A 102,217-nucleotide genomic window follows, 5' to 3' on the forward strand; every position below is an offset into this window, starting at 1 on the left:
TTAAACATGTTCTCTGAGCTGCTCATCTGTTTTCTGTATCCTGTGTTTTTTGTGACTCACAGCATTTCCTTTTTAGCTCTAAGGCCAACTGCAAAGAGGTTCTACACCAGTCAGCCATAACATTAAAACCACTGCCAAGTGACATGAATAACATTGATGATCTGGGTCCAGTTGGTGGATACATAAGGGAAGAAAGTGAACAGTAAGAAACTGTTCGACAAGAACCAAGAACCAGTCACTGTGATGTTCTAGACCATAAGGTCAGAACATCACCAAAACATCAGGCAGGTCTTATGGGGTGTTCTCTGTATGCAGTGGTCAGTACCTACCAAAAGTGCCCCCAACAACTTTGGGAAGGTCCTACCTCACAACTTACAGGACTTTAAGGATCTGCCATCAGTGCCAGATATCACAGGTCATCTCCAGAGGTCTTGGGGAATGCCTCGAATGGTCAGATCTGTTTTGGTAGCACAAGATAGACCTACACAGTATTGGACAGGAGTTTTAATGTATGGCTGATCTGTGTTTTTAAAACCTTGAGGACATAACTTAGACAAACCGATCAGCTTAGTCTATTAAAAAAATAATTTCTTTTCCGGACAGGCGATTGCCTTTGAAATCACTAGTGCTGAAATCATACAGGCATGCTGATGAAATTCTCAGGAGCATCTCATTCCAGATCCGAAAGTGTCAGTAGTGTTGAAATCAGTATGTGCTGTGGTCTGCGGTCTGATGTTGAAACCATGCAGATAAAGCCAGTATTATCCAGGAGTGTGATGAGGATTCATAACTTTTTCCATAGACTTATTTAGTACACTATACAGAGTGTGCTGCGCTTAGATTGAGTGCTTTCTGATCAGAAGTTTGGGATCACTTGCCATAGTAATACTTTATTATTTTACCTACACTCTTAACAATAGATGTGCTTCCAGTGGTTCTTTGAGCGATGCCATAGAAGAACCATATTTGTAATGAAGGTGTGTGAGTGTAAAGAATCTCTTAAAGGTCCAAAGGACTATCACATGGTACTTTATGGAACCAAAAATAGTAGTTATATGGAATCGCTCAGGGAACCTTCTTAAATATTTTCTCCGTTTCAAAGGCTTTACGGTACTCCGGTTGTTCCTGACATGTGATACCTTGGTGTAACCAGGATTCCATTCTAGGACGGGCAGCATTCCCCATAAAAGAGATAAACAAACAGCAGCTCCAACGCCTGTCTGTCTGCATCTGTCCGCTTATATATAGCTACACCCCTACACTCAACGTCTCTGCATATCTGAAAGGAGTGTAAGCTTTTGATTGGTTTTAAACTCGGGTGACTTCTTACTGCCTACTTGTGGACTGGTATTCCTGTAGTATGCAGAGCAACGAATGGAGCTTGAAGATTTATTTAAGAAATGTGTATATAAAATAAGTCATTTAAGCAACTTGAGATTATTTCTCTTGGTTTGTTGGGCACACATTCTTGACATAATGTAGACAGCAGTCAGCATTTTCAAGTTATGTATAGTTATAACTTTGTTAAATTATGGGCAAAAAGAAAAAACAACATTAAAATGGACATTTCTTCCTGGCAGTAATAATATATGGGTACTAACAGCCTAGGATCTAAAATTGTATAAATGGTTAGTTACTTCTGGGATTATTTTATAGGCCAGTTTGTCTTAAGATGCTTAATGACACTGTTACAGTGTTACAAGTCACTGTGCCGATACTCAATGGTGGTGCTGCATGTTAAACATTACATTACTTCTACACAAGATTTCAGTAACAGCCAATCAAAATCAACAGGTTAATGAGCTATATATATATATATATATATATATATATATATATATATATATATATAGAGAGAGAGATAATGTGTATACTGTCACTATCCAGTAAAAAAAAAATGTAGCGGCTTTACAGGAGAAGGAACTTTCAATTTCAATGTAAAATATTTTATTTCAAGTCAGTTTAGAGCATTTCTATTGGTCCATTCATCCAGAATTATTTACACATGGTACAGAACAGCTACAGGGTTCAAGGGATGGAGAATACCAAAAACGGAAAAAATGTATGCATGTTTTTCATTGGACAGCATCTATTTGATGCTGAGCGTTGGTCACCCATGTAAGATACAACTGTCATTATGACTTTATTAATCCCCAAAGGGGATTATCCTTGGAACCTTATTCTATCCTGTCCAATCTTAATGACTAATGATCAGCGACTGTTTGACTGTCAAAATAGTCTTGAAATCTTAGTGGATTCTAATAACAAATAACAGCAACAAATAAACAACATATGAAATAAATAGGAATATTTGATCAACAGTGAATATCAAAACAAAATCAAGTAAGCATCCATACAAGCAGTTTCAAAGCTCAACACAAACTGCATGTTTGGTCCGAAATTATGACGACTTCAGTTCTTTTAAATCCTAAAAGACAAGAAAAATGATCCCCCCTCAGTCTGTGTGTGTTCATTTTGATGGGCTGAGCAAATACAATTCTATTTATTAAACTGATTATAAATAAAATGCATTTAAATGCTGTTAAATACCTCTGAAATCTTAGTGGCAGCTGAGATGTTTGTAGTGATGCCCAATCCACACTTATCCAAATGGGATTTAAAATATGTGGGATAAGCAGCCAAGTGTGTGTACAGTCATCAAGACTGACCAGTGAGGCCATGCATCTGTGTAAACGTAAAGAAAACATAATGAAATCCATTATGTTGGATTCATCCATGTGGATTTTAAAAGTGCATGCAGTAAGTCTAAGTTTAATGAATCTGGCCCATTGGCTATATCGTTGCTGTCACACACAAACCTTGTATCTCCAAAATGTAAACTTCACAGCAGAAGAAAAAACCTTCTGAACTTTCAGTGGAAACCAATGTAAAAAGATTTAATTCCAAGTCATTTTGGAGCATTTCTATTGAATTCATGAAATTCTGATACAACAGAACCACTAGATTCATATAATGCCATAAAGTCAAAATCGACAAAATGGAGATAGAAGGTTTTTGTAGATATGAACTGTATACACTTAATGGGATTACTTCAGTTTTATGTAGTAGTGCAAGAAGTCCACAATATGTAATCCTCAAAGACTTATATCACTCATTGTAACAGTTTTTTTGTTTCCCCTACAAAGAAATTCCTAGCAACGGATCCTCAAGGCTGTAGATGTGAACATTTGTCAAATGCATTTGGATGTATCCTTATATAACCTTCCCAGAACTGATGCCCTCAGAACAAGCTAGAACAGATTCTTGACACAATTCGTTAGCATAAGCGCTACAGCAGTTCATGCTGGTGGACAGTTTGTTTTATTCTCAGTCTGATTCTCCTGTTTTGCTCTCTGATACTGGACTGAAGGATTGCTTTTCCTCTGCAGCTTTATGAGCAGAAACATGATGGTGGCCAACAGCAAGAGACACACGACAGAGAGAACAATGATCACACTCCTTTGACTTCCACACCGGGCATCCTGATCTCCTAAAAGAGACAGAAGAGTAAAGTTATATCGGCACCATTACACAGGTATACCCACAAACGGAGCTTTTCAGAGTTGGGTTTGGAGTGAAACGGTTCACTGAGGAGAAACTTACCATCATGGATGTTTTACAGTGGTGGTGAATGGAACCGGGGGTCGCCATGTCTACAATACAGATATAGCTGTTTTATTTACTATCCAAACCAAACACAAGTGCAGCTACACGTGTCCTCTGATTTTTTATAGGGAACGCTGATGATGGTTAAATAGTGGCTTAGGCTTTTTAGGACATAACCTATGGGAAAACAGCGTCTCAGGCATCAGACAGTGTATTCATAACCATTTGGTGTTGTGACGTTAGGGAGCTTCTTCAGATGTCTGGTTCCATTCACCACTAAGGTGAACCATTCTGACTGGGTAAGTTTCTCTAGAAATAAGCATTTCACTCCAAACTCCTCTAAACAACTTGTGTGTGTGTAATGTGTTTTCTTGGAACAGGCGCTTACTAATCCAAAGTCGTGCCAGTGATCACAAACAACCTTGCAGAGTAAACACACTTTGCTGTAATTACATGCCTAATTACCTATTTCACAGCAGCACACTACAATGTATCAAGTAGTATAGCACCACTGCATCCTATTGAGGGATTCAGAGGTGGTCAGGGACACTTATTAGCACATAACATGCATTCCTGACAGTGGCGAAAGGTCACCTAATCAACTCTTTCAACACAACATGGACCAAAGCAGCTGCATAGGTTATTTTGATGTTCGTCTCGCCTCCCAGTTTTCTTTCATAATTTGTAATCCATGCAGTCCAAACGTGTTCGAGCCTGTGTAGTTATACCAACACAGCACAGGCACATTTTTGTTTGATTGCAAATACAACCAGAAACTGCTTACAGTGATCTGTTTCACAGATGTTCCTCCAGTCAGAAAGTCTGAGACATTCGAGACTCAAATGGAAAAGACTCAAGCCCAGTGTAAACAGCTGTACTCGTTACTGTCCACCTGTGACCAGATCACTCTGGTAAATTATTGTAAAATGTTCGCTCACTGATACGAATGCTTGGTTGGGTCTCGCTTGGCTCTCAAAGCTGCCTCCATTGGCACAGATTCCACAAGATGCAGAAAACATTCCTGTGCAGTCATGATCAACGTCGGCATGATTGCGTCACACAATTCTGGCAGATTTCTCAGGAGTGCCCTCATGCTGTAAATCTCCTGCCCTGCATCCTAAAGGTGTTCTACGATATAGAGATCTGGTGACTGTGAAGGCCACTGCAGAACACTGAACTCACTGTTCAGTATGCTTACGAAACCAGGTTCAGACCGTTAAAGTGTGGTCTGATGAATGTCAGTTTCTGCTGAGGCTCACAGATTCAGAATTTGGCACCAACAGCTCGAATGCAAGGACCCAGGTTACCTTGTGTCAAATGTCCAGGCTGGTGGAGGTGGCGTAATGGTGTGGTGAGTGGTCAGTCAGTCATCATGTATATTATTGCTGGCCATGTGCATCCCTTTGTTGACCCATCTTCTAATGACAGCTTCCAGGAGGATGATGCACCAGGCCACAAAGCAAAGGTCTCTCATACTGGGTTACTGAACATGACTGTGAGTTCACTGTTCTTCTCAGTCACCAGATGATGGCCTGAATGTCAGTAGATTCTGCAGGAATTGTGAGATGCAATTATCTCAACTGGAACCAGAATCTAACATCTTGTGAATTCCAGGCCATGAAGAAATGAGGCTGATAGAAAAGGCAGGCCCTAGCCAGTATTAATGTAGTGTTACAAATAGAGCGGTCAGTGAGTGTGACGTTACCTCCCAGCTTAGAAAAATAGTTCACCACATGACTACACACTTGGGAGACAGATGCATGACACTGCATGTGTTTTGGTTCACCATCATGTTGAATCAGAGGTCTTTTAAAAAGGAATGTGCGACACTGCAGAATAAGAATCAAGGTTTAAACCGCCCGAGATGTGAGAGTGGGCACGAATATGGAACTGTTCTTGCACAGCCATGCTGAATTGCACAAGGACATTTATATCCGGCTGATTTGGTTAGACTGATCCAGTCAGCATTCAGATATTAAAACTGCGATCAAAGCATGCCCAGGCAAGCTAGGCTGCATTTCATTTCCTTCCGCGGAAATGTAATAAAACAACGCACCGTTTTGGTATTGGGTTCAAAAGTCTCTCGAAAGGTTTCAAGTATCTCACTAGGAAAGGTTTTACATTACACACAAAGCCATTCATCAATGTCAGGGTCATGCAGCTGTGTGCTGAATAGATGTGATAATTGGACAGTCAAAACTTTTACAACACCGAACGAACCTGTGCTCCGTTCCTCTACTCACTTGACTGGACGTGTTGGTTTTGCCAAAATCTCCATCAACCCTGGTGTGTATTGTTATGGAAAATTATATTATAACCACATTATAATTTTATGTTGATTCATAATAGACTCATTTAAAATCCACTCATTCATTGTAATCATGCTTAGCCTTGTGATAGTGTGTGCTAACTATAATCATGTGTTGGCCTTGCAACACATGTTAAATCGCTCTTCTCTTTCCATGAAACACTATTGTTTTTCCTAGCATAGATTACAGCTGCATTGGGAGTGCACCTGACGTACTTACAGCCTATCTTAACCTGCTAGTAACCTCTCGACCCGGACAATGTGTCCTCTCAGGCGCCAGCACTCCTGAACAATGTATCTCTTCAGACGCTGGTGTGGCACGCACACCCTCTCCTCCTCCCTTTTCTCAACTCCCTAATCTATACTATAAATATGTATGTTAACTGTTTTTTCCTCAGTCTGTATCGTGGTCACGAGCTGCGTGCAGACTCATTACTCAATGCATATTCTTGTCTGCCTTATCGATTCTTGACAGAATTCCACGACAGTATATATAAGAGGCTCTCTCATCGAACAAAAACGTTTGATCCACCAACATGTCTGGGTTTGAATAAATGTTTATATCCAGAATATTTTCTACCTTCATGAATTCATGGAATAAGGTATTCTGGGTATAAAGTTCAGTATCCAATCCAAGTCTCTTAATGCCGAGTATCAGCTGAAACCGATCTGATATGATCCCAATTTGATCCAGATTGATGCTGATTAAAATCCCTTTATTTTCAGTATCAGTTTCTATAATCATTCTAAACTAAATTATTTTGTTTAGTCAAGACTTTTCTTCAAATCAGAGCTCAGATTTTATAGTGTTTAATATCCTATAATCCAGTCTGACAAATCAGATCCCAGCTTCTTTACAATACTGCAGTCTAATCACTTCCTCTGTGTGTGTGTGTGTGTGTGTGTGGTGGTACACACTCCGGACTGATATGTGTGGTTTTTGGTCTACTGGTGTGTAATAACTGGTTTGTAGTGGATGAATGTGCTGTGTGTGATTTGGGTTTCTATAGCTAGCGTGTGTGTATTTGTATTAGCATTAGCATTAGCATCCACTATGCTCTGAACTGGTTCTTCAGGTTTATAAACATGTCTATTAATGGAGGAAACCAGATGGCGCTCTCTGAATCCTGGGGTTAAAACGGTAAAAGAATCGAAACTGGACAGATATTAAAATAGGTGATACCTGATTCATTAAAATATCAGATAGGATCCTATTTATGAGTTTATCCTTGATGTACTAAAGCTTTATTAGTCTGTTTTACCTTCATCATCTACTATTTTGGATCTACATCCGTTGTACTATTATTAGTGCTACCTGGTTGGTTGTTACCTCTGTTCAAAACATGTTGGCTGATGTTGGCATCTGAAGGAAGTTCTCTGATCAAATGTCAGAATGATTTACCAGAAGTGGCTGGCTTTCCTCAGGCGTGTCCGGGTTTGAGTAATTATTCATGATTAGTCTACTTTAGGTCGTCTGAATTGTCTGAAAGAACAAAGACCGGTGGTGTGTGAAGTAATCAGTGTCATATTGCAGTGTTGCGATATTGGAAAGGTTTATCATAAAAAAAAATCAAGTCTGGTTCCTGATCACAGAATGAGTTCGGTTTGAGCACCTGCTGTGATTTGATCTGATCACAGTGCTTGCTGGCTTTCCATGTGGTCAACTGAAACCTGAACGTGATGATCCGATCTCTTGGATCTTACAGTTCAATAACATGCAGTTATTGATTAGGATGTGCTCTTGCTAATGGCTGACCCACTCAACGTGAACTGTCAATTCTGAAGGATCAGGCCTGAGCAAGAAATCGGACTTTTCACATGTCTCGATTAAAATGGCAGAAATGGAGATACAAGGTTTATGCACGTCAGCGTCGATAAATTTGACACAATAACTGATGTCAGATCACCATACAGACAAATATAATAGAAGAGAGCGACACAGTCCAAAATAAGGTCCTAATAGGCAAGTCTGTTCATTCACCGGCCATCTTTCCCAAGGGAACTGCGAGTGACACGCTGATTGGTTTATTGCGCGTTACTCCCAAAACACACCCATGAATAATTAAGAGATTTAGTACATGTCTTTTGCGTGTTTCGAGATAGCTAAAGATAGCTAAAATATCGAAGAACTCCCATTCATATTTTAACCAGTGGCCGGCTTCTTTCTGATAAGTGCATGACAGATTGGCCTTAACTGCCAAATACATATACAACATTTCAGTGGGTTCCTTTGAAGTTCTTTTGAAGAAAATTTAATCTTCTCCATGGCATTCAAAAAAGATAAACATGTGCAATCAATGGTGCATTATGTCAAGCTCTCAGTGCTTCCTTTGTTTCAGTTTTACCCTCCAGGCTTACTGGAGAATTATGGTGTTAGTGGAATGACAAATGTCAGAATGTGCCCCTCAAACGTGCATACACAGATTAGCTGCTTAAACAACTGCTCCACTGTGACTGTGGCATGCACTCTTCAGAGCCTTACCGTACGTGAGGTTCACCGATCTCTGCAGGCGCTGATTGAGAAGGGGGTTCTTTAACGTGAAAGTTACGCTGAGTGCTGGACTCTGGGCCACGTAGCTGCTCTTTAGGTAATAGAGTCCAATGGCTCCGTCCTGGCCCTCTGTGAGCTCTGTGTGGTGGTTCAGGTTCTGGCCCTGGTCACCTAACCAGCTGACCTCCGGCTTAGGAAACCCCTCAGCCTCATACCACACCGTTACGTTGGAGCAGTTGGCGATGATGCTCAGTCTGGGCTCTGTGTAGAAGGCTGTGAAGTACACACAAACAAAGTTTGTTTTTATGCCTTTTCAGGACACGGCGTCATGCGTACAGTTGCGGTCAGGAGTTTACATACACTCATTATCTCAACAGGAATGTCAGCAATATTGGGCTTTAAGAAGACTGTACCAACTGTTAAGCATGGTGGTGGTAGTTACATTATCTGGGCAGTTTAGCTGCCATCTGATACTGATCGGCACAAAAATCGATGCACAAATAAGCAGGTGCAATGGTGGATGTGCATCTGATCATGAACTGATCTGTCCGATGAAGATACTTTTTAAGCAATTAAAAAAATTACATTTAATTTAAATTAAAAGCACTTGTGTCATTTACCTCCATATTCCAGCAGCACCTGTGCTTTATCTGTGCCCTTGGTATTGCTGACCATGCACAGATACTGGCCAATGTCATTTGGTCCCACCGCCTCTATCCTGAGGGATGCGTTTCCTTTCTCCAGCTCCGTTGCGAACAGCGCAGTGCGTGTCCGGTAGGCCACGCTCTGTCGCTCCAGCTGGTCCTGCTTGTAGTAGAAACTGTGGACAACCCGGGAGTCCTCCTTCCGCTGCCACGTGACCACCAGACTGGACAGGTCAGAGGAAGAGTCAGGGGTAAACTCGCAGCCCAGGACGATCGGCTGACCTCGGACTGCCACCACACGGCCGGCGGGAACAGTGACCTTAAAGGCTGCAAAACACAGACTGGTCAATGAACCCCATTCAGCTGGTGAGTGCTGACATCAACAACAAGGCAGGGTTGTTCCTTAAGTTTTTACTAAGCATAGCAGTCAGATATAAACAGTGTTGTAAATGGTCCACTGTGTATAAACTCAGATTTCAGTGCTGGTAAAGGAGCCAGGTGTTGCCATAACACAAACAGCCATTTTATTTACTATACAAAGCCACCAGTGAACTTACATGTCCTCTGAGTTTAATGTATGATGTTCTTGATGATTTAGAAACCCAAAGTGAAAAAATCTAAATGAACAAATGCTTTTCTTAGAGTACTATTTTGCCGCAGAACGTCCTACATGTCAGGGGTGGGCGATATGGCAAAAATACTATATCACAATATTTTAAGACATTTTTCACAATAAGCAATATTTATCACAATACATGTTATCAAAGACTAAATTCATCAGTATTCACAGATTCTTAAAAACTACAATTCAGATCCTCTCCCGTACTGAATACAGTGATTTTTTTTTATTCAACATCTGCTGCTCTTCATCTAATTGAACCAGTCTAATTACACTGTTAGTAATGAAACCTGCTGCTGATCAGTGTTCATTAGCACTGACAATATCCTCCAGATGCTTACAAAAGCACAGTGTGTATCACAATAACAATATTTATCAAAATACGTTAAAGTATTGTCATATTGTCCAGCTTTTTTACATTTATTCCTACATCTTGAATAAATATCAAGTCAATAACTATGGTAAAACAATGCCTCAGGCACCAGATGTTGTACATTTATGTGAGGAAGCTTTTAGGGGCATTTAACTCTCCAAATGAGTGGTTCCGTTCACCTCCACGGTGGACATATTTCAGAGTATGTAAGTTTCTCTAGAACAGATCATTTCACACTAAACCACTTTCAACAGCTTTATTAACGTTCTAACCAATAAATTATGCAGAAAGTTGGACAATTCAGTGGAATTTTCCTTTAAAGTCACCGTGAACAAAGAAATCGTAACGCATTCTGTTTTCATATTTGCAGGTGAAGCATGGTGGGATTGTCTTAAACCCCTCGGCACCTGCTGTTGTTCCCTCTGCTCACCATATCTGCCAGACTTCTGTCTCTAATCCTATTCCACCTCTATAACCGCACGCTGCTATTGGCAGCCAGTGCTCTCCTGGCACAAGGACTGGAAAAAAAACATTCCACAAGAAGCAATCTGCATGGAATTCTCCAAATACCAGGTTTGGTAAAGGAAAGACAACAAAATAAGTGTCTTTAGGGTGAATGTTAAGTGTGGGCAGCTCCATGAGCATTATTTAATCAGGCTCAGTGGGCAAGACCTGACAAGATCTCTCTCCAAGGTGAGATGAAAAGCATTTGGATGAATGCCTTTTTGCACAAGGGATTTAAGAAGAAGCTGAATGGAAAACAAAAGATGAAAACCCATCTTCTGAAAACCACCAGGGAAGCTTTAGATGTGGCCATGTGGTGTAATTCAGCATCTCTATACACACACTATACACAGACTGTACATACACTATACTTACACTGTACAGACACACACAGACTATACATACACTATAGACACACTACAGACATACTACACTTACCTATATATCCACTATACTTACACTATACTTACACTAAACAGACTATACATGCACACTATAGCCACACTACACTTACAATCAACAGACTATACTTACTCTACACACACTTGCAATATACGTAGACTATACTTACCCTATACACAAACAATATACTCACTGCACACACACACTAGGCGCACTACACTCGTACTATACATACACTATACACAGTATATAGAACATGCACACACTAATTACACTACACTTACACTATTCACACTATACATACTCTGTACACTTACACTATACTCACACTACTTACTTTACACACGCTGTACACATTTGATATACTCACTATGCACACACTATTTACACTATACTCACTATGCACACACTACACTTACACTATACTCACTATGCACACACTACACTTACACTATACTCACTATGCACACACTACACTTACACTATACTCACTATGCACACACTACACTTACACTATACATGCTCTCTATGTACATCATTGCATTGGATAAGATGTAGTGTGAGTGGGGAGAGGTCTTTGTTGGGTGCAATGTGACTAAGGTCATAGTTCCAGTAAGTAAGTAAGTAAGTGCAGTGTGTGTGTGTGTGTGTGTGTATGTATGTAGTAGAGGTGTGATGAGATATCTTGTGTGATGTGGCAGGTGAGAGTTTTGTGACAGACTGGACTGATATGCTGCACTACTGGCTGTAGTAAATATATCAGTTTGACTTTACCTCACTTTATTGATGTATTTATTACTGTTATATACAATATACAGGTAAAAGATTGACAGTATAGGCAACTTAAATCCCCCCCAGCCACAACATCCTAACCATGAATGACCGCTGTGTCCCCCTCGGTTTCTGCTTTTCTGAAAAACAGAATATGGTCACCCTAGTGTTGTTCCCACATAAGAACGTAAATGCAGTTTGAGGGTTAGGGTAAGTGTGCAATGATGGAGTGATAACCGAATGTATGCTGCTAGTGGAGACGTTCTGCACTTAAAAAGAAATCTACAGAACAGGACGTTTTATTTTTAATATGGGTTATTTTGGTTAAGCTGGAACTCTTTATCTGAAGAGCTCAGATATGGATGTGTTGCACTAAATCCTGATCTTAAGTAAACAAATTCTATTCTGTGGCTTACTGTTTTTTTCCTGCTTTGACAAATCCACTTCAGCTCAGTGAGGGCTTGTTAAGGAGTTGATCAGCTCGAAATCACTGAGCTGTGCTGGACAGTGGTCCTCTAGGATCAGGATTAGAGACCACTGCTCTATGATATTATTTCAGCATGGCAAGGCTACTAGTTAAACTAAGCTAAACTCAGCAAATCCCTTGACCCCCATGAGGCTCATTTAAATGACACCGGCCAGACGACTGGGTCGGAACTTGCCCAAAATGGCAACAACCTGACAAAAAAGGCCAAACCGACAGAACTGACACAAGTGCTACATAGTCTCAGAATTAATGAAGGTTACTAGAAGCTTTATGTGTGGCTACATAGCCGCAGGCCAGTCAGAGTGCCTATACTGACCCCTGTCCATTACCAGCTTTGGACATGCAAGCATTGAAACTGGACTACCTAAGCATTGTTGTGGACAAGGTATAGCCCTACATGGTGATGGTATTCCCAGATGACAGTGGTCTCTTTCAGCTGGAAAATGTTCCTCTTACACTTTACCCCTTTAAGTTCAAGAGGCTTGCCTCCAAATTCCCCAGATCTTAATCTGATACCATATATGGGATGAGCTGAGAAAGGTCTAGCAACATTTAGGACATAGAATTTGCTGGAACGTCTTGGTATCAGATATCACAGAGGTTATGTAGCGAAGCTGTTTAAATAGTTATTTTGGTTCTTTCAGACTCTCACAGCTGACTTCCCAAAAAGGATCAACCCTTTTCACCAACACCAACAGTTGCTGCAGGTGAGGTGGCATCAGAGCTCAATTAAAGGATGAGGAAGACAACTGCCAGGTACAGCATTACTGAGCAGTTAATAAAGCAAAAACAGGGATGTGATTGTGAAAGACAGTAAAATCTTAATGGTGGTTAGGAAATGTGGTGAGGACAGCATAAATGACAAGAGGCTCATAATGTGTTTAATAGGTAGCATGGGAGGGTTAAGTACCCCAATCACAGCATCCTAAAGCCTAAATAAATAAATAATTTTTCTAAACTAGTAATTAAAAAAGTGCTGGGGGTGTCGAGTAGCTCAGCGGCCTAATGCACTGCCACTGTTGGCCGTGCTTTCTCCGGGTGGGTAGAGGGTGCGCTCTTCCCTCATCCATCTTACAATTTTGTGGACCGGCACAGGCGTCTGTGATTCTTAGGGGCACATAGCCTTGGGCTGATAATTGCTATTTTTGAATGATAATAAATAGCAGATCATTTGCAGATATTATGCAAATTAGCATTAATTCTCTCTCTTGGATGTGCTGCATAATTTTTCTTTTTGTATTTTGTAGCCGTTCCCTTTGCATAAACATAAAATGTGCATAGTACAAAAAAAACTGTGAGTAATGATAGATTCTAAGAATAGAACCCCTTAACTACATTCACACACTCTAAACACCACTTATAACTCAAAATTATAGCCTAGATGGACAGTCTGCTACTCCAACTCATAAGATCTGCTCCCCCCGTAGAAAGAAAAAACAGCCTGTTTAGAAGTATGCCAACACGCCAGTTCAGCCAGGTGAACGTGAAGGACCTCAGCATTCAGTCCCATGCCCTTTTGTGTTAGAATAGAGTTATCATTTTAAATGATTCAGCAATATTAAATTGTCTATTGTTATTTATATAGAAATGACTATGATAAAGAAAGATGTGAGCTATGGGGTTAATAGGCTCTGTACGGCTCTCTTCAGAACTGAGTCTGAAATAATTCTGTTTGAACTGAAATGCATCAGACTTGTTTAGACGTTACTTTGAAAACGTCAGATGTTAAATATTGTGTTGAGGATTCAAGAAGGATTTTCTTCTGACGACACTCTACTAATGCTCATATTTCTGCAGGTGTGCAATATAACAATAAAAAATATACTAAAAATATTACTGTGTAATATAACAGTAGAACGGTGCACCCAGGCTGGGTTTTTTGAGATCTATGCTTAAATAAAAGTTAAAAACAGCCAAAGCTCAGTTCTTTTAAGACCTGTTCTGAAATAAAAGTTGAAATAGTCGAAGCTGGAAATTATTTTTTTAAAAGTATGCTTAAATAAAAGTTAAACATAAGCAAGGCTGGGAGTTCTTTTAAGAGCTATGCTTTAATAACAGATAGAAACTTTATTTTAGTTATTTTAAGTTATGCTTAAAAAAAAATATATTTTTTTTTTATCAAAGCTTATCAAGTTTTAAAACAACAACATGAAAACAGTCAAATCCAGCAACACATCCAGTTCAGCTTAGAGTAAATAGAGTAAAGCTGTAAATCACCTGTGCAGTTCAGCAGACCAGCCCAAGATCCTGCCACGTTTCAGGTGAGCAGAGAGTAAAAGAGCCCTTACCTGCACACGTTCCCACGACACACAGGGCAGTGATGAGCCACAGCATCTTTGGAAGACCATCGTTTAATGAAATGAGCACAAAACAGTGCTATAACTAAAAGCTCTCTCTCTCTCTCTCTCTCTCTGTCTCTGTCTCTCTCTCTCTCTCTCTCTCTCTCTATCTCTCTCTCTCTCTCTCTCTCTCTCTCTCTCTCTCTCTCTCTCTCTCTCTCTCTCTGTCTCTGTCTCTCTCTCTCTCTCTCTCTCTCTCTCTCTCTCTCTCTCTCTCTCTGTCTCTCCCACAGTGCCGCCTATTGGTCAAACCAATCAATGGTTTGGTACTTCAGTCCAAGCACTAGAGAGAGAGAGATAAAATCAAAGTCAAGACATATGTTTTTAAATAATCTCTCTGCGTAAATATGGAAGCAAATCTGTATCAAAATTATAAAGTAAAAGTAATGGGCATGACCAATGTAATATGCAAAATTGCAATCAAATTTCCCATTTATACATGCAAGTTTGGCTCAGAATTAAAACTCAAATTCAGTATTTACATTTCGTATACTACTATTAATAACCTCCTCAGGGAAAACAAAGTCACCTTGCATGTTTATTTAAGGTAGTAGCAACTTCAGGCTCCTGCAGATGGCACTGCACAAGGACAATCAGGCTATAATTACCTGCGGGTGTGTGACGGGGCTCAGACTTGGAGAATAGTTGCAGTACTGTGCAGTGAGGGTCTCGTTGGATGTGTGGAATATGGGTCGTAAAGCAGATACAGTTAATGATTGGCTACTGATTTTCACTAGTTGGGCGTGGCCAAAGACCATAGTGTGAAGGAAGGAGCTGAATCTGCAGGTGTATGGAAGCATACGGTCATATGGGTCTACCAGCAGTGGCAGAAATCCCAGCCTACAGGAGATTCTCCTCAGAATTGTGGACAAAACTGACGATCAGAGACTGGTGGGTTTCATGGCTTGTGAATGAAAATCGCTTCACTTCCAGGCAGGCAAGTCTTCAGTTCTTCATCACCAATTTCTGAAAGAACGCTCTGGAGGGAACTGCAGACCGTCAACACATGGAGCAGAGTGGCACGAGGATTTCCTGTATCACCAGTGCAATTATATCTATCTATCTATCTATTTATCTATATATATATCTATATATATATATATATATATATAATTATTATTACATAAAGCTACTAATGAAGAATTCACATCTCTGTAAATAACATAATATTTCTAGTAATTTTAATATTAATAGAAATTTAATTTCAATGATCCAGTAGTCCTGGAACTGGGAATACGCCATATGTCATAGCGCCACCTGCAGTACTGAAGCACCCATACGCAACCATAAACCTATATGTCTAGACCGTCCCATCATTGTTGTCCCTTCCAGTACAATATTGACTGTAATAATAAAATCTCATAATTTAAATAAAATATTGTGATGTTATTAGTACATCATTTTCACTGTGTGATGCACTGATGTGTGAAGTTAGCCTAACTTCACATTTAATTGCCTTTAACCTGAAACTTGATTTAACCTTCACTGCACAGAAGTAAAAAATGACTACCTTTACGTTTAATTGAACGTTACTTAAATATGAATATTTAGCGTCTTGTTTGCAAAATTTGGCTACAAATAAGTATTTGGGGGCATTACGTTCATTAGTCAGTAATTAGTTGCCATTATCAATAAACAAACACCAATAACCTCCCCACCAATAATCAATCATCAATACTCGACGTTTTACAACTGCAAGAATTGATCAGGCGTTACGTCAGCACTGCAGAGTCCAAAAGGGGCCAATAGGCAGCGCTGTATTTGTAAGTGGGAGGAGCCGGTTTGAGGGCTCGCGCACTGTGGGCTAACCACGCTTACACGTCGTTTAGTCCCCATAGTGTTGAGTTTACACGTTTCCATATATTCATATTTCTGTAATAACAAATTACAAATAACTGCAACGTCTACTTTAAACGTTTTAAACGTTGTAAACGTTGTAAACGTTGTACCCCCCCCCGCCCCCCGCCGCGTTGGTACGGTCCAGCCTGCACGCACGCTGCCGCTGCGCACGTGCTGGGCTGTTGTGTTTTCTGGCAGATCCGCGTCTGGTAACTAACGTTAGCCGGAGTGTCATTAAACACTACAGTAACATTCGCGATCTTAAGAGGAACATCTTCAGCTCTGGGTGAAGAGTTTAGCGTCTGCGGGTTGTTGAAGAGTGACTGAGCAGCCGCACAAGCTGGTGTCAGCGGGCAGAGAGAGAGGGGAAGGCGGCGGCGGCGCCTCCTGCAAGCTAAAGGTAACAGTGAGCAGCTAGCCAGCGCCTACTGTTCATTCACTCAGCACAGCAGCACAGCACACAGCAGCAGCTCCGCTGAAGGAGGTCTGGAAGTGCCTTAACGCAGCCAAGGTCCAGTGAACTGCAATGCCACGTCACATGCTGGCCTGTGGCTTCCCCGGTGGGCTTCAGTAATGGGCTTTACCAGGTCCTGAGAGAGTTAGCAGGCAAGTGCTAGCTCGCTAATGCATCCATGATTTTGCATTTATGTAAAAAACAAACTGTGAGCTTATTTCGCTCTAGTTCAGAGCTCCTTTCAGTCTTACTAGCCTTTAAAACCCAGGGCTTCACTGCTGCCGCTGCTCTGCTGTGTTGCCAACAAGGTCAGCAGCAAGCACTGCATGTAAGCCCTGTAGGAACAGTTGTAGGTATAGTTGTAGGTATAGTTGTAGGAACAGTGTAGGAACAGTTGTAGGTATAGTTGTAGGTATAGTTGTAGGTATAGTTGTAGGAACAGTTGTAGGTATAGTTGTAGGTATAGTTGTAGGTATAGTTGTAGGAACAGTTGTAGGTATAGTTGTAGGTATAGTTGTAGGAACAGTGTAGGAACAGTTGTAGGTATAGTTGTAGGTATAGTTGTAGGTATAGTTGTAGGAACAGTGTAGGAACAGTTGTAGGTATAGTTGTAGGTAAAGTTGTAGGTAAAGTTGTAGGTATAGTTGTAGGAACAGTTGTAGGTATAGTTGTAGGTATAGTTGTAGGTATAGTTGTAGGAACAGTTGTAGGTATAGTTGTAGGTATAGTTGTAGGTATAGTTGTAGGAACAGTTGTAGGTATAATTGTAGGAACAGTTGTAGGTATAGTTGTAGGAACAGTGTAGGAACAGTTGTAGGAACAGTGTAGGAACAGTTGTAGGAACAGTTGTAGGAACAGTTGTAGGAACAGTTGTAGGTATAGTTGTAGGAACAGTGTAGGAACAGTTGTAGGAACAGTTGTATGAACAGTGTAGGTATAGTTGTAGGTATAGTTGTAGGTATAGTTGTAGGAACAGTGTAGGTATAGTTGTAGGAACAGTGTAGGTATAGTTGTAGGAACAGTTGTAGGTATAGTTGTAGGAACAGTTGTAGGTATAGTTGTAGGAACAGTTGTAGGAACAGTTGTAGGTATAGTTGTAGGAACAGTGTAGGAACAGTTGTAGGAACAGTTGTAGGAACAGTTGTAGGAACAGTTGTAGGTATAGTTGTAGGAACAGTTGTAGGAACAGTTGTAGGAACAGTGTAGGAACAGTGTAGGAACAGTTGTAGGAACAGTTGTAGGAACAGTGTAGGAACAGTTGTAGGAACAGTGTAGGTATAGTTGTAGGAACAGTGTAGGTATAGTTGTAGGAACAGTGTAGGTATAGTTGTAGGAACAGTTGTAGGTATAGTTGTAGGAACAGTTGTAGGAACAGTTGTAGGTATAGTTGTAGGTACAGTTGTAGGAACAGTGTAGGTATAGTTGTAGGAACAGTTGTAGGTATAGTTGTAGGAACAGTGTAGGTATAGTTGTAGGAACAGTTGTAGGAACAGTTGTAGGAACAGTTGTAGGAACAGTTGTAGGAACAGTTGTAGGTACAGTTGTAGGAACAGTGTGGATGTGGGGTTTCACCCTCCCCCAGAAGCCTGTAGGATACAGATGGTCACCCCTTGTCAGCATGGACCACTTGTAGGTTCCAGAGGTTTGGCCTAAACCCAAACCCAGGTGATGGTATTGCTGTCCCCTAGAGAAACTGACCCAAGCAGATCTTACAGAGCCACAGTGGAGCTTCACAGCACATCCAGCATCTGTCACATTAGAAACTGGGGTTTCTTGGACTCTATTCTAAGCCACAGCTCCAAGGCGGGAGGCGTGAGCCGCGGGAAAGCGGTCCAGGAGCTCAGCCAGCGCATCAGAAAGAGGTTCACCTTAAATGAAAGAAGAGCTAAAGGTTATTGACTGTAATGGAGCCAAGATATAAGTAGATAGATTTGTGACCGGTCTACGTAAGTGTGCTATTTTTGATGCAAATTTAAAATCCAAATGTTTTTAATGGTGTTTGGATCAATAGAAATGTGCAGAAATCTTTACATTAACTGACAGATTAGACTGTTTTTGCTGTTCTAATATAACTGTGACTATATATTTACATAAAAAACAATATTTAAATATACTTCTAAGGTGTCCGTCACACTGGGTTTCCACGATATGTATAATAATATAAGAGATAGCTGCTGCTGCTGCAGCCATACATGTAAATATTTGCACTGGAGCCCATGAGTGGTGCAACTGTCAGAAGTGCTGGCCCTGTCATCAGGATGAGAGGTATCCCACTCCCTCAGGAGATCAGTAGGATTGCTTTATATAGGGAGGGACTATTTAGTGTATTCAGTGGCTCTAAAAACGCAGAAATTCAGACATTTCCTCCTCTTCTTCAGTGTGTCAGCACCGGTCCCATAAACAAACACATGAGTGTCTGAGCTGTGTTTAAATCTCTAAACATGCAAACACACAAATCATACTGTTATACTGTAATGTGCAATTACATAGTACTGTAATTCAATTAATATGCATGCATTAACTCTGGTTCAACAAATTTCCCATATTTATTGTCATATTTAAGTATTACCACTATGCCACTTTACTATATTTATATAATGTATATATATGTACATATTTAAAATTTTTCTCTGTTTTTAAATGTATTTTATAGAGTGTTTATTTTTATTTTATAGAGTGTTTATTCTTACACAAACGGTTGCAACTATAACAACTGCGTTTTCCTTCCTGGGATGAATAAAGTATTTCTGATTCTGGCATATGATATCTGACTATAGGTTTTTATAGCTTTCAGCTCAAAAAAAATGACACATCGATACGCCACATCGAGGGCGGAGAGGTTCCTCCTCTTGTGGCGGATCCAGCATGCTGATTGGCTCGTCTTGTTGGAGTGTGGGACTTTATCTGTAAACAGACGCCATGTTGGGCTTTACGAGAACCCCCATTCATACTTAGTGCCCTAAAATGGGGATCCATAGAGGTCCGATCCAACCCGGTGAGGCCTGATAATCTGTTTAAGATTATTTAACCAGAGAAAAAATCAAACCATTGGTGAAAATATAAAATAATCATTGGCATTAAGTCAGCTATTTGTTACAGCCTCTCTGTAATTGGTCTAAATGTGTGTTTTGAGGGTGTATGCAGTTTCCCAGGGTGCTAGAAGCGCTGATGACACCCATGTTGTACTAAGAAAAGTGTCTTATTGTAGTTAAAGTGTTTAATCTTAAAAAAACGTAACATTTTAAATCATAAAATATTTTTATTTCAGTGGAAGCTAAAGTAGCAAGACTTCATTTTTGTCTCATTTTTGTTTATCTATAATTGTGTATATTTCTTATATATTTCTTCAAGTTGTGTATTAAAAAAAACAAAAAAGTCACAAGGTCCTCCAGCACTCATCTGCTTTGTCGTCTCAGCAGGCGTCCTCCGAGTTCTTCTGTGTGTGTCGAGAGTGACCGGCCGCCACCATGCGGAGGTGTAAGAACTGCGGTGGGACGGACATCGATGTGGACCAGGCTCGTGGTGATGCTGTGTGTATGGGCTGCGGCTCCGTGTTGGAGGACAACATCATCGTATCCGAGGTTACCTTCGTGGAGAACAGTGGCGGGGGCTCGTCTGCTGTCGGACAGTTCGTGGCATCAGATGGTGAGTGGCTCATCTGGTTCACCTACTGCCAGCTCTTTACACACCACATAGAGCTGCACTGCACTGCACGGTACGGTCATAAAACTTAAAGTTAGAACTAGTGCAGACGATTGATTGGTCAAATGCAGTCACAGCATCATCAGAAATCAGGGTAGCGAGTTCTTGCACGAGTAATGAACTAGGGTATGGATAGCAGTGGGTTCAGGTAAGTGCCCATGTGGTGCGGCATAGCACAGGTCATTTGATGGGCTTTACATATGGAGAGAAAAAAAGTACCAAGATAAAAAAAAAAATACAATTGTTAAATAGATTTTTATCAGATTTTTCTCCTATTTTCTCACCAATTGCGACCGCCGATTATAAACAATAAAAGCCCTAATACCCTCTCCAAATGCTAATTAACAAAAATAGTAAACAGCTCCCTCTGTTGGTTAAATGGTGGTTTAATCAAAAGCATATAATAAATATTACACATTAATACACACCATACATACAGTTGCACTATTGCACATATATTACATCTTTAATATGGTAAAATTTGCTAGATACAGCGTCCCTCAGATGAACTGACGCTTCCCAGGGGGCACCAACCTGAAGGGGTGGAAGCTTGATCTTGCCTTTTCCTGTTGCAGAACATAACCAGCAGCTTTGATGGTGTTACTGTGCTGTTTGCAAATCAAATTCACTCAAAAACTGTTTTACAGCAACTTGAATCTAGTCTGGAGTCGAAGAGTTTTGGATTCTGAACTCTTCGATCTCCTCTGGGGCCAAAAAACGCTAAAATGTTAAATTGCTGTGTTGCAGTATGACCTTTAACCAGCAGAGGGGGCTGTCCTCTTTTAAAACAGTATTTATGGTGGTAAATGGAGGCTGTTTAAAAAAACTGTAGCACTTTTGTAACATGGATAAATCTTGCTGATGGTCTGTTTATGTTTTCTTGTGATGCAGCCACTGGCAATGCCCCTTCTCTGGGTGGCAACTACACTGGGATGGGAAAGGAGTCCAGAGCCCAGACGCTACAGAATGGTGAGTGGACGGACAGTGATCACCCAACAGCTGCGTAATATCCGTTTATGGGCTTTGTGTTTCAGGTGGGCTTTTCTGTATGTGAAGTACGTAAGTACTTCAAGAAGCCAGACCCCATCCCTTCATTTATTTAAAGCCTCTAGGAACACTCCTTAAACATCCCCAAATGCACTCCTCACCCCCCTCTGAGAATGGTCTGTGTGCCGAACATGAGAGGCGACAGAGGACGCTGGGAAGCCGATTCCCCAATCGCTGCTCGAGCTTTAACATGACAGCTTTAGCTTTAGCTCTCCAGGTCGTTCAGACTCGAAGAGAGGAGCCATGTTAGCCTTGTGATTGGTCAGGGGTATGCTGATGTAAGCCTGACCCACTTTCAGGACCACATAGAGAGGTGAGCTACAGCAGATGTTTATTAGACTTTGGGAAGATCTTCATAAGACAGACTCTGTACATTTACAGTGGGGGACCCGAGGAGCCAGATCAGCTTTGTTGGGAAGAAAACTCCAAGATTTAGGTTCCCAGGGGCTTTAATTCCCAGTCAGACGGCTGTTAAGTACATGTTTTTAGTGCCAAGCCTCTCTAAACCCGTTCAGTAATGCTGAGGTCTGGACTCTTAGGATTTGTAAAATATTTTTAAATATATTCATATTTTTCATTTTGTTTTTATCTTAAAGTGCGCTGTCCCTCAGATCAGATTAGTCCAGTCGATTCTGCTAAAATAAAATTGGAGATTTTATTTAGAGCTGAACTGCCTCGTATATTTCACATGGAGCAGTGTGATTTTAGATCACGCATAACACGCCTTCTATACCTGCATGCTGTGATCATACCAGTATAGGATAATCTGTGCTGTAATGGCAGTAGAATCGCAGAGTTTAGTTTGTTGGTTTTGTAATGTGGATCTGATGGGTAACTGTAATGCACATCATTACAGGACGCTTTACAACAGATTCAAATCAATAAAAAGTAAATAAACAGAGCGCTGCTTTGTGTTTACAGTACTGCGTACAGTTTCCTTTGGGGCAGTCCTAAAAGCTGAAACACAGAACCAAACTGCAGTCAGAATGAGCTACATCTGCTGTGTAAGAGCTGTCTTTACTGTTGAGTAGCTTTATAGGAATGAGGCTTTGTTGGAATTGGGTTTGTCATTCTGGGTATACATTTCACCTCTATTCTGAATATTATTGTCATTTGGGATTCATTTGGAATATTATTTCTATAATGAGTTCATTATGCATTTGGATGTTAATTTTATTATAAATTCATCAATAATTTTAATAACTTTGTCAGTAGAACATCATTGTGAATATTAAAGTTCATAATAAAGTCACTTCAGATATTAATGTTATTAGAGCTTCATTTTGGATATTTCGTAATGAATTCATTCTAGATACAAATGTTAGAACTTTATTCTGAATGTTAATGTTATTAGAACTTTAATCTGGAAATTGTTTTATGATCAATTCATTCTGATTAATTAACATATTTTATAATATTCATTCTGGATATTAACTGTATAATATTTAATAACAGATTAGTTCTTCATCTGAATTTTATTAAAACTTCATTTAGGGTATTATATTACTGTATATTCAGTTTGGATTCTTGATATTCTTGATTTTGGATTTTTTTTGGTTTTTATTTTGGATATTGAATAATAAATTGATTTTAGATACAAATGTGAAACTTCATTCTGGATGTTAAAGTTATTAGAACTTTAATCTGGAAAACAGAAAATTTCTTGATCAATTCATTTGAATATTAATTGTAAAATAAATTCCTTTTGAAGATTAATGTTTTTAGAACATTGTTCTGGAAATGATTGTAGAACGTCATTCTGGATATTAATTTTATAATATTTAATGGATGTGATTTTTATGTGATTTTTGTGTAATAAATTCTGGATATAGGTTTTCATTCTAGATGTTAATTTTCTCTGTCACAGATTTTATTTACAGGTGCTTCAGTTGTTAACGTAATCTATTTAAACTCAGTTGTTCTTAACAGGGTTAAGATTAAGATTAGGGTTTAAGTTTAAAGTTGAGATTGTGATGAATTAATCTTCAAGTGAATAATTAGTTGAAGATCATCTGATCATCTGCAACAGGACGACAGGGCCCACCAAAATAAAGTGTTACTGCTTATTTTATTGGCTCCTCATTCTGGATGTTCTCCAGTTGTTCTTCGCAGTGTTGACAGCATCAGCAGTAATCACCCTCCCTCTGATGAGATCTCTCACAGATTAGGGGGAAGTGTGACGTCTGAGTGGATCTCTGCTCCTCCGTTGTTGATGCTCTACAGCGGATGATTCGGAGCTTGTGGAAACGCTGATTTCTTTAACACTGATGATTCATTCGATTCATTCATCGTGTCAGAGCTGAGCAACAGTTTATCAGAGGTGTGGCCTGTTATCTGTGGGAAAAGAGGAGAACCTCAAGTGTGTGGTTCATGCCGTTGTGAAAGCGGTTAGGTGTGTGGGCCACCCATTCTGTGTGTGTGTTGTGTGGTAATGAATGAATCACCTCGCTCAGACAGACACATGGCTGTGTGTGTGTTCTGGTAGAAGGAGAACATATGGAGGATCTCTTTATTGTGAGCGTTTGTGAGTGCAGGCACGTACGTGTGTGTGTGTGATTTAAGGGCCCGCAGTCTACGTTGAGATTTATTGGGGTGTGTGAGTGTGTGTGTGAGTGTGTGTGCTGGGAGAACAAGCGATCTCTGTGTGGTTGGGAGTTTGTATAAATAGCCCAGGGCTTCTGCTCCGTACCATTTTTCAGTCTCACACTTCCTCCTTAAACCTCCATAAGGAGTTAGTGTTGAGAGGCGCTGCTAAAGCAGTACTCATAGTGATCATGCCACTAATAATAACTGTACAGAACATGATGATGATGATGATAATTAGCCGTGTGTCTTGATAGGTGTCTGTCGTTAAGCGCTTAAAAAGTTGGATGATGTTTTGATTGAACTTCAGGAGAAAAAAGTCTGGATGGCACGGAGTTGCTGCTCTACTGTTCGCATTTTATTAATTTAATGCTGATTCAGCATTCAGGTGGATTCAGTCTGTTTCTAAATTTTAATAAATGTATACATATAAATGCACATGACTAATATCAGATCACACTAGAATCATTGTGGTGGTAGCATGGATGGACAATTTGGGCATTTGGGCATGGCCAAAGACCATAGTGTGAAGGAAGGAGCTGAATCTGCAGGTGTATGGAAGTGTACGGTCATATGGGTCTACCAGCAGTGGCAGAAATCCCAGTCTACAGGAGGTTCTTTTCAGGATCATGGATGAAACTGACGGTCAGGGACCACTGGTGGGTTTCACAGCTTGTTAATGAAAATCGCTTCACGTCCAGGCAGGCAAGTCAGTGCAGGTCCTTCACCAACAACTGCGGACCATCAGCAAATGGAGCAGAGTGGCACATTATGGCATATTATGTACATCCCTTGAGGCATGGACTCCACAAGACCTCTGAAGGTGTCCTGTGGTATCTGGCACCAACATGTCAGCAGCAGATCCTTTAAGTCCTGTAAGTTGTGAGGTTGGACCTCCAGCAGGCATCCATGACCCAAGGTTATCCTTATGGGAGGTGCTGACTTCTGCATACCCCACAAGACCTGCCTGATGTTTTGGAGATGTCCGGTCGCCTAGAACTTCGCAGGTTCACACTGGGCTGTCACAGTGCCTCAGATTCCAGAACTCCTTACTTCAGGAACTGATTGTTTACTTGCTGTTTAATGTAGGGTATCCACCCCTAGACCAACTCTGCCATCGCAACAGTTACTTCTGACCCGTTTGGACACAGTGTGTTATGCTATCGTTGTTTAGCGGTCTTCATTGTTATTTGTTGTTGTTGTTGTTTTTGTTTAGCCAAGCGGAACATAAACCACCTGGGCCACCAGCTGCAGATGAACCAGCACTGCTTGAACACGGCCTTCAACTTCTACAAGATGGCACTGTGCAAGCGGCTGACCCGCGGCCGCAAATCTGCCCACGTCGTCGCAGCCTGCCTTTACCTGGTGTGCCGGACAGAGGGGACGCCACGTATCCTTTGAATGAAAAAGGGGGCGTGGATTTTATTGGGTTGTTTATTGGTGAGTGGGTAGGAGTTGGGTAGGGCTGTGCAGAGAGTGTGTCAGTGGCTGTTACTCTAAATAAAAGCTACAGTTTAAAGCCAACTCTGTTGTCCTAGAATAGACACCCACTATTTAGGTATACCCCTCACACAGTGCTGCCAGTGCTAAGAGGGTGGAGGCATGTTGCATTTTTTTTTATTTGCCAATAAGACAATGTCATTTGGTGGCTCAACACTTATTTTGTTATGTGAGCTAACAAACACCCGCACTGGCTAGCATTGCATTGTGATGAGGGAGGGGGAGGGTCATACCCACCTAGAGAGAGCAACGCTAATTATGCTCTCTGGGACTCCTCAACGTCTGTGGCAGTGATTAGGATGTAGCACAACAAAGCCAGTCAAGCTCGCTCTCTGAGAAACAGTACTCAGTGACCCCGCTAATGCACACGCAAATGTCCAAATGTTTGTGGACACCCCTTCTAATGGATGCATTCCGCTACTTTAAGTTGCACCCATGCACACCTGCACAGCTTGTCTAATCCCTGTAGAGAAGTACTGCCTATAGAATCCTATCTCTAGAGTCCTATGAACCTATTGGCGCCATGCTGCCTAATGCCAGTGGTGGGCTAGAAGGGTATAAACCCCCCATCCCAATAACTGTGTTCTCTGGAATGATGGATGGTGTTAAATCCCAATACGTTTGGGCTGGTGAGTTGGTGTGGTGATCATCCAAGGTCCTGACCTCACTAACATGCTTGTCGCTGAATGCACTCAAATCTTCACAGCAATGCTCCTCTCCAAAATCTAGTAGAAAGTCTTCTTCTCTGGACAGTAGAGACAGTTACTCCAACAAAAGCAGGATCAACTTTTTAATGTCCTTGATTTCAGAAGAAATGTTGAATGGGAAGTTGTCCCAATACTTTTGTCCATGTAGTACTGGAACTGCCTGTTTCAGTAATACCCATGTACAATCCTTACTGAAGAGGTTTTGAGGAATTATTGAGGCAGAATTCAGATTGTCGTGTTTCAGCATTGTGAGGAGTCCCAGAGATTAAGGAGGGACATGGAGGTAAATGATAGTCATGTGACCTTGTGGATGACTGTATGTCTGACTGGCCTGATTTCACCGTGAGCTCAGCTTTCAGAGGAAATGGCTGTGTAAAGAACCGCACACAGACAGTCAGAAGTTTGGTCTCCCAGCAGATCTTATCCTGTCTGGCCCTCTCGGGTGCAAGGGTGCGTCATTCGCTGGGTGAAGTTTCCCCCTCCGTTTTTATGGACACACACACACACACACACACACACACATACATACAGACACATGCACTGTGTGTTCCCTGGAAGTGTTAAGCTCTTGTGAGTGAGAGACGGATGAGTCATTGAGATGAGTGAGAGAGAGAGATAATAGCCAGTTATTGTACCACAGTAATCATTAGTTATTATAAATCAGGTGTTTTTTAAAGGAAAACTGTGGTGCTAAGCTTAGTTAGTCACATTTGTGGAGTACAGTCAGTTTCCACAGACTATAGTTTCAGCTTGTTTTCAGCTTGTTGTTTGTAACGTGAATAACAGGGTGGTAGCATTGTGTTCATTGTATGTTATTGCAACTAATAGTGCAGTTATAGGTAAAAAAAAATTATATATAGTATAATGAATAAAGCTTAATGTATTGTGAATAGTTGTTTTTTTTTTTGTCAAATTTAGTTGTCATTGAACAAAGGGGAAAAAAAGGTTTTAAAGGAAAACTGTGGTGCTAACCTTAGTTAGTCACCTTTGTGGAGTACAGTCGGTTTCCAAGGTTTTGTTCTGGAAAATGAACAGAAAACTGTGTGTTTCCGAGTCGTATGTTAATGCGTTAATGGAGGAGTTCAGCAAAGAATCAAAATAGGCAAATAGGTGTCTCCTAATAGGCAAAGGCAAAGCTAGTTTCCACTAAGCAAACCAGGCCGTGCTAACGCCGTGGTAGCAATGTTGAACATGGCCAGTAGCGGGAGTGGTAACATCACGGCAGCGTTTTTGGAGAAGGCCCTACTGGAGGCCAGTGGGCCTTTTCTCCTGTCTCTTTAGCGTCTGTGTGTTCTTATTATTCCTAATAACTCTGTCCTTTCCTCCTGTTTAGTCTGCCCGTCAGTGAGGCACTCTTGCCTCACAGCGTCTGGGGAGTGTGAGGGAGCAGACCAGTGTGGGCGGGGGTGTCTATGGGAACTGCAAAGTGAGCCGATGTGCTAAGATGTCAGTCTCCTGAGACTGTCTTCGGTCTGGTTTAGTAGGATGAGTGAGTGTGTGTAGGTGGTGTGGATTTGTGCTTTTTTGTTTTTTTTTGATGCTGTGTTTTCTTCTTTACAAAGCTAAACAGTAAAAGCAGAGATTTTAGGGCAGGTATGCAGGGGTGGATATAATCAGGGTCGGCGCTGGATATTTAAAAATGCCCTCAATATGAATATATATGCTGGAGATTGTACATATGAATGTACATATGAGTATATTGTGGATTGTTAGTGCTTCTAATACACTTAACAACTGCATTGATCATAAACAAAACATATTAAGACCAGTTATAGAAACAACTGCATACTAACAAATGCACTTGTTGTGGTGCACTGAGGAATGCATTAGCTTAATTAATCTGCATTAGCTAGTTTAGCCTATATTTCTCTCTTCTCTCCTCTCCCTGTCTTTATCCCTCCCTCTTGTCAGGTGCGTAGAGAAAGGAAGACCGAGTTGGCACCATCAGGTCTCCACTTCCTGTATCCGTCATTTCAAATGAAAAGCCCTTTTGTTGTGAAGTAGCAGCGGAAATATATGTAGCAAAAACACTGATTATGCGTATTATTTAGTGCTATTTGGTGTGTAATTACTGCAGCCGAACACTGACATTAGCAGATGCTGAATTTGTGATGCAAATGAAGTCATTAAACACTAATTTAGTTATGAATAAAACCTCCTTTTAGAATATGTGACACCTCTTGATTTATTACTGATAATTAAACTATTAGCCTAATAAACTCTCACGTAAAGTAATAAAACCTGCCACTATCTAGAACCCTGATGAATCCAAGTGCTGCCAATCACACAGTAATAATGTGTAGATTTAGAAATAATTTCAATAAGGTAAATAACAGGGTGGTAACATTGTGTTTATTGTATGTTATTACAACAATAGTGCAGTTATAGGTAAAGAAATTATATATAGTATAATGAATAATGCTTATTGTATTGTGAATAGTTTTGGTTTTTTTTGTCTAATTTAGGCATCATTGAACAAAGAACATTAATTAACCCCTAATTAATGTCCCAGAAGTGTTCACTTGCCCTTTTAAGCATCGTGATTAGAGGTGTCAATCAATGAAATAATAATGGCGTTAATCACAGTATTCAGATTGATCACCAGTTAAAATGCTAGCCAGCACGTCCTTGATTTTCTTATTTTTAGGGAAGGAGAACAAATAAATGTGCCTAATAAACTGTCTAGAGGAATCCAGGGTTTATTATTCTTTTAGTATCTCAGTAAAGTTTAGAGAACTTTAGCCTCAAACACGACGAAGCTCGGACTCAGAAGCTTTAATGGCAAAACTTTATAAGAGATAAATGGATGATCAGTAATCGGGTTGGTGCGTGTGTGTGTGGGTGTGTGTGTAAGCAAGAGAATGAGAGTTAGTTATGAAAAATTAATCCATATTTCATCACAAATAAAGTTGGATCAACCCTCTGAGCTCAACAGTAAAAGCGCTAATACGCCACTAGACTCTGTAAAGAGAGAGACCTACAGGAGGAAGTTGGGGTCAAACATGATAGGATGATTAATTAGCATTTTAAAAAAGGTTAACGCGTTAAAGTGAGCAGATAAATCGTGTGAGGTAACGCATTAACCCTGATAGCACTAATCGTGATATTGTGTTTTTGCGGCGTCGCCCACACCTTAATTCCAGTGCGGGTTTCCTAATGTGTTGAACTTGTCGCAGAGAGTTTGCCTTTATGTTTGATCGAAGGTTGCGTTTCTGAACACGCTCCGGTTAAACACCTGCCTGTCTCGCCTTTGTTGTCGAATCAGTTGAAGAACTGCGGTTTTCCACAAGCCTCTGGAGGAGAGCGCAGGTGGATCTAAAGGAAATCTGAGAAGACAAACACATTCAGCTGCAGATAGCTCTCTCTCTCTCTCTCTCTCTCTCTCTCTCTCTCTCTCTCTCTCTCTCTCTCTCTCTCTCTCTCTCTGTGTGTGTGTGTCTGTGTCTGGCTTTGCCTGTAATTGTTTCGCCTCTGCATTTTTATTGATGTTTATGTGTACATGAAGATACATGCATGCACGCGCGCGTGTGTGTGTGTGTGTGTGGCATGGCAGTGTCTCTCAGTGAGTCAGACTGTGTGTTTTTGATGGAAGCGTGGTGTTTGTAGCCGTGGATCCCCAGTGGGAGGGTTAAATATAGCCTGATTTATAGCTTGGCTCTGCAGGAGCTGCACCTTCCCTTCCAATTAGAACATCTCCCTGGTTAAGGAGAGGCTTTAGACCTTAGATATTGAGCATTGTGGTGTGAAATTACTCCCGCGTTAAAGCTGCGTCACTCTGCTGGTTTGTGCAGTGGGTTTGTGAAGATTGGGAGATGGTCATGGTCTGGTTCTAGATAAGCAGTATCAGAGTGTGGCTGACTGCTCCGGTAGATCTGACAATAACGGCCTAACTGAAAGGAGAGGGCCAGAAGGTAACACAGACATGGGGGCACCCAGAAACACTGGCATCCATCCGCTTCACCGTCCCCAGACAATTGGTCTTGGTTTGATTTGGTTTCATTAAATTTTCATTACATTTTGCTATTGAGCCTAATGTGCACTCAGGGTTGAATCATTTTGATTGAGAATTGTTTGGACTCTGGTAATGTGTTAAAATGATCAAGACCACTTTCCAGACAGCACTAAAATAATAAAGGGTACGGTTCTTGTTTTCTTAAAGATGGTTTCTGCTTAAGGTGCCCCATAATTGTAGACCAGTAGTGATGAGGGATTTCTCCCTTCAAACGTGACACGTGACCAAAATGCTTATAAAGTTGTTGGTTAATCCTGAACCTGAAATCTGTGTTTGTGGGATCAAAATAATGAGGAGTCTCTGCTCACCTCATCCTCACCTCCCCTAATCCTCACACATCCCATAATACAGTCAGCTCTTCAGTCAGTGGATTCATCTGTAAACTCTCTCAGTTCAGGATTATCTCTCTCTTTCTTTCTCTCTCTCTCTCTCTCTCTCTCTCTCTCTCTCTCTCTCTCTCTCTCTCTCTCTCTCTCTCTCAGTTGCCATGGTAACTAATCCCATAATGTATTTTTTTTTTTTTAAATGATGTTATTAATCCATTTGGACCTGACTGGACAGGTGTGCTGGTCTCCATGGACACCGCTGCCCTGGGTGCTTGGTTGCCAGGCGACAGTTGATTTGCAGGTTCAAGAGGTTGAGGTTTTCAGCAGGGCTTCGTTCTGGATGACGAGAATCTGATTAAAACAACCCCCTTCTGTGTGGTCAGATGGTCGGTCAGTCCTGTTCCGCTGTCAGAGACTCAGGTTGATTAGTTCAGGTGTGCTGGTGTGCAAATTAGGGGCGTAATTATAAAGCTGTTCTGCTGGGATTCAAAGGGCCTTCATGTGATCCAGGGTTCTGCTGGTCTCTGATATTCAGCATGTTGCTTTTAGAGGAGCTTTAATGTTTGTTTGGGGTTTTGAGATGGAAAAGGTGAGAGGCAAGGATGAGAGACCTAAAGAATGGGGAGTCGAGATACGCAAAATATATTAAGTTGTTAAAATATAATAAAAATGTATTTAATTATGTTTTAGAACGCAATGAAAGAAGCTTGGCGGAGAATATATCACAGATCATATGTGTTTGCTGGATGTATTGATCGTATTAACTCTTTAAGGAGTCAATATTGACTCTATATATCCACTCAGAATTGTCTGAGTGTGTATTTATTACACTACCATTTGAAAATAATAACCAAAATACTGAATTTTGTAGACATATGAGACAAAAAATAACAGCAAAAATACCTCCTCAGCATTAAATATAAATAGCAGGAATAATAATAATAATAGTTATTGTTTTCATTTATTTATAACTATATCTGTTTATATATATATATAGTTATAAATCTGCTTTTGTTGGAGTAACTGTCCAGGGAAGGGGACTTTCTACTAGATTTTGGAGGAGCATTGCTGTGAGGATTTACCCACCTTATTCCCCAACTGCCTCCTCAACTCATCCCAAAAGTACTGGATGGAGCACCATCCATCATCCCAAAAAACACAGTTCCTCCACTGCTTCACAGCTCAATGCTGGGGGGCTTTAGCCCACGCCTGGCATTAGGCAGCATTGTTCCAATAGGTTCATGGTTGTTTATCTGCTCCAGAGTCTCCTATTGGAATACTTCTCTACTGGGATAAAATAACTAGCTGATAAATTAACTTTAACTCTAAAATAACTTAAAATAGCTGAATTCATTTATTAGCAAGGGGTGTCTGCAAACATTTGGACATAGTGTATTTCCCTATTATCATGAAGTTGTTGTTCTTGATGTTGTCAGCTTGATTGACTCTTTAACTGAGCTCCTTCAGACATGCTGTTGGATCTGAGTGATCTACTGCAGGTGAGCTGTGATTTCATTTTTTTAGCCTGCGAATTTGTAATAACATAGTGTGGTGGAACTGTGGCTTGGTGGTTAGCATGTTTGCCTCCCAGTGCTTAGGTCTTCGTTTCGAGTCCCTATCTGGGAGTTTCCGTGTTGTCTATGTGTCTGTGGGGAGTTTTAATGTGTGTAAACGATCACTGCAGCCAACCAAGACCACCAGCTTATGTTCAGATTTTGGCTAAAATCAGTGTTAAACATGCTGGTTTGTTTATATGGGCTGTTTTAGTGGAGATGGTCCACGTCATTCAATTTACATAGAAAGTGGCAATCATCGGGGACCAAGCACTAAGTGCCTTTACAGAGCCAGTAGAGGCCAAATGATAGATACGGGCTCCCAAAAGGAGGTTTGTAGACATGATTCGAATCTGCATAGTCGTTAAACTCCATTAAATTAAATGAAATAATTCCACAACAGTTACCCTGTATAATAGTTTCCGAAAGCACCGGAAATGATAATGATCATGTTCATGTGAAAGTCATTAAAAGAGCTCACTGCAGGGGTTCAGTTTCTGAACTTCTGCACTTTTTCACAGCTCATGAGTTTCAATGTCTGTGTGGGTGCAGGCAGTGTGATAAGAGGGATAAATATAGTCCTCATTTTTTAATCCGAGTGATTCAGCAGGACATTGATATCGGCCTCGGGGTGAGTGTGTATGAGCACGGGTGTGTGTTGAGCTCCCTCACAGCTTGTGCAAGTGTTATGTATTTTTACTCTCCCAGCTGTCGAGTTAAATGCCTTCTCAACACACACACACACACTCATATATATACACACACAGACACGCATAGATGGATGGTCTGAGAAGCCCTAAACTGAACCCATAAATTCCCTCAGTCTCACACAGCAGCTTTCTCAGCTTTTCCAGACGTGTGTGTGGAGGTCCCACCCCATTAAAGAGGTCATAACCTCCAGATCCTCCTCAAAGGGACTTCTCTTAAATGTCATAGGGCCCAGATGGAGGGGTGTGTGAGAGTGTGAGGGGAGTTTACAGCTTTGTTATCCATCCAGGCTACTGGATGTTGGCCCAGGCTGTAGCAGCATCATTTTGGGAATACTGACAGTGGTTAAACAGGCTTTTCTCCAGATGTGTTACTTGACACTTCTCCATGCCTATATTATGTTGGCTGGAATAGAGCGCTGTTTTTTTTTTTTTTTTTTAAGCAGATCAGCAGTTCAACGAAAGTATGGCCACCAAACGGCTTGCTGTTGTTTATATGGCAAGCAAGATTAGCCGCTGCAAGTTATTGTTCCATAAGCCCATCCCTTAACTGAAGAATAATAAGCATGTACATCACTGGCACTGCTACTGTTCTTAAGAACTGGTGATTATTCTTATCACAGGCTTTAGGAAACTGTCTTATCTTCAGGCTGTTGCAAAATTTGCTTTGAGACTCCCTATTCCCTCCAGTGCTTTTCTTCCCAACTATGCTAGACTTAAAGGGCCTATGGTCTCTTTTCCCTGAATTCTGCGTGTAGCAGTGGTCCTCCAGTCATGGTACGCATATAAATTGATTATAAAGTATTCAGGATAGATTAAAAAAAGTGTATATACTCAAATATCCAAGATACATTCTCAGAACTGGTCAGTTCTGGGATGGTGTGACGTGATACAAGTGCAGTGATGTATTTTGGCATAGTAACAGTTAATCACTTCCTGTCAGTTAATGTCTAGATTTGTATTATTGTAGTCTACACCTTATAGCATTAGTGTGTAGTTCAGAATTGGGACGCAGCCATTCCCTTGAACACTTGTTAAGGAGTACATTAGTAGGGTCAGGTGTGCTGGGAGCAGTGAAAACAGTAAAGTGCATAGGACTGTGGGCCTGAAGGCACCGATAATGGCCGATTGGCCATTATGTGAATGGGCGGGGCTAAGATGCTGTAATCTGGATAGGGGGATATGTAAATGTTTTGGGGCTGTTTTTGTAGCTAGTCTCCATTTATTAACCCAAGCATTTTTATCTGATGGGTCCAGTTCTCACATGGAGCCTTTAAAGGCTGCACGGTCAGGAGAACAGAGGGGGAACAAAAGCTCATTGTTCTTTTTCAAGCTAACTCCAGCTATCTTCAGACATACTGTGGACTCATCCCTTTTTCCGTCTTTCTGTTTCCGCTTACTAATTTCATCCACTCTTACATTCCCACTCTAGGTGAATGTGTATGTCCTGGGAAGAACCTTCTTGGCACTGGCTAAAGAGCTGTGCATCAACGCTCCAGCCATAGGTAAGCTTTTCATGCCTTTTATAAGCTGGTTTTACATACAGTACTGTGCGAAGGTTAATGTTAAATTAAAAATTAGAGTTACAAGCTGCTCTTTATCTGGGCAGCAAGTGCTTATTTGCTCAGTGCAACACTCTCTTCACAGAGTCTAGTATTATTTAGAGTTCTCCTCCTATCAACACCTGGTTTGATGGTAAATCAGGTGAGCTGCTGATGCTGCTGCTGATGGAGTTGATTGAACACATCCTCCACGCTGTGCTGGCTGGACTGGGGGGCGTTCAGGAGAACCCTGGAGGAACCGAGCTCTGTTCTTCAGACTAGCTCACCGACAAGATCTCACTACTTTCTTTCTTCAGAATGAGAAGCTCTTGTTTCTCCCTTTACTGGATTTATGTTCACCTGCTTTATCTGTTCTGATCAGATCTGGAGCTTCTACAGTAAAAACTCTCTCACTGCTGAGAGGGGACTAAAACTTCTGCACAGTGCTGTATGTCCGAAGTAATGCAGTAAATGCAGTGTGGTCAACATTTCCCAGCGCTGATACACAAGGCCGTTACTCAGCTTATTAGAGTTGGTTCCGGGCAGGAATCACTAGATCATTGGATTTGGAGTAGTGTAATGCTCCTAACTGTGCCTAGAGGGCGCTGTGTCACTGCTGAACTTTTTTTGTGCTGCCTTTGTCAAAAAAGAAACATTGAGAAAAGCACACCAGCTCATTCACATCTCATTTAGCTTTATTTTTAAGCCAATTAGGGATCTGTAACTGGCGATCTTTGCCCTTTTTCAGTATTGTGTGTCAGTCAACTTCCAGCCGTCAACTCCAAATGTTAAATTAAAAAAAAATCAATATAACATATTAGTAGTAAGAGCTGCCTGTTTCAAGTGCAATACACCCCTACATACATCATAATTCTTGTCAATAATTAAAAATAAATTAATGTAGTTTAAAATAATAAGCTTAAAGTAATAAATAAGATTGCAGAGCTTTTAAAGTGGGAGCTATTTGACCATCCAGACAGAGGAATCCCACAGTCCTGTTCTGTTCTGTCTTTTTCAAGAATCCTCTTAATGTGGTTTCAGCAGTACTGGTCACAAGTATATCCATATATTTCCTTGGATGCATATCAGTCCGAATCCTCATGCATAGAACACTAGTTCTGGAATCTGTCCGCCCTGCACCCCCGTCCCGTTGGTGCTGTCCGACGAACACTGAAACTGGAAAGTGACATTTCCGCACTGCACCTCCGTCATGCCCTCCTGTCCGAAGTAGCTCAGCTCGCTGCCGTCCAGCACGGCGCTGACCGTGTAGAACACGTCCGGCTCCACCTGCACCGGGTGCTCGAACCACACAAGGAACGTTGAGCTTGAGCCGTCGGAGACAAACGTAGTGATCCTCTGGGCCAGCAGAGCCCCCTGCCTCTTCAGCTCAATGCGGACCCCGTATTCGGCCCGGCTCCCGCTGGAACCGTACAGGCCAATCCCAGCTAGGAACACGCGTTTGTCTGCTGAGAACTGGACGCTATCGCAGCGACCTCTGTAGCGCCACTGGTTGCTGCGGTAGGCGGCCGACTGGAAGCGGCGGCAGCGCTGTGGGTGTAGCCCTGCCCTGGCCATCAGTGGAAAGTCCAGTGCTGGTTTTTTGGCAGCCGTGAACCAGAGGAAGATGTCCCGCGTCTCCTCCAGAGTCAGTATTTCGGACTGCGCCGGCCCGTCTGCGAACTCTTCCAGGCTCATTGCCGGGAGGCGTAGGAGGTACAGCGCCTTGCCCAGTACGGAGCGTTTATTTTGGGCGGTTGGGTTCAAGCCCCGCCTCCTGCACTCGGACTCCGCCCACTTCAGCACCGCCCGCAGCACTGAAGCCTCCTTAATGTTCAGCGTGTCTCGACACAGAATGCTCTCCAGTGTGGACGAGTCGATCTGACAGAACCCCTCGGAGCGCAGAGCCACTTCGGCCTGCGCGTCGATCACCTCCCAGCACCGCCGGGTCAGCTCAGGCTCGTCAAACAGCCGGCTCTGCCACAGCAGGATGCAGGCGTTTCGGGCCTCTAGGCCCGTCTCCAGGAAGCGCACGCACGCTTGGGCCAAAGGAGACACCAGGTACTTCTTGGCTGCGTACAGAGTGGCCAGGACCGTGTCGGCCTCCAGCTCGATCTCGTCACTGTAGAGGTACCTGAAGGGGGGAGGGGTTAAAAAGAGGTCAGCACACCTGTCCTGCTTCATCATCTCATTATATCATGATGTAAAATTTATGTGTATATCCCCCACATATGTTAGGTTTAAGGGGCAACTGCATTTCACTTTCTGCATTAAAAAAAGGCACAGAGCTGAATGAGCTCCTTCACCTGGATCGAACTGAGCGTTTAACACCAGAAGCCAGACAGTAACAGTGTTGCTTCTGCTGGTGGGTTCCTATTTTTAAGCAGAATCACAGATCATTCAAATCCCATAAACTCTCCATCAGAGCAGTGAAATAAGAGGGCAGCTCCTCTGAGACACCGGCAGCAGCCCTGTTATTTTTGCCCACTAGTCGTTAGGGAGTCTTACTTGAGCAGGATTAGGAAAGCGGTGGGCTCCACATCTGGGATGTGGATTTCGGTGTCTCCTTCAGCGAGGTCCCCATAAAACATGGCACAGAAAACGGAGCTCCCCACCGCCAGCACATACTGAGGGAAGGAGAGAGAGGAGGAAAATTAATGAGTGGATGAAGGCAGCTACCGCACTCCTGAGGGAAGGGGTCAGGGAGGGGAAAAGGGAACTGACCTTATGGGCTGGGACCTTCTCTGATGATCCTGGAGGACCAACGATAAAGTGAACGTCCGCCATGTGCTCGTTATTGAACATCTGAGCGTTCCTGAGTAAAAATAGAAGCGTGAAATTAGTTTATTAAGCTGGAGAGGTTACACAAGAATGGAGGTAATCATCCTGCCTCTCTCAGTGCCTGTTAAACTGTCTGTTCGGGGGATGATTAAGTCAGTTCTTATTCTTAAAGTTGTGGATTACAGTGGGGTTTGGTAGCTATGTTAGTATGGCAGCTGTGTAAACAAGCACATCGTTCGGTCAGTAATAGTTTCTAGCGATGTCCAATAATTAATTTTTGTATTTAATTATTTTTTTTAAAAAATTTACATTATTTTATAAGGGAATTTAATCTTGGCGCAAACTTGGGTCTATGTCAGCTGTAAAATTACGCTGACATAACAGTAGTGCTAACATTAAATTACTTGGATTAACTTTGACATCTGAAGGCATGCCTTGAACTACTTAACGAGCCAATTTTGCTGTTAGCAAAATATAAAACTGCATTTCGGTTCAATTTTAATGCGTTTTAAATTAGAAAATGTAAAAAAAATTAATAAATAATAATAAAATGTAAGTAACACACATTAGAAAACTTTAAACTACTTTATAAATTAATTTTTATATTTAATAAGTACTTGGACGTTAATGCAAAGATACGTTAGTTACGTAGCACTAGCTAGTGAATAGCCAACGTAGCTATGTTTGCGTTAACGTTCAAATGTAAATCAATTAAATCAAATAAAGATAAATAAATGTTACCAACATATCTATATGCATTAATTTCCTCATTTAATGTTTTAAAATCGGAAAAGTCGTCTTAAAATGTACTTAACTTAAACTTAAAATGTCAATAATAACCACCTTTCCTGCAGTGACCATTTATTATATACTTCATATAGCTAGCTATATTAAAATGTTTGATCATAGCTAGCTTTTATAACTGTTTTACTGTTTTATTACTTATTATTTTAAAGGGGAAGTTGACGCTAGCTCGCTAGCTCCGTACGTTAGTTGCGTATCTATCCAGCTAGTTAGTTAACGTTAGTTAAGCAACTTGCTCTGATGGGTTACAGGGCAAGTCGCTCTTAACAGCATATAGATGGAGCTTCATTTCCTGTTTAAATGTGTGTTTAATGTAAAAACTCTTCTTAAAATGTAGCTAGCTATTTAATTGATTCAATAAAAAGCTAAATGTGAAGAATAGCCACCTCTCCCGCAGTGTAGGCTGGCCGGGGCTGCTGGGGTCGTTGTTTACGTTGTTGTTGTTTACGTTGTTGTTCTTAGTGTTGTTGTTTATGCTGTTGTTTATGTCGTCTTCTTGCTCGGTGCCGGCGGTATCCCGACTGTCGCTAGCCGCTTCGCTGCGCTTTTTCTCGGCCTCGCCGGGCTCTGCGGTGCCTCCGGCCGGCTGCAGCTCCATCCTCCCGTTCTTAGCGGTGTGGCTGCAGGCGGGGTGGCGGGGCTTCTTTAACGAATCCGGCAGCAAGAGGAGGAACGCAAGACACCTCATGATCCGGCCATGGTGGAGCGACCTGCATAGTGCTGCAGAGGGCATCAGAACTTCGACCGAAATTAAACGAAAAAAACTCAACTCTGCCGGTCCTCTTAAACCGTCTCCAGTTTCTTTTTTCTCATCGCAGTCTCCTCCGAAACCTCTTGGCACTAAAATGAAGCAGGTTGTCCTGCTTCTGCTCCGCTCCGCTTTCTCGTCCGCATCTCAGACCGCTCTTCGTTTTTTGAGTCCCGCTGCGGTTTGTCGACGCTCCCTCGCCGCCCTCCTTCGCACAGCGCGGACGGGTTGTGGACTCGCTCCGCTCCAACTTCTTGGTTTTGTGTACTGTGGCTCCTCTCGGCCACGCCTCCGGCTTCCCCCGACCAATCAGCGCGTGTGCAGTAAACAGTATTGATTAGCGCAGTGATCAAGCCTCGCTGCTGCTGGAGGATCAGCAGATGATCCCAAACACGAGAGACAGGACAGCTCACTGCGATTCCTCCATGGAAACAATATATATAGTGGCTGTGTGTGTGTGTGTGTGTGTGTGTGTGTGTGTGATGAATGGACCAATAGAAATGCTCCAAATGTTTTTACAGTGAAGTAAAGATATGTTTAGTGTGTGTATGTATGTGTGTGTATGTATATATATATATATATATATATATATATATATATATATCGAACCAGAGAGAGAAAGAGTCTTATGCAAAAGTTTGGACACTAAAGTGTGTGTGTAATGAGGTGTGTGTGCGCGTGTGCGTGTTTGTAGATCCCTGCCTGTATATCCCGCGCTTTGCGCACATGTTGGAGTTCGGAGAGAAGAGTCACGAGGTGTCCATGACTGCGCTGAGGCTGGTGCAGAGGATGAAGAGGGACTGGATGCACACGGGACGAAGGCCCTCGGGCCTCTGTGGAGCAGGTAACCATGGCAACCCCCCCTGCTTATTGGCAACGACCTTTTTAATGATGGACGGTAGTGAAAGGGTAGGCCGGTCACAAGCGCGTAGACACAAACCTACACACACACAGGCCCCTACACACACACACACAGACCTTCACACACACACTCACACATGCACAGATGGATGTTTACAAACAGTGAATTGCAAAAAAGCTGCTTTAGTAAGGTGCCACTTACAAGGACTTTACAATGGCCTTCGCTTATATTAACAAGTCAGCTGAACAGAGCAGATCACAGGTGAGAAAAATGCTATATTTCATGTTTAATAAGAGGTTTAATACAATTTTCCTTTTTCTACCAGCCTGATATTCGTGCAGTCTCAGTCTCGCATAACAGATTTCTTTAGCTCACTCTACAACCTGCTCACCACGCTGAACTCTCCACCCCCAACTGGTATCATTTACACAGAACAGCAGCATTAAGGCCTAAAACTGGTGTGAAAGCCCGTAGCCAAGCCATCTCGATCACAAGTCTCTCTCTGTAGTCCCATCAGGGTCCACTTTAGACCTTTTTTTAGCAGGAGATTTCTACCCTCAGCCCCTAATGTCCTGAATAAACAACATAATGGACAAAAATTGGTTCCAGTCGCTCTGCCTGTGTATGAAGACGGTAATAAAACCCTGTGAGTGCGATGTATCTGAAATGCGAATGTAAAGCATCTTTGTGGAATGGGGTCTCACTTTTTTTTTCTTTCTTTTTTTTTTTTTTTTAATGCCATGCATGTTTTATGACACAGTGGATTTGCCTTCTTTTTCTGAAGAGTCCAGCACACTTTTAATGAGGACATTTTCTTTAAAAAAAATGTTTGAATTGGTTCCAGGGTTTTGGCTTATTCAGTAACTTCTATGAATTATTCAGCGACTTCTGTGAGACCAGTTTTTAATGTAAGGGTGGACGATATGGCAAGAAGTATGACGTTGCAATACTCGAGGAGGTTTATAGATGAGCTGGAAGAGAAAAAAGCAAACCAGCAAAACAGTGGTTCCACACTGATGAAAATTACTAATACAAAACTATTTAAGAAGAAAAATAAAAAATAGGTAGTTATTTTAATAAAAAAAAGAATTTGACAAATATAGTAATGTTTTCTTAACTAGACGTCTGCCTGTGTTATTAATGGTCTGAGTTCAATCACTAGCGATGGTAACGCTGTACTTAAGATCTACTGACCCCTTCATAAGCCTTTAATAACAGCTGACATAAACATCACCATATATAAGCGTTTATATCTTGTATAGCTCCCCTCATCACTGTTAAAGCCTTGCTGGCCGACACCGGCGTCTCTTAGCTGGGCCATGCTGTTAGGAAGGGTAGGTCACATGGTTAGGGAAGGTTTTCCACTGAATTGGAGGGGAGCTCAGATGACGTCATTTACCTGTGACCAGTACAGGTTTGCTTTGAGTCAAGGCTGGTGGCAGTGGTAGCTCCGAGGTTAGAGCTCCGGGCTGTTGATGACAGGGGTGTGGGTTTGATACCCGGGCTCGGCAAGCTGCCACTGTTGGACCCTTGAGCAAGGCCCTTCGCCCTCTCTGCTCCCCGGTTGCTAGACTCTAGCGACTCATTTTTGGCCATTTTTGTGATTCCCCTTCTCAACATGGTATTTTTATTATATTCCCCAACAAAACTGAAGTAAACTGCTGGAAACAGCGGCGTCGAGGTTTGTGCTGACCCACGTTGCTAGTAGTTATAGTAGGTGTCGGGGCAGCTACTTTTTTCCACTAGACAATTGGCGCTACTTAGTCAGCTAGTCGGCGAGTTGGGTAAACAGCAGTAGTTAGCTTTGAGTTATTCTAGCCCGTAACACATGCCAACGCCGCGGTAGCGATGTTGGGCGTGCCGGTGCTTGAGATGTTGGACGAGTCAGGGAGTCAGGTCGTGCTAATGCTGCATTAGTAATGTTGCTTGAGGCCTCTAACCGACTCATGAGTGCTAACCTTTATTATGCTGCGATGCACTAAACTGTACATGATCAGTGCAGCTGAAGAAGCTAAACTGGAACAGCTACTCCACCATTATCGGTACTGGAAAAACAGACCCAGGATCTTTTATATATGTAGCTATATATGTATGTTATATAAGTAGGTGGAGAAGTCACCAGAACGGCTACCCTCCCTCCCTCCCTGCTCAGAACCGTTCAGGCCTTGCAGTGGAATAGAGGCCACATGCGGTGACTGCATTACTGTATACAGTTCACTGTCCCAGAAGCCCCATACCTGAGCCAATATTGATACTTTCCCAATCTCTCGCATCGTCCCGCTTTAAGCTGAGGCTCCGGAGCCGTAATTAGAATAAGGAACCCCGCCTTTTTTCTCCTCACAGTTTGATCTCTCGCTCGGCTCTCATCCCTCCGTGTCCTCGTCTTCTGCTGAGCCTGAATAATTCATCGGCTATTAATCTTTCAGCAGCTCTTGCGCGCGCAGAAATGGGAAGAGGGAGTTTAGAGGAGTTTGTTTCGCAGCAAGAGACCAAAGAGCGAGCGAGGGATGGCGGGAAACAAAGAGGGAGAGAGAGAGATGATGAAGACACTGGTGCTGTCACTCACGTGTCTGGGTTCGTATTCACAGTGACTTTGCACAGATCCCAGCATCGGATCATGGGGTCGTTTTTGTAAGCTCGGTTGTGTAACTCCCAGAGCGCTGAGGTTGGATAACCGAGCACTTTCTAAACTCTCTGACTGTCTTCTGTAACGAGGATTATGTGGAGTAAACATGATAAAGTTCATGACAGAAAGGCGTGGGCTTCACTGTGGAAACCTTTTTCTTCTGTCCATGTGATTCAGCTGCAAACTTTAGTCCAGCTTGAAGGTGTGAATTTTGGAGCAGGGTCCTCTTTCTTGGACAGCAGCCTCTCCGTGTCCATGGTAATGTAAAACTGGCTTGTGGCACTGCTGTTCCAGAAGCTTCTAGTACATGGCAGGCCCATCTTTGGGGGTTCCTGGGATGTTCTAGACCATTCCTCTCAGTTAAGGTGTTCTTCCAGTGGCTCCACCTCTTAATAACTTGACGATCATCCCTCTGAGATCTGCACTGAGCTCCTCTCACTCTTATTAAAGAAGCAAGCTTTAGAAATCAGCCATTAGTTGATCAACTACATCTAGGGTGTAAGAGGAAGAGTGGCAGCGTTTGCTTTTTGTGAGGCTGTTCTGTTAAAGGGCCTCCCTGTTAAAGGCATGTCGCTCACGCCTGGTAATTGACATGTTGCTTAGTGGCAGCTAGTGATTAGAGTTGTGTACGATGGCTGAGAGGTGTAAAACGTTTTCTCGCCTTATGTTTTCCCTCCTCTTGTTCGGTGTCCTCACCTATACCTCAGAGATCAGAGTGCTTGCAAAGCAAAAAAATACACAAAATGTGAAATTTGAAAAAAGAAAAGTGCAGTTCCTGCAGAAACTGCGAGCGTGATTGCAGCTCAGCAGTGTTCCTCTGATATAGGTGCTGGTTGCCAAAGTGTTGCTAGGTTGAGGTAGAGCTGTGTCCAGCAACTTTTGGCTAAAATGTAGGGTCAAAAAACCTTAGCTCAAAAATGTTTAGGTCAAAAGTTCATCCAATACATTTGGCTAATAAAGCCGTGTAAACTTTTGTCTAAAATGTAGGGACAGTTGCAGAGGCATAGACAGACAGACATACCGACGGTTGCAGAGGAACGGAACAGACGGACAGATGGACATAGGATTGCAGAGGGATAGACAGACGGACAGATGGATGGACAGACAGACAGGTGCAGAAAAAACAGAAAGACAGACATTGCAGAGGGATGGACAGACGGACAAATACAGACGGGCGGACAGAGTTGCAGAGGGATAGACAGACGGACAAACGGACAGAAAGACGGACATAGAGATGAAGAGGGATAGGCAGACGCACAGATACAGACAGACGGACCGGCAGGCAGACGGACAGAGTTGCAGAGGGATCGACAGACAGACAGACAGACCAGTACTGTGATCATCCCTGCTTCTGGTGATCTATAGTGATCAGGCTGATCCTGGCTGATCCAGGATGTGAAGGGGGGGGGGGGGTCTGAATATTAAAGCCGGGTGTGTTGGATCTGACTTCTCTTCCTGGACCTGGGTTGGTCACTGTGCTTTAGATCAAAGCTTTGAAACATCTCAGCCAGCGTCCATCAGTTGAGTCAGAAAGTCTTGCAAAACATGATGCATCCACTTAAAACACACACGCACACACACACACACACACAGTGCATCTGTTGTCCAGTAATTGCTCAGTCGTCAGCAGGTAGGAATGTCCTGCCGTGCATCTTTTGCCTCATTTTTATTTCATGCACTAAAATGAAACAGCGATTGAAGCGGGGAAGCGTCTGCAGGTGCATTTGGAGCTCCTTCTTTCTGCTGGATGCACAGCAGTGGGGAGCAGGTAGAGAAGGTGGGCTTTATCGAAGCGTCCATTAATGTTTTATTAGTGTGTTTATTCTCTCCCTCGCTTTCTCTCTCTCACTACTCTCTAACAAACAGCTTTGCAGTTGTGTTTGTGCTAATCCATTTGTTTGTGTGTGTGTGTGTGTGTGTGTGTGTGTGTGTGTGTGTGTGTGTATGTGTGATCTACAGCCCTGCTGGTCGCTGCTCGCATGCACGAGTTTCATCGCACCATCAAAGATGTGATCGGAGTGGTGAAAGTGTGTGAGGCCACCCTGAGGAAGAGGTAAGGCGTCGTGTTCAGCTGTAGTTCAAGGGTTGTAACAACAATACTAGCACTCAGTAATTACAGTCATTTATGACCCACTCCTCCATTTACACAGGCTCAAAATGTAGCGGACAAGCCCAAAATCCCCAATATCCCACACGTTTTCCCATCACATGCAACGTTCCAGACACTGGAAGGGTGAAGATCGCCACACACCTCCTCCAACACATGCGCAGTCAGCTAGAAAATTAAATATTAGGCAGAAAATTGCCCAGGAAATTGAATATAAGGCCAGCTGAATGTATGTTTTTGACCAGTGTTGATTTCTGAACACCCCCCACCCCCCAAATCCGCATTACGGATTAGATGTTTCTGCATCTTTTCTGACCCATCCTCTTTCGCTCTCATGGACAGGTTAAGCGAGTTTGAGGACACGCCCACAAGCGAGCTGACCATTGAGGAGTTCATGAGGGTGGATCTAGACCAGGAGTGCGACCCACCCTCTTTCAAAGATGGACAGAGGAAGCTGAGGCTGCAAAAGGTTGCATTATTAGCACACATCTACAGCCCTGTTAAAGTGATTAATCCAGTATGAATCTGCAGTTTGAGTAGTTTTTACAGTCTGACAGTAATAATTGTGCAGTGATTTTAATCCAGTATGAATCTGCAGTGTACAAAGTTTTACAGTCTCAACATAATGGTTGTGGACTGATCATTCCAGTATGAATTTGCAGTTTGAGTCGTTTTTACAGTCTGACAGTAATAATTATGGTGTGATTTCAATCCAGTATGAATTTGCAGTATGTGTGTATTTTACAATCTCACAATTAATTGTGCAGTGTTTAATCCAGTATGAATCTGCAGGGTGCCGTTTTTACACTCCGATATAAATAATTGTGGAGAAATTTAAATCCAATATGAATCTGTAGTGTGTAGGTTTTTTTTTTTTTACAGTGTGAAAGAATCAGTTGTGATGTGATTTTAGTTCTGCTCCAACACTTGTAGTGTTTAATTTGAAGGATTAGTCAGTTTATCAAACAATGGTAACACCAGTGGTACTGCCTGCACCCTCCAAACAGCTTTTTTATGCAGTATATGTTTTATTGATAAATACCACTGTATTTATGATTGTATTAATAGTAATATTTTTTACAGTGTAGCACTTTTTAAAAACCATTTAAGAACATGCCTGCCTGTTATCAGTGTGTGTATTATTGGTTATCTGGTTATTGGTTAGCTGTTAGTTAACTGGACAAAGCAGCTAAAGCTTCTTTTTGACTCGCCTGCAGATCGAGGAAGAGCTGGCAAAGAAAATAGACGAGGTTCAAGGTAAAGAGGAGCATTTGTATTTAAATCACACGGAATCTATCAAATTTATGTGTAATTTTGCAGGTGGATTTTTTATTTATTTATTTATTTTACTGTGTTGTTTGTTCTGCAGGCGAAATCTGCGGCTATCAGGACGAGATTGAAATGGAGCTGGATAGCAACAGGCCCAGAGCCAGTGGGATTTATGCCGCCTATGCAAAAAATGGTATTTCTCTTTTTCACACACACACAGGAATACACACAGAAATGCCTTTAAAGCCACAGGGAAGCCAAATTCATGTTTTCTATATAAATATGTTAATCTAGTTCTTGAGGGCAAACAATACACACATGCAAAGGCTGACCAGTGAATAACGTTTTAAAAGGAAGTAAATGACCCAAGCATTTCACCACATTTCTCCCTTTCCTAGTATTTGGGTACCGTTCATGTGGCTTGTTCCACCAACACGGCTTTAACAAGCATATCTGATCCCCACAGTTTCTTTTTGTGTCCACTAACCCAACCATCATAGCCAAAAGCTAGCAGGTAGCTCCTCTGTTTGTCCATCCATTCATCTAACTGGCCACACCTGCAGGCACACCAGTTACTTGAGAGTTCTTTAAAAGCAACATTATGTAGCATTTCTTCAGCTTCAGGATCACGCTAACGCTCCACTGTCTGTACCTGGGAGAACGGCGTCTCCGTCATTCCCACTCCAGGCCGGAAAGCTGCTACCACCCACAGAGTTCCTAAACCAGCCTTATGTGCCACGTTTTCATCCCTCGTGTACACTATTTGGCCAAAATGATTGGGACACCTACACATTACACCTACAGGAGCTTTTGTGACATCCTACTCTAAATCCATTGGCTTTAATATGGAGTTGCCCCCCCCCCTTTGCAGCTCTAACAGCTTCCATGCTTCTGGAAAGGCTTTCTACAAGATGTGTGAGTTTGTCTATGGCACGTTTAGCCTGCTCAGTCTGAAGAAAATTTGAGAGGTCAGACACTGATGTAGTACTAGTTTGTCCCAAGTTCAGTAGGGTTGAGGTCAGTGAGGCTCTGTAAGGGCCATTCAAGGTCTTCCACACCACACTTGCCCAACCCTGCCTTTATGGAGCTTGCTTTCTGGATTTGGACACAGTCAGTCATGCTGGAACAGAAAATGGACTTCCCCAAACCCTGTAGCATTATCCCTCCTCCACCAACTTTACAGTGCAGTCAGAACGTAACCCAGACTCGACAAACCCAGACTTGTCCATCAGACTGCCAGATAAGACAAACATGATTTGTCACTTTACAGAACACATTTCCACTGCCCCGGAACCCAGTGCTGGTGTGATTTACGCCACTCTATCCCATGCTTTGTGCTTGGAGACTTTCCTGCACTCTGCTCTGAGCTCAGCACTCGGCCCTGACCCCGCTCTGTAACTTTACGTGGTCTGACAAACACTCAGTGACTGAGCTGTTCAATAATAACACCACTCACAGCTGATAGAGGAAGATCTAGGAGGGAGGGAATTTCACCAGCTGACTTGTTGTTGTTGGTGCAGCGGTGTCTCCTATTACATACAGAACCACGCTGGAGTTCAGTGAGCTCTTCAGAACCTCCCGTTCTTTCACTGATGTGTGGAAGAAAGGCAGACTGCATGGCTAGGGGCTTGATTCAATGAATGGAACCCCTGCATTTGGTGACTAAGAGATGTGTCCCAATACTTTTGTCCATACTGTGTATTTCACTCAAACACTCCTAGACACAAAACACTGTCCTTTTATTTCCTTCCTTACTAGTTGATTGGCTCAGTCACAGAATTAGAAAGGTCTGTTTGCGGGGTGTGTGTGTGTGTGTGGGGGGGGGGGGTGTGAAAGCTTTCCCTCCCAATTAGCATTACTATTCCTTCACCTATGTTTTGTAGTGGTTCCCAGAGAGTACTCACTGTCTGTGTGTGTGTGTGTGTGTGTGTGTGTGTGTGTGTGGGCGGGGGGGTATTATTTACTCCCTCTGCCAGCAGAGGATGAGCTGAGCTTTGAGTTAAAGGGCAAATAAAGCAGGCTTCCTGTTTTAATTAAGAAAAGCCCTCATCGTTTGGCTCGTTATGTCAGTCCTAACGACATATTCGATCACTCATGGCAACAATACCCAGTCACACGGCTGAATGGCTGAAATGCCAGCGTATCTGTGGGTGTGCGCTGACTGCTTTGACGGGCCTGCGCTTGGTTCTTTGCTCTATTGATTTTGCGCCCCATTTCCGATACGCTAATTACTAATAGAAGGTTAATGATGGCGGCTATTATTGCGAGCGTTTCTCCGAGGAACACCCGCTCCCAAAACACCCATTCTGCCTGGAAAAAGCAGACGCCTGGACTGCCAGCCCCCTTTTTTCAGCTCTTTTATGTCGTCGGGGTGTGTTCAGTAATAATGCAGCAGATGTTTTCATCTTTCTTAATTTCCTCGGATTCTTCGAGGCCGGGATATTCATCCATTACGCTGCATCCATCACAGCTATGAGAACAAAACTTGTGTCATATCTTAGCTGTAGTCTGGTTTGTTTTTGAGGGTTGCAGACAATGGAGAGAAGAGATGTAGGGGCGGGGAAGATAAGCTAACCTCAGCTAGCATTAGTTTTTTGCCTACATTGTTAAGGCTCTCTAAGCCCCTTAAGAGGTTTCTACACCGTTTCAAACTGGAGATCCTCCAAAAGTTCTTCAAGGATTCCTTACGCTAAACAGTGTAGGGCAGATACCCGTTTTAGAGCTCCCCTTCTGCGGACACTGGCACAGGAAAAGCCGTGGCCACAAGGCCTGGTCCCCTGTTCCCATAAATAGCAGATTCTAGAGGTGATGAGCTGCTCCTCAGTATCAACACCACCATATTCTCCTGTCAGGTTTTGCCATTTCACCAACTTTGGCTAAAGCTTTCACTGGTGGGCGGGGTTTATGTAAATTTAGGGTTGTAAAAATAGCAAGACTGTGATGGTGAACAGTTTTGGGGTTGCAGGATTGTCCTGTTTTCCGGCCCCTTTAACTCTTTCTGATACCCCTCATTCCAGACGATGCAGTCTCCATGTTGTCATCCATCTGCACTGACATTGATGAGGAGTATGAGGACGAAGAGTTGGCGGCCGCTGCGTCCCACCTGAACAAAAGCTCCTGCAGCGATGGGAAGGCGGCAGGTGAGGAAGATGAAGTACGAGAGGAAGGGCGAAGCACACCACTCAAGCGTCCCTCCCTAGAGGTCCTGTTGGGGCCGCTGCCCACTGCTGCCAGCCTCGGCCTCTCGGAGTCCATCAACAAGTGTGTCGGAGAGGAGAAAGAGAACGAGAACGGTGAGTGACCGTTTGAGGCAGTTTAGATGATGTTTGGGGGGGGCAGGGGGAACAGGGGGTAAATTTAAAGAGGTGAACTAAAACATGTCTTGGCTGATGGATTACGTTTAGGTTAAAGGGGAAGAAATGTGTTCCACTATAATCCACAGTCTCTCCTCTACAACTACAGTAAATGATTCTGTATCTGAAATGGATAATTGTGCAATGAATTATTCCATATCCACTATGGATTATTCAGAATGCGCTATGTGTATTAAATATCTATTATGAATTATTCAGTATCAACTATTAATTGTTAAGTATTATGAATTATTCAGTATCCACTATGAATTATTCAGTAAGTATTATGAATTATTCAGTATCCACTATGAATTATTCAGTATCTACTATGAATTGTTCAGTAAGTATTATGAATTATTCAGTATCCACTATGTGTATTAAATACCATTTTATATACTATGAATTATTCTGTATCTACTATGAATTATTCATTAACTACTATGAATTAATCTGTGTTTGCTATGGATTATTCAGTATTTACTATGGATCATGAAATATCCATTATGAATTATTTAGTCTGCACTATGAATAATTCAGTATCTACTATGGTTTATTTTGTATCTGTTATGGATAATTAAATATCCATGTATAAATGATTCAATATCCACTATGAATTCTACGGCATCTGCTATAAATTATTTAGTCTCCACTATAAATTATTCTATGTCTTTAATACATTACTCAGTATCTGTCCTGAATTAATAAGCATCACCTATGATTTGTTTATTAACTACTATAAATTATACATGATAATTATACACAACTGCATAATACACAAGACTTTCCCCACATGATCATTTTGATTTAACCACCTCATTAACTGGGTTTACATACATGATTTAGTCTGAGTAAATTTTTGGCTTGTCTTAGAAACTAGCAGTAGTCCATTTGCAGTGGACCTCCATTCACACTAACTCCATCTGATTGTTTAATCTGAAACGCACCCTTCATGACACACGTACATTTATCTTGTCAATTTCCTGCCATTTTATACTTTTTTTGAAACCTTCTTCCATTTTTAATATCTAATGATATCTGTTTCTGAGATACAGTAAATGTCGTATGTGACGTGAGAGATGTTAATGCCTTTTGCAGAAGTGGCTTGTATTTGTTTTTGGGTAAAAACGTGTCCCCACATGTCACTGGAGCAAAATTAGTGTTTACACATAGAGACCAAGCTGGAATAATAACCGTTGGCCTGGAACACATGTTTAAGCAGTGTTTGGGCAGGACCGTGGACAGGCTATGACAGTTAAACCAAACTGTTGACATAATCATAGCGTAGTTAGATTTTCAGTCTTAGGCTAATACACAGCCGTTGATGTGTCATTTCTCTAATATAGTTACTGATTTTTTGCTGCAGAAAAAAAAAAAAATATATATATATATATATATATAAACAATGAATAATTTAATGTCATTCAGCAGCATTAATGCCAAGTGAGTATTCAGCCTTTACCGCACATGTTAATCCTTTGTGCTTTTTCCACTGTGTCACACGTGTGCTGGTGAAAGATGTGCTTTAAGCTGGCAGGGGTTGCAGCTGGCAGGAGTTTCCCCCTTCGGAGGCGGTGCTGGCTGACGGTCTAGCACCTCATTGGCTGAGCGTGAGGGCTGTTCAGTTGTCGATTGGTTAGCTGCACTGGGGCATCTTGTGTTGGGCAGGAAACCCCCCTGTGCTCTTTGAAGCAGTAAGTGGACGCAGCACCTTGTCATTAGTGCCTTCTCTTTCATCCACCCACTGAGTGTGTGTCTGCATGACTGCACGTGCAGTGTGTGTTTAGTGTGGGCTGTGGCGGCCTAAAGAAAAGCCATTACTCTTGTTAAAAGCTCGGCCTCGTGGGCGGACCCCTCTGTGCTTTCAGGCCCTTGTGGCCGACTGATTACAAAAGCAACGATCATCCATCAATCAGTCAGCCAGAGCCCGGCCTACTGGGGGTCCTGTTTAGATCTGAGGAGGGATTTCTGGTTTTGTAACTCGAGCAGCTTCCATTAAAACTCGTGTCTCCTTCATGTTGGCAGACCGCAGCGTCTCGGATCGGAGCGTCCGGCGATGTGAGCGGCGTGATGGGATTTAATTAGCGGAAAAATGTTTTTCAAAGGTCTGCAGTCGCCGACCCCCATCCTGTCCGCACCTCACTGGTGTCCAGTTAGAGACTGTAGCCTATTTGTTGATGCCAGGTTGTGTTAGCTGTCCTCAAGCCCCTCATCAGCGGTCGGTTTCTGACCACAGACTTGCCACAGTTGGATATTTCTGGGTGGTGGACCCACTCTCAACCCAGCTGCACACAGCTCCACTGCCTCGTCAGTGTCAGGAAGTTGAGCGTTCTGATGTCCTTGGCAGCTTTTGTTCCTTTAAACTGGTGTCAGGTTGATATGGTCACTGTCATGCAAAAACCTTGTATCTCCTTTTTGGCTATTTTTCACTTTTTGACATTATTTGAATCTGGCAACCCATTCCCTCTGTCTATTCAGCTTACTTAAGACTAACACTGCCACAAGAGGGGTAGAATACGCCATATGGAAAACTGTATAATTAATATCTGTCATTTTTGTAGCAGAATAATTTGTACTAGGGTTATCCAGATCCAGTTCATTTGCCCCGATTTAATCAAAGTCTCATCCGATCTGATATTTGTGTGTTTAAATAATAATCCAGCCCCACAGTTTAGATCAGATGAGCTGCTGATTAATGGGTTCAGTAAAATCCTTTATTTCCAGGATCAGTTTCTTTAATCAGACTTTCTGGACTAGTTGATTTAGTTTAGTCGAGACTTTTCTTAAAATCACTGTTTTATAGTGTTTAATATCGTCTGATCCAGTCTGACTCTCCTCCCTGACCAATCAGCTCCCAGCTCCTTTACAACACTGCAGTCTGATCACTTCCTGTGTGTGTGTGTGTGTGTGTGTGTAGTGGTACACACTCTGGACTGAGATCTGTGGTTGTTGGTCTACTGGTGTGTAATAGCTGGTTTATAGTGAGTGAATGTGCTGTATGTATGTGGTTGGGATTTCTATAGTGTGTGTGTGTGTGTGTCTGTGTGTGTGTGTGTGTCTGTGTGTGTGTGTGTGTCTGTGTGTGTGTGTGTGTGTATGTGTATGTGTGTGTGTGTGTGTGTGTGTGTGTGTGTGTGTGTGTGTGTTAGCATTAGCGTTTGCCTCCACTCGGTTCTTGATGGGTTTTTCAGTACTGGTTTATAAGCAGAGAAAGGCGAGCGAGCGGTTGTGCGGTTCTCCCACTGGTAAAACAGAGCGTATCAGATGGTTTAATAAAGGGTCAGGTATTATGGTCTGTTTTCAGGTTCCAGTGTAAAATAGCTCCACACTGCAGAACCTCAGCTCCTTTATCTACCTTCTGAGAACGTCCGCACTATAATGGGCTGTAATACAGACTCTGAACCAAATCCAGATGAAAATAGCCGATTCGCAATCCAGCTAACTTCGTGGGATGTTCTAGAGCCGCCGTAGTGAACGTGTACAGAGAATGGACGCCTTGGGATGTTATGGCCAACCTGGTGGTGGCTAGGTGCTCACTATTACATTACTAGAAGGTTGCTATGGTATCCCTGGTGGTTGCTGCAGTGTTGCTAGATGGGTGCTACATTGTTGCTTAGTGATTGCTTGGCTATCCCAGTATCCTAAGTGGTTGCAGTGGTGCCTCGGGTGCTTGCGAGCACGTTATCAAGCGGTTGCTGTGGTACCCCATGTGGTTTGCTGGGTGTCACCATGAGTCCAGTCATTCCTATGGAGATGGACAGACATGGGCAGACATCATGGTCCTTACAGCCAGGATTTGGGGGCAGAGGTGTGGCGTTCTCTGCCCTAGAAGGGCTTTGACCAGACAGGCGTATTTTAGAATGGACCGATTTGTCAGAGGGAGGACGGCACAGGACATAATCAGCACAGGCATGGCACAGTGTGTGTGTGTGTGTGTGTGTGTGTGTGTGTGTGTGCAGCTCTTGGTGGATCCTGTGTGGTATTTAAGGTCCGGCACCGTTGGATCAGACGAAGGTGTTAAATTAGTGCTCTGCTGGCGTCTGGGCAGTGTCTTGGAGAGTGAAAGTGTCAGGCGGGGTTGACCTTTATCTACAGGGCTGACCGCGAGCCACAGGTGGAGCTCGTGTATTTTAAGACACTTTCCTTTTTTTGCTCCAGCAGTTTGTGAGCATTTCCAACTTCGCGTCATCTCTATGTTGCTGCTGTGCCTTTAAGACTGGTATATGTAAATGGGCTCCTCTGTGATTGGTGGCCACGTGTTGTATGTTTAAAACCAAACCTAATTTTAACATCACAAAAACAAGGAATTTCAAATGCACAATATGGACAGAAGTATTGGGACGCCTCCTCGTTCATTGTTTATTGTAAAATCAAGGATATTTATGTAAGTCAAAAAAAAGAGTTGATCTTGCTTTTGTTGGAGTAACTGTCTCTGCTGTCCAGGGAAGAAGGCTTTCTACTAAGTTTTGATAAGAGGATTGCTGTGAGGATTTGATTGCATTCAGAGACAAGAGTGTTTGTGAGGTCAGGATGTTCCACCTCATCATCCCCAACTCATCCCAAAAGTATCATATGGAGCACCATCCAGCATTCCTAGTAGATCAGGGCTTAATGATGGTGAATCAGGTGAGCTGCTGCTGCTGATGGAGTTGAACACATCCTCCACGCTGTGCTGGCTGGACTGGGGGGCGTCCAGGAGAAACCTGGAGGAACCGAGCTCTGTTCTTCAGACTAGCTCTCTGACAAGATCTCACTACTTTCTTTCTTCAGAATGAGAAGCTCTTGTTTCTCAGTTTTACTGGATTTATGTTCACCTGCATCTGTTTTGATGAGATCTGGGTACTATTGTACTATTGTTATTACATCACCTACAACCCCCCCCCCCCCATCACAAACACACACACACACACACACACACACACACACACTTCACCCCAGCATAAGCACACTCCCCTCTGTGTGTTTCTTTTCTCTTTCTTTCCCCTCTCTCCTTCTATTTAAAGTCAAACAGCTGCTCAATTGGAATGTTAAATGTCCGTGAAGCTCCTATTGAGTGTGTGTGTGTGTGTGTGTGTGTGTGTGTGTGTGTGTGTGTGTGTGTGTGTGTGTGTGTGTGTGTGTGCGCGCCACATGCATGAAAGTCTAGTACTGTTGTGTAATGCAGTGTAATTCCTTCAAGGGGTGGAGCACTTCTATTGCAAACAATGCCTGTGTTGGAGAGTGTGTGTGTGTGTGTGTGTGTGTGTGTGTGTGTGTGTGTGTGTGTGTGTGTGTGTGTGTGTGTGTGTGTGTGTCCATCACAGGCAGATGGTCACACTCTTTCCTCTCTGCCCCCTGACTGATCACACACAGAGCAGAATAAGGAGAATGATGGCATCTCTCTTTATCTCTCTGTCTCTCCTTTCTCTGTGTCTCTGTCTCTCTCCCTCTCTCTTTCTCTCTCCATCTCTTCCGTTTCTTCCTGGTGTGTGTGTGTGTGTGTGTGTGTAAGTAATTGGTGGCTGTAGAGACCAGGGTGGGACAGTGCTTGACCCTAATAAAAGTCTCCATCTGTCCGAAAGCAGAGGGAGAGAGACAGTTGGAGATAGCAGGAGACACCGAGGACAGGACAAAACAGAGAGAGTGAGCGGGCGAGCTGGTGAGAGAGGGACAGTTATCTCTATTGTCACTCAGGTCTGCGAGCAGATGTTTGTTATTTTAAAGGCCAGATGGGCTGCAGCCCTAACTGTGTGTGTGTGTGTGTGTGTGTGTGTGTGTGTGTGTGTGTGAGAGAGAGAGAGAGAGAGAGAGAGACTGAGACATTACCATTACAGATGTTTGTAGAAATCCCAACAGGCACTAAAGAACACAAAAGAACACATTCAGCTACTTTAAGTTTCACCCATTGCTGACACAGATGTGCAAATGCACACACACTCAGCTTGTCTCGTCCCTGTAGAGACGTACTGCCAATAGAATAGGACTCTTTGAAGCAGATAAACATCATGAACCTATTGGCTCCATGCTGCTTAATGCCAGGTTTGGGACATAGAGGGGTATAACCCCCCCCAGCATTGAGCTGTGGAGCAGTGGAAAAACTGTGTTCTCTGGAATGATGGTGGAGCTCCATTCAATAATTTGGGATGGGGTGGTGATCATCATCCCACATCCTGACCTCGCTAACACTAGGCCTCCCTCGTGTTGATTTCAGCACACCTTTGCTCTTTCTTCTCTTAAATGACCTATTTCTGACATTCTCCCCCTTCATGTTATTGGTGTGTGTGTGTGTGTGTGTGTGTGTGTGTGTGTGTGTGTGTGTGTGTGTGTGTTATGGGAGGACCCTCCTCCTCCTCCTCCTCCTCCAGGCTGAGTACTGTAGATGTGCAGCACATTGTAAAAATATGCTTCTTCATCCCTCTGGACTCCTCTCTGATCTCTGCATCTCCCCCTCGTTTGCTCGCTCGCTCGCTCGCTCGCTCACTCTCTGCTCTGGGCAGTGTAGGCAGCAGGTGTGCGTGTGGGTGGGTGTGTGTGGGTGAGGGGTTCCCCTGGGAGGTCACAGGGGTCAGAGCAGGTCACATTTTAACCGGCCCGTCTGCTCTTCTCTCCTTCACACCTAGAGAGTCTCTCTCTCTCTATCTTTAGCTCCTCTTCATCTCTTTCCTTACAATTGTATGCAAAGGTTTGGACACCCCAGACCCTCAGGTGTCTATTTCAGAAAATAGACGGAACTGTGTGTGGATCTCCAATATCTGATCATTGCACAGATGACCACCACTGTAGAAAACATGGTTGCAGTGGTTCTGTTGCCATTGTTGTCCAGTGCAGAAGCAGCGCGGATTTCCCCCGGATTCCCAGTTTGTCCGGTAAGAGGACGCTCCAACAGTAAAAGAGCAGCTCATGGATGTACCCCTACAACTCTCCAGCTTCTCCATGTAATGAACAGAGAGGGCGCCGTGCGGACAACCGCCCTCTTCCAGACAAGGCTGTCAATCACTTTATTCCTGAGCGTAGCCCCGCCTTCTTACGATAGAGCGCAGTAAGCGTTAAACTGATTGCTGGGGGAAATGAAAAATGGCCCGATATCAGCACAGGGAGAACTAACTGCTGGAGTTTGAGACACTGGAGATGGAAAGACAGCTTAGAGGAGGAGAATAAGCTGGAAAATGGGTGGGGCTGTTTGGTCACTGAAACATATGGGGATGGGCGGAGCTACACATTATACTGCAACCAGCCAAAGGTGATGTCAAAGAACGGCATCTACCATCAGAAAAAGATATATACATAGACTGTATTGACAAAAGTATTGGGACACCTGCATATTCTTTTTTTTTTTTCCTTCTGAAATCAAAGTTATTAAAAAAGAGCTGATCCTGGACCTGATCCTTTTGTTGGAGTAACTGTGTCTGCTGTCCAGGGACTTTTGTACTAGATTGTGAAGAAGCACAGCTGTGTGGATTTGATTGCATTCAGCAACAAGAGCATTAGTGAGGTTAGGATGTTGGATGCTGAATCGCCACCCCACCTCATCTCTGACTCCCCAACTCATCCCAAAAGTACTAGATGGAGCTCCACCATCCATCAGTCTAGAGAACACTAGTTCTTTCACTGCTCCACAGCTGAATGCTAGAGGGCTTTATACCCCTCTAGCCCACGGATTAGGCAGCATGGTGCCAATAGGTTCATGTTTATTTGTTTCTAAGACAGGCTGTAAATGAGCTGTATGTGTGTGTGTGTGTGTGTGTGTGTGTGTGTGTGTGTGTGTGTGTGTGTGTGTGTGTGTGTATGTGTATGTGTGTGTGTGTGTGTGCATTTGGACATCTGTGTCAGAGTAGAAGGGGTGTCCACAGACTTTTGAACATATAGTGTATTAACTCTAAAGTGTTGAATCCCCCTGCGGCAGCGCTTGCTGTTCCAGTAGAGCTCCTTTAATTGAGCTGAAGGGGGAGGGTTGGTGGTGGTGTGTTTGTAGTCGGAATGAAAGGTGGTCTTGACAGGTGTGTGTTCAGTCCCCGGTCTGTAGTGTTTCTTCTGTCCTCTCTAATTTCTGTCTTCAACTCTTTCTCCTCCTCTCCTCTGCTCCTCCCCCCGTTCTTTTTGTAGTAGTGAGGTGAGTAACGGCCAGGTGGGCTGAGATTACTATGGTTACAGCCCCCTTCTCTGCTGCTCACTTGTTTCATCTCCTGAAGCACCTGCCATTGTTCTCTCTGTTCTCTCTGCTGCGGGTTCTGTGGTTTTATCTCCTCGTCTGTCTTTTTTTTTATAGCTCAGTAACTAATCCCTCTGTCAGATCTTTCTCTCACTCACACACATACACACACACACACACATACAAACACACACACACACACAAGTTTTAACCTTTAACCCTACCTTGTCGTATGTGTGTGTGTAGATGCACACGCCCCCCACCCCTCACACACACACACACACACACACACACACACACACACACACACACACACACACTCTGAGTGTTTTAACCTTAACTACATTCCCCCACACACACCCCAACCACACCTGCACTTCTACTCAGGAGCCACAAAAGGGTTTCATAGTATAAGCAGATGGTGTGGAAGAAAAGTTTGGTTAGTCTTGGAGTGTGTGTGTGTGTGTGTGTGTGTGTGTGTGTGTGTGTGTGTGTGTGTGTGTGTGTGTGTGTGTGTGTGTGTGTGTGTGTGTTGGGTACTTGGAATACAGATAGGTCCAGTCTCACCAAAAAAGGTGACACTTGCATATATATACTCACCAACCTCTTTATTAGACATCTAATCAGCCAATCACGTGGCAGCAGTGCAGAGTTTAATACAGTACAGGTTCAGGTGTCCTTATCTTAAGTACTTCTAGAGCTGCTGATCTCCTAGGAGTTTCAGCACAACCGTGTCTAGAGTTTTCTCAGACTGGTGGTTTACAAAAAGCTGGTCTGATGAGTCTCCAAGGTTTCTTCAGTATCACCTTGTTTGTCGTCACCTTGTTCGCCGTTGTGTTTTGTCTTGTTCCTTGTCGTCTTGTTTAACGCTGTCTTGCTCGCAGTCTTGTTTGTTGTCTCTCTCATTGTTGTCATCTTGTTTGTCTTGTTCGCTGGCATCTTGCTCATGGTCTTGTTTGTCTTGTTTGTTGCTGTGTTGTTTGTCATCTCTTTCGTTGTCTTGATTGTTGTCTTGTTTAACATTGTCTTGTTTAATGTTGTCGTCTTGTTCTTCATCTTGATTGTTCGTCTTGTTTAACGCTGTTTGTTTTGTTGAATTAGTTGTCGTCTTGTTTGACGTTGTTTTTTCATTGTAATTTTCTTGTTCATGGGCGTCTTACCTGTTGTGTTCTTGCTTGTCTTTTCTTGTTTGTCGTTGTTTTCTTGTTTGTTGTCTACTTTGTCATCATTTTTTTTTGTTTGTCTTTCTCCTGTTCATCATCTTGTTAGTTGTCGTGTTGTTCTTGTTCTGTTTTTGTTGGCCGTCGCTTTCTCGTTTGTCTTATGTTGTTGACTTCTTGTTCTTTGTCTTGTCACAGTATTGTTCCTTGTTTGTCTTCTTCATCGATGGAGTTCATACAGTTAATAATTTAGATCAATAATGTTTGTTTATTAATTTATTTCCCATAGTTTTGGAGATGCTTAAATCAATAAAATGTAGTACATATATGTCTACAGGTCCTGGCACTGCAGAAAAACTAACCTGTGTGTGTGTGTGTGTGTGTGTGTGTGTGTGTGTGTGTGTGTGTGTGTGTGTGTGTGAGAGAGAGAGCGAGAGAGAGAGAGAGAGATGCATGCAGATAGGAGAAGTGGGGAGTAGTTCTGGATTTTTGCAGAGCATGGAGAACCTGTGAAGCGCTGCCAGAAAACCCCAGGCTTTTTTTAAGGGGGTTTCAATGGGGGGAGGTGGGGGGGGTTAAAGAAGAGAGAGGACGTGAAGAGAAAAGAGAGCGATGGAGGGGAAAGGGGGAGGAAAAGCAGGAAAAACCCTGCAGGCACCTCCTATAGCTTACAAGTTCTGCTGCAGTAACCTTGGCAGGCTTCGGTGGCCTTCAAGCCCTGCAGATAATCAGATAATCAGCACACACACACACACACACACACACACTATTGTATGTGCTGTGTTTTGCGCTCTAGCTGAGAGTTTGCTGAGAGGACGTGTCTGATATGATGAGGGGGTTTCTGCAGCGTTTTTGGTGTTAAATATAGCTCCACCAGCCTGGGTTCAGTTCGGCTCTGGAGGAACAGTAGCCGATCTTTCACTGAACTGCCACGGCTGAACAGCCGCCTCGGTCCCAAACACCACCGTAACACTGCAAGTCCTTCATGTTTTCCCAGTGAGAAGTGATGCAGGGCAGCGATAACCAATCAGAACACAGATCATCGCGCCCCCTAGAACATGCACTACCGGTCAAAACATTGTCTAAGAGAGATTCAGGTCATCATTTGTTATCCATTTCATCTGTTCATCTGGTCTTAATGTTTTGGCTCACCAAAATAAGAACGTCAGCCTCTCAGGCGCCTTCCGCCGGATTGTTCATGGGACTGGAGAGCAGGCTGAAGATGAGAACGGGTCCAAATGAACTGAAAAATCCCTGTCTAACGGACAGTTCGCCCTATTTAGTGCAATGCTAACGAGGGAGCTGAGATTGTTTGCGGTCACAGCCCGACTGTGTGTGTGTGTGTGTGCCCTTCTGGGTCAGTTTTTCTGGCTCCAAGTGCCAGCAGTGTCCGGCCTCGGCTCGATCTGCTTACAGAGGAAACTGTGCTAGGCTGCCAGACTGTGGCCTACTTCAGCTTTGGTCTGAAGGGATGAGGGGCTCATGGGGAAACGAAGAGGGAAACAAGCGCCAGAGTGTGTTTATACAAGGTCTGCCTGTGCACCTGCCTTTATTTTAATTAATGGTAAAAGCCTGCCAGTGGCTAAGTGAGCCTAATGATGCAGGCTGGAGGAGGATTCTGCTAAAGCTTTTATCAGTGTACAGTGTACACACACACACACATACACACACACAGGCTTGGATGCATTGCTCATCAAAACTTTGGTTTCACCTTGAAATTTTCCCTGTAATGTTTAATTTCCCCTATTTAAGTAAGAAAACTGCAGATAGATTTAAGAAAGCTTTTTTTAATGTTCGTCTATGAAAAGCAGCTTTTAACTCAATGATGATTTGCCTCAGCTCAAACTCCATAAGTCTATTAATTGATTTTATTTTTTGCTGCAGTTTTGATATTCTCCACAAGGGGTCACTGTCGGTGCTTAGATTGCGTTTGTGTTCGTCACTAAAAGGGAGGAAACCCACACAAACAGGAGTGGGAAATTCCACTACAGTCTTTGTGTGAGAATTTGCATGAGTGCTTTACAATGATCAAGCACAGAGCAACCAGCAGAGGGTGCGGTGGGGTCTAGGAGTTGGGTAAAGGCCATTTCACATCAGACGCGGTAGCCGTGTGTGCACAATACACTCCTATAGTAATCAGTGTAGCCTTTTACACTAGCTGCTTGGGTCATGCGGTGGTAATGGGCGCGCAAAGTGCAGAAATACACGTTGGGTCTATTTTCTAGCTTTTTGTAGGACAAATGCAGTGTTATATGTGTAGTACTCTGGCTAAATGTACAATGTAGACCAATAAACACCTCCGCACACGGCTACTTCAGAGTGAAGAGTAAGTACTTGTGTATTCCACAACAACGAGCGGTTTGCTCAGCGCATGCAACACAGCTCCGGTGTGAAATTGGCTTTATTCCCACCCATGTGATGACCTGTGTTTGGATTTTAGTTTTTCCCCTCATTTATTGGTCAATAATATACTGACTGGTGCAGCATATAGTGGAGAACACCACCACCACCACCTTCCCTGTAACTGATTAGGGATTAATTCCAGGCAAGACCAGCACGCTACACCAATAAGAGTCCTTGGACCAGTCTCCTGTATGACATGGCTCCCACAAAGCTCTGGAGAAGAGCCACAGCTGATTGCTGATCATTCATTTAGCATCATAAAAGCTGTTTTGTGTGTGTTTTACAGTGATGTTCTCCTTTTCGAATTGCAGATGATGCGTCAGAAAACGGTGAACTGGATCTGAGCGGGATTGATGACGACGAAATTGATCGGGTGAGTCGTAAATCCTAAAGCAGTGTAGCTCCACCTAATACAGCTGTTTTATTCAGATCCCTGCCAGATCCCTGTCAGTAAGGGCCCTAGTACAGTGGCCTGAGGGTCGCTGGTGTACATCCCTGATCATGCTCAAGTCAAGAGGTCACATTCCTCCAGGACCGCACAGGACAGTGCAGCGCAGACACGGCACTCAGTACTGAGTGTGTGTGGTGGGGAAAAGGTGTAGGGGTCTGTAACGTGCTATGGTGCACAGCTATACACAGCCACTTTCAACTGTACATGAACGCAGCAGCTGCTGAGGTAGAGGAGAGCAGTTCTTACATATGCAGTGTTTAGCAGCAGTGAGCTGACAGGTGTGCAAGTAGAGGCACATGGTGGGAGCTTTAGTAGAGATGTCTATGTCAGTCTGACAGCCTGGGATGCTGCCTGCCATCAGCAGCCGGAGCCTGAGAGAGCACAACTGGCCTTGCTCTCTCCGGGTGGGTAGATGGTGCTTCAGTGTGATGCTGGCCAGCCTGGACATCTGAGCTGGGAGTTCTTCCAGTTGGTTCGGACTGGTTAGCGGTGGCTGGTCGTTGTGCATGTGTGCTCATGAGTCCTCACCTTCCCAGTCGGTGTTTTGTAATTGGCTAATCTAAAATTGAGGAGATATGTAAGCTTGCTGATCTTGGCAACGATGATATGAGAGCATCTGGTATAATATCTCAGTATTTTGTTTAAAACTCTCTAAATTTGGCACCTAATCCTGTTGTATCCATTGTTGTATCCAAGTCCTGTATGAGGGGAGGTCTGTCTGTGGGCGGAGCTCAGGCCTTAGGCTCTCCCCAGCACTTTCCTCTTTTCAGCTGTAGAGTCGAACCAAGACTTCCCACTGCGGTCGCAAATTTGATGGAGCGCAAAGAGCTGCGTTTGCCCACCTGCATTTAACAGCGTGTGCCGATTGTTCCTGATTTGCACATTTGTTAGTGATTAGCCTCATTAGCATAAGTGAGCACCCTGACATTTCCTTCAGAAAGCCGGCTGATTGTCAGTGCCGCCGAACAGAAGGTGAAGCTTGATTTAAACAGCTGCTCTTGTTGGTTTTCGAGTGGTTGCAAATGAGGGCTTTCCTGCACTGACCAATCAGCCGGACTTTAATGAATGACCTCTGTTCAGAATGGTCAGGCTGACTTTGAATGGAAGCAATACGTTAAAGCACACAATCAGGTGAGTGACCTGCCATTATTTCCCCCAGAGTGATTAATGGGGGTTTTAAAGCCTATTAAAACGGTGTGTAAAGAAGCCCAGAGGGTGAATTATAAATTAATAATAGGGACGTGATGTATATAACCATTTTCTTTTTAGCAGAATGTTTATATATTTTTTTTAAGTATTCACATATGTCATAAATACAAGATAATGGATAAAAATACAGGTATTAATACTGGTGCAGTATTCTGTTTTGGAGTTGTCCAAAACCTGCTGATATTGTGAAATTTAAAAATAAATAAATAAATCAAACAAAAATCTGACTAGCTTTTTAGAAATAACTGGTTAAAATGGAAGCCAGCGCCATAGCAAAAAATGGTGCTAGCCTCGTAGCTCCAGTGTACAGCTAAAGAAGCCGGGCATGTGTTGGCTGGTGGTCTACATCAGGGGGTGAGAAAGATTGTGTTGTTTTTTTTGGGGGTTTTTTTGTCAAAGCGTTCCTTGTAACCGTGGAAATGCTGATGCATACTAATGAAAGAATGCCATCTGTGATCCTTTGCATCTTGTTCCTGCAGTACATCCTGAACGACAAGGAGGTGCAGGTCAAAACTGAGCTCTGGATGCTGGAGAACGCAGACTACCTCAAAGAACAGAAAGGTGAGCGACTGACGCCAACGCTTCCGGCTTGGTCTCGCTCTGATTTTTCCGGGTGTGGATACAGAGTGCTGTGAGAAAGTGATCTGTAAAGTATAGCGTTGGAAAGTGCTGGCTTAATCGTTTCCAGTGCTCTTGTGGAGAGAGTCCAGTATTCCCAGTTCCCATCCAACACTAATCAGTCTAATCAGACCTTCATTAAAGAAAACCAGGGGAGCTGCTGCTGGAACTGAACACATCCACATTCTCTTCGGGCTGTGCTCTTCGGGCTGTGCTCTTCGGGCTGTGCTCTTCGGGCTGTGCTCTTCCCGCTATGCCCTTATGTATTCTTCCAGCTGTGCACATCTAACTGTGGTCTTCCAACTGTGCCCTTCTGTGTTCTAGCTATGTTCTTCTATTGTGTTATTTTAGCTGTGTTCTTCTAGTTATGCTCTCATTGTGTTCCTTTCACCAAAAATCAGTAATGCTACAGACCAACACCACATTCTGACCACTGACCATTGGATTTTTTTTGAAGAAAACACTCCACCAGGAGAACACATTGGCAAGAGTTCTCCTGGTTGGCCTAGAGCATTTGCAGATCACTGTGTACTGCAGGACATCACTGATCTGTTTGTTTACTGTGTAGAAAAGGAGGAAAAAATAGCGAAGGAGAAGGAGCTTGGCATCTACAAGGAAAAGAAGGTAAATACAGTTTTTTTTTATTGTTCCAGCACACGAGTAAATGACCTGCACAGTGTAATTATTTCTTACTGATTAATACATCTGTAATTTCAGGAACACCCCACCACCCCACATGCATACATGTCACACACGGCCTCCAAGACTGAACCTTTACTAACGCTCTTGTTGCTGAATGCAATCAAATGATCACAGCATCACTCCTGCAAAATCTAGCATAAAGCCTTCTTCCCTGGACAGTAGAGACAGTTACTCCAACAAAAGCAGGATAGACTTTTGTCCATATAGTGTGTCTTTTGATCCTTTTGTGCAACCTGTTTTCTGTCACAGCCCCGGAAACCGGCGCAGAGGCGGCAGCCAATCAACGCCAGCACGGCAGATGAGGCGATCGAGAAGATGCTGGAGCAAAAGCGCATCTCCTCCAAGATCAACTACGACGTCCTAAAGGACCTCAACAAGTCTGCCCAGAAGAGCCCCACCGCCGAGCCCAAAGAGTCTCCGGCCAGAGGGAACGCCGGGAAGCCGCCCGCTCGCCCACGCAAGCCCACCAACTCCTCAGCTGGCCTGGCCCTGCCTGCGAGCACCTTCGGCAAGAGGTATGCGGGGGAGGGTCCACCAAGGTCATTCCACTGACCCTATTCACACTGTCCAGTGTGTCACAGCCATACTCTCACTGCTAACGTTTACAATTTGAACCATTCACACTCTGAGCCTGTGGTATTCATCTTGGCCAGGAGCTGCTTTTATTTTTCTGAATCGTGTAGAAAATGCACTCTCTCAAAAACGTGACTTAACGCCATGTTAGCAGTGGTGTAGTGATGCTGGGTATGGCTGGCAGTCGAAGCAGTAGCGATGCTAGTGCCGCTGTGCCAAGGCACCTCGGTAGCAACTCTCAGCGTTTGCCGCTGTAGTGATGCTGGCCGAAGCAGACAGCTAGTGCGGTAGTGATTCTAACGCTGCTAATGCCACAGTAGTAGTGCTAAGGACTTCGACACACACATTAATGCCACCGTAGGTCTTCACACCACTAACCTTTACTATCATATTTTAAACAAGGAGAACCAACCTCAGCTTACCAAAGATTACAGCTCCTCTCCCCAGACCAGAAAATGTCTCTTAGAGGCAAACAAGAGGCAACAACAAAAGGCGATATATTGCTTAACATTCCCAGTAGATCTGGTACCATTTAAAATGTATTGGTATTAAAGCTAAATGTAGACACTGATTCCTAAATGAAGCATCTTGTAACAATGGAATTGTCATTATTTAGTGCCTTAAAAGAGCATACATATCATGACAGACAGACGCTGATTGTTTTCCCTCAAATAAATAAATAAATATAGTAGCTGTGAAGGTTTGAGTCTTGTTTGGAGACAAAAGCCATAAACAGAGATGAAAACTAGAGAATTTATTGTGACAGAAAAGCCAGACAGTTTGAAGACAAGATTAAGGCAAACATGAGCAAGAACCACTAAGGGGCAACTGAGTTTTGGCAAATCTTGAAAAAGAAAGAAACTACTGGAGGGGTAAACAGTTTGCAGTGACCAGGTCACCTGGGAAAAACCACAGATAGTTACGACAGGAAAAATCATTAGACAAAAACAAAAACAATAACAACTGAAGAAATCTCAGACAGACAGTCTGCAGAGGGTGGAAGGGTGAAAGCATCACGATTCACCACTCAAAGAAGACTTCGAGCAAAAAAAGCTGTGAGATACAAACAGCTCCTCAGCACCAGGAGCAGAAAGACGCACAGGGATGAGGCAGACGAGCTCTGGAGTTTTGTGGGCAGAGGAGGTGAAGGCCATTATTAAAGCGTTGGAAAGCTGGACGCAGCACAGCAGCAGCTCAAGTCGTCATTCACCCAAACCGTAAATGCAATGTTGAGTTTAACTGAGACGATCAGGACTAAACGAAGACCATGAATTATGAACAAACTGGCTTCATTTCCTCGTTTCTCTCCTTCGTTTCTTACGCAATGCTGTGTCAATTAGCATTCTTAGCCGCCGAAACAACCAGCTCATGTTCAGTTTTTGTCTGAAACACATCCAGAACATGTTCATTTCTTTGAAGCCTCTATCAGAGCTCAGCATCAGGCTTCAGCAATCACCGGGGTCCAAGCACTGAACGCTGTTATGAAGCCAGTAGAGCTCAAGTTATGGGCTCTGATTTTAGACTGGATGTGGGGTCACAAATGGAGATTTTTGGGTGTGGGAGATTTGCATTTAGAGTTCCATTGATGTAGACGCTTTAAAGTTATACATTTTGTGAGACCTTTTGCATTATAGAGTTCTGTTGATTTTTATACCCCTTTGCATCATTCCTTTGGTGTAGACCATTTTAAGTTATAGATTTTTGTGAGATCCCTTTTGCATTGTAGAGTTCTGGTTTTATAGACCCTTTTGCATTATAGAGTTCTGGTGGTATAGACCCTTTTGCATTATAGAGTTCCGTTGGTGTAGACCCTTTTGCATTATAGAATTCTGGTATTATAGACCCTTTGGCATTAGAGTTTCTTTTGGTGTAGACCCTTTTGCATTATAGAGTTCCGTTGGTGTAGACCCTTTTGCATTATAGAATTCTGGTATTATAGACCCTTTGGCATTAGAGTTTCTTTTGGTGTAGACCCTTTTGCCTTATAGAATTCTGGTGGTGTAGACCCTTTTGCATTATAGAATTCTGGTATTATAGACCCTTTGGCATTAGAGTTTCTTTTGGTGTAGACCCTTTTGCCTTATAGAATTCTGGTGGTGTAGACCCTTTTGCATTATAGAATTCTGGTATTATAGACCATTTTGCATTATAGAGTCCCGTTGGTGTAGACCCTTTTGCATTATAGAGGTTTTTATAAATCTGTATTGTCGCCGTCATGCAAAAACCTCCATCTCCAAAATCTCCAAAACAGCAGCTTTACAGGAGGAGAAAATCTTTATGACTTTCAGGGGATATCAGTGTAACAAGGAAGTCATTGTGCAGCATTTCTATTGGTCCATTAGTTATAAAATTTGGACACAACGTAAAGAACTGCCAGATTCACGTCGTCAATAATAAATGTATAGTCTACTCAAGCACCCTTCACGTGCATAAGCAGTATAAATACAACAGATGGATTATAATAGAGATAAGCTAATGATTAAAAGGCTTTTGTAAATCAGAGAAGATTGATCTGACCATGCTGAAACTGACCAGCATCTCTGGGTCTCCCGCTGTGTTAAAACGCTGGTGTGAGACTGTCCTGTGAATCTCCTGCCAGCGGTGTTTCATGTGTTTGTGATCAGCAGCATTATTTCAGAAAGTGATCGTTCAGCAAAAACCAGTCTCTCTCAGTTTCCCCCAAATGTAGCTGATCTGCCAAGATGCGTTTCTGGGTCAGGTTTGGTTCGTTAGGTATTTTATAGCTATTGTAATTAATAAGCAAGGTGTACCTCACCAATTAGCACACTGCTCACACACATTCTCCTCAAGGCGTGTGGAGGTGTTCAGTAATCTTGAATAGACTTGCTGACACCCTGACTTCCTGTTATTGATGCAGAGTGAGGCCTTTAACTTGAACTATGCTAACTGGTGTACATAGGCTTCCATTACTTGTTAGCTACATTAGCCTCGTAGCTTCAGTGTAAAAGTAAAGACGCTAAATTAACGGACCCCAAATATGTGTCGGCTGATCAACTGCATTTGGGGGTAAACTGGGTCAGCGAGTGTTTTCTTCAAACTGGCGCTTTAAGGAGTGTGTGTGTGTGTGTGTGTGTGTGTGTGTGTGTGTGTGTGTGTGTGTGGGTTGAAACAGTAGAGCTTTAAGCTTATCTAAAACTGAAAAAGGATGAAGGACTCTTCGCTGTCCAGTGTGTGGTTAATAGGATAAAGTGTGTGTGTGTGTGTGTGTGTGTGTGTGTGTGTGTGTGTGTGTGTGTGTGTGTGTGTGTGTAAGCTATCAGCCTCAGCACAGATGGTCGTGATGGTGGGAGGTGAAAGCTACTCTTCTTCTTTCGCTCTACTGCTCTTTTTCTTTTATGACACTCACACACACACACACACACACTGCGCGTGCTATGATGATGCAGCAGTTTGTCAGGGCTGTCGCTAATCTTCTCAGACAGACACTAAATGTCAGTAAAATTGTTTGGTCACTCAATCCTGTCTTTGGCTTCTGACCATTTCTAGAGGCAGGGATTGTATGTGTATACACACACACACACACACACACACACATACTGGATTAATTTGTAGGTCATCTTTCTCTCAGGAAGCAACTCAGTCCTTATATTCTCTCTCTCTCTCTCTCTCTCTCTCTCTCTCTCTCTGTTGCTGAATTCTAATCTTTTCCTCAGATCCGACCTCTCTGTCTGGAAGGTTCTGGTTTGTATAGGTGAGCAGTCTGTATCTGTCTGGGAACCCGCCCTGTACTTTTGGAGCATTGCTGTGAGGATCTGATTGCATTTAGCGTAAAAATGTGATAGTAAGGATGTTGGATGATAATCACCTCCCCAATTCATCCCAAAAGTACTGGATGGAGCACCAGCCATAATCACCTGAGAACCCAGTTCCACTGCTCCACAGCTCAATGCTGGGGGGCTTTATACCCCTCCAGCCCACGGCTGGCATTAGGCAGCATGGAGCCAATAGGTTCAGGATGAGAGTCCTATTCTACTTGTGTGTGTGTGTGTGTGTGTGTGTGTGTGTGTGTGTGTGTGTGTGTGTGTGTGTGTGTGAGAGAGAGAGGTTTAATGGTGTTGGTTTGTGCATGTCTGGTAACAGTAACTGGTAACAAGCCTTCAGTCCCTGTGTGTGTGTGTGTGTGTGTGTGTGTGTGTGTGTGTGTGTGTGTGTGTGTGTGTGTGTGTGTGTTGGACAGATTTGTGTTGGGGGTGGGGGGTCCAGTCTATATTTAGTGTGTTTGGGTGGTGTTTGACCACAGTGTGATTTCTGAAGTCTCGCCTCCACCTCCTCCCAAACACACACACACCCACAGGGAATTATGAGAGGCTGAATTCTGACCGCTTTCAGAGGGTGTGTGTGTATGTGTGTTGATACAGCTCTGTGGGCGGGTGGGCGTGTTGTGCAGTGTATGAGTGGTATGTAATCAGTTCTGTAAAGTGAAGTAATTTACAGTAATAATTTACATACGGACAGGAGGAACCTCCGCTCCTGAGGGACTAAGCAGTGGGAGAGCTCGCACGGCTGTATCTGGGTAGATACTGTATATACTGTACAGTTACCCTCAAACAAAGCTGTGTGTCGTAACTGTCCGCAACTCCAGCGTCAGCTCGCCAACCAGTCAGCACGCAGTAGCAGTAAAGCTCGCCGCTTAGCTCCATTTACCCCTATTCATTGAGAATGCAGGCTCCCTCTGGCGTTCTGCAGTCATTATTTGATCCACCAGGGAAAATTGGAGGTGGCCAGACTCCTCATAACCCACCGTAAGTAGAGGTCAGAGGGGCTCAGCAGTCTAATGCGCTGCCACTAAGGCCCGGGGGTTACGAGTTTAGATCCCGAGAGCGCAATTGTCCGTGCTCTCTCCAGGTGGGTAGGTGGCGCTCTCTCCCTCATCCCTCTTAAAGCGATGCCGGCGTCTGTTAGGTGGTGTGGTGGAGCTGGGGACCCGGCGCTTTCCTCTGAGCATGTCTGTCGGCTCCCTGGAAATGTTCGGGAAGAGGCGGGGGCTGACTTTGCATGTATCGGAGAGGACCCTCCTAGTGTCGGGAGCACTGCTAGTGCTAGGTGGTTTAATTGGCAGGACCAAATTTGGAGAAAAAGGGTAGTAAGAACTGTCTTCCCTGTTGGCTCGACACTAGAGGGCGCTCTACTGCGGCGCTCAGTCGCTAGCATCCTCCTGTCCAGTTTATTTCTGGCATGTAATACGTGCTTTTACTTCCCTGAATGAAAGGGAAAAAAGGACTCGACTCATTATTCAGAAAATACGTGCTCCGGTACACCCCCTGGGAAGAGTGGAAAGAGGACCGGCATTTTTTCATCCAAACCAATGAAAACTCATATAAACATGACAAAACTGAACTGTTCTATAAAACTACAGAAACACGGACAAGACACTTGTTTATGGACCCCAGCTTCACTTCCACATTTGAGTGAAGCTCTTAGTGACTGTTGTTGCTCTCTCTCTCTCTCTCTCTCTCTCTCTCTCTCGCTCTCTCGCTCTTTCTCTCAGTTCAGTAATGAGAGCCTCTCTACCTGCTGAATGAATGATTGATGTGGGGGGTGTTGGGGGGGGGGTGCTGTTAAATCATTTATCCTGAAAGCAGTCTGTTTTTCCTGAATGGAGAAATGTACCTTTCCATCAACCAAACACACACACACACACACACACACACACACACACACACAATCACTCACTGTGTACTGTTTTTTTCCTGAATGGAGAGATGCGCTGTTTCCATCAACCAGAAAAAGGAAAAAAGGAAAACGGCAGCAAAAACAACCATCCATCTTTTTCCTGAATGGAGAGGTGCGTCATTTCCATTAGCCAAAACACTTACACACACTCTCCACTGGAATCACACACACACACACACACACACACACACACACACACACACACACACACACACACACACACACACACACTGTACTCTGCAACACACAGCTGTTCCTTTTCCATCTTTTTTTTTTTCTAAACACTGTTTACCTCTCTCTCTCTCTCCCCTCTTCCTCTTTTCCTCTCTCTCTTCCTCTCTCTCCCCTTTCTTCCTCTCTCTCTCCCCTCTCTTCCTCCCTCTCGCTCTCTCTCTCTCTCTCTCTCTCTCTCTCTCCCTCTCTCTCTCTCTCCCTCCCCTCTCTTCCTCTTTTCCTCTCTCTCTCTTTCTCCCTCTTTCTCTCTCTCTCTCTCTCTCTCTCTCTCCCCCCTTTCTTGCTTTCTCTCTCTCTCTCTCCCCTTTCTCTCTCCCTCTCTCTCTCTTTCCCCCCTTTTCTCTCTCTCTCTCTCTCTCTCTCCCTCTCTCTCTCTTTCTCCCTCTTTCTCTCTCTTTCCCCCCTTTTTCTTTCTCTCTCTCTCTCTCTCTCTCTCTCTCTCTCTCTCTCTCTCTCTCTCTCTCTCTCTCTCTCTCGCTCGCTCTCTTTTTCTCCCTCCTCTCTTCCTCTCTTTTTCTCTCCCCCTTGCTCTCTCTCTCTTTCTATCTACCCCCCCTCTCAGCAGTATAAAGAGCTGTATTCATGGGCAGTGTTCAGTAGTTGGAGGTCGTTAATGTGGAAGTTGAGCAGTAAAAGGTCGTAGTGATTTCTCACACACACACACACACTCTCTCTCACTCTGTGTGTGTGTGTGTGTGTGTGTGTGAGAGGGATTTCTTCTTGATGACTCACTGAGGTCTTTTCTCTCTTTTTCTTTAGCCGTTTTCAGTTCCTCCGTTCACCTTTACCCACAAACCCTCAGAGCTCAGGAGGTCTCACTGACGCTCTGCTGAGCTCTTTAACATCAGACAGCACTCTCTGACCACAGTAAATGAGGAGTGAGCCGAATTTCATGAAAAGAGCACCTCCGACAGTTAACCCCAAGGGTGGCTCCGCCATGCTTTGGGCTTGTGCTGCAGCCAGTGGCACGGGGAGCCTTTCCCTGGTAGAGGGAAGGAGGGATTCCATTAAATACCAGGAACAACGTTAACCCATTAGGGTTCCTCCATTATATTTACTGTTTATCAGCAGTGACCTGGTCTCTCAGTGACGTAACAGAGCCCTAAAGTGGAGCAGTTTTTCTGCTGCTGCTGTTTGTAGCAGTTGTGTAGTCGTACCCCTGGCCCAGTGGTGGCGCTGTGTCACTACTCGGACTTTAAAGAACAGTAATAAGCTCTCACTCGGACAGAATCTGATCTCAACCCAAAAGCTGATGGAAATCCCAGAACTGCATGAACTGCAGATTCAACAATCCACGGCTAACGAGGTCGTCTGCCAGCGCCACCTTGTGGCAGGTTTGAGCAAGCGGCCTTGTGTTTTTCTGTTTCGCCTGTACAGTTAATCCCCTTCATCCGTTCCCCCTTTTCTCTCATGTACTGTTCGTCCCCTCATCCTCATTGCTGTGTGCTTTTGTTTAGAGGGCCGACTGCTGAGTGCCTCTCCACACACACTTTAGGCATGTGTGTGTTTGTGTGGCAGAGGCCACTCGGAGGGGAGTGTGAGAATGAGAGCAGTTTCTAATGTTATGCAAATGAATGAATACCAGCAGTGTTGTCTCCGTAATCAGATCACTCACTGAGAAATGGGGCAGCAGACCATTACCGCTAACCCACCGTTACTGTTACCGCCTGCCTTAGGTTTCCCTAAATAGAGTGTAGATATAGAGTTCCCTAAATATAATGATAAATAAAATGGAAGGACAGACCTGCTGTTTAGGGAAAAAAAACTCTACATTAAATATAGAAAAATAAGAAAAAACATGCCATTCAGTATCGAAATGTGGGGAAAAAAAACATTCCATTAAATATGGAACAAAACAGCGAGGCCCAACAAATGGTGGACAATCAGAACCGAGCTCATTTACATATATCCTAACTCCCAAACGTACAGTATCAGAGGCAGCCTGTTTAATTATAAGGGTGTACGTGTTATACTGGGCCTGTGAGAGTGTGAGAGAAAAAGAGAAGTGTGTGGGAATACGAAACTGCATCGTCTGTGGGTGTCTCTCATTTATAGCCTTTCATGGAGTAGCACCTGGGTTCTGCCCATCTGGGTTCCACCATACGTACCATTTGCCATCATGACCCTAGGCTCATGTGTGGTGCGCCGGTCCGTGCTTTTCTATACAGGTGATTCAGGCTGCGCGTGCAACTATATGCCCGTTTGAGCAGTGGCTGCTCTATAAGCAGATGAATCCCCTCATTAAAAGTGTCCAGATACTTTTGGACATGTAGCGCTTTCACACACTGCTGAAAGGTTGAAAGGCTCGCTTCTCCTGCGGGAGTGAGGTTCTGCTGGGCCGCTGGGAGACCGGCTCTGAATGGTGTTTTGTTGTTTGTGAGCGTTTGGTGGATTTTCCCAGCAGCCTCGACTGTCAGACCTGCTTTGTTGTTCAGGCGCTCGCTTCATCGCTGCCGAACGAAGCGGTTCACACCGGTGTAGCCAGGAGGAGCGCTCTCTCTCTTGCTCTCTCTCTCTTTCTCTCTCTCCAGCATCCCTCACTTTTCACTCCTGCTTTTTATAGACGTTCACTGCTGCAGGCTTTATTTCCCTGCTGTTCTCCGCACTCAGCTGTCTGCCTAAACACACGGCTCCTAATTATGCAGTAGTATTCTTCTTCCTCTTGTTTATGGACCCAACTTTTACTTCCGTCTTTCACTGATGCTCCCAGTGCGACACATCAGTCTCTCGACCGCCTCTTGCTCTCTCTCTCTTAGCCTTGTTTATTTTGTCTAACGTCTGTATCTGTCTGCCCATCTGTCTCTCCGTCCGACTCTGTGTCTACTGTCCAGAGAGAAAGACTTTCTACTAGATTTTGGAGGAGCATCACTGTGAGGATTTGATTGCATTCAGTGAAAGGAGCATTAGAGAGGGTGACACAACACTTAGTGAAACAAACTGTAGTGAGGTCAGAGTGTTGGATGAACCCGTCCTTAACTCATCCCAAAAGTACTGGATTGAACAGCAACCATCATCCAGAGAGCACAGTTCTCCACTGCTCCACAGCTCAATGCTGCTGGGGGCTTTTTACCCCTCTAGCCAACACCTGGCATTAGCAGCATGGTGCCAATAGGTTCATGTTTACTATCTGCTCCAGAGAGTCCTATTCTATTGGCAGTACTTCTCTATAGAGACTAGACAAGCTGTGTGTGTACATTTGCACATCTGTGTTGGAAATGGTGCACCTTAGTAGCAGAGTGCATTCAATAGAGAGTGTCCACAAACATTTGACGTATAGTGTATCTAGCTTTCTGTCTGTGTATTTGTCTGCATCTGTTTGTCTATCTTTTTTCTGTGTGTTTGGGTGTCTCCCTGTGGGATTGAGTTGCATGCACAGTGTAGAGAGAGAGAGAGAGAGAGAGGAGAGAGAGAGAGAGAGAGAGAGAGAGAGAGAGAGGAGGAGAGAGAGAGGAGAGAGAGAGAGAGAGAGAGAGAGAGAGAGAGAAGAGAGAGAGAGAGAGAGAGAGAGAGAGAGAAGAGAGAGAGAGAGAGAATGAGAGAGAGAGAGAGAGAGAGAGAGAGAGGCTCTTAGTTGGTTAAGCAAAGGTCTGGTTGATGGTTGGTCCCAGAAGATGTTTGCGTGTCCTACTTGTTCTGTCTGTGTGTGTGTGTGCAAAGTGGGAAGGAGCGCTGCTGTTGACCCCAGCTTAGATTGGAGGTCAGAGTCACACAGCACCTCTCTGATCTCAGGCGACTTCTACGTCTTTACCCAAGGGTCAAAGGTGAACTGGGATATTAAGGGTCATAATGTTCTGTTCCTTCAGGCCTGCATCTATGCATGTTAATCACCCCCCTAACCCCCACCCCCCACACACACACACACACACGCTGAATGGCTGTGAATTGATCATGTCTCCAGTAAAGTGTGTGTGTGTGTGTGTGTGTGTGTGTCGGTCATTAATGATTTTTTTGCGTGTTTGTGTGTTTAGCAGGGAGGAGAGCGTTAAGGTTTTCTGGCTTCAGCTAAAAGGCTGCTTCCATCCCAGAATGCACTGCAACATGAATAGGACACACTCATGCTGGGTCCTGAAGGACTGCCAAGTGTGTGTGTGTGTGTGTGTGTGTGTGTGTGTGTGTCCTGTCTTTGTAGTAAAATCTGAGGAAAGCAGGATTAACCTACAGCTCCAGCAAAACACATCTATATACTTTACATATATAAAACTACATATAGATACCTGCATATACAATTATACATATGGGATACATTATTATTATTGTTATTACATATACAGGTACTTATGTAATAACTATGGGATATACTATTACTACATATAGATACAAATATATATATATATATATATATATATATATATATATATATATATATATATATATATATAGTGTAGTGTGGGAACTACACTGTTTCGGTTCTATATTTTTTCTTCAACATAGAGAAAATAGCACCCCCCCATCCCTCACCCCCACCCGTCACCTTGATGCGTTGAGCATCCGCTCCCCTGATCCACATCATCACTACTGACTGTGTTAGTGTTGGTAGTTCTCCTGGTGTTGGTGTTGAGGATGCACGTTATTTCTAACGAGTTGACACACATGTAAGCGTCTCCAGGGAATGTGATGCTTATATTAGCTTAGGTAGAGATGATTGTGTGTGTGTGTGTGTGTCTGTGTGTGAGAGAGAGAGAGAGAGAGAGAGACACTGCAATAGAGAAGAAAACACTGTTGTTGTTTTTTTTTTTGGGGGGGGGTACCGAAGGAGTAGGACATGTTTGTGTGTTAATGCGGGTTGTTGTGTGTGTGTGTGTGTGTGTGTGTGTGTGTGTGTGTGTGTGTGTGTGTGTGTAAAGAGCCATGTCCCTGTGCGACTTGAGCTTCTGCGTTTTCAGTTTCTAATCAGTCGCCTTTTGAATAAATCGGAGTGTGATTTATTTATGCCGCCTCTTTGACGCATCTCTCTGTGCCTCATTAGCATATCTTAAAGTGTGTGGAATAACATTAAGTCATTTCTGGCTCATTAGTGCGCTGCGCTACAAACAAACGAACTGCACATTAATTCCATATGCCCTTATTTACATAAATTACCCACTAATGTATTTGTTTGTTTACTCTGTAGATTAGGAGTAGACTCTCTTGTCGTATCGTGTCTCTTTGAAAGATTAAAAGATGAATTATGATTAGCTTGTCAGAAGCTTCTGTGTTTTCAGAGTGTGTGTGTGTGTGTGTGTGTGTGTGTGTGTGTGTGTGTGTGTGTTTGTGTGTGCGTGTGTGTTTTAAAGGTACTGTGTCTCCTGACAACCTCACAGGTCAATAGGCAAGGCACTGTGAATTAGTGTATTGGTGTAGTGTATTAGACCTGGTCTGTATATTTTTGTTGTCACTCAAAAACCTTGTATCTCCAAAACAGCAACTTTCCAGAAGAAGGTAAAAACCTGCTTAACTATCAATTAAGCCATTTTGAAGCGTTTGTATTGGTTCATTCATCATGCAATTGTGATACAATACAAAGAACAACTGCCAGATTCACATTAGTCCGAAATGTAAAAATGAGATATGTAGGAATGTTTAGCATGACTGTCCGTTACACCCCCAGCTTACAACTTACACCTGCACCTATATATTTAGCTTATGACTAAGATTGCAGTGTTTGCCCGGAGGTTGCTGTGGTGTTCCAGGTGGTTGGAAGGGTGTTGCTAGTCGCACTATGCACTCGTCTAGTCCTCTAAGCCCTGCCGGTTGTTGCAAGGTGTTGGTAGGTGGCCACTGAGGTGCCTCGGGTGGTTATTAGGGTGTTGCTAGGCAGTTGCTACGATATCTTAAATGTTTGCTAGGGTGTAGCTAGGTCTCTGCTTTGACTTGCCTGCTAAGAGCGTCCTCGTTTGAAGAAACCTCTATGCACATTTTCTCACCTTGCATGATCGTCAGCCGAGACCTTGTTCTCAGTTCATCTCATTAGCTTTCCAGACCTCTGCTGGTCTATCCTCTACATGGTTTGACCGTGGGGTGCCCAAACTTTTGCACAAGACTGTGGGTTTGTTCATGTTTACAGACACCAGGTCAGACACCCTAAACAAATCCGATTGTCTTTAATTAATAACTCAACACCTTTGAAGCTAATGCACGTGTGTGTGATGGCTAATGCTAAACTGGTTACTCTGCACTCCTATTGCTTGTTAGCGCCATTAGCCTGGCAGCTGCTTCAGACACAAAACACACCCAGGCTGATGTGTTTGAACCTGTGCCTCTGTCCTGTCCTGCCTGTGTAGGTTACGGCCCCTGATATCTGAACAGCCCAATAAGAAACCGGCCCTGGATCAGGTGAGTGTTTCCGTTATTCTGTCTCAGTAAAAAATGCTGCCCATGAGAACTGATACGTTGCTCTTAGCTCTGGGGTGAATCGTTTTAAAACGGGTACCCAAAATTAATCCATTGTTTTTTGACTGTTTTAATGTGACCGTTGTCAGACTGGGGAGTGTTTGTGTGTTTGTGTGTTTGTGTGTTTGTGTGTTTGTGTGTGTGTGTGTGTGTGTGTGTGTGTGTGTGTATTGGTGGATTTTCCCCCTGATTACATAATCTTTCCTTTAATAATCCGCTTCTGCCTTCTTTCACCCGAAATTCAAAAACAGATGCATGCAGTTTAATATGTGTTATATAATAGAACATATTACTCTGTTTTCATCTGTTTTATATTTAATATAATGTTATGAAATATAATAGATGTAATGTAATGTAGTATAATGAAATGATGTGAATATGATGTGATGAAATGATATAATTTAATGAAATATGGTATGGTAATATAATAAGTAATACAGTGTAATACAGTGAAATGTAATGTAATGTTTTATAATATGACAGAATATAATTGTTGTTGTTGTTATTATTAAATATAATATACTGTATGCTTATGGACATATCACATATAGGTACTTGCCTATATTTAATATGTATGGTTATCACAATCATTACTATTATATATTATGATAATAGTATTCTAGCCTATTGGGGTTTGCATATATAGTACATGTAAACATCTGTATGAGTTCATGCCTGCTAATGTAAATCTGTGTCTGTGAGAGGAATCTACTAAATTATTAAAGATGTCATTTAAACAACCTTCAGGATGGAATGTCATAAAGGTACACCATATGTGCTTATGAACGCTTGTCGTGTTATGTTTTGATGCAGTTTATATTTGGTATAAATATTATATAATGTAGGATTTTCTTCTGATTTTATCCATTTGATTTACTCATGTTAAATAAGCTCCCTCTCTCTCCTCTCCTCTACTATATAGTCGGTGTCGGGCGCCCCATTGGGGGTGCCTGCTGCCGCTGCCCAGAATGCCGTGCTGGTGGAGAGTGGGCCGGTGGCATATGAGGATCCAGGAGATGAGGAGGAGGAGGAAGAGGAGGAGCACTGTGTCAGTGCCATGCAGATGATGGGGGGCGACGGTCAGTACTGACTGTCTTAACAGAGAGGTGTCCAGTCTGGTGTGGGTGCAGGATTTCATTCCAAACAGGCTACAGCGCACCTGACTCAGGTGGTCTTGGCCTTTTCATTTCATCGTTTGAATGGAAACCTGCAGCTAAACTGACCCTTTGCAGATAAGACTGGACACCCCTGTCCTAATATGCTGCGTAACCCTTTAAAACCCCACTCTTGTATGCATGATGTTAAAGTGACTTGGTTTTAGAGAGCTCCGGGGTTTAAATCTCTGGTCAATTAAAGAAGCAAACGTCACAAACTTTTCTTGATTGGCGACATTTGTGGTGATAGTATATTTGTTTAAACATAATTTATTTATATATATCGCTTTAATGATGTAATGATGTACTGGGCTGAATCAGATTTTTTTTTTGTTTTTCCTAGATTACGGCTATGATTTTGATGATGATGATGGGTTCTAGCTCCGCTCTGTGTGAAGAAAAGGACTGTTAAGACTACTGCTGACACACTACACTTCTCTTATACACACACACACACACACACACACACACATTCTCAGTGCTCCTTGCTGCTGCTGCTGCTGCTGACTTATACTTGAAGAAACCTTAGTTTACACACACTCGCAGGACACGGAACACACTCTGATCCAGTGAGTTCAGGGAGTGATGCTGGATACTGCTACACTGCATTCATATCAGAGTGAAAATCTGTGCGTGTGTGTGTGTGTGTGTGTGTGTGTGTGTGTGTGTGTGTGTGTGTGTGTGTGTGTGTGTGTGTGTGTGTGTGTGAGACAGAGAGCAAGAGAGGGTACAGTTAATGTGCAATAATGCTGAGGATAATCTTTTTCTTGTCTGAGATTCATCATCCACCACACACACACACACACACACACACACACACACACACACACACACACACAAGTCTATAAATTGGACAGTCAGTGTTTTGTTTAAGTAGCACCACCAATGCAATAAACACAGATAGCGGTTGTACAGTAAGTGATGGTTTAATCTAGGTTACAGTGATGATTAGACCATTTCCACAGCTCTCCTCATAACAGCTCAGTATTATATTAATCTTAATTTTATTATTATGTTTTTCCTCCAACACCTGCTTTATTTAATATTTCGTGATGTTACATCAAATAAGCTGTTGGTGGAGCTCAACAAAGCCAGGATATATCTGTGTCCAAATTCAGCTAGCTCTCAAGATATCAAGTGTATGGGCTGCTTTCGTCAACATTAGACATTCCTGTTACTTTTTCAGTGTGTTTATATTTATTTACCTCTATTCTGATCATGTGTGCAAGCACAAATGCTCATATGGCCGAGATATGCTTAAACCATCTACCATACAATAGATTTAGCACCTCTGGTCAAATAGTGTGTGTATAATAATTATGCAGTTCTTATGGGGATATACCAGACTAGAGAGCACTGAGAGACATCTGAGAGCACTAATAAAAGTTTTACTTTACTAATTATTATTATTTATATTTTTCTTCTAGCTAGGAGTGTCGAGGTTAGCACAAAGCTGCTCTCTGCTAATGCAACACTGACACCCAGTTCTGTTGTCAGCTAGCAACGCTAGCATAGTTATAGCAGAAAGAAGGGTCATTCTACCCACCCAGAGTAGCATATTAGCATATTAGACCTGTCCCTGCTGTCCAGGGGAGGCTTTCTACTAGGTTTTATAGATGCGTATGATTACATTCAGTGCCAAGCGTTAAGACCCCTACCACGCAGGGCCACCGTTACATCACTGCAACATCACTGGATCTCAACACACTTGAAGGAGAACACTGACACACAGTTCTGATGTCAGCTAGCATCGCTAACAGCTAAAATTGACTAAAATAGGAAAAAGGAGGGTCACCCCACCCACCCTAGCTAGGTCTGTTGTGGACCTCTGGCTGTGGCATCACCAGAAATCTCTCAGAAACCATTTAGTTCATATATATAGCTTAGACCATCTTACATACAAAAGATTCAGCACCCTCTGATCGAACTGTGGTTTTTATACCACCTGTAGAACCACCTCTCTCTCTCTCTCTCTCTCTCTCTCTCTCTCTCTCTCTCTCTCAATGCCATCACTAATAAGGTCATATTAGCCAGACATGAAGCATCAAGCTTCTGCATTCATTTACATTCAATTACACCTATATCCACACACACACACACACACACAACCCTGTGTTCGTCTGTGCATGGGTGTGTGCTCTATATGTATGTATCTGTGGTCGAAATTGAGAGTGACATCTCTGGGAGGTGTGTGTGTGCACTAACTACATTAGAGTGAGTGAAAGCCTAGTGCACACACTTGGTCATGTACATCTAAACAGATTAGACCCTCTGTGCGTGTGTGTGCGTGCGTGTGTGCGTGTGTGTGTGTGTGTGTACGTGTGCAAGAGAGCCAAAGATGCGTTGATGATCTCAGAAGCCAAAGTGAAGTTCTAGAAAAGCCTTACTGTGTATATAAGTGGTATCAGTGCTGCACGTTCAGGCTGAGCTTTAGGATGAGTTCAGTTCAGGACCCTCTACTGTGACACGTTTCTCTCTTGCCGTTGATGCTGCCGTTCACTCAGTTCTTTGGTGTCTGTATATGAGTGTAAATATCTAATGAACAGGGGGAGAGAGATTTCCAGTGCTGTGTAGCCTTTCTTTAAAACTGAATTTAGAGACTGAGTTTTTTATTGTTCTTTTTGTTTGTTTTTCCTATAATGAAATCATGTGATTATGAGATGTGCTGGGCAGCGATGGCTTATATCCGGACATGGGCTAGAAACCCCTGTATTGGTTCAAAGCAGCTGCTTGTGCATTATGTTTACTCTTGGTTCTACAGGGATTATCCTGTATATGAGGTGTAGAACATGATACTGCTACCACTAATGGAGAGCGTTGCACAGTTCTTCTTGCTCTTATTGTTGTTATTATTATTATTATTATTATTTTATTTTTTTCTGCCAGGTATTCGCCATGTATCTCATCCAACATTGTTCCAACTCCAGAATGCTCGGTCTGATTGTGAGATGCGGGGTTTCCATGTAGCAACAGATATTGGCCGAATTGTTTTCCCCCTGCATAGGAATGCATTGAAATTCTTCCATAAATTCATACGTCTCTACCGGCCACATTTTTCAAGCTACAAACACCGAATCAGAGTAGTTTTAGGATTTATGCTTCTTGAACCAATACGTCGTACAGCTTTCATAAAATTACCGTCCATTTACCCCGTAGGAATGAATGGTGGAACGTTCAGAAAGCTCAAACAGGTGATCTCACAGCAGCTCCGTTTTTGGCTACATTTTGGCCAAATGTTTGTGGACACCGCTCTGTTAGCCAAAGATAATGGTTGAGCTATTGGACCAACCAGCTTTTTGACACCCTACATTTTAGCCAAATGTTTGTGGACACTGCTCTATTAGCCAGATATATATCGAATGAGCTTTTGGCCCAACAATCTTTTATGTTTTGCCATTACACATTTTACCACACAACTATACCATAGCAACACCTTAGCAACCACTTTAACAACAGCTTAGCAACCAAAAGCTATACCATAGAAACAACCAGTGAGAACCACTGTAGCTGTGCACCCTTTCTGTGTTTCTAGTTAATAATAATTATTGAGTTCCCTTGAGGATATACCAGAAATAGCCACAACTAATGATGGTGTTACCATTCGTCGTTTTCTTCTTCTTCTTCTTCTTATTATTATTATTATTTTTATTGTCGTTGTTGTTTTGTTTGTATTTTCCTTCTAGTTGAACGGCTCTCAGTTCCTACTTACTAGCTAGCACACACTCCCTCCAAGACACATAAAGCTCCATAGCTGCTAATGCAACATCACTGGACCTCAACACTCCTAACACCCAGTTCTGTTGTCATCTAGCATCGCTAGCATCGATATAGGAGAAAGGAGGCTCATCCTCCCCTCCCAGAGCAGCGTATTACCATACTAGACAGCTGAGCCACTCCGAGCCCGGCGTAACTGTCCTAACTGTCCAGGGGAGGCTTTCTGCTAGATTTTAGAGAAGCATTGCTGTGAGGATTTGATTAGATTCAGTGACGAGCGTTAAGATGATTGAATGGAGCACCGCCATCAATCCAGAGAACACAGTTCTTCTACTGCTCCACAGCTCAATGCTGGGGGGCTTTATACCCCTCCAGCCCACTCCTGGCATTAGGGATGGTGCCGATAGGTTCTTGTTTATCAGCAGTGGGTGCAACTTGAACTAGATGAATGCATTCATTAGAAGGGGTGTCCACAAACTTTTGGACATATAGTGTGTGTGTGTGTATATAGGTTGACTATACATTGGTTCAATTTGCTCAATCTAAAAAATCATTGTCTTAGCGTACTGTATGACCGTTCTGCTCTGCTGCAGTACGTAAAGTGGCCTGTAGGGCGCACCAGAGCCTTATGTTTAACACCTAAAAGAGAATTCCACTCATTTTCCAAATTTTCTACACAATTCAGTGGTTTAGAGTCATTCAGAGTGGGGTTCGGTATGAAAGGGCTCATTATAGAGACTGATTTCTTTACAGTGGTGGTGAATAGGACAAGGCATCGCCATGACAACACAATTACAGCCGGTTTTGTTATTGTCCATTTATTGTCCAAACCTACCAATGAAGCTACACGTCTTCTGAGCTTTATCAGGCAGTGTATTTTTACCCATTGGCTGTAATAGCTTTGTGAGGGAGCTTTTAGGGGCGTTAAACTCCTCAGGCATCTGGTTTGGGCAGTTCGAGAACGGCCCCTGTTTGACCATACCCAGCCTACTTGCTGCTCTGTCAGCATACACATAGAAGGTGTACCGTTGAGCAAGTTATGTGTTATTAGGTGTTATTACTGCTATTAATAAACAGCAACATTGTATTTGAAGGCTGTCTTACATATGATTAATCAGCCATAACATTAAAACCACTGCCTGGTGAAGGGAACAACATTGATGATCTGGTTCCAGTGGCTCCTGTTAAAGAGTGGGATCTATTTATTTGAGACCCTTTGGCAAGAACCAAACTGTGATGTTATAGACAGTGACTGGGTCGGAACATCTCCAAAACACCAGGCAGGGTTTGTGGGATGTGACCGTTATGCAGTGCTCAGTACCTACCACAAGTGCTCCACACAAGGTTAACCTTGAGTCATGAGTGCCGAAGGCTCATTGATGCTCATGTGGGACCCCACCTCTCCACTTACAGGACTTTCAGGGTCTGCTGTTGACGTTAGTCTGTACCAGGTTCCACAGGGCACCTTCAGAGGTCTTGTGGAGTCCATGATGGGCCAGAGCTGTTTTGGTGGCATGTGGTGAACCTGCGCAATATTAGACTGGTAGTTGTAATGTTCTGGCTGATGAGTGTTGGGACACCCAGTATTGACACCCATATTTCTATTTAGTATTTATGCAGCTTATGCCACTGTTTCCAAGATGACCTCAGATGTTTTTGAAGGGAATGACGTGGTAGCGACATAAGAGCTCTTAAACTGAAGAGCGTTACGAAGCAGAAAAGGGAATGGCCCTCGTGTTCTTTATTCTTTCTGTCTGGTAAGACTGTTATTCTGGTAGAAGCTGTTCATAAATACTGAAGTTCTGTTTTTATATTGGCAGCCTTCAAATAAAGGTTTACTGAATAAACAACGGACTGTTCTTCTCTTTATTAGGACCAAACTGAACAAAAACAATATGTCACGCCTTAAACAAAGGTCCCTCTCTCTCTCAGATGTGGATGTTTATTACCTTGTGGATGGGTATAGAGGGTGGGTGTGGTATAGGTGGGTATAGAGGGTGGGTGTGGTATAGGTGGGTATAGAGGGTGGGTGTGGTATAGGTGGGTATGGAAAGAGGGTGTGGTATAGGTGGGTATAGAGGGTGGGTTTGGTATAGATGAGTATAGAGGGTGGGTGTGGTATAGGTGGGTATGGAAGGAGGGTGTGGTATAGGTGGGTATAGAGGGTGGGTTTGGTATAGATGAGTATAGAGGGTGGGTGTGGTATAGGTGTGTATAGAGGGTGGGTGTGGTATAGGTGGGTATGGAAGGAGGGTGTGGTATAGGTGGGTATGGAAGGAGGGTGTGGTATAGGTGGGTATAGAGGGTGCGTTTGGTATAGATGGGTATAGAGGGTGGGTGTGGTACAGGTGGGTATGGAAGGAGGGTGTGGGGTGGGTGTGTATAGAGGGTGGGTGTGGTATAGGTGGGTATAGAGGGTGGGTTTGGTATAGATGGGTATAGAGGGTGGGTGTGGTATAGGTGTGTATAGAGGGTGGGTGTGGTATAGGTGGGTATGGAAGGAGGGTGTGGTATAGGTGGGTATGGAAGGAGGGTGTGGTATAGGTGGGTATAGAGGGTGGGTTTGGTATAGATGGGTATAGAGGGTGGGTGTGGTACAGGTGGGTATGGAAGGAGGGTGTGGGGTGGGTGTGTATAGAGGGTGGGTTTGGTATAGGTGGGTATAGAGGGTGGGTGTGGTATAGATGGGTATAGAGGGTGGGCATTGTTATATAGGTCAAAAATGAGTGGGTGTTTGTTATAGATGGGTATATAGGCATGTGTTGTTATATGGGAATAGATGGGTACATGGATGGGTATTATATAGGATTAGGTATTGGTATGGATGGACCAGGACAAAATGTGCAGAAAATGCTAGAGGAGATTTTGGATCCATCTGAATCAGAATCTGATCCAATCTATCCTGAAGCCGCACACATGCACTGTGTGAGTTAATGGCCTAGCTGTGTTTCACTTGTGGGAGAGTCAAGTGTCTAGTTAGAGCTTGATAGGCTACTTTAATGAAGCATCTCCAAAAAACACACAAAAAACAAGAACTGCTTGTGTTAAAGATCCGGATCCGGATCCACTGATACATAAAGTTTCACCTTCGTATCGGCCGTTTCCAGTTCATCATTATAATGATGTGGAAGTGGGATCATTTGTATAAAGATTCTGCTCTAGGCTCTGTCCTGAATCAGTACCGTTCCTCTGACCTGAGGGAAACATGCGCCGGGTGCGCCCTCTAGTGTACCTCTGTGACACGTTCGACTGTAAGTCGGTCTCGACAAAAAGCATCAGCTACATGCTGAAAATGGAAATAATAAAAATTCATCTGGTTTCAGGGTTCTAGAGAGACTCCGCATGAATGTCAGTTAGGGTAAATGTGGCTGAGGCTTTTTCAGAGCGCAGGATATTGATTCCTGCAGAAGTAGTGATGTTAAAATGAATTAGGATCTGTCATTCAGTAATATTCACCGTCATTTAAATGTTGTGATTTTTAAAAACTGTAATTTAATAGAAGGATCTACATCTTCAAAAGCTAAAAAAAAGTCTGGCAGTGCTTTATGGGTACATTTGGTACTCTCTAAGCTTCCCGATCAGGCTATTCTGCATGTTTATTCCAAGTAATTTAGAGCATTTCTATTGGTCCATTCACCCTGAACTATTTACACCGTGTACAGAGCAGCTACAGGGCTGAGATTGGCATGGAGAGGGGTGGGAAATGTGTAGATTACCTAGGTCCTCAGCTGGGAAGTTGTACCACCCCATCCGAAATTCCCCAGCTCATCCCAAAAGTGGATGGAGCACCATCCATCATTCCAGAGAACACAGTTTTTCCACTGCTCCACAGCTCAATGCTGGGGGGCTTTATACCCCTCTAGCCCACTCCTGGCATTAGGCAGCATGGTGCCAATAGGTTTATCATGTTTATCTGCTCCAGAGAGTCCTATTCTATTGGCAGTACTTTTCTACAGGGGCTAGACAAGAGTGTGTGTGTGTGTGTGTATATGTTTGGTTCAAATACACTATTGTGCATTTTGATGAATGTCTGTGTGATATTTGGGGAAGTCACATACTTTTGTCTGCTGCAGAGACCCAAAATGCAAAAGTGAGGCTAGACACTCCAGTGGTCAGGGCCCTGAGAGAGAATACACAGTGCGGGAGAGCTTTCTCAGGTGAGTACAGTCCACTCACACTGCTGCAGCCCTGCTCCCTCATTACCGCTGCGCTATAAAGGAAGGGACTATTCTGGGGTGAAAGCACTATGAATTAATTGGGTCACATCCTCATGATCACGGGTCAGCGCCGGCCGCGTGAACGCACACGTGAGCTGACCTCTTAAGCTGTTTATGGAATGACCGTTGGCCGTTATGCTGCTTAGCAACCGAAGCCCACCCTTACTGAACTACACGAGACAATGAAATTGATGGCGTGCAGTTATTTGGAACCATAACTTAGCAAACGGCATCCGCTTTAGTTCGCTGCGCTGTCTGTTGCTTAGAAACAAGTGGAACTATAAATTACCAGTGCATTGTGGGAGATCGTAGGGCCCCTAAATTCACATAGGAATTCTACTTCGCGATTTGGACACTTAAAGAGAAATGGCATACATGCTCAGTAGTGCCCTTAAATGGGCATGTAAATAGGGAGCAATTTGGGTCCCAGCCTGAGTTTACTCTGAGATGCTGATGATGAAGGATTTGGGGACTATTTGGCCTCACTCTACTTGTATCCCTCCGCCGTTAGTGAATTTAGGTCTGGAAGACCAAGAAAACTGTCAGAGTGGATTTAGACTGCAAAAGAGACCCTTTAAACCTTGGAATGGTCTGGCACTGGGCACAATCCTGACAGATCTGTACGTCTCTCTAGAATCTCAAAACCCACTCTGAATAACAATTTAATTCAATTCAATTCAAATTCCCATTTAAAACAAATAAAAAGACAGCTAGAAGAATTAGCTAATCTTAAACCATTCCTCAAACAGTTTGACAGTTTTGTTTCTGAGAAATATAAAAAATATGGACTAGATTTATGATGTTTTATGACATCAAGTTCTAATTTATTCCCTGCAAATAGGACGTTATATGGATCAGGTGCACTGAAGCCCTCAAATGGTGCTTTTATTGAATTAAGCCTAAAAGCTGTGCACTTCTTCAAAAGAAGGTCATAAGGTCATAAAAAACAAAAATGTATTTTTCTGATTTAGCCCGAGATTGCCAGCTTACTCCCTCCGTCGCCCCGCATCTGTAGCATCGGCAGTAGTGCGTGTCTAATAATTCCCAGGTGAGCTTCCTTCTAAAATTCCCCAAAGTGCACTTGTTGAGCAGCAGCGTGACCACCGAACGCCCCCGACAAGCTTTTTAGGAAGAGAGAAGAATGACAAGCATGTGTCTGAACTGATATACGACCCGTGCGTCTCTGGGAGGCCTGAGATGTTTCCTCTTGTTAGTGAACTTCAGCGACTCACCAAACCAGACAGGCAACAAATCCACACTTCAGAAACCGAGGGAAGCCAAGAAACCCCCCTGCAGGGCACAGAAAGTGTGTGTGTTGATTTACCGCTGTCAAAACAACCATCGTCATCCTCAACGGTTTGGTTGTAGCCGTAGTTCAGTAGATCCAGAACAGTCAGCAGCGGCCGAGCACTCTGGAAGAGACTATAAGAAGACAGCAAAGCGCTCTGAGGGAGCCGGCTCCTCAGTTGGTACTGTAATAAGAAATGGCAGTGAACAGGAGCAGTGGAGGTCAAGCTGGAGACTCTCTAGTGGTGGTGCACTGTTCTACTGTGCAGCGATGCCTGCCCTGATATCACCCTCATGGATTCTGCTTCTGCTTCAGGATTCTGGGAATGTCTTTTAGACCCTGTCCACACGTATCCGGATATTCATAAAAATGGAAATATCCTTCCTTCTGTTTTTGAACATATTTCCGTCCAGAGGAGAAAGCGCTTTCAAGAGCATGCTAGCCCTGTGTGGAGCGACAGTACTGTCTAAAGAAAGACCTTATGAAGACCTTAAAAAAGGAGGAAGAAGAAGGTTTAATTAAGAGGTTTAATCCTAAATTACACTCTGCTCCCTATGTAGTGCACTATGCAAGTCAGGAAATGATGGATTGTAGATGTAACAGGGCTTTATATAGAGAGAGGACAGTATTTACATGTTTTTACATGTGAAAATCTGAACTCTCGAGCTGTCTGTGTGTAGACGCTGTAGTTCTTTGACTAATGTAGTTCACTATATAGGGAGTAAGGATTCAGCGTTGTGACGTCAGCATTTTCCTGAAGCTCATTTTCCCCGATTCTTTAAACTTTAAACTTCAAAGAAAACTTCAAGCATCCATTCAAAGGTTCTTTAAGGAAACTAAAGTGTTTGTTCTGTGACATCAATCCAAAGAACCCCTTTTTGGAGCCTTTTTGTGATTTCTTTGATGTGCTGAGATTTGGGCCTTTTTCTTTATTGGCGCATGTCATCACACCCCCCCTCCATAAGCGTTCTCTCATCTTTGTATGTGTTAACCCCCAGTTAAACCCACATACAGTCATTGTGCGCCATCTATTGGAGATTAATGGTACTACTGATGACTGTGATCCACAAACCCAAAACATAATATTATTAAGATTTATATTAAAGTATATTATTATGAAGGGGTAAAGCATGCATAATTGCATGAATAGATTTATGCATGTAAATGCATAACATTTCCATACTTTCCTTATAGGGACTGTATAGACCAGGATCCAACGGAATGATTTTGAAACTTTAACAGTGTTCACACAGTACGTCCAATCATTCACTTTAAGAAACCAAGGACAATTCAGTTTTATTTTAGCTTAAAAAGCCAGATTTAAAATCCTGCATGAAGACACACCATTACACCATTCTAACTATTGTAATTATAGATTTTAGACCCACACACACTCACGCACAGAAGAGTACAAACACAACAGCTGGTCTGGTAGAGTGACAACTATGTTTACCTGTTCAAACACTGTGTGTGTGTGTGTGTGTGTGTGTGTGTGTGTGTGTGTTAATACAGCCTGGAGACAGGGTGTCTGTAGGTGGATGGATGCGTCTGATGTTCAGTTTGGTTTAATCTGTCCTGCCACCCACCTGTTCTCTGCATGGGCAGGTTTTACACACACACACACACCCCACACACACACACATATTAAAAAGCAAACATGTGCATGGCCTCCAGTGCATCACCCAGTACACGAGAGACCGATTCTTGGTCGAATCCCAATAAGAGCGAGACCGAGACAGGGCTCAGTCCCAATAGACAAAGCCAAGGCCGGGTCCCAGTATAAGAGAGTCAAGGCCGAATCCCAAGCAGAGTGAGATTAAAGCAAGTCTAAATCCCTATAAGAGCGAGACCAAGTCAAGAAGAGTCCAGGTTCCCTTGGAGATCAGGCCTTAACCTTAGCCTCATCAGTAGTCTGAATTGTTCATCACAGGACTGGGATCAGTTGGAGAACAGAGGAGCATGAATCTTGGACTCTTTTTGTAAACCAGGCTTAAGCTGTTCTCATGCTCTCACCGAATTAGCAGCGTAATCTCTGACAAGTCACTTCCTGTCTAATGGGTGCTGTTTTGATAAAAACACAAACAGACAATTAGTCTGACGTTCTGATGTTCTTGATAGACGAGTGGAACACACAACAGATACAGCTGATAGATCAACACACACACATCCAGCATTTCCTCTGATATTAAGGCTAAAATATGAAGGTTTATATTAATATAATAATGTTCATCTGATCAGTGTTGGTGATAGATTCTGGCCACTTTATTAGAAACACCTATCTTATGCTTCCACTCACTGGCCACTTTATTTGAAACAGCTACCTCCCATTTCCACTCATTGGACACTTTATTAGATGGAAATTTAAGTGTGTGTGTGTGCGTGTGTGTGCGCATGTGCCTCTAGCACCCCTGTGTAACAGTCTATAGTTCCTGAGGCTGGACATAAGTTTCTGTCTAGAGAGGTTTCCTCTGGGTGTGTGTGTGTGTGTGTGTGTTTAAACACCCCCCGAGTTTTGGATGTGTGTGTTTTCACTCTCTGTGTGAATGTTGTTGTTCACACATTCCTCACAAACACAGCCGGCGTGTACTAACCTCTGGAGCGGAGAGCCTCTGTTTTATCTGATTTGTCCGATTTACGCTCAGACAAACCCCCAGCACCCGAGGAATGCGTGGCAGGCCCGAGTCATGCCTTACCTTCCAAACAGGGGCGCACAGTATTTGGGCTGTTAATTGCTGTTGTGAGATTGGCAGTCCTGATGTTGTGATGCTGACATCACAGAAAGATGTATGTGATAATATGCAAATGCACCTTTCAACCAATCACTGTGTTTTATAATGGTCTATGATGACCCGGCGCTGAGGGCTCTGACCCGGCGCTGAGGGCTCTGTTTGTTAAGAGTTTTAACCAAACCTTACTGAAACTGTTTGATTGGATGCTGAATTAATTCATTTGCATTTTTAATCACAAGAAAATAATGGGCGGAGTTTTTCCATCCCATGTCACACTGTTCAGAGCATCACACTCCATATCTGTTTGGTAGTGTTTCTTTCTGCCTATTCTTGTCCTTTGCTGTATGTGTGTGTGTGTGTGTGTGTGTGTGTGGGAGGGCTTGATTGTTTTGGTGGTCATGTTGTTTAGTCTGCACTTATTAGAGCAAAGGAAAACAGAAGGATGGGATGAAGAGTATCTCTCGTATCTCGACCTCTCCATCACAATGCTGGCTGTCAGCAGGGGCCTGTAAGAGTCTTGTGGATGTGTCTGTGAGTGTGTGTCTGTGAGTGTGTGTGTGTGTACACTCTCAGCACTAAAAATGCTGTGAGTTTGTGGTAAAACTAGAGAAAATGAAAGAGCAGAAGTTCCTCCACTTAGGATTAGTGTTGGGCCTAAAATACTTGTGCTATTTACCTGTATCAGACTTTCATGATAAATGGACCAATCTATGAACACTGACTTCCAATTAAGGATATTTTTTTCTCTCAGTTTGCTACTGCCAATTAACCCACCTACCTACCCACCAGCAATGCTCCTGGCAGTAGGAGGGTAAGATCTTGTGATGCCAGCCATCTCCTCCTTTTTGAACTGCCGCCAATGCAGTTGCGCCAGGCAGCCGACTGCTATGGGGAGAGCACCGGGTCCCCGTCTCCACCCCATCAGCCCCTGTGCTCGCCAACATTGCTTAAGAGTGATAAAGGGAGACAATGTCATCTACCCACCTGGAGAGAGCACGGCCTATTGTGCTCTCTGGCTGTTGATGGCAAAGCATTCAAACTCGTGACCCCTGGCTTTAGTGGGGTAGGGACATTAGACAGCGCATTAGACCGCTGAGCCTCTCAGAGCTCCTGTAAAGTTTGGAGATATAAGGTCTTGTGTGACCGCAACAGTATTGAGTATATTTAGTGTTTGTGGAGGTCACCTACCCAGAGGTCATCACATCTCAAAAGGTTTCTCAACATTTAAAATGTGCTACAGAACATCTAGAGAAGCCCGTTTAGTTTTGGAAGCACGTGCTGTGGACCAATGACCATATAGATTATATATAAACAAACCTGTGTGTGTGTGTGTGTGTGTGTGTGTGTGTGCGCCTGTATTTTCAGTGACTCCTCAATTAACCTAACAAAACCTGCCATGTGTGTAGGAGTGAAAATCAACAGGGACCTAGACAACACTGAGTGTGTTTGTGAGAGGTTGGCGTGTTTTCCTTGGTATTATGGTTTATGTGGTTTATGACGACACCTTGGATAAAAATCAGGCTCTACACAGAAAGACTACGCTGCAGACACTAGCAGACCGGTTTTAGCAAGCAGCTCAAACTGCAGTCTGATTTTTCTACAGTCAGGTCCGTTGCATATTAAACAGGCCGGTCATCCAGAAACGCTGGCCTGCTAATAGTGGAAGAACATGACCAAGCGGTTTCCTACTAATGGGCTTCTGCTAGTGCTAGTATCAGTTCACTGTTAGTGGAGATGGAATGATCTGTTTTTGGGGCCGACACTGATCCCCGTCATCATTCTGCTTGATGGGCGGATTGCTGAGACCGATCGAGGATGGGTCTGGATGCTACCTTAAGCTTTCCAGGCAACGCATCATCTTTGAGGGCTTATGTAATGTTGAGCATTGTCCCTAAAGAACTGTCAAACTCTGAGCTCCAGCCCAGAAGCTCTGTGAATTCCCATGCAGAACTGCACTGTGGAGCTCAGAGGGTTGTGAGCGGTGTTGGCTAGCTCTGCTGCGTGCTGATACTCACTGTCCTGGGCTGAACGATGGACTCTGGAGAGGGCTATCTGGTTAGTGGAGCTAGCTTTGGTCTGCTTCCCCCATGACTGGGGACATTCCTCGCACAGAGCAGATATCAACACTGGCTTTAAAGGAGTCCAGCAGACAAGAGTGAGGGCCATATTGCCCTCTAGAGGTTAAAAGAAGAACCCCCACAGGTTGGACTTTCTACCCAACAATCTCTACAATTGGGAGAGCCTCACCAACCCAGAGTTGGTGCAGTTCATTCAAACTTCTATCTATTTGTGTCTTATTGAATTAGCTGTACACTCATCTATCTGTCCAACCTCTGTCTGTGGACATGTTTCCATGTGGTATAATGCATTGTTACTAATATGGCTAACAGAGCTAACTTGGCACAATGCTAACCTGGGACATATTTTGGTTAGATACACCAGAAAACACAAGTAAAAGATGATCGAACCAGTTGTGGTAAACTCTGACATCTTTAACCAACTTTATTTTGGATTTGATTTTTAAATAGTGTCCAAATATCTGAAAGCTTTACTGGAACATGATAAACTCTGGAGTGATGTCCTTCCCAGCTCCGACATCCGAGGTAAATGGAACGCAGCATAAGAGCGCTGTGTCCCTCTATTGTAAAGCTAATAGGACTACCGTCAAAAAGGCAGCACTTGTCTATGCTAAGCTAGCAGTGATGTATTGCTAGCTAACACTACAGCTACGGGGATGGGTGTTGCCATCATGCCCGGAATGCTTTCCAGGCCAGTCGCCAAAATTCCCCAGCGTTTTTATTGTATTTGCTATTCTATGGTGGTGGGTAATCATTTGGGAATGTAGCTTGCGAAATGCTAAGTTGTTGTCACGCTTGTTAGCTACATTAGCCTCGTAGCGCCACCACAAAACTAACAAAGACCCAGACGCCGAACATGTCCTGGCTGATTGACTGACTACAGTTCAGGTAAGTGTCAGTTTACTGTGTAACTTTGTGTAATTGTGGTTTTTAAAGAAGCTCTGATTTGTGGATTTTGTCAATGTGCCTTTTTTTTTGCAGTAAAGAAACCCCCTTTTTAAGGCCCCCATGACGTCATCCTCCAGCACGGATCAGATGCGTGGCTGGCGTGAGTGCCATTAGAAAATAATCAATCAGTGACATCAAACGTTCTCCCTTAGAGACACACCCAAAGCTTCTGAAATCCAAACCACCATGAACAAAGTCTGCAAGATCCAACAGTCTAAGCCAAGTCAAACAGATCAGCCGCGCCGTGGACTTGCTGCGGCTCTGTCTGCAGGTAATACCGAGAGTCTGGCCTTCTGAGGCGTCCCAGAATTGGGATCGGGGGTTTTCTCGCTGCTGCTAGTAAACACGGAGCCGAGGAATTTTTAGTCCCCTTTTGTTTGGTTAGTTTCTCTCTTCCTCTTCTTCTCTCTTCTTCTCTGATTGATAAGATCTGCCCGTGTACTACTTTTGGCTGAGAGAAAGAGAGAGAGTGCAGAACATGTACAGACTAAACCTTGAGTCCTTTTATCATAAGGAAGAGTCTTTCCTGTAAGACATCATGAATAACTGTTAACATGGCAGGAAAATCACCTTCAGCATAAGTGGACTATGAACTTACAGTGGGATACAGCGGTGATGCGTCTGCTTATCCAACCCCAAACCAGGATTATGAGCTTTTTTATTGGTGGTTGATGTTGTAAAGTGGGTAAAATGACAATATCTTACCAAATATGACATAACACTGGGCAAACTACACGATTTCATTGACTGCCAAAAAGGCATGGCAGTAGAGTACTGAGTGACGGGTGGTAGCATTATGGAAATCGCTAACTTTGTGGGATGTTCTAGAGCCGTCATAGTAAAGGTGTACAGAGGATGGACTTCTTGCACATTGAGTATCCCCCAGCAGCATAACAGTGGTGCCCCATGGGCCATTGATGCCAGAAGTGGTTGGTGTGGTGCAACAGATAACTTCACTACTGGCCAGTAAGCTACCACACCATGTGGGAGACTGGGGTTCGATTCCTGGTCTGGGTGACTATGCTGCGCTACACCAATAAGAGTCCTTGGGCAAGACTCCTAACATTACGTTGGCCTGCCTCTGTAATGTGAGTAACCTTGTTAGCCAGTCTGGATAAGAGCAATAGGTAAATGCTGTAAATGCTCTATTATAAACATTTTCCATTATGTAATACCACATGCCACCATGTCTGACTATTAGGTCCAGAAACCGCTAACTTTGTGGGATTTTCAAGAGCCGCCACAAAGAAGGTGTACCAAGAATGGGCTTCTGGCACATTGTACGCCTCCCAACAGCATAACAGTGGTGGCCGCTGATGCTAGAGGGGAAGACAGCTATTGACCTCTATAATGAAGACCTTCCATCACCCTAAAACAGTCCGTTCCACAACGTCCCGCTAGCGTCATCCGAGCCAAGGTTGGTTACTCCCACTGTTAGGTAGGTGGTCATAATGTTCTGATATGACTGTGTCGATAGTACACTGAATAGTGTGTTAATATACAGTAATATAGCTCTACAAGTGTCCTTGTTTACCATTCATGCTGTTGGTTATTGTTCTAGCAGTACTGGTGATACCCATAATGCACTCAGAAACGCATAGCATTACATAATGCGTCACTTTAAGTAGAAATGCTTTAGAATTTCATTTAGTTTGAAACATAAGAAGGTTTTTTTAGCTCCTGTAAAGTTGGACATTCTGGAGCTGACTGCACTGATCTGTTGTCAAATGCAGATGTTGAATGCAGAGGCCCGACCGAGGCCTGCAACAGAGAATATGCAGCCTATTACAGCTCTGTACTGACAGAGATCAGACAGTGCAGAGTTGGAGGTGGGCCATGCTCCTGACATGTGTTGAGTGTGTGTGAGTGTGTGTGAGTGTGTGTGTGTGAGTGTGTGTGAGTGAGTGTGTGTGAGTGTGTGTGTGTGTGTGTGTGTGTGTGTTCTGGATTGCGGTGTGTAGTTTGTCGGAGCAGATCAGAGCAGATTGTGGAATTCCCCTGTTGGCCCCCCTGCTCTCGCTCCTTCTCCCGTCATCTCACCCAGCCCGGTCCGCCCCAGCGCCCCCCCCCCCCCCCCCTCTGCCTATCTAAATGGCAGGAAATGTTCCCTCATTCTGAAAAATGTCCCAACGTGTGAAACAATTGCACAGGAACTCTTACCGGTGCCTAAGAAAATTTCCCCCTCTGCCTCTATTCCTGCTCGGAAGTGTTGGCTGAGTGTAGGAACGCTGAGTGCTGAAGAATGCATGACCACAAGCTCAGTCCTGATGTGATGAAAGTGGGCTGAGGAGCAGAGATTTTGTCTGAGGGCGTACGCGGTTTGAACGCTAAAATTATACTGCGTAACTGTATGTCAGTGCTCCTCCCACAAATCCATTCAAATCCTTAGCTACTGTTGCCAGGGTGGAGAAGTCGTACCCAACGCCAGGAAACAATGTCATTACACCTTAAATCAGACTGTTCCGCTCATTTCAAGCGATATTTACTGCAAATGGATTAGGGATGAACGCAGATACGACCATAGCTCCCAGTAGGTGGCGAACTATTTGTTGTAGCTCACAGTTTTTGTCTGTCTGCTCTCCCTGATTCTGCTGATCTGTATCTCACAGCCTGAGCAGATAGCTGACTAGCTGATGAATCCATATATCACAGCTACCAGATCAGCAAAATCTAGGTGAAGAGGTTTCAGTAAAGTATTCGGACGCTGTAGCCTGACTCACTCACTGAGCTCCACAATGAAACCATAATAACCAAAATTGGGAGAAAAAAGGAAAAAAATGGACAAATAATTAAATAATGATAAAAAAAAAAACACACATTACATTTTAGCCGAAAATAAAAATTATGTTGAGGTCAAAACCCAACATTGTGCAGATGTTAAATTTTGGTTGGAAGTCAAACTCTAACATTGGCATCAACACCAACAAAATGGCGTTATAAAATTTAGCAGACGTTTTTTGGCTTTTGCTCACCGTACCTCACAAATAAATGTTGGTATTTCACATCAATATGTGATGCCATGTGACATTTAGGAGATGTTGGACTTGGTTACTTAACATCACAACTTAAAACCAACAAAAAATGGCAGCTGTTGTCACTGTTCCTCATCAGATTGACGCTGTTGTTAGATGTTGTCCTGACGTTGAATTTTGGTCACACCTCGCCACGACCTACATTCAGCCTGAAGACCATGTTTTTTGACGCTGGTGGCCGGCTGGGAAAGCTTTCTTCCAGTATGGGAGGAGTTTCTGATTGAATGGGAGACTTCACTGAACAACAATGTTCTCACTAGAGACCGATTGTCACGATGAAGATAAATCAAGTGAGCATTCTGGGTTGGACTCTTTATTAGAGTTAACAACAACAAACTGACGGCATGTATTTATTACTCGAATATTGCAAGTGCTACCAAAATGGTGAAGTACTGCAAGCAGGGCTGAAATAATGGGCCCAGAGGACATTCCAACTGTTCCTCGCATTCTTACCCAATGAAAAGCCCAATCTTGTAATAACTGTTTCATTCATTCCACAAACACTGAATCATCTCTGTCCTCCTGTTTACTTGCAGCATAAGGAAGCGAACAGCTTTGATTTACTGGAGCTGCCATCACTTCACCCCTCTGCATGCAAACATTACGCCTGAAGAGGATTCCCTAAAGGAACGTTCTAGCCACGCCATCAGCCAGTGCATTGTCTCTGTGGTTTCTTTATAGCTTTCCTGTTTTTTAGAGTGATGGTGTAAACAAGCCAGTAAGACCATCCAGCCAGGCTTTACCAGGCCTCTGGTGCTTAAGCCTTCCTATAAGGCTCTGGCTGTAGATCTGAAGGAGGTACGGAGGATCCATGCTCTTCTCAGATACTGAAAATACTGGGTTTTGGGTCAGACCTGAGATGCGATATCAGGCTTGGGTGAAGCTCAGGCTCATTTTTAGAGATTTTGTTTTTATGTGGACCTCTCTCTCTCACACTCTCTCTCTCTCTCATATACTACCTGTCTCTCACCCAGCTTTATGGTATATATCTGCGTTCAGAGTAGAGGACCTAGTCAGGTTTGGGTTTAAATTGAAAAAAAAGTTACAGTGAGACCTGATTGGACCAGGGTCTCTGACTTGCAGTCTACAGATTGAGTTCAGGCTTCACTCTTGTGTCTGTGCAGGCCTCTATGATGGAGAACCTGCTGTATAAGTCTGTTTAAAGAACCTTTTTTGTTGCGAACCTGAACCAGAACCATACCCAAGAGTTTGAGACCTGGCCTGATCAGGCCAGACTGGTAGTGGTCAATTTGAAGATCGAACCTGACCCGAACCTGTCACGCAAAAACTTACGCTAATGTTTTTCACTTTTCTCCGTAATGTGAATCTGGCAGTTGTTCTTCTTGAGGCCAACAGAACCGTTCAATGTGAGGGCTTAATGGCATAGGGACCTGCTGATTGGCTCCACATTTGCATCATTTTTGTGCCGCAAGATCTGAGTCTTCCAGAACAGATAATGGAGGAGAGACTGTATCTAATACGTACAGGAGTAGCTGTTCCAGTTGAGCCTCATTAGGTGCACTGATCATCATGCGTTTGCATGACCTGCCTACCGGGCTTGTCCAACATCGCTACTGCTGCATTAGTGCGGCCCGGCTAACAGACTCATCCATCATTGCTGCCTAGCTACCGGGCTCATCCAACATTGCTGCCTAGCTACCGGGCTCATCCATCATTGCTGCCTAGCTACCGGGCTCATCCAACATTGCTGCCTAGCTACCGGGCTCATCCAACATTGCTGCCTAGCTACCGGGCTCATCCAACATTGCTGCCTAGCTACTGGGCTCATCCAACATTGCTGCCTAGCTACCGGGCTCATCCAACATTGTTACCCCTGCATTAGCATGGCTCGCTAAGTGGGAACTAGCGTTACTTTTGCCAAGGTTTGTGTATAAGAAGCTGATGTGTAACAGCTGTACTGGACTGTGTTTATGATTTTCTGTCTGTATATCGCCTTTCATGCCAGGACCACGGCTATAGCCATGCGATAGCATAGCGCTAACTGCATGCCAAGGTTGGGACACACTGGCATCAAAGCCCATTAGTAATTTCAAACAGATCTGTTTAAGTGGATTTCTGCGTTATTTGGCACTACAGCTATAAAATGGTCTGCTTGGTGTGGTTTGAGTGTGAGTTATGCAGGCAGATTACACCATGCTAACAGGTGACTTGCGGCTTCAGTAAATTAGCTAGTGTTAGCTAGCTACATTAGCCGTAGTACAAGGCTAAAGGGCGATACTGTTGCATAATTGTATAGTTATTAGGAGACGCTGTGTGAGCACTTCCAGGTTTAGCAACACAGCAAATGGAAAAAGACACTGTAACCAGTCTATCGGGTCGGCACCGGTGTGGAATGGTACAGCGCGGCCCTAGGCCGAGGCCGAGGGGTCATACAGTGTCAGAAATGACTGAATACATTTGATTTATTGGTTTTCAGGACGAGAACATTTGGATATATCTGAGGTCAGACTAATATTATCCTCATTATATATCATAAACCCAATCATCAGGATCAGGAAGGAAAGTTTTTAGGAGGTTTTACTCATGCTCATGTGCTCCCATTAATAGACATGCGTGCATGCTCTCAGTCCTGGTCCAGCAGTGTAAGGTCATGGTCATAAACGCAGACGTCCCTTTGGGATCTCTTAGAAAACACAATGCACTCCGAGCCCTGCCTGTCTCCTCCTGCCCTCTACTGTATGCGATCAACACAATGTCCTTGTGAGTGTGTATGGTTGTGTGTGTTATGGGTATGTGTGTATTTTTGTATGCTTGTGTGTGTAAGAAGGAGACTCCGCCCTCTTGTATAGCACTCTAAAGCAGTGAATGATTGGCACAGCTGGCTAAGCTGATAAGAAGCACCATGCACCCACCCGGCACTACACACGCACATACACGGTTACAACACACACCGTCCAGAGATTAAAGCCTGACCCATTCCACTCACTGGCCACTTTATTAGAAACCCCTATCTTGTGCTTCCACTCACTGGCCACTTTATTAGAAACCCCTACCTTGTGCTTCCACTGACTGGCCACTTTAATAGAAACCTTTACCTTGTGCCTCCACTCACTGGCCACTTTATTAGAAACCCCTTCCTTGTGCTTCCACTGACTGGCCACTTTATAAAGGTAAAGGTAAAGGTAAAGGTGCACGTATTTGTCACTGTACAGTGTGGACTGTACAGCGAAATGTGTCCTCCGCATTTAACCCATCTGGTAGTGAACACACACTCACACACACACATGTGTTAGTGGCAGTGAGTACACACACACACCCAGAGCGGTGGGCAGCCAACTCCAGCGCCCGGGGAGCAGAGAGGGTAAAGGGCCTTGCTCAAGGGCCCAACAGTGGCAGCTTGCCGAGCCCGGGAATCGAACCCACAACCCTGTTATCGATATCTCGGCGCTCTAACCGCTGAGCCACCACTGCCCGAAACCCCTACCTTGTGCTTCCACTCACTGGCCACTTTATTAGAAACCCCCTACCTTGTGCTTCCACTAACTGGCCACTTTATTAGAAACACTGACCTTGTGCTTCCACTCACTGGCCACTTTATTAGAAACCCCTACCTTGTGCTTCCACTCACTGTCCACTTTATTAGAAACCCCTACCTTGTGCTTCCACTCACTGGCCACTTTATTAGAAACACTGACCTTGTGCTTCCACTCACTGGCCACTTTATTAGAAACCCCTACCTTGTGCTTCCACTCACTGTCCACTTTATTAGAAACACTGACCTTGTGCTTCCACTCACTGTCCACTTTATTAGAAACACTGACCTTGTGCTTCCACTCACTGGCCACTTTATTAAAAAACCCCTACCTTGTGCTTCCACTCACTGGCCACTTTATTAGAAACACTGACCTTGTGCTTCCACTCACTGGCCACTTTATTAGAAACCCCTACCTTGTGCTTCCACTGACTGGCCACTTTATTAGAAACCCCTGCCTTGTGCTTCCACTCACTGGCCACTTTATTAGAAACCTCTACCTTGTGCTAAATGAGGCCTGAATAGAGCTGCCGGGCTCATTAGTGAGTCTCTAACAGCTACGGTTGATTGATGTGAGACCCTCTTCCAGTAGGAAGGTGCTCAGCAGGTGAAGTGACTGAAGCTTTCAGATTTCAGAGGTTTCAGATGAAGCTACAGAGTCTCCAGGTCTCAGCGAGAGGTTCACGGAGACACAAAGGAAAAGCACCTTTTCAGGTCCTTAATCTCAGCACTTTTAAAAGCACGGCCTGTTTGATCTTCAGTCAGCACGTCAGGGCTCAACTCCCCTTCTTCTCCAGGTTAAAGAGTGCTGAAAAACATGCAAACACTCACATCTCACTGCCTCACATCTCTGTGGAATGAAACAGACAGCGGCTGGAGAAGAAGACTGATCTAGGTCAAAGGTTAAGCACTCTCTCACACTCCATCCGTCACACCGGTCACCCAAAAGAAAGGATCTAACACCTTCAGCACCCTGAGCTGAAAGGACGCTGCTCAGCGGAGAGAAAGAGCTAACAGAAGCGTGGAGGAGTGGTTTGACCAAACATGCTCACTCTGAGCACCAGGAGTACAACCTAGTAGCCTCCAGGTAACGTGACTCTGTGTCTGTAATGCTGGCGGCTGATTGGATCTTAAATCCTGTCTTATTTTCATTTTGCAGAGGATCTTAAATTACTTTCTTTCTTTTGCTTAATGTTTGTTTTAATATCTCATATTGTGGCTTATTGTCTAGAGCCTTTCTGGCTTATTATCTCAAATAATTATTTAAATTGTGACCTTATTTCAAACCTTTGTCTTAGTGGCTCACATTTGAACTTATTTTCTTAAGGCTAAAATATGGCTTTACTTTAAAATAATACATTTTTAAATTATTTTCTTACATTTGAATCTCATTAGTATGAATGTTTGGCTTAGTATCTCAAAAGAACATTTTCTTTAGAATTTGGCTTAATATATTTTTTTGGTTTTTTAAGTTGTCTTAGTATCTCAAGTTATAGCTTTTTTCTTTAAAAATTGGCTCAATTTATTATGCTATTCTTTTCAACTTTTGCCACAGTATTTCAAATTATGACATATTTTCTTAATTTAATCTTTCTATAAATGTTTACTTGGTGTTTAAAATAATGACCTAATATGTCAACTAGATTCCCGTCAAATAAAATAACATTTCAGTAAGGAAATTGTTCAAAATAATTATTTAAAAAGTATTTAATATAGTAATTTTTTTGGTGTCGTACAATTAGAGAAATACATAATTCCTTATTTCACGATCAGTCAGTATTTTCCCGACACCTGCTGGAAACGGGCGTCCACGTGTGACTGACAGGAGAGAAGAGGAAACAACGTGAAACTGTGAAAGAATGCGTTTCGGTGTTGGAAACAGTCTGTGTGTGTGTGTGTGTGTGTGTGTGTGTGTGTGTGTGTGTGTGTGTGTGTTAAAAATGGCAGCAGTGAGCTCTCCATAGGGCCGCTGGGAGTGGAGTGTTTGTGTGTGAAGGCGTTTAGAGTTTATGGGCTGTAAAAGAAGAGAAAGCACTATAAGCGTAATCTCTCTGCCGGCTCGTCGTCTGTGTGATGCCTTACTCTGAAGTGTTTCTGCTCAGTTTTCCACATCTGTATCAACTCAGGCTGAATAATGAGTGTGTGTGAGTGTGTGTGTGTGTGCACTTCCATTTACAGTGAAAATAGTTCTGAAACAATGCGACAGAAGCAGGTTCTGTACAGTCTGATTTCATTAGGTTCCAGCGTGCTGAAAGTTAAGCGCCCAATGGTTCTGTTTCCTTAGATTGTGCTGCCACTTATTTTCCTAACGTGGAGAAGTGGGCGAGCCACAGGGGATGTGAATAAGGAAATTTCCTCTCTTTATTCTGTAGGCACTGAAACAGAGCGGGACGGCTGAAGGGCTGAGTCAGAGAGCCAGATTAGATGTGAAACGTCACCCACTTTCAGAGAGAGAGAGAGGTAAAGAACACAAATTGCATTCATTTAGACCGCGAGTGGCGATAACAGTCCTAATTACAGTCACACACCAAATATCTCCCGTTTATCAGGCTTAATCACCTAATGTGTGTGTGATATGAGCAGTGGGTCACTCTGTGACTGAGAGAGTTTGAGCCGAGGGGATTTTCTGATGCGGACATGCCACTCACTCAAACATTCCCACGCTCTTTTATCAGTGCTGATAATGTTCCTCCAGTCGTAAAGAGGAGAAAGATACGAGAGCGAGGGAGTCAGGAGAACCCGTATTTCTGACCTTTTTCTCTCTCCCCTCTCTCGGCCACTCCGAACAGTTTCCAAATGCAGTTTCAGTCAAGAAAGTCTCCACCTGTGCCTTAAGTCCAGCTGTTTTATCTGTAATTAACACATTATGTAGCATTTTTATCTTAAAATAGCAGCTTCACAATCATCGAGTTGCTCCATTAACTGTAACAGGAAGAATAGCATTGCTGTTTTTGCTGCTCCAGG

The 102,217-nt window shown here is 43.4% G+C and overlaps 3 protein-coding genes across 3 annotated transcripts; 1 reads left to right on the forward strand and 2 right to left on the reverse strand.

The window, feature by feature from the left end:
- Positions 1–1,963: 1,963 nt before the first annotated feature.
- Positions 1,964–14,539, reverse strand: LOC140553929 (CD276 antigen-like). The gene is made up of 4 exons (XM_072676718.1): positions 14,494–14,539; positions 9,026–9,376; positions 8,397–8,678; positions 1,964–3,490 (listed from the first exon to the last, which is right to left on the reverse strand). Exons 1-4 carry the CDS (start codon positions 14,537–14,539, stop codon positions 3,300–3,302), a joined length of 870 nt encoding a protein of 289 aa, XP_072532819.1. The 3' UTR covers positions 1,964–3,299.
- Positions 14,540–16,581: 2,042 nt separating this feature from the next.
- Positions 16,582–80,562, forward strand: brf1a (BRF1 general transcription factor IIIB subunit a). The gene is made up of 19 exons (XM_072677320.1): positions 16,582–16,783; positions 20,257–20,482; positions 21,431–21,508; positions 25,386–25,559; positions 32,182–32,213; positions 34,407–34,479; positions 39,540–39,689; positions 44,293–44,386; positions 44,783–44,909; positions 45,658–45,697; positions 45,810–45,902; positions 48,727–49,002; positions 61,062–61,123; positions 62,890–62,971; positions 63,597–63,652; positions 63,980–64,245; positions 76,492–76,543; positions 77,523–77,679; positions 78,098–80,562. Exons 2-19 carry the CDS (start codon positions 20,305–20,307, stop codon positions 78,133–78,135), a joined length of 2,028 nt encoding a protein of 675 aa, XP_072533421.1. The 5' UTR covers positions 16,582–16,783; positions 20,257–20,304; the 3' UTR covers positions 78,136–80,562.
- On the reverse strand, positions 35,193–39,198 carry btbd6a (BTB (POZ) domain containing 6a). Its single transcript, XM_072677321.1, has 4 exons — positions 38,484–39,198; positions 37,237–37,327; positions 37,021–37,139; positions 35,193–36,646 (listed from the first exon to the last, which is right to left on the reverse strand). The coding sequence occupies exons 1-4, from the start codon at positions 38,828–38,830 to the stop codon at positions 35,614–35,616; spliced, it is 1,590 nt and encodes a 529-aa protein (XP_072533422.1). The 5' UTR covers positions 38,831–39,198; the 3' UTR covers positions 35,193–35,613.
- Positions 80,563–102,217: the final 21,655 nt, after the last annotated feature.

The sequence above is a fragment of the Salminus brasiliensis genome, chromosome 4 (genome assembly GCF_030463535.1).
Source record: "Salminus brasiliensis chromosome 4, fSalBra1.hap2, whole genome shotgun sequence".
NCBI classification, from domain to species: Eukaryota; Metazoa; Chordata; class Actinopteri; order Characiformes; family Bryconidae; genus Salminus; species Salminus brasiliensis.

Excerpts from the sequence above, each read along its gene's own strand:
- LOC140553929 (XM_072676718.1), bottom strand. The coding sequence starts at position 14,539 with ATGCTGTGGCTCATCACTGCCCTGTGTGTCGTGGGAACGTGTGCAG. Across the intron at positions 8,679-9,025 it reads GGTGCTGCTGGAATATGGAG|CCTTCTACACAGAGCCCAGA; the intron begins GTAAATGACACA and ends TGTACTTCACAG. Across the intron at positions 3,491-8,396 it reads ATCGGTGAACCTCACGTACG|GAGATCAGGATGCCCGGTGT; the intron begins GTAAGGCTCTGA and ends TGTCTCTTTTAG.
- brf1a (XM_072677320.1), top strand. The coding sequence starts at position 20,305 with ATGCGGAGGTGTAAGAACTGCGGTGGGACGGACATCGATGTGGACCAG. Across the intron at positions 32,214-34,406 it reads ATCTGAGTGATCTACTGCAG|GTGAATGTGTATGTCCTGGG; the intron begins GTGAGCTGTGAT and ends TTCCCACTCTAG. Across the intron at positions 34,480-39,539 it reads CATCAACGCTCCAGCCATAG|ATCCCTGCCTGTATATCCCG; the intron begins GTAAGCTTTTCA and ends GCGTGTTTGTAG.
- btbd6a (XM_072677321.1), bottom strand. The coding sequence starts at position 38,830 with ATGCCCTCTGCAGCACTATGCAGGTCGCTCCACCATGGCCGGATCATG. Across the intron at positions 37,328-38,483 it reads CAGCCTACACTGCGGGAGAG|GAACGCTCAGATGTTCAATA; the intron begins GTGGCTATTCTT and ends ATTTTTACTCAG. Across the intron at positions 37,140-37,236 it reads AGAAGGTCCCAGCCCATAAG|TATGTGCTGGCGGTGGGGAG; the intron begins GTCAGTTCCCTT and ends TCCTTCCCTCAG.